Source organism: Anolis carolinensis, chromosome 5 (assembly GCF_035594765.1).
Source record: "Anolis carolinensis isolate JA03-04 chromosome 5, rAnoCar3.1.pri, whole genome shotgun sequence".
Taxonomy (NCBI): Eukaryota; Metazoa; Chordata; class Lepidosauria; order Squamata; family Dactyloidae; genus Anolis; species Anolis carolinensis.
Window position 1 is genome coordinate 172891302 of NC_085845.1, and position 112858 is coordinate 173004159.

The following is a 112858-nucleotide window of genomic DNA, read 5'->3' on the forward strand; positions in this document are numbered from 1 at the left end:
TTTCCTATCACTGAGGCTGGTCTCTTCTTCCCACAGAAGAGTGTGTGTGTATATGTGTGTGTGTGTGTGATCTATCCTTACTGAGCAGGCTGGTTTCATAACAACATGTGCTGCCCCTTTCGGTCCGCATGGGGGCAGCCAGCCCATTGGAGTCTTCCATGCTCAGCTGCCTCCCAGTTTCTTTATGAGAAACAAACAGCTCCCCCTCCAAGCTCTGCGCAGCCTTGACCGCCCACGCATAGCGTACATGTGTGCTGCTGTTCACTATCCAGGGCATCTGCATTCTTGCCCAGATGCTTGTCGTAAAAAGGCCTGTCACCTGCCCGCCATGCGCACGCACACACATGACCGCCAGAACATCTTAATAATCATGTCCTGGATTACATACTCATGGAAAGCTTGGCACAGAAAGCTTCACATCCAGAATACGTTGTACGGACGTTTGGACCTGAATCTGTTTACTAGTCCTGAGTAAATTGAATCAATGCGATTAATATTTATAATGCTTTTCTCTTTAGTAATCGATTCAATGGGGGTTTACATTCTTTCAGAGCAAAATTGGATTTAGGCCATGATGTGCACACATGCTTCCAAAATGTGATTTGGTGTCATACTTGTATGCCGCCCTTGTATAGAGAATGAAGTTTACACTCAGAGTGACTCATAGTGCATCAAAGCATGCTTCAGTCAAAACAACAAAAGAAATGCCATGAAACATCTCATAGCTATAATGCAGTCTTATATCTATGCATTTTTCTAGTCGCCATAGATGACAAAGAATCCCATACAGGCAAGCGCATACAGGCAATTCAGTGCAGAGGAGGATCTGGATGCAAACAGGAATTTTTGGATGTTCTGTTGAAATCAATGGGCATAGAAGGAGCCCCAGATGGCGCAATAGGTTAAACCTTTGTGCTGGCAGGACAGGTGGTTCAAATTCGGGGAGAGCAGGTGAGCTCCCTCTGTCAGCTCCAGCTCCCCATGCAGGAACATGAGAGAAGCCTCCCACTAGGATGGTAAAACATCATACATCCAGGCATCCCCTGGGCAACGTCCTTGCAGATGGCCAATTCTCTCACACCAGAAGCGACTTACAGTTTCTGAAGTCGCTCCTAACCCAAAAATATTGCCATATCCCAAAATCAGACTGTCCATCTAGCTCAGTAGTGCCTACTCCAGTCATGAGTCACAGATAAACTACTTGCTAACCTTTTTGCTGTTAATTTGTAATAGAGCTTGCACATGTCACCCTTTTAGGACTCTAATTCATATTGAGTGGCTATGCTGTCTGGGGGATATGGGAATTGTAGTCCAATAAAATAACATCTTAACAGTCTGACACAGCAATGCGAGTGAACGAACCTGGAACCTTCTCTGTGCAACCCATTTCCTTTGCCACTAATTACTGACCTGTCTTTGGTTTGTGGATCCACTCTCTCTGACTGTAAAACCCTTGAGGCCATTGCATGTGGCACGATTACATAAGCACTACGATATCACATTGACTGGGTTGTTGTGTTTTCCGGGCTGTATGGCCATGTTCCAGAACATGGCCATACAGCCCAGAAAACACACAACAACCCTGTGATTCCGGCCATGAAAGCCTTCGACAAAACATCACATGTTATGGTTACATTCTATGAGATTCTGGGTCTGATTCTGGGACTGGATGGCCCATGAGGTCTCTTCCAACTCTACTATTCTATGAATGAGGACCATCTAGAAATCAAAGCTGAAGACATCTAATGCCTTGCTAACCAGGATCCCACAGGGTGTTTCTATGGCGGTTACAATGGAATTGTAGTACTATAACTTTGTAGCATGAAAGGGCCCAAAGGGCTTATCTGCTTGAGATTTTAATACGTATGGAGGAGGGTTCTTTATAATGTGGCAATATGGAAAAGATAAAGGAACGTTCCAGTTTTCATAAAATAAACATGGCAAATTTGAATGGATAGAGCATATTTTGAAATAATTGCTAGAGAAATAAGGCATATCTCAGCATAGTGAGGACTGAAATGACGCCTTTCCATATTATGTAATTAATATAGCAGTTTAATTCCACTTTTAAATGCCATGGTTCCATCCCATGGACTCCTAAATTGTGTAGTGTGTGTGTTTGTATGTATGTATAATACTCAGCTAGAGAATTGTAGGTCTCACAAAATACCAATCCCAGGATTCCACAGGATGCAGCCATGGCAATGAAAGTGGAATCATAGTGCTATTATTGTGTGGTGTGAAACAGCCTCAGATGTCCAGTGTATTTATTCTTTTCCTTTGGCCTATGGGCAATGTCAAGGTCCCTATATATCCTTCTTTTGGGGGAGTATTTATTTTTACACCAGACTCAACAATAATTCAAACAGAAAATGGTGCCTCTGAACAAAGGGAGTAATAAGATAGAGGAGTGGGGAGCAATGCACTACAGCCCAGCATGTCTGAGAAGCAGGAGTCTTATTACATCTTTTGGGAGCAGGATTTGATCCACGCGCTGTAGAGTGCCAATGGGATTTGCCACATACGCTCACAATGAAAATGCCGTGAAATCTCCCTGCTCATTGCTACAGCTGGGTTGGCTGCTATTTCTAGTCCACGCTAACTCACAGCCTGGTGGATCAAGGCTTAAACTGATGGGGTTAGTGCCGTAATCATCTTTGCCCATTGAGGGCAAAGGGAAAGGAGAGGTGGAGAAGAAGGAGGCTGTGGGGTGAACAATCACAGACTGGCAGGCCAAAGACATGGAGGATCTATTCCTCTTTCTGCCCCCCACTGTAGTATGGCATTTTGGGGGCAAGCAGCTGATTCTTCTGTACTATTGTAGGTTCAGTATTAAGGTAATGGATATGGATAATGTATATGTAAGCCTTCTCTATTCTGCCACCTTCCCAGAGCTTTGAAGTACAAAAATTACAAACATTTCTTCTTATGATGGATGACATCATTGTCATCCCCACAATTCCTAACTTGCTGGCAAGAAAGGATACCTAGGCTGAAGGTCTACCAACAGTGACATTATTGTGGAGCTTCTTTAAAGAAGCTTCCTCAAGGTAGCAAGTTAGGGAGTTCAGGTAGAAAAGAAAACAGAGGATCAACCGACCATATATACTTGAGTATAAGCTGAGTGTTCAGCCCTTTTTAGGGTTGAAAAAGACCTCCTCCGCTTATACTCGAGTGAAGGTCCTGGCCAGCTTATATTCAGATAGGTTTATACTTGAGTACATACGGTAATCAGAATTGGACAGTCTTATCTTAAATTACTGTTTTATGTAAATATTCAAAAACATTTAACCTACTGATGCCGTAACTAATGCAATTTTATTGGTATCTATTTTTATTTTTATGTTTGAAATTTACCAGTAGCTGCTGCATTTCTCACCCTCATCTTATACTCAAGTCAATAAGTTTTCCCGGGTTTTTGTGGTAAAATTAGGTGCCTCAGCTTATATTCAGATTGGCTTATACTCAAGTATATATGGTATCTCTTTCCAGTCAGTGTGGATATGTTCTTATAGGACAGCCCTGGAGATCTCCAGTTCCTCTTCTCTATTTTTCTATTTTGTTTCCCAGCTTCATAACATGTATGAAATGGGGCAGAACTGGAAATCATGTCGCTTTCCAGATGTTTGGGAATGTAATTCCCATCATTCTTCACCATTGGCTATTCTGGCTAGAACTGCTATAAATTAATTCATATCCAAGAACATCCGGAGAGATTAATGCTTTTCACACAGGAACTATGCGTTCTAGACATGTATGGAAATGCAAGGTAATTTTCTAGGGTTTCTGACAATATCCTTCTAAAACTCAGAAGAGATGGTTCTTGGGCATTTAGCATGTGGAATTAAATATGGTATATATTTGCATATAAGTTGGCTTCATGTATAAGTCGGTCAGGTTTTGGGACATTATGGATGTTGATATGAATTATGGAGAAGGTAAGGGTCATTCTGCGGAGATTGGAAAGTGCCACGGCCTCCTCAGGTAGTTAGCAGCACCTTGTCACCACAAACACCATTTTCCTGCCCTGATATTGAAAAAGTCCAGAAGAGCACCATAAAAGAGAAATTAGAGATAGTCCTGAAAGGGTTCTCATGGGTAAAACATGTCTCCACTGAAGCTTTCTTACCAATCCTTGCTTCCACAACAAGCTATTTTTTTTCAGAATGCAATTCTCACAGGGACATAAAGTGAGATGAGATCTTCTGAACAGGGGCACAGACAGCAAAACAAACACCACAGGGGTCTTAATCCTTTCCTGTTATCCAAAGATGTATGTGTGTATTACAAGGTTGGGGAGGCAGCGGTGCCTGGGCTATTAGAAGGCATTATTTGTTTTGGGATGTTAGGTAATATCAGTTAAGTTTGGTCCAGATCTGTCGTTGGTTGATCTGGATAGGGGTGAACCACCACTCCCAGATTCTCAGGGCAATCACCCCCAAACCTTAACAGTTTTTGCAGTTGGCCATGTTGGGTCTGTGTGGCATGTTTGGTTCTGATCTGTCGTCGGCTGGGTTCAGGGCTCTCTGGATAAGGATGAACTACAACTCCCAAAATGAAGGTCAATTCCCACTAATCCCTGCAGTATGTTCAGTTGGTCATGGGGCTTCTCTGTGCCAAGTTTGGTCCCAGTCCATTGTTGGTGGGGTCTCCATATCAGTGAAGGTACTGCAAGTCCCATCATCCGTCGCATTGTGGTCCAGATGCTTTGTTGGTTGGGTTCACAGTGCTTTCTAGATGAAGGTCAATTACAACTCCTGTAAATCATGGCGAATTCTCCCTAAACCTCTTGTTCAGTTGCTGATCAATTCCTCTATAAACTGTGTGTCATAGGAAAGGGTAGGAAAGGGTTATGGGAGATGCAGTGGGTGGGGTCATGCAAATTAAGGAACCCTGGGATGTCCATTCTGGAGGAAAAACAGAACATCTAGGATGAAATTGTCCCCGCCTTCACTTGGGTAGGGGGCAGAAAGGTGTTTGTGGAGAACCCTGGCAGGGTTTGGGCTACATATTCATGGCGCTGACAATAACCTGCAATGTTCTTTGGAGGGAGGGCCATTGGTATCTCCTGCTCAGTGGGAGCTATAGCTGTTTGTGGAGGTGGGAGGCTGTCTGTAGACATCCCTGCCACATATGCACATACATATTTTTTACTTTTATTATGTGTATAGATATATATGTGTGTGTGTGTGGATGGAGATGGAGATAGAATCATAGAATCATAGAGTTGGAAGAGCTCTTACGGGCCATCCAGTCCAACCCCCTACCAAGAAGCAGGAAAATGACATTCAAAGCACCCCTGACAGATGGCCATCCAGCCTCTGCTTAAAAGCCTCCAAAGAAGGAGCCTCCACTGGATGGAGATAGATGTAGATACGGCTGTAGTTACACTTTAAAATTGTACCTGCTTTGACTTACAAGTTCAATTCAAGAACAAACCTACAGCACCTATCTTGTTCATAACTTGGAGACTGCCTGTATTTTGAAATTATGAGATCCCCAAGTCTAGATCAAATGATACTTCTAGACCCACCAGGTTGGACTTATGGAGGAGGGTTGATGGACTGCTGACAGCAGGATTGTTTTAGTATGGTGTGTGGCTTGCAGACCTAAAGAGAACTGGCAGCTGGATGGTTTTATTTGTCATTTCACTTTGAAAAATATTTGGGATTGAGGTTATAAACAGAGGAGTCCACATAGCTCTGCCTGACTAAAGTGCTAGGATTCATCACTGTGACATTCTGGAGGCCAGAACTATAAAACAATTCAGTGCATTTCTCCATAGAGGAAAACATGGAGTCTAGGACAAAAAAGGCAAGCCTTCACACAACAGACAATATATGTGTTGCAAGTCAAAGGTAAAGTGGAAGGTGAATCCGTTAACCTAAGAGACCAGCCTCGAAGAAGAAATCCAGTGAGTGTTAGCTAACCAATGTGTGCACAAATTCAGCAGATACCACAGTTGCTATAGGGATTGTGATTGTGACTTGGAGCCTGGATGGGGAGGGTGTCTGTGAGCTCTGTCCACAGAGATAGCCCAGGATTTGAAGAGTCTGGAATAGAAGAAACCGTTGCTCCGTCTAAAGTCCTTGGAACTAAAGGTGTCACAATCCCCATGATGGAAAAACTCATATCTTCAGAAATAAGGCCCCTTTAACAGATCTTCACAAATGAGGAGTGATTTGGTCCAAATGATGAGGTTTAAACTGCTGATGAAGTAAATGCAGCCTCTATGACACCACGCTTTCAACCTCAAGCTGTTGTACTTTGCCATTTGCTTGATACGGTGCTTTTTTGTGGCCTGTGAGGAATACACAGAAGAGTGCCGAATCCCAAAGCCGCCTTTGTGGAGGACAAAACCCTGGACAAAGGTATCATGAAATGGGGTTAGCATGGAAAGAAGCTGAGGACATTTTCTGGATAACAGAGTTAGTTTGTCTTGATCAACTTAGTCATGAACCTACGACTATACATAGTGTGGAAGGAAATGGGACATTAACTGTAATATTTTGTAAAATATGCATTCACTTATTTGCACTTGCTACCTAGGAAATGTATGCATCGATTATTGGCTACTTAGAGAGTAGAACCTCCTTTTTGCTGGCATAAGGTCCTTTCACACTAGATGTTTACAGTACAATGAACATCCTTTGCCTCGACATCGGAAGTAACACATTTGAAATAGCAATATTACTTTTAATGTATTAGGAGGGTTGTAAACAAGTAAGACCAGTATTGTAACAGCTGTTAACTATAGCCTCAGTCGTTTTATTACTCTAAGAGTAGATTCATTGACTCAGTGGAATTTTGTTTATGTGTCAATTTGTAATTTAAACAATTGATTCAATGGGTCTGCTCTAACTACGAGAAACACTATCAATATTAAAAATGTAGTATAATGAGTAGATTTACATTTTTGCCCTATTTAAAAACAAGCAAACATGATGACTTGATTTCTGTTACCTTATTTAATGCTCACCTTTTTTGGTTAAATTACCTCACCAAGATTAGGTTGCGTGTTAGATTCGTGTAATACGGTAAACTTAGTGCTGAGCCAAAGCAAAAGGGGAAGCTGCTTCAGGAGTATCTGGAGTTCCTTTTTGAGGTATCATTTCTAATTTAATTGCCATGGCTCAATGCTATGCAATCCTGGGATTTGTAGTTTGGTATTTATTTATCGAGTCTGAAGTGAACCGAGGGTACAAGTTGTAATGTATTTGAAAACACAAACAAAGTTTTTAAAAACCTTGGCATTATACTAAATGTCCTTTGACCAGCAGTTTAACACTTGGAGTGCCTCTGGTGTTGCTATAAGAAGGTCCTCCACTGTGCATGTGGCAGGGCTCAGGCTGCATTGTAGTGGGTGGTCTGTGGTTTGCTCTTCTCCACACTTGCATGTCGTGGACTTCACTTTGTAGCCCCATTTCTTAAGGTCAGCTCTGCATCTCATGATGCCAGAGCGCAGTCTGTTCAGCACATTCCAATTCACCCAGTCTTCTGTGTGTCCAGGAAGGAGTTCCTAATTTGGTATCAACCATGGATTGAGGTTCTGGGTTTTAGCCTGCCACTTTTGGACTCTTGCTTGCTGGGGTGTTCCTGCGAGTATCTCTGTAGATCTTAGAAAACTATTTCTTGATTTAAGGCGTTGGCTTGCTGGCTGATATCTGAACAGAGAATGGTCTGGAGATGTCACTGCCTTGGTCCTTTCATTGCTGGCTGCTACTTCCCGGCGGATGTCAGGTGGTGCAATGCCGACTAAACAGTATAATTTCTCCAGCAGTGTGGGGCATAGACATCCTGTGATAATGCGGCATGTCTCATTAAGAGCCACATCCACTGTTTTAACGTGGTCAGATGTATTCCACACTGGGCATGTGTATTCAGCAGCAGAGTAGCAAAGCGCAAGGGCAGATGTCTTCACTGGGTCTGGTTGTGATCCAGAAGCGACTTGCAACATGTAGTTTGGTGGTGGTGGTGGGGGGGGGGGTTCGTGTCAGGAGCAACTTGAGTCGCTTCTGGAGTGAGAGAATTGGCCATCTGCAAGGACGTTGCCCAGGGGACGCCCAGATGTTTTGATGTTTTTACCATCCTTGTGGGAGGCTTCTCTCATGTCTCTGCATGGAGCTGGTGCTGCTAGAGGGAGCTTATCCGCACTCTCCCCGGGTTGGATTCGAACCTGGCAGCTTTCAGGTCAGCAACCCAACCTTCAAGTCACTTAGTCCACTACGCCATCTGGGGGCTCCAGTTTGGTGAGGCATCAGCATTCTTTGGCAGAGAAGGCTCAAGACCTTGTAAAACTACAACACCTAGGATTCCATAGCATTGAACCAAGCCAATTAAAGTGGATTCATTCTGCAGCATAGATGCAGCCAAGGTTTTCCATTCCTGGAAGCTTTGGTGCTCTAACACTTTTGTTTTTAAAGTAGGAATTCTAAGTAGGCAGCAACTGCAATTCATACCTTTTGGGGGGCAAATTACAAAGAGTGTGCTTTTTGCTGCTAAGCAGGACATTTGGCAGCAAATAATTTTATTGGTTTCATGGTTTTGAAAATTGAGGTGCGCATTAGATTCCATTGTGCATCGGGCTCGGGTAAATAAGGGTAATATCTTTGCTACAGCTATTTGAGGCTGGTTATTAAAACGAAACTCCAATAAGCAGTCTTCAGATTCACTGTTCTTATAATTTCTTTTTGATTGAATCTAAGACAAGCTTTTTCCTCTTGATAACATTTCTAATATTTAGAAGGTTTCTGATAAAGTCAGTACTTTCCTTGACATATTTATTGATGTATTTGTGATTTCTGCCAAACAATGTTATTCAAAGCAGCTAAATATAGTTAATTATCTATTTTTCTGTATATACACACACACACACAGCTAAAACATAAAAATGCATCCAAAACATATAAATAAAATCAAAACTTTGATGTTTAATGTGGAATCACTATGACTTATCCAGCCCCTTTTGAAGGCTCCCAATTGTTATCTTCTTCTATCTTTCCACCAATTATTTAATATTTTCTTATAGTGTAAAAAATCTGATTTTTTGAAAGGGTAGGGAAGGAATAACAGGTCAAACTCAAGATTACAGAAATTGTTTTTGTGTTCAATGTGTTGTCGAAGGCTTTCATGGCCGGAATCACTAGGTTGCTGTGACTTTTGCAGGTTGTATGGCCATGTTTCGGTAGCATTATTTCCTTGCCACAGGCAAAACGTCAGGAAAGAATGCTACTAGAACATGGCCATACAGTCCGAAAAAACTCACAGCAACCCAGTTTTTGTGTCAGTCCTCTGCCATTTAAGAGAAAACAGCATTTCACTTTATAAATCCATGGCAAAAAATATTTTTAAAACTACTTTTAAAAATAACTAGTATACATTACTAATTACATTAAGATTAGTGTTGTTCTTATTCATTAAGGTATTTTTGAAACGGAATTCCATAAAGCCTGTATTAATGTTGAAAGATCCCTCCCATACTCTGCCTTATTACTCACCATCCATGGGATAGATGAGCAACCGTGGGGCTGAAATAACTATGGAATAGGGTTGTCAGGCCAGGAGCATCCATGCTCTGAGTGTTCACATCCCAAACCTAAGCATAAGGGATGATACACAGGAAGCAGAGTGCGGTGATGTCATTAAGCATGACACATTTAAACACCGGCCACAATTGTTCAGAATATGTCATTAAAAAACCCTACCATTAATCTAACAAAGGAGAGAAAGAACAGAGAAAATGATAAAAGATCTCCGGAGAGCCTACAGTGGTTATCCCACTTTATCAGCATTTTTTTCAGGGCATTGCTTTCCATTGGAGTTTCTTCCTCATGCCATGAGGTCTGGAGAAATAAGGCCAGGTTTTAAGATCTGGGAACGTTACTAAACATCAGTATTCTCATTCTAGTTGGAAGATATACAGTATCCCCTAATCTAGTGGTTCCCAACCTATGGGTCCCCAGATGTTTTGGCCTTCAATTCCCAGAAACCCTAACAGCTGTTAAACTTGCTGGGATTTCTGGGAGTTGTAGGCCAAAACACCTGGGGACCCACAGGTTGAGAATCACTGCCCTAATCCTTCCAGTTTCTCCAATGACTTCCTCCCTCTTGTCTCTCAGTCTATCTCAAGGGTTTCAAACTCTTTTTCACTGAAGCCTATGTCAGTCATGGTTGCCTTCAAATGGCCATTGAATCTATGGACAGAGAATATTTGAATATTGAGGGCCAACTGGAGCCCCCATTGGTGCAGTGGGTTAAACCCTCTTGCCAGTAGAACTGCTGACTTGAACGTTGGGTTGCTGACCTGAACGTTGTCAGTTTGAATCCAACCTGGGGATAGTGTGGATGAGCTCCCTCTGTCAGCTCCAATTCCTCGTGTGAGGACATGAGAGAAACCTCCCACAAGGATGGTAAAACATCAAAACATCCGGGAGTCTCCTGGGCAATGTCCTTGCAGACGGCCAATTCTCTCACACCAGAAGCGACTTGCAGTTTCTCAAGTTGCTCCTGGCACAAAAAAGAGAGCCAACTATATTGTTTTACATAGTGTTCAGTGCTCTTGAGTTTTTATTCAGTTTGGGTCCCCAGATGTTACTGAATGACAACTTCCATCACTTTTGATTATCCGCTAGGTGGACTGGGGATAATGGGAATAGCAACCCAACAGCACCTGTGGCTCTGAGATTGAGGAAAGGTTAAAGGACATTTTAAAGTCTGACATCATATCCATATGCCTTGTATCTTCAAACCTCACTATCCTGACTAGAGAGAACAAATGTCCAGATGTTACTATATCACAACTCCTATCAGCTCTAGTCATTATATCTAATGATGAAGAATATAGTAGTTGTAGTTCACCATCTGAAGGGCCACAAAAAATAACATGACAGGCCGGATTCAGCCCATGAGTTGACACTAGTGTTCTATCTTATTTCACTTGCTGTTTCCTTCTGTCTATAAAAACTATTTAATTATTAGCTTGATTTGTTCTGTCCTCCGACTTATGCACTTCTGCCAAAGGTTGCCTCCATTTTTAATTTTCTGCCCATTTCCTTTGTTCTCGTTTGGTCTACTGATCCTCCACCTTCTGCTGTCAGCAGTTAACATCTTCCATCCATCCTCTCTACTCATCAAATATAAATGTTGAGGATGTCCTTAAAAAAAAACCCAGAAGCAGCAGCAATTTTGCTGGTCTTGTGAATGTGTCTATTAATGATCAGTGATTCATATGGGATCATTAGTGGGACTAGGCATTACTTAGGTAAGTAACTAGGAATAGCTCATAATAGCTCATGATATATTCATATGTGTATATGCAATTTAAAGTATCTGACTGTTTTGCTATATTATTCCATGTGCTCAATCACAAAGTCACCAAATGTTGTGTTACCTAATGGGATAGGCACCAAGATTATAGTAAGGATTAGGAGCTGATCCCTCTACTGCTTTGAATACCTCCTTTGCACACACCTTGGACTTCTGCATCTTTTTTTTTTTGTTCCATTTGTTTTATGAACCAACTTTAACCAAATTTGGCATTTACATTTAGGCTGATACACGGAATGTTTGAGTGCAAGTTTGGGCCTAGTCACCAAATTCTGACTTCATTTGGGGAACATGGTTGCTACTTCTGAGTTATCTTTTGCATGGAACCTAGTGAGTTTCCACATATATGTTTACTCATTCTTAAAATCCTCTCAGGAAGAAACCTGAGGCTCTTTCATACTCCATTATTGTATTAACATAATTACATTTTATTGACCATCTAGTGTTTCCATCTAGTGGAATCCTGAGATTTGCAGAGGATTGAGTTTTATCAGCCAGAGAGCTCTAATATCTCACCAAACTGAAAATCCCAGTATTTCATAGGATGTAGCCATTGCAGTTAAAATGGAAATTATAGTGCTATAATTCAATAGTATGAAAGAGCTGCTGGGCATATGTATGTGTGTCCAGTACAGTTTACTGTCTAAAGCAAAGGACAAAATGGTTGGTTGCTGTGAATTTTCTGGGCTGTATGGCCATGTTCCAGAAGCATTCTATTCTGACGTTTCACACAAATGTACAGCAGCACCCTCAAACATTGTGAGGTTTGTTGGAAACTAGGCAAGTGAGGTTTATATATCTATGGAATGTCTGTTTGAGGCAGGCGTGAATGTTGCAATTGGCCACCTTGATTAGCATTGAATGGCCTTGCAGCTTCAAGCCCTGCCTGCTTTCTGCCTGGGGGAATCCTTTGTTGAGAGGGGTTAGCTGGCCCTGATTTTTTCATGCCTGGAATTCTCCTGTTTTCTGAATGTTGCTCTTTTTTTTACTGTCCTGATTTTAGCGTTTTTTAATACTGGCAGCCAAATTTTGTTCATTGTCATGGTTTCCTCCTTTCTGTTGGAATTGTCCGCATGCTTGTGGATTTCAATGGCTTCTCTGTGTAGTCTGACATGGTAGTTGTTAGAGTGGTCTAGCATTTCTGTGTTCTCAAATAATATACTGTGTCCAGGTTGGTTCATTAAGTGCTCTGCTGTTATGACTGACTTCTCTGGTTGAGTTAGTCTGCAGTGCCTTTCATGTTCCTTGAGTCGTGTTTGGGCAATGCTACTGCATTTGGTGGTCCCTGTGTAGACGTGTCCACAGCTGCATGGTATAAGGTAGACCCCTGCAGAGGTGAGATGATCCCTCTTGGTAGCTTGCCCATATAGAGAAGCTGACTGGATTTCCAGTTGAATCTTACTTCTATACTGAAAATGGGGCAGCATTTTGCACAATACCTGAGAGCTGCAAACCAGTTCAAGAGGTATAAAGTCAGGCACAGCTTTGTACTCATGCAAAGGGGAAAGGCTGATACTCGGGAGGAACAGCTAACCTCTGCATCTTATGCCCGAGACATTCTGCCTGCTGGCAAAGCCTGTCTTGGCCCTGTGGCTGAGTCTGAGCTTTGAATCCAAAAGAAAAGAAAAGGCTCTCGCTAAGGAATAACAGCCCAGTCCTCCGGAGAATAGCAGGCAACTGGTGGCCTGAAGCTCCTGAGATCAGAGAGCATATGAAGAGCAGCCTTGTTTGATCATTTTGAGACAAAGGATTAATCTTTTCCAGCACCTTCTTTCTGTTTTTTGTTTCTAACAACTTCTATCACACCATATTTCCAGTGTGAACTCAAGGAAGCTTGCTGTTTGCTGTTTTGTGCCTTCAAGTCATTTCCAACTTATGGTGTTCCTATCACAAAGTTTTGTTGGCAAGCTTTGTGCAGAGTGAGTTTGACATTGCCTTCCTCTGAGACCCCATCTACACTGCCATATAATGCAATTTGAAATGCCATTATGTGGTCAATGTATTATTATTGCTATTATATTATTACATTTATGTACATACCATTTTACTCGTAAAGAGACTCAGACTCCATCTACACTGAATCATAGAATCATAGAATCATAGAATAGTAGAGTTGGAAGAGACCTCATGGGCCATCCAGTCCAACCCCCTGCCAAGAAGCAGGAAATCGCATTCAAAGCACCCCCGACAGATGGCCATCCAGCCTCTGTTTAAAAGCCTCCAAAGAAGGAGCCTCCACCACAGTCCGGGGGAGAGAGTTCCACTGCCGAACAGCTCTCACAGTGAGGAAGTTCTTCCTGATGTTCATGTGGAATCTGCCATATAATCCAGTTTCAGAATGAGATTGACTGCACTGAACTGGATTATATCGTAGCGTTGACATAAACAATTCAGTTCAAAGTAGTTAATCCGCATTCTGAAACTTGGTTATATGGCAGTGTAGAGCCAGCCTCAAAGTGGTCTTTTGAACTCCACTGAACTGCATTATAAGTCTACATTGACCATGTAATGCACTTTGAAACTGCATTATATGGCAGTGTAGATGGGGCCTGAAGATGGATCTACACTGCCATGTAATCCAGATTATCTGCCTTGAACTGGATTATATGAGTCTGCACTAACATACAAAGGTAAAAGTTTTTCCCTAACATTAAGTCTAGTCGTGTCTGACTCTGGGAGTTGATGCTCATCTCCATTTTTAAGGTGAAGAGCCGGCATTGTCCGCAGGGCCGGCCCCACCATGGAGGCCACGTGAGGCGGCCGCCACGGGCGCAGGTCCCCGGGGGGGGTGCCGTCAGGCTTCCCCCCCCCCAGCGGGGACCATGGGCTCGCTCGCCGGTGAACAGGAAGGCCTGTTCGGTGACAAGCGAGCTCCACATGGCCGCTGCCGGCCGGGCAAGGCCAGCCAGGCCCGGGCGCACTGGGTGGGAGGCAGGGCACCGTCAAGGCGGTGCCCCACCTCCCACCCAGCGTGCCCTGGCCCCACCTCTCATGCAGCGTGGGAGGCGGGGTCAGGGCGAGTAGCACGGGAGGCAGGGCCAGGGTTGGCCCCGCCTCCCGTGCTACTCACCCTCGCCCGTCTGGCCTTTTCCAGCTGGCCAGACTGCAGCGGAGGTCCCTCCAGGCCGCGATCGCCTCCCGCGCTACTCGCCCTGACGCTGCGTGAGAGGCGGGGTCAGGGCGAGCAGTGCAGGAGGCGGGGCCAGGGCGCAGGAGGCGGGGCCCGCCGGTGCCGTGGGAGGCGTGGCCATGTGCCTCCCGCGGCACATGGCCACGCCTCACGCAGCGCCGGCGGGGGGGTGCTTTTCCCCACCCCCGCTTAATATTTTAAATTATCTCCGGCCGGCCCTGATTGTCCGTAGACACCTCCAAGGTCATGTGGCCGGCATGACTGCATGGAGTGCTGTTACCTTCTCGCCGAAGCAGTGCCTATTGATCTACTCACATTTGCATGTTTTCAAACTGCTAGTTTGGCAGAAGCTGGGGCTAACAGCGGGAGCTCACCCGCAGGATTAGAACTGCCGACCTTTCGGTCAGCAAGTTCAGCAGCTCAGCGGTTTAATCCGCTGCTCCACCGGGGGCTCCTGCACTACCATATAATTCAACTCAAAGCAGATAATCTGGATTTTATATGGAACTGTAGATGGAGCCTGAAAGAGTGTCATTTGCCCAGTGTCACCCAGTAGGGCTGGATCTACACTGCCATATAATGCCATTTCGAATTGCATTGAACCGGTTTATACGGTAGAGTAGATTCATATAATCCAGTTCACCACAGTTAGTTAACCTTCATTCTGAAACTGCATTATAAACTGGGTTACCATAGCCAAACGGGTTCGAACCATAGTCTATAAAGACATAATACAGTGCTCAAACCACTACACCATACCAGCACCAGCAGCAGCTACTAGACTAAATTGCATGGAGCAATCTGTATTCACAAGATTAACACTGTAAACCAGGCATAGGCAAACTTGGGCCTGCCTTCCAGGTGTTTTGGACTTCAACTCCCACCATTCCTAACAGCCTCAGGCCCCTTCCTTTTCCCCCTCAGCCACTTAAGTGCCTGAGGGGGAAAAGGAAAGGGCCTGAGGCTGTTAGGAATGATGGGAGTTGAAGTCCAAAACACCTGGAGGGAAGGCCCAAGTTTGCCCATGCCTGCTATAAACCAACAATTCAAACAGTTTTAAAGACAGCTGTCAAAATTAAAGAAACAGCCAAATTTCTCTATAGGACTTCAACCTATAGGTTTGTTCTTCTCTCACATTCTTTTATTGTGAGGTCAAGTGCTTCTCTAAACATGAGGGTTTGATTCAGAGTTTGGCAAATTTACTTTTTTCGACTGCACTTCCTAGAATGCCCAAGCTAGCATAACTACTGGTCTTTTTTTTTTTAAGCAATTTTATAGAACTTCTTACAAAACCCCCAAATGTAATTTTAATACAATTAATGCTGACCTTTAAAACTGCTAGTACTTTTCAATGGTTGTGTACTCTTTATTGCTTTCCCAATACTTGAAAAGAACCGCATAAAACATGAAGGAAAAACTCTCTCAAAATATTGCTTAAAATCCCCTTTGTAGCTAATGTTTAAAGAGGAAACTTGGTAATTTAATTGACTTTACTTACAAATTTTCACAGCATACTTCACTTGTTTTGTTGGTTTTGAGATGTGCGGTGGCGCAGTGGGTAAACCCTTGTGCCGGCTGGACTGGTGACTTGAAGGTGGGGTTGTTGATCTAAAGGTTGCCAGTTCGAATCTGCGAAACAGGGCGAGCTCCTGTCTGTCAGCTCTAGCTTGCGGGGACCTGAGAGAAGCCTCCCGGCAGGATGCTAACACATCCAGGCACCCCCTAGGCAACGTCTCTGTAGACAGCCAATTATCTCAAACCAGAAGCAACTTGCAGTATGTTCTCAAGGCGCTTCCGACATGATAAAAAAAAATACTGGAGGGGGAAAAAGAAGAAATGCATTGAAGATAGTTTCTTATAGGTGACTTCCACTCTTGTTACTCCCAAGATCAAATTCATGAAACCATTTTTTTTCTTATTGTAACATCAGAAACACAAAATGCTCTTTCAGGGAAGACTAATGCAGCTCTGTCTTTATTCGTTACCTATTTGGAGACAAGCCAATGTTTTCAATTTTTACTGTAGCTTTAAACAATTATCTTGACAAATTTTGCTTAGCCGCCTGTGTTAACCGCACCAGCTTTGCTTCATTGTGAATTACTAAACTGTTTCAGTTGTTTTGTACTGACAAATGGCTATGATTTGCTTTTTTTAAAAAGCTTTTGGTGTTTTGAACATTGCTTTGGCACACTTTTCTTGATAAAGGAGCATAAAACAAATCCATAAATTCATCCCCCAAGAAGAGTAGTTGGGAATTTAGAACTTTCCAGTTGATTTTAAAAAAATTTAGTTCTGTATGATTTTGGATATTTGGATGGCCAGGATTTCACTGGGATTGCTCCAAGGTTGCACAGCCATCTCCAGAAATAGAGTTAAAACAGTTAACACTCTTGGCTTTTCAAAGGAAATGCAAGGGTACATCTACACTGCAAAATCAATGCAGTTTGATGCCACATTAACTGCCAAGGCTCAATGCTATGGAATCCTGGGACGTGTAGTTTTACAAGGTCTTGAGTCTTTTCAGCCAAAGAGTGCTGATTCCTCACTATGATTCCATAGCATCGAGCCATGGCAGTTAAAGCTGTGCCAAACTGCATTAATTCTCAGTATTACATTTACTTGCACTTTTAACGACTATGTCAGCTGGGCAACTACCCGTCCCCAATGATTTTGACATATTTTGCACTTTGGCCCTGATTCGTGAACTCAATTCATGTTTTTAACACCTTATTAATATGTTGACCTTTTATGATTGTTTTTATCAATTACTATTGTTTTATTGTTGATTGATTGTTTTATTGCTTTGTTTATTTTTATATTGTTGTGTCTAGGCATGGCCCCATGTAAGCCGCCCCGAGTCCCTTTGGGGAGATGGGGCAGGGTATAAGAATAAAGTTATTATTATTATATTATTAATTCTATAGTGTAGATCAGTGGTTCCCAACCTTTTTTTGACCAGGGACTACTTGACTAGGGATTATTCTGACGTGGGACCACTCTCCAACATTAATATTGAAAGGGTTATGAATCATTTTTTGGTCAACTTTAAATTCAGTTTGGTTATTTGGGGTGCTAATTCAGAAAACTGCATTGAATAGACCACATCGACTCTAGTTTCTGATATAGAACATATGCCACCCAGTAGTCACCATCTGCTCACCCACAGAAAACCACATTTAATAATCTAGAGCTGATTTTCCCCGCATGTCTCGCAGACCCTTTTAGGTTTCGCGGCCCACGGCCAACAAGTTGGGAACCACTGGTGTAGATGCACCTTCAACATACTAACTCTTTCCTGGGCTTTGAATTGAGAAGTTGCTTTGCAGTGGCAAGTATTTTTAGTGATAATGTTTAATATGATTATGGTTTATTTTTGTTTTTAAAAACCAATGTTTGTTTATTTGAGGCAAGCAACTCTGAAGGATGGGAAAGGAAATAAACAAGTATTTGAATCAAGCAAATAAGTAATACAGGAATGGCGAACCTCTTGCAGCTTGAGGGCCAGACTCAATTACAGAAAAGTTCTCAAGGCCTACATTCCACTGGTGAGAGGGGCTAAAAATAACAGCATACTTGAGCTCAGAGCCCTTGCTGCTACTCAGCCTTATGAGAGTGATTTGACATTATAGAATAGGAAAAACTTCTATCCAAACTGGGAAGCCACAGCGCAACAGTATCACAGTGAAGGGGGGGGAGGGGCTTGGTCCTGTATGGAGGGCCAGAGAATACATTTCTGTACCCTAAAATATTAACCAATAAGCTAGCTATCGTGCATTGAAAGCAATACAGTGGACCCTTGGTATCCACTGGGGTTTAGCTCCAGGACCCCCCGATGCATACCAAAATCCATGAATACTCAAGTCCCAGTATATACAATGACTTAGTGCAATGGCATCCCTTATATAAAATGACAAAATCAAGCTGTACTTTTTGGAGATATATATATATATATATATTATTTATCATGTCAGAAGCAAATTGAGAATACAGCTATAATATATAAAAAACCACTAATAATAATAATAATAATCATCATCATCATCATCATCATATTACAGTAGAGTCTCACTTATCCAAGCCTCGCTTATCCAAGCTTCTGGATAATCCAAGCCATTTTTGTAGTCAATGTTTTCAATATAACATGGTATTTTGGTGCTAAATTTGTAAATACAGTAATTACAACATAACATTACTGCGTATTGAACTACTTTTTCTGTCAAATTTGTTCTATAACATGATGTTTTGGTGCTTAATTTGTAAAATCATAACCTAATTTGATGTTGAATAGGCTTTTCCTTAAGCCCTCCTTATTATCCAAGATATTCGCTTATCCAAGCTTCTCCCGGCCCGTTTAGCTTGGATAAGTGAGACTCTACTGTATTTATAATTGTTTTATCCATGTTGATGTTTTATTGTTGGCTGATTTGTTTATTGTTCTTGTTTTGATTTTGTGCTGTTGTGTCCAGGCATGGCCCCATGTAAGCCGCCCTGAGTCCCTTCGGGGAGATGGGGCGAGGTATAAGAATAAAGTTGTTATTATATTATTATTATTATTATTATTATTATTATTATTATTATTAATAATAATAACAACTTTATTTTTGTATCCCGCCACCATCTCCCCGAAGGGACTCGGGGCGGCTTACATGGGGCCAAGCCCAGGTAATTACAATAAACAACATAAAACACATCAAAAAGGAAATACAACGCAAATATAAAATTTTACACAATTAATATAATAAAATTAAAATGGTGACCATAGTGAAACATGGTTTAGGCACCAGGGTTAAAGTCATAAAAGAGAACTGGGCAAAGTGCACCGAGTGAGTTTTGTAAATACAAGGGCTATGGTAATTGGCTAAAGTGCTACAGTCAATGAGAGAGCAACTTGGGATGGGGTGGACCCTGTGGCTATATCGAGCTGATAGAGCAAGGTAAAGTGCAACAGATAAGGATAAGATATGGAATCTGTCATGGGGATGAGAAATTCATTCTCCAAAAGCATGTTGGAAGAGCCAGGTTTTTAAGCTCTTCCTAAATGCTACCATGGTGGGGGCTTGCCTAATCTCCCTGAGGAGCGATACTACACTTGATCTTAGCCAAAAGGCCGAGAAGCGAGGAGCGAGTTCCAGAGCCGGGAGCCACCACGGAGAAGGCCCTCTCTCTCGTCCCCACCAACCGCGCTTGTGACGGAGGTGGAAGCGAGAGGAGGGCCTTCCCCGACGGAGAGATTGTGCAGGTTCGTAGGGGAAAATGTGGTCACAAGGGTAGTCGGGGCCCGAACCATTCAGGGCTTTGTAGGTGATCACCTGAACCATGAATTGGGTCAGGAAGATGAACGGCAGCCAATGGAGCTCCTTAAACAGGGCGGTTGCAAACAAAGTTAAAAACTTGGCATTATGCTAGATTTCCTTTGACCAGTAGCTGGCCACTTGGAGTGCTCTGGTGTTGCTGTGAGAAGGTCCTCCATTGTGCGTGTGGCAGAACTCAGACTGCATTGTAATAGGTGGTCTGTGGTTTGCTCTTCTCCACACTTCACTTCATTGCCCCATTTCTTAAGATTAGCTCTGCATCTTGTGCTACCAGAACACAGTCTGTTCAACACCTTCCAAGTCGCCCAGTTTTCTGTGTGCCCAGGGAAGTGTTTCTCATCTGGTATCATCAGCCACTGATTGAGGTTCTGGCTTTTTACCTGCCACTTTTGGACTCTCGTTTGCTGAGGTGTTGCTGCAAGTATCTCTGTAGATCTTGGGAAGCTGTCTCTTGTACCAGAAACGACTTGCAGTATATTCAAGTTAAATCTGTGGATACGAAGGGCCAGCAGTATTAGTATTATAGTACATACAGTGGCATAGTGGGTTAAACCGCTGAGCTGCTGAACTTGCTGACTGAAAGGTTGGCAGTTCAAATTCGGGGAGTGAGGTGAGCTGCTGCTGTTAGCCCCAGCTTCTGCCAACCTAGCAGTTCGAAAACATGCAAATGTGAGTAGATCAATAGGTACAGCTCCGATGGGAAGGTAATGGTGCTCCATGCAGTCATGCTGGCCACATGACCTTGGAGGTGTCTATAGACATTGCCGGCTCTTTGGCTTAGAAATGGAGATGAGCACCAACCCCCAGAGTCGGACACGAATAGACTTAATGTCAGGAGGAAACCTTTACCTTTACCTTACATACACGTATAATGCAGTAATAAGTCACTCCCTAGGAATAGTGCACATGATGGTTGGAATGCTTCCTTCAGGGTTTTAGGTTGTATATGAACTTGTCTTTTCACCACAATTTATTTTGAGATGTGTTTGTTACCCCTTTTGTTCCTCTTTGTTTCACAACAAATACAGACTTCCTTCTCCCATGCCGTAGGGCTTGCGGTTCTGTCAATCTTTAATTCTAATAAGAAAAGCTGAGTTGGCACAAATGCAGTTCATATACATCCTTTAGTGCATTTGTTTACAGGAAGAAAAGGCATGGATGACAACATACTGAGAGACTATGGTGAAATACCCAGCTCTCACTTCTCCTGAAAGGAATCAGGGACAAAAAAATAGTTAGTAAACATTCACCAAGTAAAATAAAATGGTAGGAAAAAGAAATCTTGCAGAATTTTTCAAACTGGTGAATGTTTACTATCTATTTTTTGCACGATAACCCCTTTCTTTTGACAATATCTCAAGGATTTTTCTATTGAAGCAGACTATTGTGGCTAGCTCTTTGAAAATATAAAAGACAATAAAAAAGTAAAAAGCTGATTACAGAGGAACACCAGGACAATGCTCAATATAAAAAGAACAATACAAGGCTTCTTACTATTTTGGCTCTCAAATGAGATGCAAGAGATCAGCAAGGCAAAAGTGGAGCACAATGATAAAATCCAGGAGAATAGCACGAGTTCCCAAATCTAGATGCGCCCTGAAACCATTTCTAAAAAGACAAAGAGAGTGAAAAATATCCAGAAGCCCCCTATTGTCATTTCCTCCCCTTTTGTCAGATTCTGTTAGTGCACAAACTTGCTACATGAGTTATGTAATGTCAACTGGTTTTCATCAGGGAAAAGGCTGCAGTTTAATTAACGTACCCTAAATTTCATCTGGAACAATCCTGACATCAGAGACACTGTTAAGTAATTTAAAACTCTGTGGGTAATGGTCTTTTGCACAGACACACAAACACACGCAGTTATTCTATGCACCCCACAAGACCCCATTTCCCAGGGGTTTCGCTTTTTAATTAAAGCCATTTTTAAACTCTGAAGTTATGGGTAGACAGATCTGGTGATGGCAGTCAGACGAAGAGTGATTTAGCTTGAGATGGATTCTTCTTTCAAAGCAGAAATGACATCTGGAATCTTCATGTTTTGAAAAAGGTCATTCCTGGTTTAAAACCCACCAGAGGGTACATCTACACTGTAGATTTAAGCAGTTTGACACGACTTTAGACTGCCATGACTCAATGCTATGGAATCATGGGGGATGCAGTTTGGGGCCCTTCCAGACAGGCCCTATAACCCAGAATCTGATCCCAGGTTTTCTCTTTAACCCAGATTATCTGGCAGTGTGGACTCATATAATCCAGTTTAAAGCAAAAAACCTGAGATCAGATCCTAGATTATAGGGCCAGTCTGGAAGGGCCCTTCTCTTTGGCAGAGAAGTGTGAAATATCTTGTAAAATGACACCTCTAATGATTCCATAACATCAATTAATAGCAGTTAAAGTGGTCTCAAGCTGCATTAATTCTATAGTGAAGATGTACCCTGAGACTCTAAAGGTTACTCTAAAGGAGACTCTAAAACCGCATTTTAGAATTAATGCAGTTTGACACCATTTAACTGCCATGGCTCAATGCTGTGGAATCATCAGATTTCTAGTTTAGTGAGGCACCGTCGCAGGATAAAGGCTTTGTAAAACTACCATTATTATTCCATAGCACTCAGCTACATCAGTTAAAGTGGTGTCAAACTGCATTAAATCTACAGTGTAGATGTAACCTAAACTACAGTGCAACTTCTTCCCACATTATCTACAATGAGGGGCGTTATTCAGCAAGAATCCATCCACCCATCTATCTATCTATCCATCCAGCTATCAAGCAGCCAGGCTTTGAAGTTGCAAGTCTATTCAATGCTAATCAAGGTGGCCAATTGCAACATTCACACTTGCCTCAAACACACAAGAGTTCTTTCTCCCACCCTGGACATTCCACAGATATATAAACCCTACTTGGCTAGTTTCTAACAGACCTCACAACCTCAGAGGTCTGTGGGTGAAATTTCAGGAGAGAATGCTTCTGGAACATGGCTATACAGCCCGGAAAACTCACAGCAACCCAATCTATCTATTTCACCAAAGTATGGTCAGTACTTTCCTTCAATGTGTGATAACTAGGCTGTATTTGTATTTGATGATCTTCTGCTCATTTTGCTGTGTAGAGATCTGAACTTTTTCCCCAAAGTTCTGTCTTACTGACACTTTTGCTTTGCAAATCCATGCAGCTTCATAGCCACAGCTAGTTAGACAAGTCTGTGGAATAAATTAATAGCAATTGAGATGCTGGCATTCATTCCACCTGTCAGGCTCCCCTGGGCAAAAGGTGCTTTGGGACTGTTCAGAAGTGACAAAGTATATTGTTTCAGTGCGTCTTCCCTGTAGTTGTGGTGGTAATTAATTTTGTCTCCGCTTCCACCTGAGCCAAACAGGGAGGGTTTTCTGGAAACTGATAACCGTGCCTGCTCTTTAATGTCTTCCAATTCCTCGAGAGCCTTTCTCTAACAGCTTAATAACGGTAAAAGCTGCATAAAGGAAATCCAAGTGGATTCTTAGAACTTTGTCAATACACAGAGCGCGTGTCGTCTCGCTTTTTGAACATGGTTGCTTAGGAAGCTAGGGCAACGCACTGCATGGAAGTCTGAAATTAGTTCCGATTATCTCAAGGCCAGCCGAAACATCTCAATTTGACTGCCATTGTCAGATCTTTGCCCTTGATTCCTTTGCTGATGGGAGTTAGACTAGATGCCCCTTCCAGTTCTTGGACTCTATGTGGCGCATCTACACTGTAGAATGAAGGCAGTTTGACACCACTTTAACTCCATAGGTCAATGCTATGTAATCCTGGGTATTGTAATTTAGTGAGATACCGGCACACTTTGGCAAATAAAGCTACAAATGTTGTAAAATCACAACTCCCATAATTCCATAGCGTTGAGCAATGGAAGTCAGAGTGGTGCATTAATGCCACAGTGTAAGGTAAAGTTTTTCCCCTGACATTAAGTCTAATTGTGTCCGATTCTGGGGGTTGGTGCTCATCTCCATTTCTAAGCCAAAGAGCCGCATTGTCCGTAGACACCTCAAGGGCATGTGGCCAGCATGACTGAATGGAGCACTGTTACCTTTCCACCGAGCGGTACCTATTGATCTACTCACATTTACATGTTTTCGAACTGCTTAGCGTAGATACACTAAAAGAAATCCCGCTGGATTGTGTCAAAATGCAAATTGGTACTCACATGCCTCTGGGAAACTCACAAGTAGGACATGAAGGCAATTGGCTTGTTTTGTTGTTGTTGCCAGCCTGAAGCCAGTTAAAAAGATTTCATTCATATACACAAATGTTTTGGCCATCTCAATTTAGCTGAGACTACCCTGATTAGTCTCAACTCCATGTGAAGTATCTCAATTTCTCTAATTTTCCCCTTTTGTCCTCTATTGACTTCATTTGCCACAAGTTAATTTCAAAGTGTAGATGTCTGCACTCAGTTAACTCAGTAGAGAAAAAAGCAGGGGTGCATCTGTAGGTTATGGAGCCTCCGATGGCCTAGGGGATAAAAGCCTTGTGACTTGAAGGTTGGGTTGCTGACCTGAAGGCTGCCAGGTTCGAATCCCACCCTCTATCAGCTCCAGCTCCATGCGGAGACATGAGAGAAGCCTCCCACAAGGATGGTAAAACATCAAAACATCCGGGCGTCCCCTGGGCAACGTCCTTGCAGACGGCCAATTCTCTCACTCCAGAAGCAACTCCGGTTGCTCATGACATGAAAAAAAATTCTGTAGAATTAATGTATTGATAACACTTCAGCTGCTGCGCCCCAATGCAATGGGATCACAGCAGTTGTAGTTTTACAAGGTTAAGCGTGGAATCGATCTCTGGTCTTGAGTTGTAGGCCAGTGCTCAGAACCACTATACTACAATGCCCCTACTTTTAAAATCACAGCTCCTAGAACCCCGTAATCTCTGTTACCTGGGGATGCTAGAAATTGTAGTCCAAAAAGGGGGGAAATTTCCAAGACCCATTTGCAGTGCATTTGCAACAATTTCAACTCACCTTTGGCTCTCCAGAGGTTTCTGTCCTTGATGGCAGCATAAACAAAACTGAGAAGAGGAATAGTAAAGTTTGTCCAAGCTCAGGAAGAGAATATGCAAAGAAAAATTACCTTGAGTTTTTGAATTGTAAACAGATCCCACTTGAAAGGAAGGACTGAAAGATGTGATTTTATACCAGCCTTGAAAACTGTGCTTGATTGAGCAGTGTATTTAAAGAAATGTGTTTACTGATATCTTCACAGTTGGGTTTACTACCACTGTATGAAGGTAATATAGGCCTGGTGATAAGGAACGTCTGTATGTAAAATATAACCTTTCCTAGCTGTAGGTATTTGTCAAAGAATTATGGTTTCATTGATATGTGTTGGGTACCATATGTTTGTTTATTCAAAGGAAAAATGCTCTGAATTCAATGACATAGCCCTAACTTGGAACTAATAAGTCTTTTTAACTTTAGTGGTTGTTTGAGGGTTGATTTATTTTTGCTATAATGTTCCTTTTTTCTATCTTTATGGTATTGTTTATGCACTTCTATGTACCACGTGTGTACTTAGTATGTTAATATTTTATATTTTAACTACAGTAGAGTCTCACTTATCCAACACTCGCTTATCCAACGTTCTGGATTATCCAACACATTTTTGTAGTCAATGTTTTCAATATATCGTGATATTTTGGAGCTAAATTCATAAATACAGTAATTACTACATAGCATTACTGCATATTGAACTACTTTTTCTGCCAAATTTGTTGTCTAACATGATGTTTTGGTGCTTCATTTGTAAAATCATAACCTAATTTGATGTTTAATAGGCTTTTCCTTAATGCCTCCTTATTATCCAACATATTCGCTTATCCAACATTCTGCCGGCCTGTTTATGTTGGATAAGTGAGACTCTACTGTATGTTGATTGAGATTGTCCCCATTTAAGCTGCCCGAGTCCCTTCGGGGAGATGGAGGCAGGGTAAAAATAAAGTAGTAGTTGTTGTTATTATTATTATTATTATTATTATTATTTTATTATGACACAGCAAACAAGATAGATATGCTGGATTTCATATCACAAAATCACAAGTCGAACACTTCCCAAGTGTCTAGGACTGTGTGATGTATTTTCGGATACATCACACTTGGGGCACATCTGCATTGTAGAATGAATGCAGCTTGACACTACTTGAACTAGCATGGATCAATACTGCTATGGAATAATGGGAGTTGTCGTTTTACAAGGTCTTTAGTCTTCTCTGCCCAAAACTGCATGTGCCTCACCAAACAACAACTCCCATGATCCAATATCATTAAGACATGGGAGTTAAAGTAGTATCAAACTGCATTAATTCTACAATAGATGTACCCCAGGTTGTGCTTATATGGGGCTAGGAATAAACACCATTGGACTCAGAGCATTTGAGTAAACACACATAGGGCTCCCTCTATTGTGCAGCTCAGTACGTATCAATGAAGCCATCATCATCCATAGATACCTCCAGGTAAGAAGAGTTAATGTTTTACATACAGATGTTCCTTATCGACAGTGTAGATGAAGCCTTAGGCATCTCTATGTTTACACATTTGTTTGTTTGGGAGTTGAAGGGCGGCGGGGGGGAGGAGGGGGGGTGGATATGGCTTTTCCAGCATATTAAAAAAAGAGGGAGTCAAAAGGCAAAAAACCCTAAACCAATCCTCAGTGAGGGGGCACTAAAATGAAGAAGAAATCAAAGCCATAATAAAATACAATGAGTTAAAATATAATAACATATAATACACATATACCTCTAGCTAAAGAGAGGTATGTTTTACATACAGATGTACCTTATTGACTGTGTGATTCACCCTTAGGCATATGTATATTGCTGGCACATTTGTTTGTTTGTTTGGAACTGGTAGGGTGTTGCTTTTCCAGAGTGTTAAAGAGAGAAAGAGAGAGAGGCAAAGAGAGAGAGAAAACAAAAACAAAGCTATCATTAATGAGGGGCTACTAGAATGAAGACAAATTGAAGCTGCAGGAAAAATAAAATAAAAACAATAGTGAAGGAAACAAAAGAATAAAACCATAAAATAACACAAGGTCCAGGGTGGGAGAAAGAACTCACCTTGATTAGCATTGAAAGCCTTGCAGCTTCAAGGCCAGGTTGCTTCCTGCCTGGGGCAATCCTTTCTTGGGAGGTGCTAGCTGGCCCTGAATGTGTCATGCCTAGAATTCCTCTGGTTTTAGAGTGTTGTTTTTTTTTATTTATTGTCCTGATTTTAGAGGTTTTTTTTAATACTGGTAGCTAGATTTTGTTCATTTTCATGGTTTTCTCCTTTCTGTTGAAATTATGGATGTTAGTTTTTCCACATGTTTTAAAAAAAAGGAGAAAGAGAACAGAACCCCTCAAACTGGACGAAGAAGTAATGGAAGACAAAGGAAAAACAATAAAATGAAATAGTTTTATTGAAATAATAAATTATTTCAAGTCTTCTGTAAAGACTTGAAAACTTGGATGTTCCAATATGCCTTTGAATGACAGTTTAGCTCCTGATCAGGCCTGCCCAGCCCTAAGTTATTGTTTTGGTTTTTTCAGCACTTTACTCCAAGCCCTGGCCCTATAGTCTGCATTTTGCACAAGCCCTTGCCCAGCCCTCTTGAATCTGAACATGCCCACTTTGTCCGGCTACTGGTTGTTGATGTCAGTTGATTATGTATTTTTATGATGTTTTTACATTTCTAGTTTTAATTGTTTTAATTATATTGTTTATTTGTTATATGTTTTTCTTGTGTTTTACCTTGTAATCCTTGTTTATGGTGGGCTTGGTCTCCATGTAAACCGCCCCGAGTCCCTCCAGGGAGATGGTGGCAGGATATAAGAATAAAGCTTTTATTTATTTATTTTATTTATTTATTTACAGTATTTATATTCCGCCCTTCTCACCCCGAAGGGGATTCAGTGCGGATTACAATGAACACATATATGGCAAACATTCAGTGCCAACAGACAAACAACATATATAGACAGACACAGAGGCATTTAACATTTTTTTCCAGCTTCACGATTCCGGCCACAGGGGGAGCTGTTGCTTCACTGTCCACTAGTGGCTGTACTTCCTCATTCCTTTCCTCATGTTTTGCTGGCAGTTTTATGATGTTGTAAATTAGTTAAATTAGCCTCCCGCATAAAGCGTACCTAAATTTCCCTAATTGACAGATGCAACTGTCTTTCGGGGCTGCATAGGTCAACAGCAAGCCGGGCTATTTAATGGTTGGGGGCTTAACCCGGCCCGGGCTTCGAACTCATGGCCTCTCGGTCAGTAGTGATTTATTGCAGCTGGTTACTAGCCAGCTGCGCTATAGCCCGGCCCTGTGGAGATGGTTGACAGAGGAGCCTTCACACAATTAAAACTTGTGTGTCAGTTGCGCCTGTACCTTGGGAAGTCAGACTTGGCCATGGTGGTCCACACTGTTGTTACATCCTGTATAGATTACTGCAATGGTTGCCTTTGAAGTCTGTTTAGAAGCTTCAATTGGTCCAACGGGCAGCAACCAGGTTGCTCACAGGAGCGGCGTACAGGGAGTAAACAACTTCCCTGTTGCGTCAGCTCCTCTGGCTGCCAGTCTGCTTCCAAGCACAATTCAAAGTACTGGCTTTAGCCTATAAAGCCCTAAATGGTACCAGCCCAGTTTATATGTCCAAACGTTTCTCCCCCTATGAACCACCTCGGAGATTAAGATCATATGGGGAGACCCTGCTCTCGATCACGCCTGCTTTGCAAACCCGATTGGCGGGGATGAGAGACAGGGCCTTCTCAGTGGTGGCCCCGTGGATATGGAACTCCCTCCCCAATGAGATCAGATCAGCCCCTTCTTTTTTAGCTTTCAGAAGGAAAGTAAAAACCTGGCTCTGGGATAAGACTTTCAGAGAATAGCTCAGTGCAATAATAGATTTGGAATATGTGCAATGACTACAGAATGGCCTAGGACTACGATTTCTGGATGGCGTGATTTTAATGTTGAATGTAATGTTTTTAAATATTTAATACACACTGATTTTAATTCAATTTATTTTAAGCTTAATGTTTTGGATGTGTTTAAGGCATTGAATAATTGCCATATGTAAGCCGCCTTGAGTCCCCTTCAGGGGTAGAGAAAGGAGCCGTATAAATAGGGTAGATAAATTAATATTAGAGTAGAGTCTCGCTTGTTCAACCTTCACTCATCCAACGTTCTGTATTATCCAACGCAGTCGGCCTTCACAGGACTGGACTTTTTGCGAATTTAACAATGTTGTTACTGTAAGTTCATTTTATGCAATTCTATTTTTATTTGTAGTCAATCTTTTAGTGGTCAATGTTTTTGTAGTCAGTGTTTTCAATACATTGCTATGTTTTGGTGCTAAATTCATAAATACAGTAATTATTACATAATGTTGCCATGTATTGAATCGTGTACTGAACTACCTTTTCTGTCTATCTGTTGTAAAATATGTTTTGGTGCTTAATTTGTAAAATCATAACGTAATTTGATGTTTAATAGGCTTTTCCTTAATCCATCATTATCCAACATTTTCACTTAACCAATGTTCTGCCGGCCCATTTATGTTGGATAAGCGAGACTCTATTGTATTATAAATTAAAACCTTTCTTTGGAGCCAGGCCTTCCCAGGCGAATGATAATAGGCTCTGCCAGTCTGATAAATATTTTGATAATAGTTGAAAAATAACTTCAGTGGCCGGAGGTTATGGATATGCTTGCTATAAGTTTTTACATTGTTTTATTTGATATGTTAATTGCGATTTTTAAAATATCAGAATATGATGTTTTAAATGATTATGTATTGTGGCCGGATGTATTTGTATAAATTTTATATGTTGTATGCTGCTTTGAATCCCACCCATGGGAGAAAAACGGGATAGAAATGTATAAATAATAATAAATTTAAATAAAATAATGCAATGAAATACAATAAAATAACAAAATTTATAATAAATAGTAAATATAAATAACAAAATATAAAATTAATAAAATAAAATTATAATTAATAAAATTAAAGCTTGTCTCCTGTGCCATCAGTTGGAGGCCCTCACCATAGTAACATGCTGTGTTCATAATATAATACGTATTATGTATGTACTATATATATAGTATATTGTTTATAATACACAATATACAATATAATATACAATAATATATAATATTTTGTATATTCATATATTATTGACAATTGATTGATATTATTACTGTTGTATTAACTCTTGTTTTATTGCATTATGGTGTTTTATCTTTTGTATATTGCATAATGTATTTATGTTGTTGTTTTTGTAAACTATTCTGATCAGGCTTTGCCCCATGTGAGCCGCCTCGAGTCCCCGCGGGGAGATGGTGGCGTGGTATAAATAAAGTTTTATTATTATTATTCTTTTTATTATTATTAATATTATAATGTAATACAATATAATACTAATAATATTACCATATCATAACATTAATCATATATTATATATTACATGCAATATTACTAATAATATTGCAGTACAGCGTTCCCTCACTACTTCGCAGTTCACTCTTCACGGATTTGCTGTTTTGCGGTTTTTCAATAAACTCTAAAATCATAAAAGATTACAATTTACAGTCTAAGGAAGTGAGGAAGGAGAAGACAAAGGGAGAGAAAAGGAGCCCAAGTGGCAACGGGAGGAGAAGGAGGCGATTTATCAACACACGATTGGTTGATAAAGACTTAAAATAGTGTATAATTACTAAAATAATGTATAAATATTGAGATAAATATAGCGTCCCTACTTCACGGATTTTCACTTATTGCCGGTGGTCCTGGAACCTAACCCCAGCGATAAGCGAGGGAACACTGTATACTGTAGTGGTATAATACAATAAAAGGTAAAGGTTTTCCCCTGATGATAAGTCCAGTCATGACCGACTCTGGGGGTTGGTGCTCATCTCCATTTCTAAGCCGAAGAGCCGGCATTGTCCGTAGACCCCTCCAAGGTCATGTGGCCGGCATGACTGCATGGAGTGCCGTTACCTTCCCGCCGGAGTGGTACCTATTGATCTACTCACATTGGCATGTTTTCGAACTGCTAGGTTGGCAGGAGCTAGAGCTAACAGCGGCTGCTCACGTCGCTCCCGGGATTTGAACCTGGGACCTTTTGGTCCGCAAGTTCAGCAGCTCAATGCTGTGCCACCAGGGGCCCCTATAATATAATATACAATAATATATAATATTTTGTATATTCATATAATATTGACAATAATATTACAATGTAATATTTATTATTTATTTCAATTATTTATACCCCACCCTTCTCACCTGAGGGGACTCAGGGCGGCTTACAAGTGGCAATTGATGCCGTTACACAGTCATAAAATATAATACAATATAATACTACTAATAATACAATATCATAATATTAATCATATATTACATGTACTATTACTAATAATATTGCAGTATAGTGGTATAGTACAATATAGTAACATATAATGCTAATATTGTGCTGTGCTAATAATATAATATATTGAGTCCCCTTCGGGGTGAGAAGGGCAGGATATAAATGTAGTAAATAAATAAATAAATAAATAAAATACCCAACAATAATAAACCTTAGTAATACAATAGGATGGAGTACAATACAATACAATACAATACACATACACGCTCACACGCCACAAAAACAAGACGCGGCCCCTTTAAACCTGCCAGGGGAGGACCTTGGCCTTTGTGGGATGACATCACTGGGTTTGGCTTCCCGAGGCTCAATGGAAACTCAATGAGGGAGAGTCTCGTCAGTCCACACACCGGAGGGAGGCTGAAGGGGAAGGAGGCAGAGCCAGCGAGTGAGCGAGCGGGAGCGCGCGAGAGAGTGAACGAGCGAGCGAAGGAAGGAAGGAGGAAGCAGCGGCGGCGGTGGCGGCGCTGGCTTGACGGCGACCGGGGCCGCCTTTCCCAATCCTCCGTCATCCTCCCCGCCGGGGCGCGTTCCCCCCTTGACAGCCCCAGGAGCAGAAGCGGCAGGCGGGCTGCTTCCAGGCGGGGTGAATATTGGGGGGATCCGGGCCCGTTTGGGGGTGCAAACCCGGGGGGAAAGGAGGCCCCTCCGTCCCTTTGTGCTCCTTTTTTTCCCTCACAGAGGAGGAGGAGGGAGGGGGAAGACTCTCAGCCTTACACACAACAAGGCTGGGGTCGTGATGGGGGGGGGGGGCACAATTATGTGACACGGGAACAAGGGAGGGGGAATCTTTTGATAGTTTCTGAGGAAAACAAAAGGCTTAGAAAGGCAGGCAGCCCCTTTCACCATTTTTAAGGGGAGCTCCTGTACCTTTTGGCTCCCCTCACAGCTTCCTCTCCCCATTGTCTGTATATAGGAAAAGCTGCTATTACTATTACCTTTAGTATTATTATTCTTTTGTATCAATTTCAAGGGGGTTGAGATTGAGAACGCCATCATATCCTATTTATTATTGCCTATTTATTCTGTTGGTGGTGGAAGTAGATCACCATTGTGTTTGTCATCTTTTGGCTTCCTTTGCTTCAATTTCTTAAGTAACTGTTATTTCTGGCTCTTTCCCTCCCAGCTTTTATTACCACCAATTTAAGCTGCCCCTAATAATAATAATAATAATAATAATAATAATAATAATAATAATAATAATAATAATTTGGTTGTTATGGAAAAGCTTCGATATATTCCTCCAAAGTGACAAAATAAGGGGACATGAGATGTTTATTGTACATCCCATTCTCCTTTTGTGCCTTGAGAAAGAAGGGTTGGGATATTGGGGAGAGGGGAATAGATAATCTCTCATCCAACCCCCCCTCCCTTCCTTTCTCCTTTGTATCAGATGAGACTTTCTGTGATTTTAATGTTTCTATTAGGTGGTTTTAAATTCTATGTTCTCATTTCAAAATGCTGTTTTGTCTTATGTTTAATCCATCTTACTGATTTTAATGCATAGCTAGCTATATGTTTTTTGTTTAGTTTTTATGATTTGGTTTTATATGTATGTTGGGTATTGAATTTTGGCATTATTAGGTTGTAAACCTGCTTTGAGTGTGTGTGTGTGTGTGTGTGTGTGTGTGTGTGTGTCCCGGTGAGAAAAGCAGCATATAAATAAGTAAATAAATAAATATAAATAAATTTATTAAGAGACTTAGGTTTTTTAAAAATATGTTCCCATCTAATTAAAAATGCCTAATTTTTTAAAACCATTGTATTTTTTCTCCCCCCTCCTCCCCATGTTTCAGCCATTGCTCGAAGGTGATATAATTTGAAGTTTGAGTCCCCCGGGATGAGAAAAGCGGTATATAAGTACAGTCAATAAACAAATATAAATAAATAAATTTAATAAGGGCCTATGTTTTTCAAAAATACGTTCCTTTCTAATTAACAATATGCCTATTTTTTAAAAAAACATTGTGTTTTTTCTCTCCTCTCCTCCCCCATGTTTCAACTATTGCTCGAAGGTGATATAATTTGAAGTTATGCTTGTGGTTGACTGATGAGGAGAGATAGTATCAGTGTCTCTTTTTATCTCTTTTTTCCATTGGTTATGTAGTAATGTTTGATCTGCTTTCATCTCCCTTTCTTTTTTCTACATCCCCCAAAATGGGGGGAAGTGTTCAAGAAGAAGCAAATAGATGTGTTTCCTGGCCCATTGTTTTTTTTTAAAGGGGGAAAATGTTATTTGTTACTTCTCCTGTCCTTTAGCATTTAAAGGAATATGAATTATCTCCTCCCTTCTTGCATCCCCATCTTTTTAGTTCTTTGACCTAGAAGCATTGAAGAAGAAAAAAGGATTTTTTTTCTGACCCATTTTAAAAATATTCTTTATTTCTTATGTCTTCCTCCAGCGTTTAAAGCTAGTATGAAACATCCCTCTCCCTTCTCATATCTCCCCCTCCCTTTAAAAGCATCTATTATGTATCTGGTCACCCTTTACACAATCTGGCCCAGGTGTATTTTCCTTTCCTCGTAAATCAAGTAAGGTTAGGAGGAAAGAGCTCTTCTCATTTGGCGTAATTGTTTGGGAGGGAGAAAGGTGGATGGGTGGGTTGTTTACATCCTGAAGCTCTGTTGTTTGGGGGATTTGCATTGTGTGTTCATCCATACATATGTATACACATTTATAGCCTCTTACGTATATGTATTTTCTATAATGTATAATAGAGTATGTGTGTTTTTGCGTACAGCATCATGCAGCCTAGGTTGTAGCTTTCTAGAATTGTTGTGTGTGTGAGACAGAGAGCACTAGAGAGAAAGGGATATTAATACATAATAAGCATCCACTCACGCAGAGTATATGCATTAGGGCAATGTGTGGGAATCCTTCCTGATAGTAGAAGAGGGAATTCTTGGTTGGTTTCTTGCCTCCCTGGGGCTTTTGCTCTAGTTTGGAAGAAGGTACACATTCATTTGTATCGTTGGGTTGTGGAGAAGAAAGCCTGAGGCTAGAAACCAACTATTCGTGATTATTTATGGTGGTAGGTGAAAAGGGGGAAAGCTAGTCTTCCTTTTCTTCTCCTCTCAAGTTATTTGGAAGTCGTTCCCAAAGTAGCTGGATGTTTGTAGTCCTTGGCATGAACAACCATAGTCTAGTTGCATTTTATGAACCCTTAACCCACAGCTTTTTCTTATCCCTGCTTCTTATGTCTTACTAGATAGGAAGTCCCTTGAATGTTGATGTATTTTGGATTCTGCATTTCATTAGTATCTATGGAAAGCAACAGACTATTTGTTCTTTGTTCCTAACCCTTTCCGTGCTTGCCTATTGTTGTTCTCTGGGTTGTTTTGATTATCTGGATAATATCTCCCAGGCTTCTGTGAAGAAAGATGGGATATAAACCAGCACATTAATGCTAGTAATCTGCTTTTTGCAAAGTATTTGATGACCAGTCAGCTGGAAGCATTCTTATAAAACTGTGTGGGATAATCAAGAACCAGTCTCTCACAGGAAGCTGTTACAGGAAGTTGAAAGGTCACAGCATACTGGGGAAAAAACCCACAGTGAACAGCTGGGTCCCTGAGGACCTGAAGGAGAATCTCTTCCATGAAACGGGTTACTTACTAGCTGATTCAAACACCGAGCCCTGCTTTTTATTGCATTAATAGTCCATGCTTTTCAGCAATGCTGATAGAGCAAATTAAAACTCCTAAGGAATGGGGCACTGCCATAGTAACTTCTGAAGGACACTGGTGTTTCCCAGTTTTATGACGAGTTCAATGAATAGGTGAAGAGAATACATGGTCCTCCAAATGTTGCTGGACTACTGCTCCCATCAGTACTACCCGATGGAGCCAGCAGTGAGGGATGATGGGGGTTGCAGTCTAGCAATATCTAGCAGGCCACATATGTCATGCTCCTAGTTTATTATCCTAGTTTATAGGGATATAAGACTTTACCCTTCCAGCAGGATAGAGCATGAGCCAAATTATGGGAGGTTTTGAACCTAGATTTATAAGGGTTAGATGGGAATAGATTCTTGTCATCTCGCTTGCCTGCCATGTTTCTTTCTGTTTGCTTTTTAGGGCTGCCCTTCTGTTGTAAATTCCGCTTGATTGAATTTAAAAAGGAGGGATGGTTGCGTATTCTTTACTGATAAATAAACTTGCAAGTACTGAGTACATGTTACACCAGGAGGCTCCACCTCCTGGTGCGTTTTGAGAAGCTGGAACAGTGTTTTTTTTAGGGTTTATGGTAATCTATTATAAAGCACACGCAGAATACTTAAATGTGTGTCTGTAGCTCATCCATTCCTCTTGCTGTAATCTCATGATTAGTGGAAAACATGGATTTGAATGTGACTAGAACTCCACTTATGGGGCTTATTCTAACATCTTATGTCCAACAGCTTCCCTTCTGCTGTTCCCCATTGAGGCAAAGGATCCTTTCGTCTACTTAATCCTTGCCCGTTCTTCCCAGCAGCCCACCCCAGGAGAGCAAAGCCTGCATGGAGTGCATTCATAAACATGCATTACATAAATTAACCATAGAGCAGCATCCTCTAAAAGAAACCACAGTCTCCTCCCCTTCTTTAGACAGATCTATGTCATTTGATCAGGGAAATAGCACAAGATGGTGGCTGTCCAAGGGGATCTAGTTGGTGAAACTCTAGAATGCCTATTTGGTCTCTGCAAAGACACTATTCCTCTTGCACATACCAAAAGTAGTAAAACTCAAGATTGGTTGAACTTTATGTTGATGAATGTATTATACAAAAAGAGATAGTGGGCCTACTGACAAATTATAAATAGAGGGATATAGACATGTGACTTCAGCCCAAGAAGCCATGAATGGTTTGAATAAGGGAGAAATTTAACCTTCCACCATTCTTTATAGTAATTCTCTCTTGCAGCTGCACTTCCAGTACAGAAATAATCTGTTCAGTGGAATAGCAATACTAAGTCTTAGGGATCTACAGTGGGTCTTGGGCATCCACTGGGATTTAGTTCCTGTGGACACCAAAATTCGAAGATGGTGAAATCCCATTATATGCAGTGTCATAATAAAATGGTGTCCCTTATATAAAATGGCAAAAGCAGTATTGGATTTTTGAAAAATATTTTCAGTCTTTGGGTGGTGGAATCTATGGATATGGCCAGCTGACTGTATTCTTGTTTCTCTCCATCTCTCTTTGTCCTGGATGAACTTTAGAAATAGTACTGTATTGTGAAGTAACCACAAGTTGATGGGAAAGTATATCAATAAGTTGGGGTTAGTTTCCACCATTAGCTTCTCTTATAGTTTCTGTAGCATTGTAATCTTAAGCATTCTAAAATGTAATTCTGCATCTTTGCTTTCATATAAAATGTGGAGGCCTCAATGTTACTCATAAGAATAATTCCAACTAGTGTTACATGTTCATTAGACCTACTCAAATCTCTTCCTCTGGTAAGATGTTCAAAAAGGCAAGAGGAGGAGGAAGAAGAGACCAGAAAACTGATTTGATGTCAAAAGCCAGTGTGTTGTCTGCATGACATCCTGAGATAGAATCAGTAATTTTAGCAAGACTTGCTTTCTAGATAAGTTTGTTTAGAATAGCAGCCCATGATGGCTTTCGATTTAAGGTCAATTTAGGTGACTAGTTCGACACTGCTGTTTTCCTAATTCCCCCCGCCCCCACCCATGAGATGCATATTTTTCTAACCACATCATTGAAGAAAAATTACGCTTACTCTACTGAAGTTTAGAGATCTTTTTGGGACAGAAACTAAGTGAGATTTTTTTCTGTGTCAAAATGTAAACCCTAGGGGTAAGGCAGCAAATTCAGGGAGTACCTAGGAACAAACATTGGGTCCTTATATGGTATCTCTTGCCAAAAACCATGTTTTCTAACCTAACCCTATATGTCTTTTGCTTTGTTCCCAGAGCAACTGAAACATGGAGCTCCGAGTGGGGAACAAATATCGGCTGGGACGAAAAATTGGTAGTGGATCCTTTGGAGATATTTATTTGGGTAAGTTACTGCTCTGTGTAGGCATACATTTTTAAATTTTTATAGTGGCTCAGACTAATTGATAGAATGATGTATTTGATGGGTCCATTTTTAAAAGTAGTCTGCTGCTTTTTCAACCTGAGGGAACTAGGGTCATTCTAATCTTTTAAAAATATATGTCTTTCAAACCAGGAAAAGTATCTAAAACGGGGGTATATAAAGTTAATCCTGCCTTTCGAATTATTTTTTTTCCTGCTCGTACAATTTTTGATTTAAAAAAAAAAAGGAATGGCAAGGGTTTGTAATATTCCTAGATAACACCAAATCCTGCGCTACATAATGTATCCTGTTCTTGCACCAAGTATATGAAGGACGGAAATATTAATACCTATTTGCCCAGGCTTTACACCTCAAAGTTGTAAATAATCTAGTACACAGTGCTATATGTAGGCAAAGTTTGTCAAACTAATATGTCTGAGGCAGATACTTTAAAATTTGGGGCACTCCAGAGAAAAGGCCAGTCCCTGATAGCCGTTGATCTATATTATAAAATGGAGACACCAAGAATAGGGCCCTCAAGTAGGTGCACTCCATAATTTGAATACTTTTTCTCCTACCTTGTGGCAACTTTGTGAAACACGCTTCTCTTAGGGGAGTCTTACATCTATTTTTCAATCAGGTTGCTAGTTTAGTAGGTGGAGAAAAGGCTATGAATGTCATCTAGATTTCAGCAAAGCATTTTGTAAAGTTGTCCATGATATTTTGATTAGCAATGATGAAATGTGGTATAGATGAGACTACTATCAGATGGATCTGTAATTGATTGAAAAATTTTGTTCAAGGATTTGGCATCACGGACCGTGCTTCATACTGAAAAGAGGTCTCAAGTGGAGTGCCTCCCAGTGCTATTACTCTTCAACATTTCTATCAGTGACTTAGATGACAGTACGGAGGGAATCCTTATCAAGTTTGCAGGTGACACAAAACTAGGAGGTGTAGCTAACACTTCGGAACGCAGAAACAGAATCGAAAAGAACTTGGATAAACTGGATGAATGCAGTATTTTATATTTTCTTCATAAAAGCCCCAAATACATAGGCATAGGATGGGGGACACATGGGTCAGCAGTATAACATGCAAAAAGAACTTTGGGTTTATTGGTGATCATAAGTTGAACATGAGTTTGCAGTGAGGTGCTGCAGCGAAGAAGGGAAATGTTATTTTAGACTGCATTCGTAGAAGCATGGCTTCCAAGTCAATGGGAAGTAATAGTTCCCCTGTATTCTGTGCTGCATTATTGTGCTTAGTTCTGGGTGCTTCATTTTAAGAAGGTGGTAGATAAGTAGGAGCAAGTTCAAGGAAGGGCAACAAGGAAGATAAGAGGTATGAAGAATAAAATGTATGAGGAAATGTTGAAGGAGCTGGGCACATTGAGTTTGGTGAAGAGAAGATTGAGGGGTGACATGGTTGCACATTCCAAATACCTCAAAGGCAGTCGCAGAAATTAGGGGGCAAGCATGTTCTATGCTGCCCGAATGGGTAGAACTAGAAATAATGGTTTGAAATTGCAGGGGAATAGATTTTGATTGAACATTAGAAGGAACTTCTTTACAGTAAAAGTTCAACAATGGAACTGACTGCCTAGAGAGGTGATGGGGTCTCCTTCTCTGGATGTCTTTACCCAGGGGCCCTACATTGAGAAAACTGTTGAATTCGGCAATCCATGAGGCCCTTTCTAACTGTGATTCTATCAGTCTGATTCCGCAACAAAAACACACACACACTTCTGAGTGGAGAATAAAGTGAAGTCTCATCTTTTGAAACTTCTTGGTTTTCTTAGGTTGTAAATGAACAAGAATGGATCCCAGGATATGAGGGGGGACATGGAAATTTCTGGTTTTAGGTGGTTGAGGAGTTATTACTTGTGGCCCTTTGCATCTAGCTGTGCTAGTGGAAATAGGAAGAGGAGACAAGCTCTTCGATAGTGGCTTGACTGCATTCAAATTACATATTATCCTATGTAGGCCTTACTACAGACTGAAAATATGAAAAGTGCATAGGAAAGGAATTTGAAATAGAAGATCTGTTCACATCCTTGACCTATTTGATTCAGAAGAGAAAAACTGATCTATAAGGCAGAATACTCCTTGAGATGAAAATTGCGGACAGTTGGGCCTTGTTTTGGAAGAATTGCTTTGATACATTGGAACAGTTGGCTCCAACTTGATGTTTTCCAGAATCGCCAAGCCATGAATAGAGCATGCTGAGGGTTGAGGTCTAACACATTTGGAAGGTGCCAAGTTGGGGGAACTAGCTTGAATTCTGCTTGTCAATGATGAACATTTCTGTTTTTTAAAATCATGTCACATGTGTTTTGATTTTCATAATAAACAAATCTCTTCTCATAATTGGTCCAAATACTCTCTGTTCACCATGTCTTTTGTTTTGTCCATTTCATATATGTTCCTAGAAGCAATTCAGTGTTCTAGGTGTGGCTTCCCTACCCTGTGCTTCATTGAAAGGGTATCCTCTGAGTAATCTGAAATACGATTCCTGTGCATACAGAGTGCCCCTTGCATGTAGTTCCCATTTCTAACATCCAGCAATGTATCAGATTATCCAGTTTGCTCTTCCGGCACTGTTAACAAGATTTGCCAACCTCACTATTTCCCAGATTCTTTCTTTTAAGCAGGGTGTCCTCCAGGCTTTTTTGGTTTTCCACTTTAATATCTAATTCTCTACATACTTTATTCATATAAAGTGTATATGTCACTTAACGACCCAAAATGTATAACACTCCTAAATGTTTGTAAATACACAAAATACAGTAAAAAAATTGAGTGGCAAAAAACTAACATTCATTGTCAGCTCCTATAAATCCCAATTACCCCATTGACACAGATTTTCACTTCAGTGATTTAAAATAAAATTGTTTTCTCATTTAAAACTATTAAAGACCCAAGTAGCTGTTAGAAACAGTTAAAACAACAATGTGAAAAACATCAGAATATTGCAGTTGCATTGGTTGTTGATGTGGCGTTTTTGTGTTGAGGCCTGTAAACTCATAGATATGTACATCTGCTACATTGTTTTTGTTATTTATTTTATTTATGTCCCACCTTTCACCTAACATAGGAAGATTGTGTCACATCTTCCTTTGGTTCTTTATTTCCAAAATGCTGGTTGCTACTTGACAAGTGCTGTAGTGCAATTGGATTGCTTCCTTTCATAAGCTTACTTTCTGATTTTCTAATGTACCCCTTTCCTTTCCATTGCCTTTTATTTTGCTTACTGATCTAATAAATTTGTTTCCTTCCTTCTTTTCAAGGTCTCTGTTGTTTTCAAGAGTTATGCCAGTCATCCCTTGCTTTGCACTAGGCTTCCAGAGAGTCTAACTTCCTTTTTATTGAGTTTCTAAAAATGACAATGACATAATTTTAAAAGTAGGCTTTTCCAGAATAAAGTATTTAATTATTATTTAGTTTTAAAATAGCTGCTTTTACTTAAATGTTGTGTGTCCGTAATGATGGATGTATATAACTTTTAAGAACATTTTTGGATTGTGAAAAAGGGTATTAGCATTTAAATAAACTAAACAAATTGAGTTAAGGTTTACCTGCTTCAAATCACAAATTTTGCCAACTGCTTTAATTACTAAAAGAACTTTCCTTATGTGTCAAAAGCCACCACTTCAGCAAATCTGTTCTGTCTTACAGTATCTGCACTTCTCTGTGTGTTGACTTCCTCTACCTCGCTTGCATTTCCGTAATCTGATTTTTAACCTAACCCTGCCTTTGTTTGTTAAGCCCTGAGGGCAAGGTCTTCTATTCCTAACATGTTTAATTGTATGTTCATAGTTATTTATGATTTTTAAAGAGATTCAGTAGGCTATGATTACGTAATAGAACTTCCCGACACTTTTCAAAGACTTCAGCATGGCTACAGATTTGTGTTTGTGTGTATGTATTGTTACAGGAAATGGAGCTAACCCATAGGGGTGGGGAGAGAACACCTGTAATAAGAAATATTAATTTGAACCTCTTATTTGGGACTTACATAATTCATACAGGATATAAGGACTGTTGGTTGCCATTGACACTAGTGAGCAATGGCATCCTGTGCCTAATGAATGTAGAATAAAAGGGACTGTGCAGCATATCATGGAGAAAGTAAGATGATAGTATTCCCTATGCCATTCATTTCAGTTAAGAAAAGATAAATCTGAGCAAAGGTGTCCTTTGGCTTATAGCTTTGCAATTTTGCATGATAAGTAAAACATGAACTATTGATTTGGAGTATCAAGTTTTTATTTCATGCTGTTTAAGCATAGAGCACTTAAAAAGTGGTCCTTGTTTCGGTTTCAAACATTTTATTGAGAATCTGGGGAGAGCTCCTATTAGAAGGAGACTAGTCCCTCAATCCCTCAGTCAATTTGGTAAGCTTCAAAAACCAATATCGGAGCTGGTATGTTCGATCCATTGTCATTCCAGGTTCATTAAGATCTCAGTTTGGATTGACTGAAGAATTATTCATGTAAGTCAGTTCCCATTCTTGCTATTTTTGCATCTAAGTTTGGTTTTTCCATTTTTTTACTTCCTTTAACTAATAGTACATTTGAATTGCATTTTATTAAATAAAAGGGTATTTCATACTGAGCAACTAACCTAGAAGTTGAAGAAATCAGCTGCTCCTTTACATACCAGTTCAGGATTTTGGTAGTCTGGATTTATTCTATCTGGTATTTTTAGATCTCTAGCTGGGTTGTGAGAATCAGAGTGTCATAATTTGAGAGAGGCAGTGCCATTGCTTTGGAAGTCAGATATTAGCAAAAGTCCTGGAGATCAAGCTAATGAGAGACAGGGGAACTGGACTAGACATCCTATAAGCCTCTTTTGCGTTCTATGATTCTGAAATTCAATGGCTTTTGTAAACACATGTCTGGAATGTGGAGACTTTGCTTTCTGTGGTGAAGATTGTTTGGTTTGGGAGACTCAGCTAGGCAACTCTGGAGAACTGATAGGGATGATTGAGGGAAGTGTGTTTTGGACACAGAAATCACTGCCATTTGGGAGGTGTAATATTAGAATTAAATAGGTCATATACAGATGGAGCTTCTTTAGGTCAGAGTGGAGGTCTTGCCAAAGGGAGCTGTACTGTTCCTCTGTCAAATTGCCTTAGAGAAGCTAGGAAGCCAAAGCCAGCTTGGCACAGCAAGGCATACTGGGAAAATGGTGGTCTGTGCTTGGACAGTTCTTGATGACATGCCCCTCCCTCACAGGACAGGGGATGTGGTCCCTTTGTTTCCTGGCCTGTTAACTGCCTGCCTGCCTTCCCCCATCTGTTCTATTCTCATCTTTTTCCTTAGCTACCCAGTGACAAAAAGTGACTGGCAAGAGCAGGGAAGGAGTGATGGAGTTGATCTGTGCTGTTGGAGGCTAGCTGATATTTGTGTGTATGTGTTAACCGGTCTACCCATCTAAATGTCTCAGAGGGTTCCTTGCAGAGTGCCATCTTCATTTAGGTTGGTGACATCGATGTCTCCCTCCCCCAATTACTCTTGTATAATTTGAAGCAAATGGGTTTTGAAGCATGCAGCCCACACATCTGAATGAGACAGGGGGTGGATGCTGCATAGAATTTTTGATCACTTCCAGATCTCTTGGATCAGTGAAGCATAAGGTCTCCTCTGTAGCATTTGTGCCTTTATGAATTGTTGCAAAGAATATGACATGTTCTTTGCAAGATGTTGCCTAATCTTATACATGGTAACAAAAGACTATTTGCCTTCAAATCTACATGATATGATCAAATATGGATTCCCGGACCAGTCAGAGAGATGCTTCTTGCTCTGAGGTAATTCTCACATTGGGATCATATGATGGATCGGGGAGTCGCAAAAAAGTGGCAAGGAAAGTGATAATCATGTGGGTGCAATTTGCAATTTAAAAGCTATCGTATGGCTTCAGGAGCACTTTTCTTGAGGAAGATCCTAAGTTTAATAGCCTTACAAATGGGTGGCTACTGGAATTAGTGGCAGCATCTGGCTAAAAGCTCAGAGGTGCAGTGAAGATGACAAAGAATTTAGAATCTAGTCATGATGATCTTAGTGGCATTTGTTAGATGGAGTTCCTGTTCCATATAACTCTCCTATGATAGCTTCTTTTGTTCTCTTGCATTCATAAATAGCCAACGTTTGTGTGGCACAGATTCCCCGGTGCTACAGGCAGCATAAGCTTGTGATGTAGTAGGACAGGAACAAAAAAAATAATGAGCCAAGTTGTGGTAGAACCACTATTTTACACTAGTCTGTCTCCCCTGTACCAAGCACACTGCTCCTAAGTAGACCAGAAACTAAACCATTTTCATAACATGACTGCCATATAGATATTTTAACATGTGCCATCTCATACTATACATGATTTCTGATACTTGCCTAAAAGGTTAATAGTATTTTGCCTACCAAACTACCCTGTTTCCCCAAAAATAAGACAGTGTCTTATATTAATTTTTGCTCCTAAAGATGAGCTAGGTCTTATTTTCAAAGGATGTCTTATTTTTTAAGAATTCACATTTATTGTTGAACAAAAAATGAACATTTATTATATACTGTACAGGGGAAGCATTTCCTCCCATTGACAAGTGTTTTCTTGACTTCGGCCGGGCTCTGCCCTTCACCTCAAGAAGCTTCTGCCAGCAATAAAGGCCCTCCTTTGGGGTCAGGGGCCTCCTATCTGTTGGCCCAGCATTCCTTGGGGCGTCTGGGATCAGGATTGGGCCATCAATTAATTTTCTCCCATTGAAGGAAAGAGCTCTCTGCCTATCAAGGGCCATGCATCACCTTGACAGCATGGGAAAGGCGCCCGCCTTTCCCATGCAAGTGAGAAGGGGCTGAAGGGGTTGCTGCCTAGTTCTGGGGCCACAAGCGCCACCCAAGAAGAGAAGCAGGCGCCAAGGTGGGAGGCCAGGCTTTGTGCCAGGGGCTCCTCTCCTCCAGCTGCTCTTATCCCACTCCAGAGGCGGACAGATTTGGGCCAGGTTGGAGGGAAGAGAGGAGGCTCCGAAGCTGCTTTTCGAGTGTCTGCTTTTGGGCAGCAAGAGGGAGCTCCGTGCTTGCTGACGAGGAGAAGCCGAGCCCTGGGCTCCTCCCCCTCTTTGCTACAGGTGTCTTCCGCACTCGCCAGTTAGACCAGGCGAGAGAAACGGCGGCAGCGGAGACTCCTCACTGAAAAGTTCTCCAAAGTCACCATGGCTCCGGCGGTGGGAGCCTTGCGCTGGCTGCTGCTCTTGGCCTCCTCCTTCGTCTCCTCCTTCGCCCCTTTGGCTCTCGCCCCAACTCCTGCCTCTTCCTCTGCTGAGAACTGTCCCCAGGCCGCTCTGAGGAGGGCCGCCGAAGGGGCGGAGCAAGCGCGGAGCTTCTCACACTCAGCCAGAGTTTAGTTGGAGGAGGAGGAGAAGGAGGGAGCGCCTTCGTCAGCAGCAGCGGCTCCCTCCTCTAGGTCTTACTTTCGGGAAATGTCTTATATTTGGCAATTCCCCCAAACCTATACTACCCTGTTTCCCCGAAAATAAGACAGGGTCTTATATTAATTTTTGCTCCCAAAGATGCACTAGGTCTTATTTTCAGGGGATGTCTTATTTTTCCATGAAGAACAATTCACATTTATTGTTGAACAACAAAATGAACATTTATTATATACTGTAAAGTAGTTGTCATCACAAACCAGCATAACCAGACAAACTATGAATCCTATCAAGAATTTCTTGTTACTACCATTATTTACATGTACAACAATCTATGGTACCTCTTGCAATTTAGGTTTCACAAGGTTTCCACGCTGATTTCTCTCTATTCTAGTTTCAATGTAGTCATGAATGATGAATAATATAATATACTATAATAATAATATGATAATATAATAATAATATAATGATATACAATATATTAATGAGATAATATAATATAGGATATAATAATAACAGAATATGATAATAATATGGTATTAATAGGATAATATAATAATGGGATACAATAACAGAATAGCATAATAATATAATAATAATAGGATAATATAACAGAATAATAGAATGGAATAGAATGATATAAAATATATTAATAGGATAATATATAAATATAATATAAAATGGAATATAATAATAATAACAGAATATGCTAATAATAATAATATGATAATATAATAGAATAATAGTATAGAATATAATGATATAAAATATATTAATAGGGTAATATAAAATGGAATTTAATAATAACAGAATAATAATATAATAATATGAAAATATAATAGAATAATAATAGAATGATAATATAATGATATAATAATAATAATAGAAAATATAATGATTTAAAATATATTAATAGGATAATATAATAATGGGATATAATAATAGTAACAGAATATGATGATAATAATATGGTAATACAATAATAGTATAAAATAATCAGTTTCATGGCATAGGATAGGAATAAGGATGAGAGGAGAATCCCAATGCGTCCTGTACCTTTAAGGAGCAAAGCCTTGGGGACGAGTGGAAAGCCCTCTTCCTTCCCTCCCACCCTCCCTTGCCCGGGCTCCAGGAGCCAATCAGAAGCCTCTGGGAAGAAGGGAGCATGGCCAGGAGGGAGACGGAAGGAAGGAAGAAACGGCAGCGCAGCAGCAGCCACGGAAGGTTTTTCAAGCCTCGGCTGGGGGAACAGGAAAGGCAAGGCAAGGCAGGGAGGGAGGGAGGCACAGAAAGCAAGCACTTTCCCTCCCTCCCTCCGGTGTGTGTATGAGGAGTGCTGCTTCTGCCCTGCAGCCATGCTTCCCAATGGAACTCTGCTGCAGCCTTAGTTGCTAGGTCTTACTTTCAGGGGAGGCCTTATATTTGGCAATCCCCCCAAACCCCTGCTAGGTCTTATTCTTTGGGGAGGTCTTATTTTCGGGGAAACACAGTAGGTCTTATTTTCTGGGGATGTCCTGTTTTCAGGGAAACACAGTATCTATATTTTATTATTTGATTCCCTTTTAACTAAACTGTTTTTAATATTGTTGATAATACAAATTAAAAACATGTTTTTAAAGCATTCAGATTAAGTAGTTGAATGCAAAATAAGCAATTTCCTGTAATTTATATCGAAGGGATTATAACACTTATAACATACCTCCAAGGGATCGTAAACATTCTACTCCGTAAGCAGGAGGTTCCTGTTTTCACAGGATTGGGCTGGAGATGTTGGAAGAGAGCTTGTAAAGAGTAGACAAGCCGCTTACTCTAATGAAGCAAAAGTCGTCTTTGAACAGGACTAGATTTTTGTAAAATGTCAGATTGGTAGTTGGCCCTCTTCATAAGAATGTTAAGCCTTTAACCAAAATAATACATTTATCCATCTTGATATGTTTCCCTGCAGAGTTCTTTTAGATTTAATACAATCTTATCGCTTGTGGTATTCCGCTCACAAAAATACCTTGCTTGTGGCCACTGATGTTATTAATGGCTGCCATTTTTCCTGAGTCTGCAGAGGACAAACCTGAACCAGTGACTCAGATGTCAGCTTCTGTATCCCCACAGCCTCTCCTCTCGCAGCTAATCTCATTGGGGTTGTAGCTCTAAAGCCTACTGACAACACTCCTTAAATGTCAGCATTAACTTTGGTTTGCTGATCATTTTAGCAGATGGAGTGAGAATAAAGCCCATGGGAGGGGGGGGGGGGGTAGGGAGAGCATCAAGAGTAGCTATTGCGAGTGAAATACAGTGAGGAGGGAGGGGAGACTGAAGAAAAACAGAAGTGGCAGGTTGTATAACACTGATCTAAGGGGGAAGTAACTTCCTAATGAGCAATGCTGAGTTAATGGGTGAGCCTAATAACAGAAATATATTTTACATAAGTGCTATGCTCTGCCTTATTCCAGAAAAAAAAGTTGAGGATTTCATTCTGAATTTACACTTGACCCTCAGGACCATGACTAAAAAAGTGCAATAGCTATGTCATAACAAAGCTCAGTTACAGTGATGTGTGTGTGGGTGTGTGTTACACATCCGTTTGGTTTCTTCTAAATACCTGTTCAGGTTATTATTTAATCTACGCCTATTCCAGTGGAACTTAGAATGCTTCTTTTTGCTCTTTACTATTGCCAGTATGGTGCAGTGGTTTAAATGTTGAGCTAGGACTCTGGGAGATCAAATGTTAAATCCCCACTTAGCCCTGGAACCCCACTCGGTGACCTTGGACAAGTCATGTTCTCTCAGCCTCAGATGTAAACATAGACAACCCCTATTCTGAACCAAGAAAACCCCATTATAGGCTCACCATAATTGGGAAATTATTTGGCGGCACAAAAAGATAGGCTATTCCTGGAAAGAGAAAGTTTCTTGCACAGCTAAAACAAGAGTCAAGATGTGGGGTGTGCCATGTTCATATATTTGCCATTTATTTTATATAGAATACAACTCTTTGAAAATATACACTACATCAAGGCCATTTTGGTAAGCCAGCTAAGGATTTCATAGCTACCATGGGATTGTCTCAAAACTTTTCTGGCTTCAAACATATGACAGAAGAGCCCATGGGCCTGGTCCTTTATATAGAACATCTGGTTTATCCTTGGTGATCACAGTTTTGGTTAGCCCACTTTTGGGCGGGGGGGGGGAGTTTCTTTTGCAGGGACAGGAGACCAATTAGAATGGTTTATCCCTGGTGCCTTATGCAGTCATAAGAGGTCATGAATGCTCTGTTCCCTCAGCAGGTAGGATCAGGTCTAATGGTTTGAAGTTACAGGAAGGTAAATTTTGATTGAACATTAGAAGGAGCTTCTTGACAGTATAATCAACTTGGCAGTGGAACCAATTGCCTATAAAGGTGTTGGGATCTACTTCTCTGAAAGTCTTCAAATAAGAGGCTAGATCACTGCTTCTTAAACTGTGGGTTCCAACTTAAATGGAGCCCCCTTAGCTCAATATTGGAGCCATAAAATTTGCCACCGTAAAAGGATTCTGAACACTAGCCATTTACACAAATCTGTTAGCAACAACATGCAATGTTTACAATAGACTATGCAGAAAATGTTTCAGCTGTACTTTACTAAAAAAGAAAACCAGTCTGTTTAGCAAGACTTGCAAAGGCTAATTTATTAACAATACATGTTTGGCTTTATAAACCTATGCACCTGGGGTCACATAAAAAATTCTAGTGGAAAGGAGTTGCAGGTGGAAAAAGTTTAAGAAGCTCTGGGCGAGACTAGTACTTGCTGGGAATACTTCAGCTAGAGATCCTGCATTGAGCAAGAAGTTGGACTCAACGGCCCATCATGCCCTTCTAATTCGGTGATTTCAACTAACATGGTCTAGGGCACTGTTAAAGCTTGAGAAGGTGGTGATTTTGCCTATTTTGAACCCACTCATACCATCCATAAGCATGGTTTTAGAATGGGGATGGTTTTGGTTACTGTCATGGTCTAATGGGGCGGGGGTTGCCAAGTGAAATACAATTTCTGTTCCTTTAGTGTTGTGTAGAGGTAATTTGCATGGATATTAAAAGTACAAGAGTCTTGTCCTGTGTTGCATCTGGCAATCCTAGTGAAGCAGGGCTGTACAATGAGTCTACTGAGTTTGCTTAATCTCTCAACAGCCTTTGAAAACATCAGCCACTCTGTCTTCCTGGACTCACTTGGTAAATTAGTGGCATGGCACTTTCTTCTTATAGGGCTGGTCAAAGAATGGCAGTAGAGCAGTGGTTCTCAACCTGTGGGTCCCCAGGTGTTTTGGCCTACAACTCCCAGGAATCCCAGCCAGTTTACCAGCTGTTAGGATTTCTGGGAGATGATGGCGAAAACATCTGGGGACCCACAGGTTGAAAACCACTGCATTAGAGGATGTTGATGACATCCAGCTGTATCTTTCCTTGCCATCTAGATCATGTGAAGTCAAGTGGCTGATGGGTTAGTGTCTCAAGTGGATCTCAATCCTGACAAGATGATTCATATGGATACGTAATTCCTGGATCAGGGAAATATGAACATTGCATTTTCTGGGTGAGATTGCAGTCCTCTTGAATAGCAGGTGCATAACTTGAGAGTGTTCACAGGAACTCAGGAATCTCTATGGCTGGGTATTTTTCCTTTGGATTTGTGTGGTTTATTAGCATTTGAGGTTCTTGAACAGAAATCACTTGATCATAGGTATCAGTACCCTGACAACCTGTTAATTACTGTGGTTTGTTGTTTTTGGCTGCAGTTGACAACTGCATGGAGACAGCAGATAGCACAACATACAGTAGACACAATAATGGGCATTCCTAAAAGTGACTACACTACGTCAGTCTTCAGATATTTGCAATGGTTGCCTTTAATCACTGGGTCCAACTCATGGTCATAGTGCTACCATAAATTCAAAAAGATTCTGGACCCAGATATTTGAAGGTGTTCCTTAAGTGCTTTGTTGTGCTTCGGATTCTCAGAAAGTAAACACAGATGTAAATTTTGGCCCTGGCCCAAACTGAGACACTCTGCATTGCTTAAATAAAGCTTTGTCATGAGATGAATTAAGGGCAGTTCTTGTTTAACTCTGAGAAAGGGGGGGGGGGAGCGCTGAGGCAGCGGCTTCATGAAGGAGGGGAGCGCAGGCTGTAGGACAAACCAGATTTCTCATCATGAGTGTGGACTGGCTTGGCCTTGGTTTAACTCCAAACCATGAGCAATTAGTTGAAGGAATATTGGGTAGCTTGATTCTTTTATTTTCATATAGTGCACCTGAGCCATCCCTTTTGGTGGAGTTAGATTGAATGGGAATTGTTATTTATCTATATCAGTGGCAAATTTGATCAGTCACCTGAGGACATGGATTTGCTTTCTTTTATCAGGAACACATAGCATTTAATAATAATAATAATAAACTTAATAATAATAATAATAATAATAATAATAATAATAATAATAATAATAATAATAAACATTGGAACTTATGCCTCAAGTACCACCTGCTAGCAGCAAAGAACTGGTGGGATCACAAACCTGCAAAAGTAATGGAAAATGAGCACGCAAAAATACTGTGGGACTTCCGAATCCAGACTGACAAAGTTCTGGAACACAACACACCAGACATCACAGTTGTGGAAAAGAACAAGGTTTGGATCATTGATGTCGCCATCCCAGGTGACAGTCGCATTGACGAAAAACAACAGGAAAAACTCAGCCGCTATCAGGACCTCAAGATTGAACTTCAAAGACTCTGGCAGAAACCAATGCAGGTGGTCCCGGTGGTGATGGGCACACTGGGTGCCGTGCCAAAAGATCTCAGCCGGCATTTGGAAACAATAGACATTAACAAAATTACGATCTGCCAGCTGCAAAAGGCCACCCTACTGGGATCTGCACGCATCATCCGAAAATACATCACACAGTCCTAGACACTTGGGAAGTGTTCGACTTGTGATTTTGTGATATGAAATCCAGCATATCTATCTTGTTTGCTGTGTCATAATAAAATAATAAACTTGATTTCTACCCTGCCACCATCTCCCAAAAGGGACTCAGGGTGGCTTACAAAACATTTGTAATGTAACAATATATACGATGCAATAAATACAGATACATCAATACATCAGTATCAAAGGAAAACATAATTCACGTCATCAGTACATAACAATACCACAGTAAAATCAACCAACCCTAAAATATATGGAAGATCAAGCAAGCTAAACATGTTCAAGAAGCACTAGAATAAGCCAATATATACACCATGCCTGGGATTCAAGTTACTGTCTTACCTCTTGCTTTAGATTCAGAAGTGTGTCCAGGGTCACTTTTCAGATTTTATCATGAAGACACCTCAAAACTGTGATCCATTTCCTAGTTTTTTGTCCTCATTGTTTTTTAAATACCCGAGTATGTGTGTGTGTGTAATATAAATGTGTATATATGTGTGTGCGCAGTATAAATGACAATACATATTTACAGATCTCTCCACTCCTAGTTTGCATTTTATATTTAGGTATGATATAGAAGTATTTATATCAAGCAGTTGGCTGGATCCAAGTAAAGATGTGTGCTGCTTACTTAGTGGAAGTTATCTTCATCCAGCTTTTACGGATTCACTCCTTCTACAGTACAGCTGCCCCATTTAACATCATTTTTGCTCTACTGTGGTGTTTTTAGGTGTCTGTAATGGGGAGGAGGGAAAGGATGAATCCATGTCCTCCGGTCTGTTTTTGGATCCCTAAATCTGAATTAAATCCCATTATTATCACTGAGAATAACATGCCATGCAGCTGGAGTAGAAATTAGTTTATACAACCTTGCCATGAAGATACTTCTACCACTTATGTTTGGGGTGCCTAAAAGTATTTAAAGACAAGCCTCAATATCTGTTATAGAGGATTGGTCATATTGTGTATTTTCTGTGATGACTCCAAACAAACATGGCATCAGTATTGAGCACAAATTGTGCATTACAAGTTTTTAAAGATAACAATATGATGATAAGAGTGGGGAACTTTCAATCTTCCAGGTGTTGGTTGGCAGTGTCCATCAACAGCTGGTGGGCCTCTAATTTCCTATGCCTATTGTAGGGCAGTGGAGGAGGGCCAGTGCTTATTCAGATATAGAAAGTTTGGTGAGAAGATTCATCCTCAGTTTATCCTTTCCTTCTGTTTATCAGATGCTGAATAAATTAAGGAAAATATGAATAGTGAATGATTTCTACATTCTACTTTATTTGTGTAGATGTTCCTGAATCACAAGATTTTTGCCAAGAGTGAACTTTAACATTTTACAACTGGGCAAGTTAAATTCTGTATGCTTTTAACAACCAGAACAAATTGGAGTGGATCAAGATTTAGCTCCCTTTAGGGCTAGTTGAAGTTGTAATCCTTGATCCTCCAGCTCCCTGAGAATTTTAGGTTGGGAACCCTAATGCGTTAACTACAATGAGTCCCACCTCTCCATCAAGTAGGGAGGCATTTGCATTTTTATCCAACACATTGCATGCCTGTTTCTTATTAATCTGTTCTGACTTTAATTTTTAGAAATTCGTTCTCTTCAGCATTCATAGAAGTTTCATAACTTATTTTAACCACATCTATCTCCAGACAAATTGTATTGAGCCATTTCACAGTGGACAAAGGGTAGAAGGGAAAAGAAGATGGGACTTAGTTGGGTATTTCTAATTGGTAGGTAGGGCAGGTTAAAATAAAGTAAACTACAAAGGTTAAAAATAAAAAAGGTTACTACAACACTACAAAGGTTAAAAATGTCTTGTCTGTTGAACCTTTTTTCGAGAGTTTCACTAACCTTCACTCCAGTTCTGTGCTATAGCAAGGGGTAGATATTGATGTTTCTGGGAATGCTAGGAACACATTGCTATGGACTGCAGCTGTAGCATTGTAATTAAGGCACATTCTAAGAAAATAGGGAATGGAACAAATTTGCCCAGGTGGCTTTTTAAAAAATCAGCTTCTTTAGAGTAATTTTGAGAAAGTATAGTTACAGCTTCTTTAAAGTAGTTTTGAGAAATGATAGGCAGGTACTAATCCCCCCCTTCCCCGGGCAAATCTAGGTTTTCAAATACTAATCAGGATGTAGGCCTCTTCTTTGCAGTCCCCTGAAAAAGGACCCATTTTGGGGAGGACTCGCTTCTCATTCATTCATTTATTCCTTTTCCCTAGCCACCATGATCCTGTTTCCAGAATCAGTGGCCTAATATTTTGTGGTGCTGCAGAGAACCCACCACATCACAGTGTGGCAAAAGGGGAAGCATCCCGGTTGCCAAAGCAACTGGGCCAATACTGGCGTAGTTGCCATGGTAATAGGTTTTTCAACCTTCCACAAATTTAGAGTGAGAGCAGGACTCTGTGATGCCACAGAAGCAAATCTGGTGCATGTTGTCTTATTTATGTGTTCCCTGATTGGCTTGGGTCGCTCAAAAAAAAGGCCACTCCATCAAGAGTGGCACAGTATCGGAATAAATACAGCAGTAAATTATTGCTAGCAGCAGTGAAGAAAGATACTGGACTTTATCCGGATTTTGAAAATACAAAATACTTCAAAATTCTAAATTGTTTCATGAACAAAATTATATAAAATATTGTATAAAATTACTTTCAGGCTTATAAATATAAGGTGTATATAAAACATATATTGATTTTGTTTTTGTCTTGGATCCCATCTGCAAGATATCTCATTGTGGATATGCCAATACAGTATTCCAAAATCAGAAAAATCTGAAATCCAAAACACTTCTGGTTTGAAGCATTTCAGATAAGGGATACACAACCCAAATTTTTTATTCTGCAATAAATGTAAATGACTTTGCATTCTATAAAGACATGTTAACACTTCTGGTTGATTTTAAAATTAAATGCAGCACTTGAAAACTGAGGAATTAAAAAAAAGACATTAGATGCTCCGTATTGAAAGGGGAAAATAAAGATCTTGTTCAAAGCCCATAAAGATGTGGATAACCTGTGTCTCTTCATTGTTGTGACCTGCAAATCTCATAGAATCATAGAATAGTAGAGTTGGAAGAGACCTCATGGGCCATCCAGTCCAACCCCCTGCCAAGAAGCAGGAAATCGCATTCAAAGCACCCCCGACAGATGGCCATCCAGCCTCTGTTTAAAAGCCTCCAAAGAAGGATCCTCCACCACAGTCCGGGGAAGAGAGTTCCACTGCCGAACAGCCCTCACTGTGAGGAAGTTCTTCCTAATGTTCAGGTGGAGTCTCCTTTCCTGTAGTTTGAAGCCATTGTTCCGTGTCCTAGTCTGCAGGGCAGCAGAAAACAAGCTTGCTCCCTCCTCCCTATGACTTCCCCTCACATATTTGTACATGGCTATCATGTCTCCTCTCAGCCTTCTCTTCTGCAAGCTAAACATGCCCAGTTCTTTAAGCCTCTCCTCATAGGGCTTGTTCTCCAAACCTTTGATCATTTTAGTTGCCCTCCTCTGGACGCTTTCCAGCTTGTCAACATCTCCCTTTAACTGTGGTGCCCAGAATTGGACGCAGTATTCCAGGTGTGGTCTGACCAAGGCAGAGTAGAGGGGGAGCATGACTTCCCTGGATATAGACGCTATACCCCTATTGATGCAGGCCAGAATCCCGTTGGCTTTCTTAGCAGCCGCATCACATTGCTGGCTCATGTTTAACTTGTTGTCCACAAGGACTCCAAGATCTTTTTCACGTGTACTGCTGTCTAGCCAGGTGTCCCCCATTCTGTATCTTTGCATTCCATTTTTTCTGCCGAAGTGAAGTATCTTGCATTTGTCCCTGTTGAACTTCATTTTGTTAGTTTCGGCCCATCTCTCTAGTCTGTCAAGATCGTTTTGAATTCTGCTCCTTTCTTCTGGAGTGTTGGCTATCCCTCCCAGTTTGGTATCGTCTGCAAACTTGATGATCGTGCCTTCTAACCCTTCGTCTAAGTCATTAATAAAGATGTTGAACAGAACCGGGCCCAGGACGGAACCCTGCGGCACTCCACTCGTGACTTCTTTCCAAGATGAAGACGATGCATTGGTGAGCACCCTTTGGGTTCGTTCACTTAGCCAATTACAGATCCACCTAACTGTAGTTTTGTCTAGCCCACATTTTACTAGTTTGTTTGCCAGAAGGTCATGGGGGACTTTGTCGAAGGCCTTACTGAAATCTATGTAGGCTACATCCACGGCATTCCCTGTATCGACCCAACTCGTAACTCTGTCGAAAAAAGAGATCAGATTAATCTGGCATGACTTGTTTTTGGTAAATCCGTGTTGACTATTAGCAATGACTGCATCTGTTTCTAAGTGTTTGCAGACCACTTCCTTAATGATCTTTTCCAGAATTTTGCCTGGTATCGATGTGAGGCTGACCGGACGGTAATTGTTTGGGTCGTTCTTTTTTCCCTTCTTCAAGATAGGGACCACATTTGCCCTTCTCCAATCTTCTGGGACTTCTCCCGTTCTCCAAGAACTCTCAAATATGATTGCCAGTGGTTCTGAAATAGCTTCCGCTAGTTCCTTCAGTACTCTTGGATGTAGTTGATCTGGCCCTGGGGACTTGAATTCGTTTAGAGTGGCCAGGTGTTCCTGGACAACTTGTTTCCCTATTTGGGGTTGGATTTCCCCCAATCCTTCGTCCATTTCATGTTGCTGAGGTTGAAGATGGCTTTCTTTTGTGAGAAGACCGAGGCAAAGAAGACATTGAGCAGTTCTGCCTTTTCCCTGTCCCCTGTCGCCATCACCCCATCTTCTCCTTGCAGAGGCCCTATTGCCTCCTTTTTCTTCCTTTTTCTACCAACGTAAGCAAAAAAGCCTTTTTTGTTGTTTTTAATGTCCCTGGCAAGCCTGAGCTCATTTTGCGCTTTAGCCTTGCGAACCTTTTCCCTACAGGAGTTGGCTATACGTTTGAATTCTTCTTTGGTGATTTCTCCCCTTTTCCACTTCTTGTGCATGTCTCTTTTGAATCTTAGCCTAGTTAGAAGTTCTTTGGACATCCATAGCCAGCACGGTGTGGTGCTTTGAGTGTTGCAACTTATTTGCACATCTTCCTGTGGTTAGTTTTGCTTGATAGATTTCTACAGGAATCTACTTTTTAACATGGGTGTGGAAAATAGCACACTATTTGTCTTCACCAAAAAGGTTTTTGTTTGAAAGATTTTGCATTAAAAGTGATATGCTTGTTTTGGTGGTACCTAAATTTAGTTACTCCAAGTCAGCATTTAATGAAACAAGAAATATAGTAGTATTTCATGTATAGCAGTTCCTTTGGGGTTTGGTTTGCTAGTCAATCTTTTCCAACATTTTAAAAAGATGATAAGCTAAAATGTTTTTTTATATTGCAATTCTATAACCAGCTTCATTGGAAAACTGAAGAGCGGAACCTGAACAGGTGGAGCAGACAGCTTTGCATGGCTTGCAAAAAGAAAAAAAATAAAGAGGAGGTGGTGGTGGTTAGGGCTTTCTGGCTTTGGAGTGATTTCACTGCAGAATTAACAATATGTACACAGCTTTGTTTGAAGCAGTGTTGTTCTCAAAAAGACGTGAAGTGTGTGGACAGGAGCTACTCAACCAGAACACAACTGGTAGAATTCTGGTTCATAGTATTTTCAAAACTAATGTGCTCTTGCTGTGAGGTCATGAAAATGGCAGTGAAATAAATACGACATTCCGTACATTGAGGCATTGAAGACTCAGGTCAACAGTGATTTTTGGGTTTTTTTTAAAGCCCCAATGTTATCCTCCTACAGGCATGTGCCTATTCTGATCTGCATCTCTCATGTGAAAATTCATTTGCAGCCTTCATTTTATATTCACATTTTTCATAATTGAAGGCCATTTTACACATTATAACATGGCTTCCTATGAAGCATACACCCAGCAGGGCATTATAACTTCCTGACAGGTGTCCTTGCATGATAACTGTTTATTTCAGACTTAAAATATAATATAAACATCTTTATCTTGTAAAGTTGTTCCCTTTTGGTAGTTATAGTAATTTGAAGCTAAAGAGCACTGGACAGTCCAGTGTCAACTACAACAATTCTTTATGTTAATTTGGCACTCTCACTTGGTTATTCTTGGTCCAAGTCTGTACCTTACCTGCAATATCCAACTCAGCAAATTGTGTTAGGTTTTCCTGGTGAATATTGCAAGCAAATTGGTGAGCCACCCACATATACTTGTGACCTCTGATACATCCTTTAGGAATGGCTTCTTGCCATGGGTAGTATTCCACTTTTAAAATCCCCTGTTGCTGTGATGTATTTATTACAGATGACACATGAACTGTGCTGAACACATATTGAAATGTTCCTTGTACCATCTTATGCCAGGGGTCCCCAAACTAAGGCCCGGGGGCCGGATGCGGCCCTCCAAGGCCATTTACCTGGCCCCCGCCCTCAGTTTTAGACTTAGGCTCGCCCAAGGTCTGAAATGACTTAAAGGCACACAACAACAACAATTCTACTTAACTTGAGTATCTCATTGGCCAGAAGCAGGCCCACACTCCCCATTGAAATCCTGATAGGTTTTCTGTATGTTGGTAATTTTTTTTTAATTTTTAAATATTGTATTGTTCTTTCATTTACTAATATTGTGCTATGGTAATTAATATAATATATTATGTATACATATAATATTGATACTAATATTATCATGTAATACAATATAATACGAATAATAATACAATATGATATTAATTAAATATTATATATTAAATGTAATATTACTAACAATGTTACAGTATATTGGTATAGTACAATATAGTACTGTAATATATAATAATATTGTGCTATGCTAATAATATAATATATTGTATGTACATAAAACTTGTAAACCGCTCTGAGTCCCCTTCGGGATGAAAGAGGGTGGGGTATAAATGTAGTAAGTAAGTAAATAAATAAATAAATGTTGTTGGGGGGATTTTTTGCACTACAAATAAGACATGTGCATAGGAATTTGTTGGGCTTTTTTTTTCAAATGATAATTCGGCCCCCCAACAGTCTGAGGGACCATGAACCGGCCCTCTACTTAAAAAGTTTGAGGACCCCTGATCTTATGCTATTGAGGCTTAGTATATGGGCTTTAATTGTCAAGCCTGTTCTTGGCTTCTACTAAGAAAGTGTATTGGTTGCATGTACGTATTTTTCCTCAGGTTTGAGAAATGATTACCATCTATAAATAGGCAACATGAGGTTTTGAGTTTAAATAAGTTGGGATGACAATTTCCAAACCTTTTACTGAGTGTATGGCCTGATATTTCCCTCAATAGAAGTATCCTACTCCTTCTAGGCTTTATGTCACAAAAATTTGCCTTGAAATCAAAAGGTGAGTTTTTGAAAAGCTAATACCTTTAACTGTTTATGAAAAAGAGTACCAGTTTCACGGATCTCTAGAAAGAGCAGGTATTGAGTTCACTCATATTTTTCTGAATGGCTTTGGACCAGTCATCTACTTACTGCTCCACCTAGCTTATTTCGCAGGGCAGTTAGGAGGATAAAAATGGGAAATAAGAACTGCCATAAATGCTGTAAAGGAAAGATGTCATTTTAAAAACATACTAAATACATCTTTTATTTTTCTTACTCTCTTCTGTACAGGTGCCAATATTGCTACAGGGGAAGAAGTAGCCATTAAGTTGGAATGTGTGAAAACCAAACACCCGCAGCTCCACATTGAAAGCAAATTTTACAAGATGATGCAAGGAGGAGGTGAGTTCATATTGCTACCCATTGAAATAAAAGTTAGAGCTTAGTGCTCAGTACCTGGTTGTCAGTGCCTTCCAAGATAGTTACAATGTCTGGAGCTCTACTTGTTTATGACAAAAACAGTGAGCAGTATAAGTTAGGATAGAGATGCATAGAATTGTGCATGGTGTGGAGAAAGTGGGTGGAGTGATAGTAGGTCACTGAAGTTAAATGATGAGATTCAGGGAAGATGATTAAAAAAAATCTTCATGGAGTATATAGTTAAAGTGTGAGATTCAGTATCACAAGATGTGGAAGATCCAACAGATAGCTTTTTAATGGAGTACATTGGTAGAAGATAAGATATTAGATAGCATTTAAATTGAATAAAATTGGTAGAAGAGCAGTGGTGTGTTGTTATATGCTTTTAAGGCATCTCCAAATTACGGCAAACCTATCTCAGGCCTTTCTTAGCAAGATTTTTGCACAAGAAGTTTGCCATGGCTGGAAGAATGAGTTGTCTAGAGTCATGTGGTGGGTTTCTATGTTTAAGAGGGGATTTGGACCCTGATCTGCAGTCCTATTCTAGCACCTTAAACCACTACACCACACTGGCTTATCAGCAGCTCCTAGACTCCATATTACACTTAGTATCAGAGGCAGTATTCTTTTCTATATCAGTTACTGTGGACATGAGAAGAAAGGTGTTAACTGTAGTCATTATGTGCTTCTGGATTTTCCATAAAAATCAGGTTGACCACTGAAACAGGACTTTGGACTAGATGAGCCTTATCTTTGATCCAGCAGGATTCTTTTTTCTGTTCTTACGATATATGTATTTCTTTGTCAACTTACCTTCTTTCTTTTTAGTGGGTATCCCTTCTATTAAATGGTGTGGAGCAGAAGGTGATTATAATGTTATGGTGATGGAACTTCTAGGACCCAGCCTGGAAGACCTCTTCAACTTCTGCTCTCGCAAATTCAGCCTCAAAACTGTTCTGCTTTTGGCAGATCAGATGGTGAGTTCTTGTTTGGTTCTTAACCTTTGTTCCTTAGATCAGGCCTGCGCAACCTGTGGCCCTCCTGGTGCTTGGGACTTACTTTCAGAAACCCTAGCTAGCTTGTCCAATGATCAGGAATTCTGGGAGTTTAGCCAAAACACCTGGATGGCCGCCTGCCTTAGATGCATGTGAGCATTTGTTTGTGGTTCACCATTTCTGCAGAGACGGTATGAGAAGTAATGTCCTAAGTAAATCCTTAATGCAGAACATTTGCAGAAATAGTACACCATCTTCTGCAAGTTCATTTGTACGTCCCCAGTTGTTGCTGAATAAAAGATGGGTGTACTGACCTCTGTCCATTTCAATGGATGCATGTCCATCTTGGGAAAAAACTTTTATTTGCTGTATATCTAATAGTTCTATGACTGCATCCTCATTTTTGTTTTCTTGTGGAATGAATACTTGAGGTCCCGCAATCTCTTTGAGACTAAATCTCAGGATGCATTGAAACATTATGTGTGTGCATCTTATTGTTGAGGTAGTTTCTGTGCTTTCACAATGTCTTCCTATACTTCCCTTTTGTCCTGGTTTCTCCCACCCAATTTCAGATCAGCCGTATTGAGTACATTCATTCCAAGAACTTTATCCACCGAGATGTAAAGCCAGACAACTTTCTTATGGGTCTTGGCAAGAAGGGAAACCTAGTATACATCATAGACTTCGGCCTGGCAAAAAAGTACCGTGATGCCCGCACCCATCAACATATCCCTTACAGGGAAAACAAAAACCTGACAGGCACAGCTCGCTATGCTTCTATAAACACCCATCTTGGGATTGGTAAGTTTGGTTTTTATTCATATGTTTCAGAGAATAGGACATTATAGAAAAAGGTCTATTTACTTCCATCGTCCATATTGGTAATTTTGACTTTCGCAGATTCGATTATTCATGGATTTAATTAAAAATGTTCTTTCTAGGTCTTCCAGTGTGACTCTGGTCAATGTTCCCCAGTCATGGTGGAGGACCTACAGATTTCTAGAACACTTCTCTAGAAATCTTAAGATCCTCCAATTCAATTCTGTGGTCAGTATCCAGCTCATGGTGACCATAGATTCAAGTTGGAAGACCTAAAAATTTCTAGAGAGGTATTCTCTCAAGTAAAAATTAGAAATGTCTTTATTTGTAGTTTTTCACTTCCATGGTGGTCCTTGCCCTTAACCCCATTCAATATAGAGGACTGACTGTACCGTATATCATTTCACAGAAAAGGGGGGAATGGCAGCACCGCCTCAGATAGCCAGACCACTCCTAACCATTCCATTTTCCCATCCAAGTATTCAAAAAGGCTAGAAGTGACATCATGACAGGGAAAGTTGAGTAGCCAGTGTTTCTTTCAGGCTCTACAAGGGTGGATGAGCTTGCAGCACTAATTTGGGGGAAGTCAGCAAAGCCATTAATCAACCACTAAATAATAACAAAGCCAGTGTACCTGATGGAATCCCTACTGAAATCTTTAAAGAAGGCGGGTCTGAACTGACACAACAACTCCACAAGCTCATTGAAAAAGTGTGGGTGACTGCGAAGATCCCAGAGGACTTCAAGGACACCCTTTTCAAAAAGGGAGAAAGAAATGTGCAGTCATTGAATTCTTGATAGCAGAAGGTGTCACCCCAAAGGAGATTCATTGGAGAATGCAAGCTGTTTATGGTGATTGTGTTTATGTGAGTACTGTGCGTCGATGGGCGAGTAAGTTTAAAGATGTTGAGGTAGGAACGTTTGACTTGCGTGACAAAGAGTTGTACGTCCTGTGACAGCAACCACTGAGTTTCACAAGCAAAAGGTTGACAGATTGATTCAGGATGATCATCGTGTCACTCAGAGAAATTTCAAGCATAATCGGCATTTCACAAGAATGTGTGGGTCACATTATTGCTTTGCTTGGCTATCGGAAGATCTGTGCACGATGGGTACCCAGGATGCTGACGCTTGAAATGAAAGCACCCAGACTTGAAATTTGCCAGGAACTCCTCTCGCATCATGAGAATGAAGGTGACGCCTTTCTCCTTTGGGGTGACACCTTCTGCTGTCAAGAATTCAATGACTGCTTGTTGCTTAAGTCGCATTGACTGAACGTCTGCGCAGGGTTCCATACTTCGCACTTTAACAACACAACCGTTCAATGCTAAAGCTTCCCGCCAAATGGAACTGTAGAGGAGAGTACTGAACAAGCTAGTGCCTGCTGCATACCAGTACTGCCACCTGTTGAGGAGTTACGAAGGAGAAGGCGTTACTTCTCATTCAACCCTCGTATAGGCATTGCAGTCATAGTTTATAACTTTGGTTGCTATTTGGAAACTCAAATCAAAGGTGAGTAATGACCTCAGGATACATTTTCTAGTGGCACTGTGGATTATATCTTGCTGTCTGATGTGGTCTTCTGAAATTCTAACATGTAGTTGAGTTCTGAATTCACGTGGTACAGAAGATAAAAGGTTATCTTGTTTGTACAGCACCAGACCACTGGCATTCTCATCTGAAGGTGTAGGGACAGCCCTTTTGTGTGATGCTTTGGGTTGTGCATGAGCTGAGAACGTAATAACCAGGAACCAGGCAAGAAAGATAAATTAGATGAAATTGGGAGCACATGGTATAACATTCCATATCAGGTCTGGATTTAAAACCTTAAAACAACATAGCATTTTTCTACTTCCAGAAAGAACTGTGATTTCACCAGGACCATACTTAGGGGTGTATAGATGCATATATGTGTGTTTGCATGCGTGATTAAATTTGTTGCTGGCTAATGGAATTATTTATTAAAATTGCCTTTTCTTGTAGTTCTAGGCTAGTCAGTGCTTTTTCACATGGTAGTATAGGACTATCTAGAAAGTCAGAAAATACAGCAAATGCTGTGTCAAAATCAAAATCGGAAACTTTGACCAGGAATAATTACAATTTTGTTCAGTCCACGCTTCTACGTAAAGTAACCTGACATTTCCTTGACTGATAACTGGATCAGAATAGTTACCTTCTCATTCACATACATCTCTAAATTTTTCTATAGAAGTTTCTACTCGAAATAATAATACTAAATCAATACATCATCTTCAACAGATGTATTTTGGAAAAGTATAGGTTTTCCTGCTTCTGTAGATGCAGTTATTTCAGTAAAACAGACCTTTTGTGGGTTTTATTGTAACTTCATGCCATAAGACAATTCAAATATAAATAATTGGATAAAAATAGTTGGAAAATAAAGCAAAATTACAGATAATGTTCATTTTTTTACCTCCAAGCTATGGAACAGGAACAGTACATCAATGGTTATTCTACTAGCTGATCTTTCAAGACTCCCAGATACTTTTTTAGCTGCACAAATAATCCAGGCACTCATTTAACTATGTGTTTTGATTGCTTTAAACTACAGTAGTTGGAACTAGTTCTAAGATTTTACAAACCATCTGACCGGTGTAGTCACAATATTTTATATCCAGGCAAATTACTTTTGTGCTATGGTTGTTACTCTTTTTTGAAATGAAAATAAGGAAACTAGGAAGTTAGTACAGAAAGAGGCAACTGGGGATTGGGCATCTTTCCCCTACAGGGAGAATTAAGAGTATTTTGCCTTTTAGTTCTGCAGGATGGCTTGTAATGTCACAGATTGCCTGAAAAGAGTCAGACATAAAATGTCTTTTAGTGTACTAAATCTCAGATCCTTCGGTGATTTAAGTTGGTGAAAAGCCATCTAAGCTGTGGACCTAGCACAATTAATTATGCAATGCATGAACAAGTGCTCTTTTAAACACTTATTCACACAATATACATACAATTTACTCTGTTGGCTTCAGTACTTAGATGACTGCCTTTTTCAAAAGATTAGATAAATGTGTAGGATCTTTCAATGGCAATCTGAAACTGAACCAACATTTTAAGAGGTAGTAGTTGTGGTTATTGCCACTTGATGTATACAAGTCACTCAAAGTTCTGAAGATGCAAAATGTTTTCATTTCTGTTCTAGACTATAGCACCACTAAATCACTAATTTTAAACTTGTATCGTATGTTTAATCTTGGTTTTGTGAATTTTAATATGTATTTTGTAGAAATATATTTTAATACGTGTATTTCATAGAATATTTTTAGATAATTACATGCTTGGTCTGCAGAATATCAACACTATTTTGCAACTGATTAAAGCAGTGATGCTTCTGTCTGGAGTGTTGGAGGTTCTTTTCAGCCTATGATTGTGATGATTAGTTGCATCAGATTGTATTTATTTATATTGACTTTGGGCAACAGAGTGGGGAATGTTACTTCCTTCAAATAACTATGTTCTTGCTATTGCCTTTGCTGTGTGACCATGTTACCAGCAATATAAAACTGATTGTAGGTGGATTCCTATTTATGAAGAGTACAAGGGATTTAAATCTTTCCCTTTGGTACTCCTGGGTCAGCTAATGAATTACATCAGCTGACTCAGGCCTGTACAGCCTGCAGCTCTTCAGCTATTTTGGCCTCCAACTCCCAGAATTCCTGGCCATTGGATAAGTTGGCTAGGGCTTCTGGAAGTTGGAGGCTAGAACGGCTGGAGGGTCACAGGTAGTTCAGGCCTGAACTAACCTATCCCCAGTCCACAGACTAATGACTAGCTTTGTTGTTTGCACTTGATCCATATAAGCCTTTAGCCAGGATTCTTGGATGTGGTTAATGCCTCTGGAAATTGAATGCCCCAATGTTCTCCTAAGGCTTTGATTAGTAGGAAGAAGGTAATGTGAGCTAATCCCTATTAAGATGGAAACAATGGCAAATAAATATCATCATCATCCAAGGAATCTGAAACAATGTTGAAATTGTGTTGTCGAAGGCTTTCATGGTTGGAATCACTGGGTTGCTGTGAGTTTTCCAGGAAATTGTTGGTTTGAGATGCCTATAGGGCTAGTGTTATTATCCTTATCCCTGCGCTCAATTTTTGTGACAATGAATCTCCCGCCAGTTTCTTAAAAACCCCAATCCAATTTTTTAAAAGGTGGTCGCAATTTGCAGAAACTTTTGCCCTCCAAAATATTGTAGAAGGCCCTCCAAATGTGTAAAAAGATGCAAAATTCCCCTACCTCCAAAAGGTGCCCACAACAGTGTACTATCCCCAAATATGTTTCTTCTGCAGTTTCTCTCAAAATGATAACTAGAAATGATGCAATTTAACTTCCTGTTGCAATTTTCAAAGGTATTACAGAAAATAAATTGAGATATTTGGGTTTGCTGTTCCTCCATGGAGCTTAGGAGGAAAAATGACCCCTGGCCCTCATGCCATTACCCACCTCTGTCTTAAGGAAAGTTTAGCCTTGGTCTGTCTATGACATACTAGCTCATAGTCTCAGAATAAGGATCTTCATAGTTAGTAAATGAAATTTGTCAATACGTCTTGAAGGAGTTATTTCAAACTGTCTTCCATACCCTGTAGATCCATCCTCCAGTATGATCTGGTAGAAGTAAATCATATTTTACTTTTAAAAGCTGTAGTTACAACTAAGGTTCTTAGTTTTAAAAGAAAATAGCACAGCCACTGGACTTCCAAATCATGTTCTGGAATATTATTCAGGGCTAGAGATTTACTTAACTAGCATGCCATGATCTATTTTAGGCAGGCTTACCAATTCCATATACCCTAGGCTAAATGCAGCATGTCCGTCATATATTGTTGTCTGTCTTTGGACAGACAGGCAGACTGCATTAACACCAATCCTGAATTACTGAAACGTTTTAAGAATAATGGTTTGAGAAACTTGGTATGGGGCAGGCCCAAATGGATTGTCCAGTCTTGTAAAGAGTCGAGACAGGAACTATAATTGGAACCTACAAAGCTTTTATTTGGATGGTTGACAAAAAATTACAATTATTCAGAGCTTGGTTCTAAAAAAGAAAAACACAGGTCCTGCAGTTAGCAAGGTTGGGATAAATGTAAGCATTTGTGTCTGATTGGCTTCATGGGTTTGGCTGCCTAGTAAACTTTTATTCAGTCATCTTTCCATGTGATTTTAGGGAGGAGGAAAAGAACTGCATTCTGTTCTTTTGAATTTACTTGGCTGTGAATGTAAAGAATGTTCATTTGAATGCACAGTGGAAGTATTATCCCATCCAGAAAACAGGCAGGGTGGATATTTAATGACATTTGAAGAAAATAAGCTAGAAAAGAAAATGATATGTAGATGGCAAGATTTGGGTGGACCCTTAAGCCTGATTCTGCAGGAACTTGGGGTTTTTTTAAACTGGAAGGAGCCTTGAAAATTTAGCCTCTTGATTCACACATTCCAAGCAATTTCTGGATGCTCAGAAGATGACTTCCAGCCTTTCCTGCACCCTTTGGAGCTCATGATAACTGAAATAGACACCCAAAGGTACCCAGGAAAGTGTCTGTAACAGACCCTGTCTGGAGGACTGGTGTATAAATATACTAGTGATTTCTTTTCACATGCTTGTAATTTATTCTCTGTGTTATATCCCCGCCACACACACATCTGCCAGGGAATACCAAGCAGAGTCCTAGACCTTTCCTATTTAACAGGCCGTCTAGCAGTTACAGATATTTCATGCCAAAATAATGACACATTATTAGCATAAATAATTCCTTGTCGTCTGGGGGATTCTGGGAGTTGAGAAAGACATTTTTCAAACTGATCCTTAGAAGAGTTTCTCTTGATTTTGATTGCTCGGTGTGTAGGACAAGTTGTTGTTGTGTATGTTCAAGTCATTTCTGATCTATAGTGGTCCTAAGATTAACAGGTTACAGGGTTTTCTTGGCAAGATTTGTTCAGAAGAGATTTGCTGCTGCTTTTTTTAGAGGCCAAGAGAGTATGACTTGCCCAAGGTCACCCAATAGGTTTATTGATCAAGTGGGATTTGAATTTTGGCCACCAAAGTCATAGTTGAACATTGTACCACTTTGTCTCCTACTAGGACATTACTGGATCTTACATAAAACCAGCCTGCATTACAAGCAGCTTAACTCTTGTCAAGTCCAAGGAGCTCTGAGGTGGGATTGAACTTGAATTGCTGGTTCTTTTGTCTTTCAGAAGATCCCATTTTTAATTTAAGCAATTAAAAAAACATCTGTTCTCCCTGATGCTTCGAACACCTTGTTGCTTACTGTTCCTGCTAAAGCTGGAGCGGTGGCACAAGCCTTGATTAATGTAAAAGAGGCATCACACTGCTGGATAGGTGCGCGCCATCCTATTTGAACTGTGATGTATACACTATTTATTTTATATACTGCCTTTCAGTCCAAAGAAATGTTCAGCCATTTCAGCGTTCCTATTCTATAGAAAGCTATCTACAAGCAGTGGCTGTTACATATGCTTCTTCATTGAAGGCCACCACTTAATACATGGATGTCTGCATGCAGGGCTAATGTTGAATAACTCATGGGAAATGGTTAAAAGTTATGAAATGTACAGTCAGCCCTTCACATTTGTGGATTTGATTAATATGTTAGGAATCACTAGGTCCTCCAGTATGACTCTTATGATCAACTTCAGCCAGGTTATAGAGTCATTCCTAAGGAGAACACGGTTCTAGGAATTTGTAGATCCTCCAATATGATCTGGCAGAAGTTGACCGTAGTGTCATGCTGGAGAAACTAGATATTTCTAGATTGATCTCTTAAAACGGCCATTTGTGCTTTTTCATTTTTGTGGGAATCCTGTGCCTTTAACCCCGTTGAATGTGGAGGGCTGGTTGTAATTTGTCTGCCTTTGACTGGCAGACCAATGCTTGAACATGGTAAAGGTTATTACCAAACGACTGGTGGGATGTCTTTCATTTACTACAATAAAAGAGAGTAGTGGGAAGGGCAAGGATGTGCAGGGGGTAACACCTTCTCTTTATGGTAGGCCCAGGTCTTTTAATTAATCTCATTGGCAAACTTTACTAAGGGGTGAGGTAGAATTTGTGAGTCTTTTCCCATCTGCTGCTCTCCTCTCCATTTCTGTCATAGTCTGGAATTGACACCAGCTAGGGACAGGCAAGCCCAGAGTGAGGATATGTGCAGAGCAACTGTTTACACACCACATCCTGACTACAGCTGCTTAGCTATCAATCCCAGAGCTTGGAAAAAAATATGCCAGTCAACATGCTGACTGAAGGATGCTGACACTTGCCCCAAAATTAACATCTCAAGCTCTGGGAAAGTCTTCCATCCCATCCACCCCTTACAAGCATTTGGGATTGATGTATGTGTGGTTGTATGGTTTCACCCTAATTTTTCCATGTTGATGAGCAGGCTAGAAGACAGTATCTCCCCCCGCCCCTGAGATTTTGAGGGCCCACACATACCTGTAAAAAAATTCAACCCCCCCACCAGACACTTCCCTGGAGTGTGTGGACATTTTGATAGGATGTCACATTGAGAAGGGGAAGGCTTGTTTTCCGCTGCTCTAGAAACTAGGACATGGAGCAATAGATTCATATTGCAGGAAGAGATTCCACCTAAACATTAGGAGGAACTTCCTGATGGTAAGAACTGTTTGGCAGTGGAATATGCTGTTTGGGAGCATGGTGGAGTCTTCTCTGGGTTTTTTAAGCAGGTTAGATGGCCATCTGTCAGGAGTGCTTTGACTGTATTACTGCATGGCAGGAGGGGTTGGACTGAATGACCCTTGTGGTTTCTTCCACTTACGTTTCTATGATCTGGAAGTCATTTGAAATTTTTTAAAAAACCTTCTAGGCTCATGTTGCCCAAGGAAGCAAAAAGTGGAAATGTGTGTGTGACCCTTGGGGGCCAGCCTCATCTTAAAGTCTGTGGTATGAAGAGTTGGCAAATGTGAAGAAGACACTGGAAGAAGCATGAGGCTTGAACTGGGACACTGCAGAGTTTCATTCCTGTTTATGATACAAAATGGCTTCTATTGTAGAGAGAAGCAATGAAAAGTGGATGTTTCCCCTAGAAACCCTTAGAATATTGTTGTCCCGGAAAGGCAGCAATAGGTGGTTAAAATCTGTTGGTTGAAACCTGTTGATTGATCAGTTGGACATAACCTAAGAGAATGTAAGAAATAAAGGGGTACAGAGATGAGGATGCATGCTCTGCTTTCTCTCTGCTCCTCTCCATTTGGGAAGGCATTTTTATCCCGTTTTAACTTTGACCTACTTAATTCACATTTACCAAATCAATATGCAAACATGCAGTTTTCCTTTGGTATCAGACTTCTCTGGATTTTTGGAGAGCAGTTCTCTTGAGGAAGAGGAGAGAGAAACACACAGAAAAACTCATCTATGAAATCCAATTTTTTAAAAATAAAATTACAATGTGTTTAAGGAAAGATGTATATAAAATGTGTATGTATTGCAAAGAATGCAACTAAAATGACTTTTGGGTAGCTGCAATGATGCATTTCTCCTAGCTGTTTTTGTTTGTAAAGGAGGTCATTGTTTTTGGTTTTTTAGGTGGCAATAATATAAAATGCTTACCATGAAGGTTAGGTTTTGTATCAATTCTTCAAAAAGGTATGCGTCTGCAGGACTGAAATGTCCTATCTATCTGGATGTAGGTCTATGCTTTTTAAAAAGCCGTTATGTGATTTCTCCCCCTCTCTACTACGAGTGCATGTGTTTTAAGTGAGGGGGATATTTTAACTGTTACTTATTTTTTCACTGTAGGCACCCAGAAATCTTTGGAGAACAGGAAGGGCATAAACAAATCAAAAATAATAATCTTTTGCCCTGCCTTTTAAATAAATCCCAAGTGAATGCAAATAGATGAACTAGTTTGGGGGGGGGGGATAGAATCTGATGTGGACGGATTTGCCCATCCCTGGCCTAATTATCTGAAGAGTATGTTTTGTTTTTCTTTCTTGGCTGAGCTTGGAAAAAAGGGTCAGGGTGAGATTAGGGAAGAGGCTGTGAAGGGGGCAAATGGAGACACAGAATATGTTCATTGCTCTCTTGTTGATATCACCCTCAGCACCTGTCTTTATGACATGAAACAAAAAACTTAAAGCAGAGGCAGAAAACTTGTAGACCTTCACCTGTTGCCAGGTTGCAGCTCCCATCAGCTCTAGTCAGTGTTGAGGGATGCTGGGTACTAACATCATATAGCTAGAGGGATATAAGTTGTACCTCCCTAATTTAAAAATGCTAGCAAACCAGATTAATCACTAAGGTTTGTGAGCTGAGCACAGATCTGAACCACTCTCCTAATCCTACAATTTCTTTGTGTTTAAAAACCTTCCTAAGCTGAGGTTTCTTTTTGGCCACTCCCTGGAGAGAATAAAGTTGGACCAAAATAGATGATTACCTGCTCTAAACTTTAATAAATTAGACTGTTCTGTGAGAGTGTGCTTGGGATGCCTCTATACTAGGCTAATAGCATGTGATTGTTTGTTTTTCAAAGCACACCTGTATACTATTCCCTTCATGCTAATAGTACAGTGAATTTTATTCACATAAGCCTTTGCTTTTAGATTGAAGCTATGCCCTGGGGTTTGGATGGTGGTTATTTCTCTGATCATTTAGATTATTTAATCTTTTGTTCCAATTTTTGTGATATGATTACAACAGGCAAATGGCACAGATATGAGGGGAGATATCTTTACAGAGCAAGAAATTTTCTTAGCAAATTCGATACCAGCGGCCAAGCGTTAAAAATCAAGGCTACAGTCCATCAAAGTAAAGCATGCTTAAGTCCATAGATATCAGTAAGCTTAAGGATGCTGATGTTTACTTAGTGCACTCTTTCCTGTGTCAAAGTTAACTGCAAGGGTATTCTGTTGTTGCTGTTTAAAACAATGGGTTTTTTTATTAAAAGACTTGCACACTTCTTATGTCATAAGATTTGCAGTTGTGCTTTTTTCTAACACTGAGTATTCTTCTGCTTTGAGAGGATTTGGGTTTGAGGAAGAAAGCGTGGGCCACTGAAAATTGTTGAAAAGAGTAACAAACATGAAAAAGCAGAAGGCTAAACACCAGGGGGCATGTTACTTTGAGTCAAAAGGTAGTCTAGCCATCTGACATTTAAACAAATGCAGCCTTAAATCCAGTTGTTGCTTCCTACTAGAGTAAACCTACTGAATCAGTTGGAACATGGTTAAGTCAACACTTAACTAATTTCATTAATTTATTAGTCCTTGTCTACTTGGGACAAAGTTGAATTTCGACTCTCTCTTTTTAAAAAAAAAATTACATTATTATCTTTTTCCAACATGTATGAAGTTGTCCTGTCTTCTTGATTTAATTCACCAAAAGAAAATTTCATCGCTAAGCAAAAATTATCCCCCTACGTTATTTACACTTTTCCAGTCAAAAACATGTGAACATGCCGTTTAATTTAAAGTATGCATTAATGAAAGAACAGATTAGATACCTGCCTCTTAACTGGAGAATTTGTTGGTGTTATTGTGAAATCAAATTGCAAGCTACCAAAATTGAGATAAAATTCCAAATCATGAAAAATCTGATTTTCAGTGCTACTACTGCTACAGTCAGTCCTATGAATATCACTCTCTTGAAGTTGCTTTTTGTTTTAACAAAAAAGCCTCATAAGTAGTGACTGTTCTGTAAAATGGTGTGAGTGAGAAGACAACACAGACATTTGTGCTGCAAATTGTGGTTTGATAGGTGTAATCCTTCAGGCAAATGGGCAAGTGAGCACAGCACTGGGTTTTCTTCCAGATTTTATGCAGAAATTAAAGGAAAAATGATTTTTTAAGATACGCAGATCTGGTTGTGCCATAACTTGTGCTTCCCCCCCCCCCCCCCCCCCATCAACCTGAGTTTTGCCAGTGTAACAGGGCAAGCTGCAGTGTTTTCTTGCATTGTTGCACATACAATTTTAATCTTCTTTGCAGTTATAAGGCTGTATACTTTTTTAAAAAAACAAGAGCTGAAAACTTCAGATGATTTGTGTAAAAGCACCACATTCAGTGCTTTTTTTGACTTATGGAATTGCGCAACATAGAAAGCTTTGCCTAGAGCTGAAATTTCCACAGGACTTTCTCAGCAATGATGAGCACTAAACACAGATTGCAAATATAAATACATGCTTGGATTCTTGGCAGTGTTGCCCAAGCTCTGTATTCTAGAGCTTTCCTGCATGTGTCTCTTGTTTTTTCTTCCATCTCCCCCTTTATGACGTTGTTTGAGCTGTTGCTGGAACATCTTTGCTCATATCTATGTGTATGCGTCCCTCTCTTTGCAGAACAAAGTCGCCGTGATGATTTGGAGAGCTTGGGCTATGTGCTAATGTACTTCAACCTTGGCTCACTGCCTTGGCAAGGTCTGAAGGCTGCTACTAAACGCCAGAAATATGAGCGTATCAGTGAGAAAAAGATGTCAACGCCCATCGAGGTGCTCTGCAAAGGCTACCCTTGTAAGATTTTTGAGCACTTTTGTATGTGCCAGTGTGTGTTTGGGGTCTTCTGCATGTGTTCGCATTGGCCTTGCAGCTCCCAGTGAAAGCAATGTTTCTAAGTTCTGCATATTTCAATTTCTCTTAAACACTTCATCTGTGTGTATTATTAAAAAAAACTCAGATTTATAGTCTTCACAGATGTTGCATGACCCTACTGTGAACATAGGAACCAGAAAAAATGTTGTTTGTCCTTCAAATGCAAAATACTGGATCAACAATTGTATTTTTTCAACAAACACTGCCTCTAGTGGCCATCTAAAAACAGTAGCTGTGAAAGCTATTGCAAAAATTACTGATCGTTGACTTACCTCAGGCAATTGAGTAAAAGGCAAATGTTTAAACTAAAAATACAAAATTACACTAAGGCTTCCCTCATCTTCGACAACATGCTTTTTCAGCCATTTAGAATTTTACCCAGAACCCGTATATTCAATGCAAGACCTGCTCTTCCGTCATTTGTTGAAATAAAACCAAATTAAAATCAACCAAATTAAACTTGAATTATTACAAAAACGCAACATAGGTTTCTGCATTTTTACAATTTCCAGTTTTCGAGAATGCTAACCTGTTAAATGAACAAGAGCTGTCTGTATTGAACCCCACAGCAGTAAGACAACTAGCTGGCCCAAGGCTGAGATGTACCACTATCTAAATGTGGTTGAATAGAATCAGATACTCAAATCCTTTCTGTCAAGATCAGCACCATGGGTCCTCTTTTTCATCATACACCTCCCTGACATTCCATCAAGTAGGGTCATGTTCTGTATGATTCAGCATCTCCTCCCAACTGTCCCCAAAAGCTATTCAGCTGTCATCTACATCTCTGCTCTCCCACTTAGCAGATATTGCTGCCTCCTCTATTCCGTTCCCCCTTTAACACTTAGAAATTGCCCCAAGGTTTTCTGGGAAATGAAAGATGGCTGGATGGCTTAAAGCCAGTGCTTCACTTCACAGCACACTCAGCATAAAAGAGGAAGGAAAAGTGGGGGGATGCAGCAAGCTTGTGAGTGCCATAGTGGTGAAGGCAGCTGCATAGCATGGATATTTTTATGCTTATGTCACAAGTGAATGCAATGCATTTTCAGTAACACTTGCATGTACTTAATAGCATATAAGACTTGGACTAAGATGACTAGTCCTTTAGATTATGGTACCATTTTGAAACCCTCTTTTCTATGAATATGAGGAGTACTGCTATCAGAGGGGTGGCATAACAGTCTGGGTGCAATATATTTTTCTGTGCATTTGGGTAAACCTAATTCCAAAAAAAAAACCTCAAGGAGGATATTTATATGAAAGTTACTATTTCAGATGAGGCCCAAGCCAACATAAACCTCCTGACTATGCAAATATATCCGACCTGTTGTGACAGAAAAATTCAAAATGAGGGTAGTACAACTTTATGATCCCATCCTACTTAGTCTCTGATAATTAAGAGGCCAAAACAAGTCTCAAAAGAGGAATGCTGGACTTCTGTAGTTTTCTCTCTCACTGTCTTCCTCATTACCTTTTGACCTTGGTTTGAAAATTAACTAAATGCAGAATGAACAAAGGTTTACCACAGTGAGTTTGATGGGCCAACTATAGTGTTCAGAATGAGCATACATACACGATACTGCTCTAAAGTAATGTTTTGAGGACTTATAAAAGGGAGCCTTACATAAAGCAATGGAAAGATTAGCAGTGCCTTTTTGGATAGTGTTGTTTTAAGATAAATCCTTTGCCTTCTCTTCTCCTAGCTGAGTTCTCTACATACCTCAACTTCTGCCGCTCGTTGCGATTTGACGACAAACCAGACTACTCTTATCTGAGGCAACTGTTTCGCAACCTCTTCCACCGCCAGGGTTTCTCCTATGACTACGTGTTTGACTGGAACATGCTTAAATTTGTAAGTAACTCTAACTTTAGTTTTGTTTTATGGTGGAGTATGGAATAGATCTTGACCAGTCTTGAAAACTAAACAAATTCAGGCTTGGTTAATACAGTACTTGAAATGAAAACCTTTAGAAAATACTAGGAGCTATAGACCATATTCAGGGGAAATCAGTGACAAATCTCCTTGCTAAGAAAACACTCATAGTGTCACCATAAGTCACAATTGATTTGAAGGTGTATAGCAACAGCAAATGTACATATTAATAGGCTTTAATCCTGGCTACTATGTGGGATGCTCTTCCATTAGAACTTAACATGCTTCAAACAATTGCTTTCATTTTATGTTAAAACATGTTTACATGAGTAAGCATTTCCTGTTTTTTTTCTCCAATCTGGCAACTGTTTCTTGGACTGCATCAAGAATGTAGTTCAAGTTGTTCATTCTTAGTATTGGAATGTGTGTTCCTACATATCTGCAGCTGCTTTATGCAATAAGAAATATTTAATCTGGTGTAGAATTCCATATCCTCCAGTCTTGACTTCTATATAAATTTGGCATTGAATATTTGCCATACATGTTGGAAACCACCCTGAGTCCCTTCGGGGAGATAGGGCGGTCTACAGATTTTTTCTTCTTCTTCTTCTTCTTCTTCTTCTTATTATTATTATTATTATTATTATTATTATTATTATTATTATTATATTTTCCTCGTAAAAAGCTGTTCAGAGTATTTTGTGACAGTATAAAGAAACTTGAGAAAAAAACTCAGAAAATCACAGGCTTAGACTAAATACTGAATTTCCAGCACTATTGTGTTCTGCATGATTGCCTCTTAGGCTGTGACAGAGCTTTGAAAGATTACTTTTTCGGATCAACTCCCATGATCCATACTGATGAAAAATCTAGGAACAATAGTCCTAAGGAACATTTTCAAACTCTGAACTGAATTTGGCAGCTTTATGATACCACAGTCCAAGAGGCACCATGGTAGCTTGATCCAAAAGCTGAACCAAGTTTTCTAAAATACTTTGTCATTTATTTGAACATGTTCCAAGAGCTTGTCAATCATCCAAAAGAGTTTTTGTACTTTATGACCAATGAAATAGAAGGTAGTGGAGATCTAGTTATTACAGGCCTGCACAATCTGTGGCCCTCCAATTGTTTGAGGCTCCAACTCCCTTTTGGTCCAGTACACACACCCTTTTCTATCAAATACCACTGTTGATGTTACAGTTTCACCATCTTTATTTGCATCCCTTTCCCCCAAGATCAAAATCCAAGTCAGCTTGCAAATTAAACTCTTCTACATGATTCAGCATGTGGAATTCAAGGAAGTGTTTCCCTCCCTATCTTACTAGATTGTTGCAGTTTACAATGGTTATAGGAATGAAATGGTTGGACCCTCTTTGTTTGTTGCTAAAGTCTAAATGACTTGGGGGGCGTTTGATTTTCAGGGAGCGGCCCGGAATCCTGAAGACATGGATCGGGAGCGGCGAGAGCACGAGAGAGAGGAGCGGATGGGGCAGCTCCGAGGTTCTGCCACACGGGCACTGCCCCCTGGGCCTCCTGCCGGAGCCACAGCTAACCGCCTCCGCAATGTCGCTGAGCCCATGGCGTCCACACCCACCTCCCGCATCCAGCAGTCTGGCGAGTAAAATATTGTTGTTGTTGTTGTTGTTGTTATATTTATTTATATCTTGCTTTCTCTCCTCCGAAGGGGACTCAAAGTGGCTTAATATAAATGCATCAGTATAAGCATTTAAAACATACGAACATGAAAACAGGATTTAAAAACTATTTTTAAATCCCCAGTTAAAATCTATTAAAACAAATTCAAAGTTAAAAACCACAGCATTTCTGAATTGATCTTAAAAACTTTCATCTTTAAAAGCCTGTCTGAATAAAAAGGTTTTAGTCTGCTGCTGGAAGGACAGCAAGGAGGAGGGCATTCCGGCTTCCCTGGGTAGGGAATTCCAGAGTTGAGGGGCAGCCATCAAAAAGACCCACTCTCTCCTTCCCACCAACTAAGCTTGAAATGGAGGTGGGACTGAGAGAAAGGGCCTCTACAGAAGACCCGGGCGGATTCTTACAAGGGGGTGCAGTCAGCCAAATAGCCTGGACCTGAACTGTGTAGGGCTTTAAGGGTCATAACCAACACTTTGAATTTATTTATTTATTTATTTACAGCATTTATATTCCGCCGTTCTCACCCCGAAGGGGACTCGGGGCGGATCACACTGCACACATAAAGGCAAACATTCAATGCTATAACATAGAACAGAGACAAGACGCAGGCACGGGCTGGCCTCGAACTCATGACCTCTTGGTCAGAGTGATTTGTTGCAGCTGGCTTGCTTTCCAGCCTGTGCCACAGCCCGGCTCGGAAACAGACTGGCAGCCAGTGGAGCTGCTGCAACGGGGTTTGTCCACTTCATGTAGCCAGCCCGTTAGCTGAAGTTTCTGAGAACTCTTCAGAGGCAGCCCCACGTAGAATAATCCAGATGGAATGCAACTAAGGCATGTACCACTGTGTCCAGATCTGGCTTCTCAAGAAACAGGTGCAGTTAGCGCACAAGTTTTAATTGGACCTCCAGGTTCAATGCCGAGGCCAGGAGGACCCCCAAACTGAACCTTTGTCTTCAGGGAGAGTGTGACCCCATCCAGCATAGGCTGAATCCCTATTCACTGGTCTACTTTCTGACTGATCGGGAGTACCTCTGTCTTGTCTGGATTAAGTTTCAATTTATTTGCCCTCATCCAGTCCATTACTGATGACAGGCACTGATTTAGGGTCAGGACAGCTTCCTTGGCATTCAGTGGAAAGGAGCAGTAGAGCTGGGTGTCATCTGCATATAGGTGGAATCATACTCCAAAGCTCCAGACCTCTCCCAGCAGTTTCATGTATATGCTAAACAGCATGGAGAACAAAACAGAACCCTGAGGAACCCCCACAGGTCAGTGGCCAAGGGTTCAAACAGGAGTCACCTTCACCATCTTCTGGGTATGGCCATCCAGGAAGGATCAGAGCCACTATAAGACAGTGTCTCCCAGTCCCATCCCAGTAAGACAACCCAGAAGGATACCATGTTTAATGATAATGAAAGCCAGTATGCTAGCCTCGAGTATCAGGGCAAGGAAAACCAAGCATCTAGTTGCATGTTTTTTTTGAAACTCATTCCCAACTAAAATAAAGCCTGAACATTTGTTGGTTTTTGTTCTGTTTGTATTATTTGTTAGCTACATTTCTCCCTCATCTTTCCTCCAGTGATTTCAAAGTGGTGAATGTGACTCTTCTCCTGCCCACCTTAGCCACGTAGCCTTATGAAAGAGGTCAGACTGAAAGTGCCACCACGGTCAAATCATGACCACTATGTTTGAGCCTGATTCCCCACTGTTAGTTTTAAATTGTAAGCTCTTGGGTTCAATTGCCATTCATTCTTCTTCTCTTTAACTTACCGTATTTCTTTGACTGTAAGGCACCATTGATTGTAAGGTGCACCCCATTTTTAGAGATGATTATATAAGAAAAAGTCTGTCTTAGAATTGAAAAAATTCAATATATTGCTTATGTTATAAATACTTATCCTCGCTTTTCAGGAAACACTTCCCCTCGAGCAATTTCACGAGTGGACAGGGAGCGGAAGGTCAGCATGAGGTTACACCGAGGAGCCCCTGCCAACATCTCCTCCTCTGACCTCACAGGTCGGCAAGAGGTGTCACGAATTTCAGCATCACAGGTAGGTTTCTATTAAAATTTGTTGACCTGGGCCTGCTTGCATTGCTTGGATCATACAGTGTGGTTGGATTAAGCAAACCATTGGATTAAGCAACTTTAATGTTAAAATTCCACCAAGTCACTTTAATTTGGTAACTCTAGCAGATGCCAAATTGTTTCTGTGAGAGGCTCTTTAACGTAATCTTTGCTGAAAATTATAGCCATTACATCATTGCATAAAATGGTAGAAATTACTCAAATCCAGCTATGTATAATTACAAATTCTGCCAGACCAGCCTGACAACTAGAACAGCTGTGCTTCAGTACTTTTCATAATAAGAAACAGTTTTAGTCAGAATCTTTGTGTGAAATGTATTCTCATAAAAGGCAGCCCCTTCCCCAAATACTTTCAATAGAAAGCACCATTGCTGCCAGTTTGTGTTTCTGTCAAAATATGTAATGAGATTTTATAGATTAACAATAGTACCTTGAAGTGTACTGGGAAGTCATCAGATAGTCATTCCAGTTATTGTACTGTAGATTTCTGCACTTTTGTCTGCCCACATTAGCAGAAGGCAAATTTGCTAATCCCCTATCAAGGTAGTCCTATTTCAGTAATCTGCCTTTGAGTTTATTTGGATTGTGCTCAAGTGTATTTAGCTGTGCTTGGAACCACTACATATATTATACCCAAATGTACTTAATTTAAATGTATAGTGTCTGAAAAAGGAAAGTACAGTAGAGTCTCACCAAGTTAAACGGGCCGGCAGAAGCTTGGATAAGCGAATATCTTGGATAATAAGGAGGGATTAAGGAAAAGCCTATTAAACATCAAATTAGGTTATGATTTTACAAATTAAGCACCAAAACATCATGTTATACAACAAATTTGACAGAAAAAGTAGTTCAATACGCAATAATGTTATGTTGTAATTGTTGTATTTACGAATTTAGCACCAAAGTATCATGATATATTGAAAACATTGACTACAAAAATGGCTTGGATAATCCAGAAGCTTGGATAAGCGAGGCTTGGATAAGCGAGACTCTACTGTAATAGTACCTATTCTATTCTGCTTTGGTCAAACCGCACCTGGTATACTGCGTCTAGCTTTGGGCACACAGTTCAAGAAAGATACTGACAAGATTGATGCAGGTGACCAGAATGAGCAAAGGTCTGGAAGCCAAGCCCTATGGGGAGTGGCTAAGAACAAGTGCATAAATGCAAGCATTAATGGCAAGATGGCCTTTCCAGAGTGTCACATATCAGGAGGATGTCCGCATTTTTGACCAGTTTTACAATCTGAAGAACCTGGAAGTAGCTGTAGCTAAGAGTCCATTCTAACTATTCGTATTGCTCTATTGATTCCAGCAGGAAACAGGACATAGTTCTCTATTTTTAAATTAATTTATGGATGAATGTACATTTGGCCTATAACATTTGAATTTAGGCACATTACTGTCTTGAACTACAACTCTGAGAATTCCCCAACCTGCATGGCCAGTAGCTATTCTTCCTGAGGGGTTCAAAGATACAGTACAGAAATAACTTTTCTGCACTCTGATACTGGGAAGTTCTTGGACAGCATTTGTTTTCACTCATACAGTTTGTCCTTTCTATGGTTGCCTTTGACAGCCTACTCACTTCTATGACTATTTGTTTTCAGACAAGTGTGCCATTTGATCACCTGGGGAAATGAAAAGTGGATTCCACCGGACCAGTGTTTGCTTAGGTGAGTGTCTTAATTGTAGAGCAGAATTACAAGTTTGCTGAGTTAGATGTTTCAGCATGCTGCCTTTCTTCATTTACTGCAAGGATAACTTCTTATACTTGGGGAAGTGGGATAGACAGTGATCTGTGATTAAAAACCTGTGATATAAGGTTCAAACAGATTCTGCCTTGGCTGGAAAAGGATTTTGTCATATTTCAGACCAATTGCATGTTCTAGAACAGTTTCCTACAACATTGGACGTAACTACTTCAGACTAGTGTATAATGGTACAACAAACTTTACAGTACTGTATAGGACTTTGTAAACATGAAGCCCTAGGCATATTGAGATATCTGTTAGGGCAGCAGTTGTCAACCCTTTCTTTACCCAGCACCAGGCCTGTAGCGAGGGGGTGGTTTTAGGGGTTCAACCCCCCCCCCCCGAAATTTTTCAGGTTATAAAACAAATCTGGTTTACTCATGAATTTTAACTGGTTAATCAAATCCCCATGCTAAGTCTATGAGACGCAAAACATTAAGAGTCCCTCCAGGCACTATCTCAAGCAGATATTGACAGGTTTGTAGTGGGGAGGGGTGTGTGCTAGGGGTTCAACCCCCCCCCCCCCAAATTTTCAAAACCCCTCCTGAATTTTTTTTCTGGCTACGGCCCTGCCCAGCACCCCTTTAAATATCTTTTGTTGCTGTGGACCTCTTAAGATTTAAAACCTTATAAGTACATGTAATGTTTATTTAAAGTTGCTTATTAAGGGTCTTCAGAACTCTCCTGTTACAATACTTTCATTGTAACTATTCCATAGAAATTCTGCAGATTTGCTTCACAGTCACAGAGACTGAATGCAGATTTTTTTTCGCCAAAGATTAACAGGAAAATATGTGGGGGAAACCTCCTTATAATGTTGGAGTACCTGCTGCTTTCATTATTCTTTCCTTGACATGTGGAGTTAGTCTTCTCAGAAAATAAAAGACACCCCCCCCCCCCTCCTCTCAGCCCATCTGACGTTTCCAGCATTTAGAAGACAAGCATCTTTAACTTGTTCTGGTTGCTTTCCAACATGTAAAATAGTGCATGCCTATCTTGCCAATATATTCTGAAGCTGACAGTGAGAAATAGGGAGGACTCTGTATACTGTTACGCATTTTAATTCTAAAACTGTTTAATGTCTTAATCCGCAGCCGTTTCCTCTTGTGCAACCACCATTAAAGGTATAGGAGTTTTACAAGAGTAACTGCAATTGCACAAGTACTGTATATACTTATGTATAAATCTGAAAACTGGGTCATCTTATCTAAAAGTCAGTGGAATAACTGTACCTTAATTCTTGTCTTGATTTAGTATTGTTAGCAGCAATGAGTTTCTTTTTAAGAGAGGAAATGCAAGATATAAATAATAGTATTTTTAAAAAAAAAATCTTCTCTGAGTAGAGAGGCAAAAGGTCTTCTTTAATGCCTGGGCAAGAAAATGGTGGCAACCAGGGGCAGCCAGCACCCTAAGATGGTGCTAGAATTTCTTTTCCTCTATGAAATGACCCTAAATTTACCCATGATCATTTCAAAATCCATAATTTTGGCCCCCAAATGTGTCCTCTGCTTATACATGAGATTGACTTATAGTGCAAGTAGGAGCCCCCGGTGGAGTAGTGGGTTAAAGCCTTGTAACTTGAAGGTTGGGTTGCTGACCTGAAGGCTGCCAGGTTCGAATCCCACCCAGGGAGAGCGTGGATGAGCTCCCTCTATCAGCTCCAGCTCCATGCGGGGACATGAGAGAAACCTCCCACAAGGATGGTAAAAACATCAAAACATCTGGGCGTCCCCTGGGCAACGTCCTTGCAGACGGCCAATTCTCTCACACCAGAAGCGACTCAGGTTGCTCCTGACACGAAAGAAAAAAAAAAAGTGCAAGTATATACAATTGTCATACTTCAGTAATAAGACTTCCACTGTCTTAATATTGTAAAGGAAAAGTGATTAACCGTATTCTTTCTTTCCTTTCTTTTCTAGTGTCTTCACTGTATTTTTCTTTTAAAAAACAAAATAACAAAAAAACAATTAAAAAAAAGAAAAAAACAACAAAAAACCCAACTTTTTTCCCGCCAGCCACAAGGAGCGGACCTGCCCTGTGCTGGCGTCCATGTCTTTTCTGAGATCGCCGACTGCGTTCCCGAGCCCAATTGCCTTCAACAAGTCACCAATGCAGGAGCCTTGCAAGAAAAAAATTAAAAACCACCTCTGCTGCTGTGATGCAGCTTCGTCTCATAGGCCTTGCCCCCATCTCACGCCAGCAGGCCATGGCCAGCCGACCCTGCTTTCCACTCCCCCTTCCCTTGTTTTTTTTTTTCAGATCTGTTTTGTATCATTCAAAACAAATGACTAATTCCCTGATTCCGTGGGTTTGTTTGTTTTTTAGGTTCAGTTTGTCAAAGATGGAACGGTTTCCGGTATAATTTTTAAATTATTTGAGGCAGGGAAGGGGGAAAATGAGGCCTACCCGAAGACTTTAAAATTCCAGCCCTGAGTAGGTGGCTTGACATTCATTTCCGAATGGACGCTAACTGCAGGCGCTCACCTCTGAAGGGAAAAAAATAGCAGAAGGAGCCTACTGTGCATCTTCAGGCTTTCTTTCCCTAGAAGACACCGCTGCCCCACTGCATGCATTCATGGGCCAGTTGGAATGCCACCGGCATACCAATAAGGCAGACAATAGTGGCAATAGTGGCAGTTGTGTGCCCTGTGGGTGAAGGATATGTGCTGCGTAAGGCAGGAGCAAAATGTGAAGGACATGGAAATGTAAACCTGCTTCTCTGGCAGGCAGTGTGTGCGGGGGTTCTCTCTTGAAAACAAACCCCTGTTTGTGTGTGTTTAGTTTCATATATTTCTTTTCTTTTCTTTTCTTACTTCCCCGGGAGACGGGGAAGATGTTGATGAAAAGGGAGGGGGTTATGTCAAATGGGAGTGGGGGGAGTAGTGGTTTTCATTGCAGGGTTGTTCCTGGCATCACCTGTTTTTGAAGGACAACCCAGCCCCAGACGCACAACCTCCCTCACTGAAAGGTTTCTCCCACCTTCCTTTCTTATCCCATTTATTTTTTTAAAATTTTGGGGTTTACTTTTTTTAAAATTCGAGAAAACTGACTTGGGTTGTACATTGGAGCAGTCGTCACCATGCCCTCCAGCCTCTAACTTGGCACATTTTTTAAAGAAATGTTGGACAGTATGGAACCATTGGAAGCGGGTGGGGCTTGGCTTTTTGGTTCTTTTTATTCTTTCTATTTAACACACAGCTCTTCTTTCTGTTTTGTTTTGTTTTCCCCTAATTTATTTACCCTGCTGACTGTCTCCCTCTCTCTCCTTTTTTTTAATTAAAGTAAAAGAAACTTTTTATTACTTTGTAATTTTAAAAAAACTGAAAAAAAACCTTGAAGAACTTTGGGGGGGATTTTGTACTTTTTTCCTGTGTAAATATTGGACTTTTTTGAGCTTTATTGTGGTTGTTAATTTGAAGTAATAAAGTAGAAAATGATAAAGTGATTGAAGCATCTGTCTTTTTTTCTCATCTTTCTCTCACCCCCATCACTACCAGTTCCTTGCCACCAATCTGGCAGGAAGTATAACATTACATATATCCTCCCCCTTGCTCTGTTTCCAAGTTCCAGGAAAAAGATTGACTGGGAAGAGAATGTACACCATTTGGACACCTAAAAATAACGCTAACCCTGGCCTTCAGATTTATCACTGATACTGGTCTGATAGAGGAAGAACTTTGTGAATATGTAGTGTGTGTTTTGAACTTAAGGAAGAGATAATGTATGGAAGCTTCAGAGGGCCTTATCATGATCTTTTTAGATTGATATTCAAGTTGATAAAAATGCAAAGTTCATAAACATGAATTGGCTTTAAGTGACATTTCCAAGTCTTCATTCATTGTCAATTCCATTCAAATTTGAACAGCATAGATACCATATTAAGAAGAAATTATCTAGAATAACACTTATTAGCTCATTTCAGGCATAAAAGGTATACTGCACACCTAATTTGATATCTGTCCCTTGTGTAGAAACTAAACCACCCTTCATATATTTTAAAAGGTTTTTACTTATTGTTTTCTAATGTGGCCAACTTCATATGAAATAGGACTACACTATAAGGAACAACTTATCATGACAATTAAATCTGCATTATAATAAATCCTTCAAGGTGAGATATTTTGTCCTAGGTTTATTATTATTATTCTAGGTTGCTTTAAAGTTTTGTTTTTAGGAAAATGCCTTTTTGGTTTTGGAAACGCGTGTTAATCTATTTCTACAATAAATATCACCAATACTTGGATAAATAAATGGCTTTGTGTAAGAAAAACCTTTATAGCAGGGGAGAGAATATGGCCAATCTAAACCAGGCTTCCCTAGCCTCAGTAGAAGAATTGTCTTGGGGCATACATAGAAGACACTGAACAAGAGTCATCTTGCTCTTTATTTTATGGTTAATTTTAACAGTTTCCTTTTTTCTGGCTGAACTGTTTGCAATTATAATGCAAAATATGGATAATATGCCAATATTTGTGGATGTAACATATTATGATTATTCCGTTCCTTTGTCTTCTACAAGGTTTGTGCTCAAGAACTGCTCCATTGAGTTACCAAAACAAAACCACTAAAAAATCTCAATGTTTTAAGTAAGTTTACAATTTTGTGTCAGTTGTATTCATAACCATCCTGAGCCACATGTGGCCTATAGGCTGCAGGTTAGAGAAGCTTGTTCTAAATAGTAGACTGCAAGATTCAGAAGCCTCAGCCAGCCAAACACAAAAACAGGAACGGTAGGTAGGTATGCACTGCACTCAGGAGTGTCATCTCTAGTACTTACTGCTGAGTCTGTCTTCTTGACTGCTCACCACACGGAGAGATCCATTGCCCACAATTACGTCATTCAGAATATAATCAGTTCCCATTTCTGCTCTCTCCTTGAAAAGGATATAGTTCTCAGCATTGGATCCTCTACCTCTCAAATCTCTTTGCTCCAGCTGATTATCTCTTCCTTTTTGCCACTCATGGCTCCCCTTAGACAGCCTCTATGTCTTTTAAAGAACGAGATCTGGCAAACTTGTGCAAACTGGCTGATCGACACGTGATTGCTCACTTGAAGATGGTATAGATTGGCAGCATTTAGTATTGGATCAGAAGTCCATCAAGCTTCTGAAGCTGATCAGCATTAAACAACTGATTGCCCAATTTCAACTTCTCACTGATGCCATTGTTGATTTGAGTCAGTACTCTCCTCCACACCATGTCCTTCATAGTGACTTACTTAGTGCTGCTGTTTGATTGTTAGAGGACACTGAAGGGAACCTCTTCATCTTTTGTCTATCCTGCTATGATACTTGTGTATCAAGATGAACAGCCTTTAGTGTGAGGACTTGTATACCATGGACCAGCCACGCTGCAGAGGAAAAACATGGTCTCCTGGCCTCTAAAACAGTTGTTTACCTGCTCTGGGGAACTGCCAGTTCTTTTCCTGCATTTGCTGCAGCAAGAAAATTACTTTTAGGGATTTCTAGAGTCCGATTGTGCCAAGCTGAAGAGATCTGCAGAGCAAGACACTGCGTGGATGGATGCTTTAGAGAAGAATTGCGGCTGCAACATTTGATGGAAATGCTGATAGTATAATGCAGGGGTCCCCAAACTTTTTAAACATGGGGCCAGTTCATGGTCCCTCCGAGTGTTGTAGGGCTGGATTAGAGTTGAAAAAAAACCTATAAACAAATTCCTATGTACACTGCACATCTCTTATTTTGAAATACAAAAAAACAAACGGGAATAAATACAGCCTCAATGTTAATCATAATCATAATAAAAATAATAAAGAGGGTTGGAAGATACCCCTTAGGCCATTGAGTCCAACCCTCTTCTACCTTTGTGCACCAAAAGCACGAGCAAAGCACCCCTGACCGATAGCCACCCAGCCTCAATGTTGTTAATAATGATAATAATAATGCATCACACAGCCCTAAACGCTTGGGAACTTGTGATTTGTGATACGAAATCCAGCATATATATCTCGTTTACTGTGTTATACTGTGTCTTTGTGTCAATAATAACAATAATCATAATCATAAAGAGGATTGGAAGAGACCCCTTAGGCCATTTAGTCCAGCCCCCTTCTGCCTTTGTGCACCAAAAGCACTAGCAAAGCACCCCCTTGATAATTAATTAATTAATTAATTAATTAAAATACCATTATAAACAAGCAAAGCTCTGAAAGGCGCGCACCAGGCAAGGGAGGAGGCGGGGGCCGGATAAATTGCTTTGATGGGCCGCATGTGGCCCCCGGGCCTTAGTTTGGGGACCCCTGGTATAATGAGTGCTCCTTAAAGTTTATCATGCATCACAGCTTGTGTTATGATTGAGCCTCATGGCTCTGTTACTGACAGACGTGGGCGTAAGACTCCTCGAGAGTCAGATACTCTCGAGGAGCGAGAGAGAAAAAGACTGCGAGACATATTTGCAGCACCATCTGACGAGGAGTCTTTCGAAGGGTTTACGGAGAGAATGGAGGAGGGGCTGGTTAGCTCAGAGGAGGATGAGATGGATTGGACTCGGGTAAGGGAGGAAGTGGGTGCCACTGGCCATGATGGGACAGAAGATGAATGGGGACCTTCAGGATTAGACCCATGGTTTAGCTGGAGGGATGGGACGGGATCCACAGCTGGAGATGCTGTTGGGCGTAGTCAGAGGTGTTCCAGCTCTGACGAGGAAAGTGATGAGGAAACGCCCGGGTTAAGGAGGACAGCTGACAGTGATGAAGATTTGTAACTGGCATAAAATGGGGCTTGGGAGCAATTGCAAATTGCGTTGGGCAAGGTAATCTGGGCAAACGCTTGGGATCCGTGTGTGTGTGGGACGCTTCCCTGAAGACTTGTGTGCTTTCCTGTGCTGTGACGTAAGTTGATTGGAATCCAGGGTCAGACGGCGGGAGGGATTGTGTGGGCATTTGTTTGTGCAAACCTGTGCTTACTCTTATTAGCTTGACCCTCCGTCGTCTTCTTGACGGACGCCATCTCCTGCTTTGAGAACTCGGACTGAACTGACCACGGCTTGTCTTCCCCCCTTCTTGGACTTGGAAAAACTACAAACGTCTGCTTCTGGCTTTGATCTACGGAACGGAACTGGTCTACTCAACTGCTACAATCCTTGGCTGATTTACTCGTGTTGGAGATCCTGTCTGCTGTGTGTGTGGGGGAGCGACGCAAGTTACTCTAAGCACAGTGTTGGCAGCAGAGAGGAATCTGCTGCCAATTAGTTGCATTCTTTGTATCTTTTGTTCCTTGGCTTTCGTTTCGTTTATACCCAGGCTGAAGCAAGCAGTTTGTTTTTACCCGGATTAAACTCCGGTTTAATCCGGTTTATCTTTTGAACATTTACTTTTGCCCCTTTTTGCTCCTAAAGGCAAAAAACTGCCTGGCCCTTGTGTTTTACGGGCATTTTTGAGTTCTGTAATCTAATAAACTCTGTTACTTTGAATCTTGTGGCGTTCTGTCCTTGACAGATTGCCCAACGCCCATAAAAAGTTTATTGCCGCAATAAATCCGTCAGGAAGACGATGGATGAGTTACGGGCCAAAGTAGACCAATTGCAAACGGCTTTTACCGTTAGCCAAACAGCTCAGGTTGTGAAAGGACATGTTTTGACTCCTGAACGCTTTGACGGAACCAGGTGCAAGTTGCCAACCTTTTTGGCACAAGTGGAGCTTTATTTTTCTCAGCTCAGTGCTCATGCTTTTCCTACAGACACTAGCAAGGTGGCCTTTATTTTGAGTTTGTTGACCGGTCCCGCAGGACAATGGGCCACTAATTTAATTTTGGGAAATGACCCAGTCAAGGACAATTTGAATAATTTCAAAAAGTTGTTAACTGATACTTTTGGGGATCCTCTCCGCACGGAGAACGCTGGGTGGGCTCTGTATCGGTTGAAACAGGGAAAGGGGACTGTTTTGGATTACTTAAATAAGTTTAACCTGTATCGCCACCAGCTGGATTGGGGGGAAAATGCATTCATGCTTTTATTTACTGCCGGGTTAAGTGATATGCTCCAGGATGAATTAGCACGCTTGGAGCCGGCTGAAAGCTGGGACGCCTTAGTAGCTAAGGTGCTGCGTTTAGACGCAAGGTTCGAGGCTCGTAAACACTCAAAAGCAATGTGTGCGCCACCCATGCATGTAACCAGGGCACCTGTGGTGATGGGGGAAGAGCCCATGGAGCTTGGGGTCTTTAAAAAGCTGTCTACAGAGGAAAAGAGCCGTAGGAGGCAGCTGGGCTTGTGTTTGTACTGTGGGAATGCTGGGCATTTTGCCAAAAATTGTAATGTGAAACCTTCCCAGCTTTCGGGAAAAGGCCAAGCCCTAGTGCGACGTGAGTCCAACGCACTAGGGCTCCTCAAGCAGTCAACTGAGGGGAGGAAGCATGTTTTCGTACCCATTACATTATCTGTTGGGGGAAGGGAACTTGTTTCTACTTTGGCACTGCTGGACTCAGGGGCTACGGTCTCCTATGTAGATATTGAGTTTGCTAAGAAGCATGGCATTCCTAGAGTGCGCAAGGCATGCGACGTGTGGGTGGAAGGAGCAGATGGGAGACTGCTGGAGACTGGGGTGGTTAACCATGAAACCTCAGCAGTAACGTGGGAGGTGCAGGGAGTAACGGGAACGTTTGTGTGGGATATTACGAGCTTGCCTAGATATGATGTGATCCTGGGGATGGATTGGCTAGCTGTAGTAAACCCACAAGTAGATTGGGCAACACGTAAAGTGATCTTAAAGAGGCAGGACTGTTGCACTCTAAATGTTACTCATTCTGATATGGAGGGAGTGCCTGCTGAGTATGGGGAGTTCTCTGATGTATTTTGTAAAAGAGAAGCGGACAAATTACCACCGCACAGGCCATATGATTGCGCCATCAAGTTGGCAGAAGGTGCGAAACTGCCAGCAGGGAGGCTGTATGCCTTGACTGTACCGGAAAGGCAAGCTTTGCGGGAGTTTCTAGATGAAAATTTAGCCAAGGGGTTTATTCGCCCATCTAGTTCTCCAACTGCGGCACCAGTATTCTTTGTAGCCAAAAAGACTGGGGAACTTAGGCTGGTCTGTGACTATCGGATCCTAAACAAATACACCATTCGGGATAGGTACCCGCTCCCTTTAATCTCGGAACTGTTATCAAGGGTGCAAGGGGCTAAGGTCTTTACCAAGCTTGACCTGCGGGGGGCCTATAACTTAATCCGTATACGGGAAGGGGATGAATGGAAGACGGCATTTAACACGTGTTTCGGATGCCACGAGTTCCGAGTCATGCCTTTTGGGCTTTGTAATGCTCCTGCGGTATTCCAGAGGTTCATGAACGATGTGTTCAGGGACCTAATTGACCAATTTTTAGTGATTTATTTGGATGATATCTTGATTTTTTCTAAGGACGAGAAAGAACATCGTCAACATGTCAAGCAGGTTCTGCACCGACTGCGGGCTAATGGGCTTTTCGCCAAGGCTTCCAAGTGCGTCTTTCATGTGCCTGAAGTGGAGTTCCTAGGTCATGTAGTGTCAGGTAGGGAACTTAAAATGGACCCACATAAGGTTGACGCCGTCAACTCATGGCAGGAGCTGAAGACTAAGAAGGATGTACAAAGGTTCTTGGGTTTCGCTAATTACTACCGGGAGTTTATTCCGAATTTTGCAAAGCTCACGGTACCTTTGACGCAGCTTCTGCGCAAGAAACAGCCATTTGTGTGGGGGCGGGAAGCTCACGAGGCGTTTCTACAACTAAAGTCTAGTTTTCAATCGGACAACATACTAACCCATCCTGATGTTGACAGACCGTTCGTGGTAGAAGCGGACGCTTCTAGCTACGCGTTGGGGGCTGTATTGTCTCAGAAGGATTCCTCAGGGACCTTGCGTCCCTGTGGATTTTACTCGCGGCAACTAACACCCTTCGAGCAGAACTATACCATATGGGAGAAGGAGTTGTTGGCGATTAAGGTGGCGTTTGAGGTGTGGCGGCACTGGCTTGAAGGGGCACGGCACCAGATCGTGGTCAGATCTGATCACAAGAACTTAGAGCACTTGCAAACAGCAAAGAAGTTAAACCAGCGTCAAATCCGCTGGGCTTTGTTTTTCTCCAGGTTTAACTTCAAGGTGCAGTTCGTGGAAGGGAAGGCAAACTTGCGGGCCGATGCTTTATCCCGCAAGCCGGAATTTAAGACCAATGAGCAGGTAGTATGTCAGACCATCTTGCCTACTGCCTCTCTGTGTGTTGTAGATAATGAGCTTGGGTTACATGACCAGATCCTTGAGGCTCAGAAGGATGATGTGTGGACTCAGGAGCAACTGATGCTGCTCTCTGCAGGTAACCGTACCATACTGCCGCATCTCCAGGATCAAGACGGGGTATTGGTGCGTAGGGGGCAGGTTTACGTACCAGTGGGGACCCTCAGGTTGGAGGTGATTAGAGCCCACCATGACGAACCCATGGCTGGGCACTTTGGCAGGTTCAAGACCGTACAGCTTATCACCAGGAGCTACTGGTGGCCAAAGATGCGGCAAGACATTCTGCGCTTTTGTGACAGCTGCGCCGTTTGTCAGCAGAGTAAGACGCCTGTTGGGCGCCCTAGAGGGTTGTTATCGTCTTTACCTGTTCCGGAGAGGCCATGGCAAATCATTTCCATGGATTTTATTTCAGATTTGCCTAAGTCTGGGGGTTATACTTGTATTTGGGTGGTGGTGGATTTATTTAGTAAACTGGCTCATTTTATTCCTTGTTCAACCATTCCGGCGGCCCCTACGTTGGCCTTACTATTTACAAAGCACATCTATCGTTTGCACGGAGCACCCGAGGTGATTATTTCAGATAGGGCTCCGCAATTTGTGTCACGCTTTTGGAAACACTTCCATGAGTGTTTGGGGACTAAGTTAAACGTGTCTTCAGCTTTCCATCCGCAAACGGATGGACAGTCGGAACGGGTTAATGGGCTCTTAGAGCAGTATCTGCGTTGTTTTTGTTTAGATCAACCCACGGCTTGGGTAAAGTGGTTACCGGTGGCGGAATTTGCTTACAACAATGCGGTGCACACGTCTAGTCAGCATACGCCATTTGAGCTAACTTATGGTTTTCACCCACGGGGAGGTGTGGCGCCGTCGACCAATGTGGTCTCTTCGGACCCTGTGTACCGCTCTTCGGAAATGGCTGCATTGCATGATGTTGCCCGTCGCTTACTGTTGGAAGCTAAGGCAACGCAGAAGACTCAGGCTGACCGCCACAGGCAGGCAGGGGAGGAGTTGGAAGAAGGGGATTTGGTGTGGTTATCTTCCAAACATATTAAACAGGCTGGGGGAAAGTTTGCGCCTCGGTATTTGGGTCCCTTTCCTATCGTTAAAAAGATTTCTTCTGTTGCGTTTCGTTTGCGTTTACCGTCTAGTTTAAAGGTCCATCCAGTCTTTCATCGTTCGCTGTTGAAACTTGATACCTCTAGTCGTCGTGGTGCTATAGCGGAGGGTATCACTGCCACTTCTCCGCCATCGGGGGAGGAGGCCTTTGTGAGAGGGGATAGTGTTATGATTGAGCCTCATGGCTCTGTTACTGACAGACGTGGGCGTAAGACTCCTCGAGAGTCAGATACTCTCGAGGAGCGAGAGAGAAAAAGACTGCGAGACATATTTGCAGCACCATCTGACGAGGAGTCTTTCGAAGGGTTTACGGAGAGAATGGAGGAGGGGCTGGTTAGCTCAGAGGAGGATGAGATGGATTGGACTCGGGTAAGGGAGGAAGTGGGTGCCACTGGCCATGATGGGACAGAAGATGAATGGGGACCTTCAGGATTAGACCCATGGTTTAGCTGGAGGGATGGGACGGGATCCACAGCTGGAGATGCTGTTGGGCGTAGTCAGAGGTGTTCCAGCTCTGACGAGGAAAGTGATGAGGAAACGCCCGGGTTAAGGAGGACAGCTGACAGTGATGAAGATTTGTAACTGGCATAAAATGGGGCTTGGGAGCAATTGCAAATTGCGTTGGGCAAGGTAATCTGGGCAAACGCTTGGGATCCGTGTGTGTGTGGGACGCTTCCCTGAAGACTTGTGTGCTTTCCTGTGCTGTGACGTAAGTTGATTGGAATCCAGGGTCAGACGGCGGGAGGGATTGTGTGGGCATTTGTTTGTGCAAACCTGTGCTTACTCTTATTAGCTTGACCCTCCGTCGTCTTCTTGACGGACGCCATCTCCTGCTTTGAGAACTCGGACTGAACTGACCACGGCTTGTCTTCCCCCCTTCTTGGACTTGGAAAAACTACAAACGTCTGCTTCTGGCTTTGATCTACGGAACGGAACTGGTCTACTCAACTGCTACAATCCTTGGCTGATTTACTCGTGTTGGAGATCCTGTCTGCTGTGTGTGTGGGGGAGCGACGCAAGTTACTCTAAGCACAGTGTTGGCAGCAGAGAGGAATCTGCTGCCAATTAGTTGCATTCTTTGTATCTTTTGTTCCTTGGCTTTCGTTTCGTTTATACCCAGGCTGAAGCAAGCAGTTTGTTTTTACCCGGATTAAACTCCGGTTTAATCCGGTTTATCTTTTGAACATTTACTTTTGCCCCTTTTTGCTCCTAAAGGCAAAAAACTGCCTGGCCCTTGTGTTTTACGGGCATTTTTGAGTTCTGTAATCTAATAAACTCTGTTACTTTGAATCTTGTGGCGTTCTGTCCTTGACAGCTTGTGATCAGAGATTCATCCTATGGAAGTACTTGCCCTGTCAGGAATTAAACCAGGATCTTCTATACACAAAGTATGTGCTCTTCCAGACCTCTGTGATTTCTTCTCTAGTAATGAAAAATGTCCTGAGATATGAACTCTTGAATATTTAATTTGATTAAAACACGACTCTAGAAGCAACAGTCTAGAGTAAACATTTTGCTCAGGTCTGAGCTCTATGTTTAAAATATATGCTCATGGGTTATTCAGTTGGATAAATGATAATGTGCCAGACAATGTCCTGGCTACATCTTTGTAGAGTGCCCAGGTATATGCTAGGCCCTGACATTTCAAGGCCAAATCTAGAAACCTATCACCAGTTCCTGCATAAAGCTGTAACATTAGCCACCATTACGCACAGCAGGTCATTCAAATAAAATCATAGTCTAACAAAATTAGGTAGTTGGAAATGATGTTTTCTCATCTGTAAAGTGAACAGGAAAAAAAGGTTTCCCAACTCTTTTTCATGCTTTCCCAAATACTAGTTTTAACAGAATAAAGATTTCAAGGTTTGCTTTGGGCAGAACAACTTTTTCCTAGTTCTCTTTCAGAAAGAATAGAGAAACCAGGACATTTTAAAGGCAACTGAGAAAGTGGGACAACACAGGATTAACTCAGGCCATGCTTTTCAAAGTAGGACAGTGGGAGAGAGGGCTATGCATTGGTCGGCCCTCAGGCCAAGAAAGAAATTGCAATCCAGCTCCAGCTATTTAGGGTCTGAGGTGGGAAATAGAGCAAAACTGGAAAAATAAAGAGGGAAAAACCCACAAAGCACCAATCCTGAGCTCCTGAGACAGCTATGATTTCCTTGTATGTACTTTCAAGCTGCCTTCTGGCTTGGATTGTATTATAGAGTTTTCTTAGGCAAACATTACTCGGAGGTAGCTTTACTAGTTCCTTCCTCTGAAATATAGACTACAGCACCTAATTTTTTTCACTAAGTGCCAAAGCTATATTTCCCACCCAAGTACTAATCGGAACCAACACTGCTTAATTTCCAAGATCAAACAGGGTCTGATGTCTTCAGGTATTTATTGGTCTGCAGAAAGAAGCCCAGACCTAAGACATCAGGCAAGACTCTGAAATGTATGGGACTCTTTCTATGGGAAAAAGGCTACTAGTAACTAGGTTACTGGGGATCCCCTATGTACAGAGATATTATACTGTGAGCAAACCTGAATTCAGATTTCTAGCCGTGCATCTGAATGTAAGATGCTTACCTCACCGATAAGAAGGGCATCGTCAGCTTCTCAAAAGAGTATTAGTGAAAAGGTGCTGAGGCTTTTCTCTTGTTGGCTTATAATTGCTTATGTTAATCAGCTTTGTGATACATGCTAATAAGGTTGCGAGGTATAGTATGGGGGAAGACTCTTTAATGCTGAACAGAGCTTGGGCATTTTACCTGTTTTGTACTGCTCCTAAGGTCCCAGCACTAAGGGGGCAGTCTGGGAGTTATTCCTCCAAAACAAACTTTTCTGTGTTATTTGTTGAAAAGGCTGGATCTTGTCATTAGTGCCAAATATTTAACTGTTAAGTTAGGTTCTGTATAAAAATTAAAGGTGCAACCATTTCCCCACTTTTTTCATCAAACTTTGGAAAGTCCTGTGAAAGATGAGAGTGCTTGCCTGCTCCAAAACTTTTAAAAATATTGAAACTTTGTCAACCACCTTTTAGTATGTTAAACTCTGCTAAGAGCTTTTTGTTGAAAAAAATGATATACAAACATTTAATAATAAACTGAGAGGAAACATACAAATAACTCCATCTTTTCAGACATTGCTTTGGTGCTTCTTAATTGCTGGAAAGACCATCCAGATATCAATTATTTGGGGTTTTGGCTCAAGATTACTGCAAGGAACAGCCAGCCTTATGGGCCCATATCTGATTGATTACCAAGCTACAGTGCAATGTGGAAGGCTATTCCTACAAAGTGGTGAAAGGTCACATCGGGGGACCCATCTCTGCTTAGAGGTATTGTTTTTTTGTTCTCAAGGACAGCTCATATCGATGAATACCATCAGTGAAAAGAGGGCAGAACCAGTAGTAGATTTTCCTTATTGATCATATAATCTTTTAAAAAAAAATCCTACAGCTGCCTCCCCTTGTATCCCTACATGTCAGTACAATAGCTCAAGTATTATACTAATATTATACTAATATTATAATACGTTGTATATACATGTAATATTAATAATAATATTATGATGTAATACAATGTAATAATAATTATAATTCACTATCATAATTGTATATTTATATTACATGCAATATTACTAATAATATTGCGATATAGTTGTATAATATAATAGATTGTATGTATATATACTTGTAAACCGGCCTGAGTCCCCTTCGGGGTGAGAAGGGCGGTATATAAATATCGCAAATAAATAAATAAATAAATAAGTAGAATGTACTGGATATTTTCCTTAAAATGTAGTAATTAAGAACAACAATACTCTTAGCCTATTTTTTAAAAGCTGTTCAAGGCCATTACACTAAAACTTGTTACGCAATGTAATACACAACTAGGACAGACAAATATCAATATAATGATTAACAATCACATTTCAATATCATGAAAATTTCTGCAAGGCAGATAAAAAAAATGAATGGTATTACATGATAAAGACTCACAGAAAAGATCTGACAGGTCAAGGAAAGAGTGAATCAGTATTATGTTTGCAATTATCAAGTATTTTTAAAACTGACTTCACACTATTTATTATAGGGGAGGTGGAATGACAGGTTCAAGAAAGACAAAATTTCATAATTCCATGACAATTGCTTTTCCATATCCTCAGGTTCTTCATTGATGGATTCAACCATGAACAACTTTAAAATGTTTTTTTTAATCAGATAGAAAAATGTATGTGTATATATATATATATATATATATAGAGAGAGAGAGAGAGAGAGAGAGAGAGAGAGAGAGAGAGAGAGAGAGAGAGAGAGAGAGAGAGAGAGAGAGAGAGAGATGTTTTATTATGGAGTAAACAACAAAACCACTGAACCAAATCACAGCAAATTTGGCCACAAAAGACATAGTCATCCAAGGTATGTCTTTCAATCAAAAACACCCTAGAAAAATTGTCCAAATTACAGAGGATGAGGAAGACTCTTTCTCCCCCTAACTGCCAGTTAGAAAGGTAGGCTCTGCTGCCTTTAGCCCCCCCCCCCCCCCCCAAGAGTGCACTTAGGCCTGATCCACACTGCCTATAAAATATAGATTATCTGATTTGAACTGGATTATATGGCAGTGTGACTCAAGGCCCTTCCACATACCTATATAACCCAGAATGCCAAGGCAGATAATCCACAGTATCTGCTTTGAACTGGATTATCTTGAGTCCACACTGCCATATAATCCAGTTCTAAGCAGAAAATATAAGATTATAAATATAATATGTAATAATTACTGTGGTATAATAATACAGAACAATGTAATCTCTAAAACCAGGACCGTAAATACAAAGCAACACTCTGAAAGCATGGAAATTGGGAATTCCAGAAAGGAAACAATCAGGGCCAGCTAATACCTCCCAATAAAGGATTCCCCCAGGCAGGAAGCAGACAGGTTTTGAAGCTACAAGGCTATTAAATGCTAACCAAGGTGGCTAATTGCAGCATTCATACCTGCCACACCGAGACTATTAATTTCTATTCAAACTGGCCAACCAAGGATTCTGCAAGGTAGAAAGCGGAAAGGCTTGCAACCAGCAAGGCTATTCAGTGCTATTCAACCTGGCCAATCAAGATTTCCCCTAGGTGAAAAACCCCCAGGCTTTGAAATCACGAGACTATTCCATCCCATTCAACCTGGCCTAGCAAAGATGCCCTATGTAGAAAGCAGTCAGGCTTTTAAGCTGCAAGACTATTCAGTTTGATTCAGTCTGCCCAAACAATGATTCCCCTACAAAGGAAGTAGCCAGGCTTCAAAGGAGCTCTTTGGTTGAGAGTGCTACTCCAGAAAACAGCCAGTCTTTGAGCCTGCAAGGCTGTTCACTGCTATTCCACCTGCCCAACAAATGATTCCCATAAGCCACAGCAACGCTTGGCCAGGCACAGCTAGTTTTATATAAGGGACAACATTTTATTATGCCACTGTATATAATGGGACATGAACGTCTGATTCAAGATAATTAAAAGGGAAAAGCACTCAGCTTAAAAGACAACACAACTTGTGTCCCGCAAAGATTTTCTAAAATACCTTTCTAAGCTGTTCCCAGCCAAGTGTTGTTTAACTATTGAGCTGGATTTATGGTATCCCTTTTTTATTTTTTTATTTTTGGGCTGGATTCCTAGAAACATAGAATAGCAAATGCACCCCAATAGTTAAACAACACTTACTGATAACAGCATAGAAAGGTATTTTAGAAAATCTTGTCTGAGGGACACAGGCTGTGTTGTCTTTAAGCTGAGTGCTTTCTGCTTTTAATGATCCTGAAACAGATTTGACAGGATGTACACACCCACATGCTCACCTGATGGTTACATAAATAATTTCTGCTTCCCATTAGACCTGTAGCGTAGCGCGCTCGCTATTGCAAGATGATACTGGAACAACTGACTCTCAGCAAAGCTTTACATTCCAGCAAGGCTTAGCTGGCTGTGTGACTCAGTCCAGGCATCAGTTGTGAGAATTGCCAATACAGCGGATGATGAAGGCCTCTGATGATGGCAGTCTTGGTAATAGTCTCCGGAAATCCTCCTCTGCACTCTCCTTTCCCCGCTAGTAAGGTATTGCTGTAACACAGTTGGGGAATGTCTCACCCTCTTGATATTGCTTGGCTCTGGCACCATTTCCCACCATTTCGGCTGGAACCAGTTCACCACCGCTACTCTTACTAATTTGATTTTAACTGATTTTCTCCAGAGTTACATTCCCATTAATGTTATAGGAATAACTTTCATTATACCATTTTCAATTATGAAGATCATCCAAACATCCAGATTTTTCTGAGCTTCAATTCCCAGCATGTTTTTCCACTATGGGCTATGCTTGCTGGAAAATATAGGACTTTCAGTCCAACATCTGGATGACTACATTATTCCCTCTCCTAGTTCAAAAAGAAAGAGAATTTAATGTACTGAGAAGTAAAACAAATTAATTACAAAACTCATATGTGATATTCGGAATGTCCACACTCCAGTTTTTATGGAAAACGTGACCTGAATTCATACATCTACTTCTGCTACTTGTTGATGGAAATTGTTTTTAAAGCATCTTGACTCAATTTCAGCCCAAAAAAAAGTGTTTTTTTTAAAAATCCTGCTTCTTCGTAAGAGTTTGTGAAAGGATAACAACAGTTTTAAGCTGTTTGTAATTAATTGCAATGTAAGATTAACCCCCTTTCTTTTAATGAAAAGGACCTCCAAAATAATTATGAGAAAATGGAAATAATGTTGTCTATTAAATATTTTGGCTTAATAATAATAATAATAATAATAATAATAATAATAATAATAATAATAATAATAATACAGTAGAGTCTCACTTATCCAAGCTAAACAGGCTGGCAGAAGCTTGGATAAGCGAATATCTTGGATAATAAGGAGGGATGAAGGAAAAGCCTATTAAACATCAAATTAGGCTATGATTTTACAAATTAAGCACCAAAACATCATGTTTTACAACAAATTTGACAGAAAAAGCAGTTCAATATGCAGTAATGTTATGTTGTAATTACTGTATTTACGAATTTAGCACCAAAATATCACGATATATTGAAAACATTGACTACAAAAATGGCTTGGATTATCCAGAAGCTTGGATAAGCGAGGCTTGGATACGTGAGACTCTATTGTAATAATTTTATTATCTTCCTTTTCTTACAGTTATATTACATATTAAAGAAATACCTAAAATAGGAAAGACTGCAGTACCTCAAACAGTATTCCACCATAGACTAGCAAAGAAGACAGACCACATGCATCCTTTGGACAGATCTGTTGCCACGTACAGAAGGTTTCTGTGGCAAACTGCCTCCTGCAGTGTTCAGTTCATTTCGTTTCACGCTCCCAGCCTCATGCCAGCTGCTCAATTTCTATGCAGTGTCACAATAGCTGCTAAAACACCGTTGAAAAACCTCTACGCATTGCCTTCTTTCATGAGTTTTCTGTTCCTTATGATTTTGGGACCATTCACTTGTATGGTACTGTGCTATACAGCTGTGTTCCATGAAATAAAATAGCATTATGAAGGTGGACTTTGAAGATGAACTAACAGGCATTTTGCTAGGAAGATGGATGACAGACAGATGTGACAGACAGATACAGCACACCATGATTTCTATATAATATGCCCATGTGCTTGTGGCATCATATCAGCAACAGAAAGCAATAGGGGACTTGGTGCAGTGTGCAGTGCATGGGGAGGCAAGGACAGGGCATCTGGAAATTTGGGGTAACAGTTGAGAACACCTCCTTATAGTCTCCTCCTATATTATTCCCTCCCTTACCTTTTTGAATAGCATCCCTATGATAAATTGGTTCCCAGCTGGTTTTAAAGGATGTGACAACTTCTTTTTCTTTGACGGATAAGGGCAACCATACATATTATTATGTCAGGAGATACTGTTTTCATTCCACTATTTCCTATGCGAAACATCTATGAAATGATACTGTTAAAAAGTAACACATTCTTTTTGAATGCCACTGTTAAGAGTATTTATTATTTATTTTGTTTACAGTATTTATATTCCACCCTTCTCACCCCAAAGGGGACTCAGGGCGGATCACAATGTACACATACATGGCAAACATTCAATGCCATATGAACATAAAAACATAGACAAAGACAGAGACACAGAGGCAATTTAACATTCTCCAGCTTCCAGCTTCCTGAGGGGATGCTCGATTCCAGCCACAGGGAGAGCAGCTGCTTCATCATCCACTGTGACATCTTGATGGATACTTCCTCATTCCAATGGCTGCTGGATGATTTTTATGGTGTTGTAAATTAGTTAAATTAGCCTCCCAGCAAAGTGGTACCTAAATTCCTACTTGATAGATGCAACTATTTTTGGTTGCTTTAGTCAACAATGAGCAGGGGCTATTTTTTATTATTATTTTAATGGTCAGGTGCTCACTCCAACATGGGCTGGCCTCGAACTCATGACCTCTTGGTCACAGTGATTTATTGCAGCTGGCTACTTAACCAGCTGCGCCACAGCCCAGCTCCATGACTACAGGGCTTTACTAACAAGTAAAAAGTTCTGCTTTTTAATTACATTCACTGTGAACAGTTCTGGTTCAATTCACAGTATCTGTCCCGATGTATCTTTCGTCCATGTCTTGGTGAGGTTGTTTTTATCAGTTTCTATGATGCAAAACAGAGCATCATTTAAAGTGTGTTAAAGCACTGAGCTGCTGAACGTACAGACTAAAAGGTCCCAGGTTCAAACCCCGGAGCAGCGTGAGCGGCCGCTGTTAGCTCCAGCTTCTGCCAACCTAGCAGTTCGAAAACATGCCAATGTGAGTAGATCAATAGGTACCGCTCCGGCGGGAAGGTAACGGCGCTCCATGCAGTCATGCCAGCCACATGACCTTGGAGGTGTCTATGGACAACGCCGGCTCTTTGGCTTAGAAATGGAGATGAGCACCAACCCCCAGAGTCAGACATGACTGGACTTAACATCAGGGGAAACCTATACCTTTTTATGATGCAAAACAGCATTTGGTGCCAGGTGAATGGGGAACGTTTCCTTAGTAGTGGATCTGATTTATGTAGTATTGGGGGTGCGGGTGGGGATAAATCTTGATCATAGTTAATGAGGACAACCTATCTCTCTCTTTGCAGATTTGCTGAATGACTAAAAATGTGATTCTTAATGGGTTAATGTAAGAAATACCAATGTTTCTTACATACATTATAATGTGTAAAGCAGCCTTTCCAAACCTGGCATACTCCAGACGACTGTTCCCATGATCCGCAGCCACAACGGCCATGGATGAAGGGGTTTGATATTTTATCCCCACACATCCAGTCACATTCTGAATGTTGAAGTCGTTTGAGCAGCATATGGAAAAAAAAATTGAACCAAACACTAATGATTTTTAAAATGTCTCAAAAAGAGATAACCAGCTGGAGAAGCTGTTGGAGACATACAAACTGTGAAAGAAAGGTTAGAGGAGGAAAGGGATGTTGCTAAGAACTTACAGCTGCTATCTTAAGTATACTTACAGACTTGCAATAATTGTTGTTCCAGCTACGTTGATCCAAAGCATTAAGAAAGCCAGATTTCTTATGTTCTTATGAGTGAGCTTTGCACATGGGCCAAATGGCAGTGCTGGTAAGGAAACAGTACATATGGGTATTTTACTTAATGTCAAAAGCATTGCATAAATAGATAAATTTAAAACTGATAAAATAAAGGGATCACAGGCTACTAAATAGTTTTAGACCAAAAATGGAAAACAGCGACTGTATTATCTGTAGCTTTAAACAGTTCTTCCTCTGAGCATGAGGCAGGGCATGGTGGACAAGCTCCATAGTCACACAAGGTGGAGGACTCTTCTAGGTAGTGCCATTTGTCAGGTTGTCTTTTGATCTGCCAACTCCACTTCTGAGTTTGTTCAGGGACTTCGAAGTTGCCCATTCTTCGTTTGCCCTGGAGGAAGACCCTTGTGGGTGGCCAGCCAGTTGGAATTGATTGATTTTGCTGCCCACAAGGATATTTTTGCTACTGGGAGGAGGCTGATAGCCATACAGTGGGTGGCTTTCACAGTGTTCAACCTTATTTCTCTTACAATTGGCAGTAACTTTCCGTCTCACATCGGGGGGGGGGGGGGGGGAATGCCAGGTAGCTTATAGAGACTATCAACAGGTGTAGGTTTAAGACATCCTGTGATTATTCTCCATGTCTCATTCAGTGCTATATTCACCTGCTTTGCATGGGCAGATTTATGCCAGGCAGGGCAGGCATATTCAGCAGTTGTGTAAGACAAGGCCAGAGATGATGTTCTTATTAATTTTGGGTCTGCACTCCATGAGCTATTAGTAAGTTTCCGCAGGATGTTATTGCATGCAGTTACCTTGTGCCCTTGGTATTCACACAGCGTTTCCGAAATGCTAGTGTTTGGTCTAAGGCAGTGGTTCTCACCCTGGGGTCCCCAGATGTTTTTGGCCTACAACTCCCAGAAATCCCAGTCAGTTTACCAACTATTAGGATTTCTGAGATTTGAAGGCCAAAAACATGTGGGGTCCCCAGGTTGAGAACCACTGAGATATTTAGGATGGGAACAGTGTTCAAGCTCATGGCCTTTCCAGATAACCTTCAGTTTCCTGTTGGCTTCACGATTACGTAGATGGAAAACACAAACTTGTGTCTTGGCAGGGTTAGGCTTCATGTGGTTATCTTTGTAGTAGCTGGAGAGATCTTTCAGGGCATTAGTAAATTGGTTTTCAACTGTTTCAACGTCTTTTGCTTGTGTTGTTAGGTCAAGGTAATCAGCATATAATCAGCTCTTTATGAGTGGTGGTTGTGGCTGATCATTAGTAAATATGTTAAACAAGGTAAGTATAAGAGGTAGACCATTATTTTGCCTCCTCCATGTACTTTTCCTGCCTTGAAACTCCACATAGAAGCTATGGTTTTCTAGAAGGGTCTGGATGCTTTTTGTAAAATCGTAGTCCTGGTAGACTTTATGCAGAAATTTCCTATGTTGCACCGTGTCATGGGCTTCCGTAAGATCCACAAAAATTGTTCCCGTAATGCAGCCTTTCTCATAGCCATTCTCAATATACTTGATCAAGTTAAGAATTTGACCTGTACATAGTTTCCCTGGTCTGAAGCCTGCTTGTTGTGCAATAAGCTGGGGTTCAATAACAGGGCCTAGTTGATTTAATAACATCCTATCATATATTTGGGGGCCTTGGTGGCACAGTGTGTTAAAGCACTGAGCTGCTGAACTTGCGGACCGAAAGGTGCCAGGTTCAAACCCCGGGAGTGGAATGAGCACCCGCTGTTAGCCCCAGCTCCTGCCAACCTAGCAGTTCAAAAACATGCAAATGTGAGTAGATTAATAGGTACCACTGCGGTGGGAAGGTAACGGTGCTCCATGCAGTCATGCCGACTACATGACCTGGAGATGTCTATGGACAACGCTGGCTCTTCGGCTTAGAAATGAAGATGAGCACCAATCCCCAGAGTCGATCACGACATGGAAAAACAGAACAACAGCACCTCCCCATGGCCAGCCTTGAGCATCGCCTCCAGACACCGGAGATGAAAGGGAAAGGCGTTTACTTTTGTCTGTGTATTGTATGTCGTTGTTGTTCACTGTCTAAAAGGCATTGAATGTTTGCCTTATATCTGTATACTGTAATCCGCTCTGAGTTCCTTCAGGGAGATAAAGCGGAATATAAATAAAGATGATGATGATGATGGTGATTATTATTATTATTATTGAGCTAATCAAAAGCGGAACCCCGGTGGCGAAGTGTGTTAAAGCACTGAGCTGCTGAACTTGCAGACCGAAAGGTGCCAGGTTCAAATCCCGGGAGCGGCTGCTGTTAGCTCCAGCTTCTGCCAACCTAGCAGTTCGAAAACATGCCAATGTGAGTAGATCAATAGGTACTGCTCCGGCGGGAAGGTATGTCTACGGACAACGCCGGCTCTTCGGCTTAGAAATGGAGATGAGCACCAACCACCAGAGTCAGACATGACTGGACTTAACGTCAGGGGAAAACCTTTACCTTTAATCAAAAGTGTATCAGCATATCTGTGCTTTTGTTTCCTTCTGGGTTGCGCCCTTCCAAGGGGCATCTCCGCAGCTGATTGGTCCTTCACTCTGACCAATCCCCAGCTGCCATTCTCCCTCCAGCCAATCCTGGCATAGATTCTAGCCTGCCTCTTTTTCAGCCAATCAGGGAAGAGAGCGGGAAGTCTAAATAACTGTCAGACTTGTGTTAAATGTTTTGTATATTTCTGTGAATGCATGCTTGTATGTTTTGAAGGAAATTGCTTGTACTCGTATCTCTTTTGGCCAAATTGTAATATACCTCTGTGGCTTGTCTTCAACCTGGTGAATTGGTTTCTCTGTCCTGGCTTATCTTGTTTAGCATACACTCACCAGGCACAGACTCTCTAGCCATAGTCCTAGCTAAATAACTATAATAAAACCTTGAGACTCAAACAGGGAAGAAAGTCCCCAAGAGCCATTAACTGAAACAATTCCATGTCAAGGGATTAGAAGGGAAGGCTAATCTAGAAATGCCCTAAAAGCTCCTATAATGCAGATGCACTGGGTGGAGAGGTGGTTTAGCAAAGAACAAAAGGACTGGTTTGAGGTAAAGAGCACTTCAAAGGAATAGAGAATGTATCAGGATCAACTGGATAGGATCAAACCCTCAGATTTTGAAAATAATTAAAGTGTCTGAGCCTTCTGAGAGGCCCAAAAGGTTTTTATACTTTAACCTTTTCGCTTAGTAGAAACTGACAGAGGAAGAGAAACTGTAAGGCTAAATTGAGACTGCATCTACACTGTAGAATGAATGCAGTTTAATTGCCATGGCTTAATGCGATAAAATTATGGGATTTTTTTAATTTGGTGAGGCACCAGAACTATTTGGCAGAGGAAGGCTAAAGACTTTGTAAAATTCCATATTCCATGGCTCTAAAGAATTGAGCCACAGCCGTTTAAACTGCTTTAATTGTACAATGTAGATGTACCCTCTGTGACTTGCTCAATGTGAAATGGTTATCTTCAGCACTTGGAACCATTGTGACTACCACTACTACTACTATCAACAATAATGATAATGTATTACTTAACTCATCTCTCTTCCTGGATTACAAATACAAAATGATTCATCAGTCAAAAAGAAATGACACACAAACCCGTTACAACATCAGTTTTAAAAAAACATATTAGATCAATACAGGGCCAGCTGGAATTCTTCTGTGATACATACATAAAGATGTCTTGCTGATTTGGATGAAACTGTGTTGCCGCAAGCATTGGCTACCACACCTATCATTTCTTTTACACCTTAGCTGAAAGGAAGCACTGCTTTTCATCTTCTGATCTTGTTGTGACATTTGCCATTACACAAACCTTGCCAACTCTGGTTGGGTTCACAGTGGCATCACACCTAAGGAGCAATGCCAAGCTACCTCCACCAGTGCCTGTCTTTCAACAAAAGTTCTGGGAGGATTAGGGACAAACCTTTGCTCAATACCATCCCTTTGGCTTCTTGTACAGCACGAAAGAAAGAAAAATAAAGCTTAGAATAAACACTTTTGGTAGAGGGCAAGAGTAGATCACTGTAGTTATGTGAGATTCCACAGTTCCCTGATCAAGTTTACAAGGGATAGCATTCATTGTGCAAGGGCCAAGTAGCTCACAGACAAAGCCAAAAGTGGGCGAGGAACACACACACACATTTTAATATAGATATAGATATTATAAATATTACACACATATACACATACTTGTGAATAATTTGCTTCAGCAGGGATCATACTTCAAACTTACTCTGAGAAAGCACAAATGCTTCTGCAGATATTTATACACCAACACAATGCCCCTTATACATTGCATTTAATGCAAATGAAAATCTAAATTAAGGCAGTCCAAGATTAAAATGAAAATTGGATATAGTTCATACACATAAGTGTACACACTGCATTCTTAAATTCCTTCCCCACCTGAAAAGCCCTCCCCTCTCTTTCTGTGTGTATGTGATAGAGAAGGACAGAGATGGGAAGAGAGATTAATTGATTTTGACAACTACATACTTAGCATCATTATACATTGAGCCCCAGTAATCTCTGTAATAGGAAGATTATACTTTAACATGTCAAAAGATTGTTATCTGTAAACCAGCCTGGTCACTATCTAATAATATAGTTATGGTTGTTATTGTTGTGTGCCTTCAAGCTGTTTCTGGTTTAAGGCAACACTGTCAAGGGGCAAGATTTGTTCACAGCATGTTTTCCATTGCCTTCTTCTGAAATGGAAAGGTCGTGCAATGAGTTTCCATGACTAGGAGCTGAACCCTGGTTTTTCTAAGTCCTAGGCTGGCTGTATATTGGAGAATCAATGCCATTTGGCATCACTTTAAATGCCATGACTCAATGCTATGGAATCCTGGGAGTTGTAGTTTGGCGAGGCACCAGCACTCTTTGTCAGAGTCTAAAGAAATTGTAAAACTATACACTCCATAATTATATAGCATTGAGCCATAGCAGTTAAAGTGATGTCAAACTGCATTAATACTACAGTGTAGCTTCACCCCTAGTCCCAACGTAAAACCACTCTGGTTCTCTGTCAATATAGTCACAATTCAAAATTGTGTGCAACTGTTTATTTGAATGGGAAGCATTCAGAAGGGTGCCAGGAAATGAACTCTGTCTGATTTTAGAGGAAGAACATTCTCTTGAAGTTAAACAAGCCTTTGAAAACTATCAGGAGGTAACATCTGGTAAAAAACAATCAGGTGGGAAGATGGATGCCGATTTCCGTTCAAGTAACTCCTTTGGTAGCCTGAGCTCATAAGGATTTCCAAATACAATTATTTTTCTTTATTATTAAAACATTTTCCATGGCTTTGAAGTTGCGAAATGTCAAAGCGCTAAGGCTCCGGAATGGACCTAGCAGCAGCTGCACCCTACAAACTATTTCAATCTAATCCTTCAATAAATATATAAACTTGAGATTTTATGTGTAACTTGTATCTTTTATATATTGCGTCAATTCTTAAATGTACAAACTATATCAAATGAAATGTATCAAAATGTATCTAGAAGGTAGCTACCCCTCCATGCCCTCAGTTTGCATAATCCCTTGAGAAAGGAAATCACAGCCAGGTCCCGCCAGCTATATCTCATCCAGATAAATATCTAAACCTTCATTTGTGTATGCAGATAAATGATCCTCTTTATCATCAGGATAAGTTCAGGATATTTGTTCACTCAACTTGAGGCTGAGAGTCTGCTGCTCCCACGAAAAAGGGAGCTCAGCAAATATGAATTCATTAACTCTCTATGGGAACAGCAACACCATTGATTGTCTGGGATCATCACCTTTGTCTTTTGGGTCTTGTACTCTTTGTGTCATATGGAACTGGACACTTGAGTTAATCGGGAACTCATCAGCATATCCATGTCACCATTTCCTCTTGTGCTCTTCCAACTGATTGGCTCTTTAAATTATCCAACCATCAGCTGCCTTCCTTCCCGCCACGAGAATCTCCTCTTGCAGACAGAGACGTAAGGGAAACTATAGGCGCAGATCCTAGCCTGCCTCTCTTTTCAGCCAATCAGGGGAGGGAACAGGAAATCGAAATAGCTTTCAGAAATGTATAAGATGTCATATATTTTTCTCTAAATTTATGTTTTTACCTTTTGAAGTGAATTGCTTGTACTTGCATCCTATTTGGCCAAATCGTAATAATCCTCTGTAGCTTTGCCTTCAACCCAGAGAGCTTGTTCTCTGTGCTGGCTCACCAAGCACATATCTCTATCTAACCGTTGTCCTAGCTGAAATCACTACAAATGCTTTACCAACAGAGGAGAGAACAAACAAATTAAAATGCATTAAATCTAATACTGTTTACTCAGATGTAAATCCTACCTCAGATAAATGCCATTTTGGGGGATATGTCTCTCAACCTGTGTGATTGTGGGAGTTGTAGTTTACAGGCATCATTCCAAAATCTATAAATATATGTACTTTGAGTGTTGGACTAGAAACTGGGAAGTCAAGGTTTGGAAACTTACTGGGTGACTTTTTGCAAGCCATTCTCCAAATCTCTTAATCAGACATCTGGTTACAAAAGCATGAGGATGAATTTTTAAAAAGGTGAATTAATGATACTGACTAGATCATGTTCTGAGATGGAATAAAGAAGAAGTAGACTGCTGGCATGCAAACTGTGTTCCAGCAAGTTAATGTGATGGTTGTAAGCTTCACCGAAAGTAAACGCCAACATTGCTGGGAGCAAGAAAGGCCCTGAATTGATTTATAATGTTTAAATATTTAACGCAAGCTGCAAAGGCGGAACTATTGTCAGTCGTCTTGTACCTACCATTCCTGAAGTTTCTCTAGATGAAACCTGAACTCATCACAATGACCTTACTGGCTCAGAGATTTTGGAAACTGTGGGGTTTTTTTTTTAAAAAAAAACACCTCACTTTTCTCAATTCTGAAGACACCATGAACTTCTAGATATAATCTTTACTTGCTTTTAAACATCTGGCCTGATGAAAAGGGCATGAAAGACTGCACATTCATTTTTAGTTTTTTGAGGCCAACCTCATAATTTTTATACTAATAAAAATTTTACTTTTGTTTTGGGATATCTTTGCTTTTTGTACATATATAGAGGACTACAGCCAAGCATTTTGATCTTATGGACGTTTTTTTAACATCCTAAGGACTATCTACATTGTAGAATTAATGCAGTTAGACATCACTTTGACTTCCATTGAGCAATGCTATGGAATCCTTGGAGTTGTAGTTTGAAAGGGCGTTAACCTCTGCCAATGTGCTGGTACCCATGATTCCATAACATTGAGTCATTGCAGTTAAAGTGATGTCAAACTGTATTAATTCAATCGTGTATAACAGATGCAGTTGTCATTACTTCTAGTGGTGCACCTACACTGTAGTAAATAACACAGTTTGACATCACTTTAACTGCCATGGCTCACTGCTATTAAATCCTGGGATTTGTAGTTTAGTGAGCTACTGAGGCTCTTTGGCAGATAAGGCTTGTAAATTTAAAAGCATTAAGTCATGCAGGTAAAGTGGTGTCAAAATGCATTAATTCTACAGTGCAGAAGCATCTTAGGTCAATGCACTCAACATCACTGCTTGAAAATGCAGTTTGGTTGGTGAGGCTCAGACTATTTTCCACCTTGCGTCTTACTGCATCAGAAGCATTTGAGAACAGCTTTTATAACAAAATGTTCTAGGTGCCATGTAAATGGAAAACAGAGAGTGTCCTCTGTCTCTCTCTTCAAAGCTCTTGGAATTCAAGCAGTGCATTCCAAAGGAATGCCAACTTGTCTGTGGCAGCCATTTTCACTAAACAAGCCATCCTGTTTCTATGTTATGGTTCTTAATGGGGCAAAACAGTAAGGCGAAAACACGTTAGGGATTCGTGGGCGCCATCTCTCGGCACAAGGCCTGGCTTGCATATAGTAAATGAAGTCACAGCTCATTTCCACAGCACGTGAGGTAAAGAAGGTTAATTGCAAAAGCATGCGGTAAGCATAGCAACAGGATGTTGAAATACTTTGTGTGTGATGAAGAAATCCCTTGAGCCTCATCTCCAGCAAATCCCTGCCTTGGATGGACTGTCAGCCCTTGCCTCCCTTTCAAAGCAACCAGTGTCCTCTAGTGTTGTGTTGACACAAAGGCAATGGGAGTTGATCCCTCCCATCTGTTTATTCTAGCACTGCCACATCAGATCCTGATCTTAGTTAAAGGAGAGTGCATCCATACTGCGGAATTAATGCACTTTAATGCCATGGCTCAATGTTATGGAAACCCAGGAGTTGTATTGTTACAATGCCCTCAGTTTTCTCTGCTAAATGATGTATATGCTTCACCAAATCCAAGGATTCCATGGCATTGAGCCATAGCAGTTAAAATACTATCAAATTGAATTAATTCTATAGTGTAGATACATCCATAGTTAGAATCAAATTATTGTTTTTGTTGTTGTTGCTGCTATTATTATTATTATTGACACAACAACATAGTATGACACAGCAAACAAGATAGGTATGCTGGATTTCGTATCACAAAATCACAAGTTGAACACTTCCCAAGCATTTAGGACTGTGTGATGTATTTTCAGATGATGTGTGCAGATCCCAGTAAGGTGGCCTTTTGCAGTTGACAGATCGTAATTTTGTCAATGTTTATTGTTTCCAAATGCCGGCTGAGATCTTTTGGCACAGCACCCAGTGTGCCAATTACCACTGGGACCACCTGTACTGGTTTCTGCCAGAGTCTTTGCAGATCTTGAGGTCCTGATAGCGGCTGAGTTTTTCCTGTTGTTTTTCGACTATCACCTGGTATGGTGACATCAATAATCTAAACACTTTTCTTTTCCACAACTGTGATGTCTGGTGTGTTGTGTTCCAGAACTTTGGATTTGAAAGTTATTATTATTATTCAAAATTATTATTATTATTATTATTATTATTATTACCATAATCACTACTACTACTACCACTACTACTACTACTACTATATGCAGCTTTATTTTTCTTTGAAAACAGACTAAAAGGCAATGATATGCCCAACTGTCCTTGGGAGTCAATCCCATTGGACTCACTGGGACTTTCTTCGAACTATTATCTGATGCTATATACGCTACATATGTTCTCATATTGTTGTAAGGAGAGGAAATTCTGAATACTTTCTAGCACAGTAATTATCAAGCTAACTGATGCAAGTCACTGGAGTCCCCAGTGGCGCAGTGGATTAAAGCTTCGAGACTTGAAGGTTGGGTTGCTGACCTAAAGGCTTCCAGGTTCGAATCCAACCCTGGGAGAGCACAGATGAGCTCCCTCTATCAGCTCCAACTCCATGCGGGGATATGAGAGAAGTCTCCCACAAGGATGGTAAAAAACATTTTTAAAAAACCATCTGGGCGTCCTCTGGGCAACGCACTTGCAGATGGCCAATTCTCTCACACCAGAAGCGACTTGCAGTTTCTCAAGTCGCTTCTGACACAAAAAAATGCAAGTCACTGGTTTTTCCCCTCCCAATGTACCTGGGCCTGGTGCCATATTTGTGTCTATTGGCCACAATTGTTTGCTTCCCCCCCTGGAAATTTCCTAGGGACTTGCAGCTGATGGCTCATGGATGGGCATTAGTCCAAGGATGACCGCTTTGAATTGCAGTGTCCTAGGAGATCAATAGAAATCAACTTTACAATCCAGCACCAGTCTTATTTAATTAGAAGTAATCCCCATCTGTTTCAAGGGGCCTTAAATAGAAACATACTCATTAGAATGGCATGATATCTGACAGGTGCAATGCAAATGGGTCATACAGAGAGAAAGTGCACAACGGAAAGTGCACAAAGAACAATGACATTTAAGACACCAATCAAGCTTAGGTACACCACTTTAGAAGTAACGTCAAATGAATTAGTCACCAAGAGTGCATCTACACTAAAGGTGTAGCATTGATGGGGTTGACAGCACTTTCACTGTCGTGGCTTAATGCTATGGAATCTTGGGAGTTGTAGTTTAGTGAGGCACCATGGCTCTTTGGCAGAAGAAGCATGGTCGTTAAAAGTGGTACCAAATTCCATTAATTCTACAGTGTAGATGCATGCCAAATGTTGAAAGGAGAGCGATTGCTGTTCAACAGTGGAACTCTCTGCTTTGGAGTGTGGTGGAAGCTCCTTCCTTGGAGGCCTGTAAACAGAGCTGGATGGCCATCTGTGGGGTGTGCTTTGATTATGCTTTGCCTGCATGGAAAGAGGTTGGACTAGATGATCCATGTGGTCTCTTCTAACTCTATTGTTCTATGATTCTGATTCTAGGTGTAATCTTAAATTAAAAGGTATTTTTATTTAAGCATTTAATCAGTAAGTAAATTACTAATTATGTAACTAGTAATTTATTCTCCCATGATAAAAAAGCAAGAAACCTTTGAACTCCCTCCTCTGTAAAGCTGTAGAAATCTTGACACCCCATTCTATAATTCTTTGATCTAAGACCAATGAGAATTTCTACTTTTGCCCTCCTAAGAAAAACATAATGGCTAGAAGATGAATCTGCCCCAGCTTTTGGCCAGAGAAAGAGCTGTTTTTCCAGGGCTTGCTTTCCTTTTCCATTCTCATGACTTTTCCCTTTTATATCAAACTCATGTATACTATATTGTGAGTTGTAGTGACTACAAAAATAGCATGTTGCAAGTGGATAGATTCTAAGAAAGATACTGCTCTGACTTTGTAAGGTCTCAACAGTGCAATTTGAGAACAGTATCTTGAAGAGCCCTCATTCATTCTTCACTATAAGTCAAAAGTACATAATATGATGGCAACTAACAACAAACTTTATGTTGTTTAATTAATTACATTATAAATGACCAATTGTAATATCATACTTAATACTTAAATTACAAGAAACAATAGACAGCAAGATATCTCTACACATACGTAAGACAAAAGACAAAGACATTCAATGGTACATCGTTTCTGTCCCTACCAACCATTAAAATTGCCTTCACACTTTTATCTGACTGCTGTATGCTAACTTATACACAATATTACTCCTCTCTAAACGATATCTGTTATGTTCAGTATGTTTTCTTATAATAAAGAATTTATCTTCTTTATTTATAAAAGCCTATACTTATGTATCCTGATTCTTTCTTTATATGCTCTATAAAAGGTTGTCAAAGTGTTTATAATACAATTAATAAGAACATTGTGAGTGACCAAACACAATTTAACAGGCGTGTTAACCTGTTTTCTCTGCAGAAATGAGTCAGGGCTGGATTTAGGCATGCTATGCTCCTAAATTATGCCATGTTTAACAAGCCCCTTTATATTACCTAAAAGGGTGCATTGTGAAGTTTACAATTGCAATCATGTACAATTATGTGAAGATTAAGATTTAGTTTTTAAAATCTTTAGGAGTTCGTGATAAGTAGTTTAATTACTTGGTGCATAAATTTATTGGAATCTATGCGTGAGGCTGCAATAAAAGCCAGGGACTGCCATGGTCTGCTTCCACCAAATTCCAACATGACTCGAAGCCTTGACCCTTTGCTGCCTTTTGCTCTGCCAAAATTAGCCCTGACTCTGCTGTTGCACATGAGCCGACTAATCAGGGTTTTCATGCTTGTGCTGCCATGTTTTCTTTTATTTATAGGTCATCTTTCACTGCAAGACATCCAGGGCAGCACGTAAGCATATATATGTACACAGAACACATATCTCAGGCTTGAATATTGTACTCCATGGGTCTGAGAAACTAGATTCTAATTCATTCTAAAAAAACCCAACTAGCCCAAAGAGATCCACAGGCTCCCTTTTTGTTCCCTTTTTGTTCTCCTTTGTAACAGATAAATAAAATACAGTGTTCCTTCACTTATCGCTGGGGTTTGGTTCCAGGACCACCCAAAATAAGTGAATATCCACGGAGTAGGGACACTATATTTATTTTCACATGTATACATCATTTTAGTAGTTATACACTATTTTAAGTCTTTATCAACCAATTGTGTGTTGATAAATTGCCTCCTTCTCCTCCTGTTGCTGCTTGGGTTCCTTTTCTCTCCCTTTGGCTTCTCCTTCCTCCCTTTCTTAGGTTGTAAATAGTAATTTTTATGATTTATAATAGACTTTTAGAGTTTATTGAAAAACCGCAAAACAGCAAATCCGCGAAAAGTGAACCGCGAAGTAGTGAGGGAACACTGTAATAGCAAAGCCATTATTGGGGCTGTCAAACTCATTTTAATTGGGGGCCACATCACCCTTCAAAGGACCGTTGAATCCATGGATGGAGAATCAGTGGATACAGAGGGTCAACTATATATTTTTTAATATAGTGTTCAGTGCACTATACTGAACATTATACTAGTTTTTACCCAGTTTGGGTCCCCAGATGTTATTGAACAACAACTTGCATCGCTTTTGATTATCCGCTCTGCGGACTAGGAATAATGGGAACTGCAGGCCTAACAGCACTTGTGGCTCTGAGGTTGGGGAAAGGGTGAATATTTCAAAGCCAGACATCATATCCACAATCCTTGGATCTAAATTTAAACCCCACTATCCCAACTAAACAGAACAAAATGCAGGATTCCAGATGTTACTGTATTAGAAATCCCATCTGCTCTGGTCATGATTCTAACGATGAATAATACAAGAGTTGTAATCCAGCATCTAGGGCCACCTAAAATAACGTGGGCCGGATTTGGTCCACGGGTCTTGAGTTTGACACATATGTTTTATAGAGATGGTTGTTGTTGTTTATTCGTTCAGTCGCTTCCGACTCTTCATGACCTAATGGACCAGCCCACACCACAGCTTCCTTTCGGCCATTGC

General features: G+C 40.7%; 1 protein-coding gene and 1 pseudogene across 2 annotated transcripts; one reads left to right on the forward strand and one right to left on the reverse strand.

Annotated features, from left to right (window-relative positions):
- The first annotated feature begins 6069 nt into the window (after positions 1–6069).
- Positions 6070–82586, forward strand: csnk1e (casein kinase 1 epsilon). Of its 2 annotated transcripts, none has more exons than XM_003227149.4 (11): positions 6070–6371; positions 37126–37213; positions 58253–58363; positions 59210–59358; positions 59949–60177; positions 71527–71697; positions 73479–73627; positions 75070–75262; positions 77213–77352; positions 78998–79063; positions 81061–82586. In XM_003227149.4, the coding sequence occupies exons 2-10, from the start codon at positions 37138–37140 to the stop codon at positions 79028–79030; spliced, it is 1251 nt and encodes a 416-aa protein (XP_003227197.1). In that variant the 5' UTR covers positions 6070–6371; positions 37126–37137; the 3' UTR covers positions 79031–79063; positions 81061–82586. The 2 variants fall into 2 exon arrangements, with proteins under 2 accessions (XP_003227197.1, XP_008118519.1); XM_008120312.3 differs by lacking the exon at positions 6070–6371 and adding an exon at positions 31536–31794.
- On the reverse strand, positions 19421–19574 carry LOC134299805 (U2 spliceosomal RNA; annotated as a pseudogene).
- Positions 82587–112858: the final 30272 nt, after the last annotated feature.

Excerpts from the sequence above, each read along its gene's own strand:
- csnk1e (XM_003227149.4), top strand. The coding sequence starts at position 37,138 with ATGGAGCTCCGAGTGGGGAACAAATATCGGCTGGGACGAAAAATTGGT. Across the intron at positions 73,628-75,069 it reads ACTGGAACATGCTTAAATTT|GGAGCGGCCCGGAATCCTGA; the intron begins GTAAGTAACTCT and ends TTTGATTTTCAG. Across the intron at positions 75,263-77,212 it reads CTCCCGCATCCAGCAGTCTG|GAAACACTTCCCCTCGAGCA; the intron begins GCGAGTAAAATA and ends CTCGCTTTTCAG.